Source organism: Manis javanica, chromosome 11 (genome assembly GCF_040802235.1).
Source record: "Manis javanica isolate MJ-LG chromosome 11, MJ_LKY, whole genome shotgun sequence".
NCBI lineage: Eukaryota > Metazoa > Chordata > Mammalia > Pholidota > Manidae > Manis > Manis javanica.
Window position 1 is genome coordinate 12,965,017 of NC_133166.1, and position 144,179 is coordinate 13,109,195.

At 37.9% G+C, this 144,179-nt stretch overlaps 3 protein-coding genes and 1 long non-coding RNA gene across 13 annotated transcripts; 2 read left to right on the plus strand and 2 right to left on the minus strand.

Annotated features, from left to right (window-relative positions):
* Positions 1 to 28,761: 28,761 nt before the first annotated feature.
* CCDC90B (coiled-coil domain containing 90B) lies at positions 28,762 to 42,632 on the plus strand. 8 transcript variants are annotated; one of them, XR_012122526.1, is made up of 10 exons: positions 28,784 to 29,257; positions 34,156 to 34,284; positions 35,321 to 35,424; positions 35,941 to 36,042; positions 36,693 to 36,734; positions 36,831 to 36,902; positions 36,994 to 37,047; positions 38,247 to 38,361; positions 41,610 to 41,686; positions 42,120 to 42,632. XR_012122526.1 is itself a non-coding variant. In XM_017653254.3 (9 exons), exons 2-9 carry the CDS (start codon positions 34,191 to 34,193, stop codon positions 39,454 to 39,456), a joined length of 639 nt encoding a protein of 212 aa, XP_017508743.1. In that variant the 5' UTR covers positions 28,762 to 28,899; positions 34,156 to 34,190; the 3' UTR covers positions 39,457 to 39,929. The 8 variants fall into 8 exon arrangements, 7 of the variants coding, with proteins under 7 accessions (XP_017508743.1, XP_036866482.1, XP_073072048.1 ...); XM_017653254.3 differs by lacking the exons at positions 41,610 to 41,686; positions 42,120 to 42,632 and adding an exon at positions 39,401 to 39,929 and having other exon boundaries at positions 28,762 to 28,899; XM_037010587.2 differs by lacking the exons at positions 41,610 to 41,686; positions 42,120 to 42,632 and adding an exon at positions 39,401 to 39,929 and having other exon boundaries at positions 28,762 to 28,899; positions 34,156 to 34,275.
* A 63-nt stretch (positions 42,633 to 42,695) lies between these two features.
* Positions 42,696 to 88,080, minus strand: ANKRD42 (ankyrin repeat domain 42). Of its 2 annotated transcripts, none has more exons than XM_017653248.3 (13): positions 87,222 to 88,080; positions 83,741 to 83,907; positions 76,287 to 76,394; positions 72,945 to 73,064; positions 71,612 to 71,747; positions 68,416 to 68,616; positions 64,744 to 64,869; positions 61,230 to 61,335; positions 57,408 to 57,583; positions 51,144 to 51,270; positions 47,837 to 47,981; positions 44,631 to 44,713; positions 42,696 to 43,398 (listed from the first exon to the last, which is right to left on the minus strand). In XM_017653248.3, the coding sequence occupies exons 1-13, from the start codon at positions 87,277 to 87,279 to the stop codon at positions 43,386 to 43,388; spliced, it is 1,566 nt and encodes a 521-aa protein (XP_017508737.3). In that variant the 5' UTR covers positions 87,280 to 88,080; the 3' UTR covers positions 42,696 to 43,385. The 2 variants fall into 2 exon arrangements, with proteins under 2 accessions (XP_017508737.3, XP_017508734.3); XM_017653245.3 differs by having other exon boundaries at positions 72,924 to 73,064.
* A 96-nt stretch (positions 88,081 to 88,176) lies between these two features.
* On the plus strand, positions 88,177 to 89,890 carry LOC108392782 (uncharacterized). The gene is made up of 2 exons (XR_001852109.3): positions 88,177 to 88,365; positions 89,755 to 89,890. It is a non-coding gene; the product is annotated as an uncharacterized lncRNA (long non-coding RNA).
* A 5,703-nt stretch (positions 89,891 to 95,593) lies between these two features.
* PCF11 (PCF11 cleavage and polyadenylation factor subunit) lies at positions 95,594 to 119,573 on the minus strand. 2 transcript variants are annotated; one of them, XM_017653257.3, is made up of 16 exons: positions 119,051 to 119,573; positions 115,267 to 115,392; positions 113,134 to 113,322; positions 112,573 to 112,767; positions 110,519 to 111,642; positions 109,924 to 110,104; positions 109,727 to 109,817; positions 107,249 to 108,813; positions 104,725 to 104,824; positions 101,860 to 101,979; positions 101,253 to 101,358; positions 99,353 to 99,536; positions 98,608 to 98,763; positions 98,139 to 98,231; positions 97,565 to 97,600; positions 95,594 to 96,682 (listed from the first exon to the last, which is right to left on the minus strand). In XM_017653257.3, the coding sequence occupies exons 1-16, from the start codon at positions 119,240 to 119,242 to the stop codon at positions 96,473 to 96,475; spliced, it is 4,668 nt and encodes a 1,555-aa protein (XP_017508746.2). In that variant the 5' UTR covers positions 119,243 to 119,573; the 3' UTR covers positions 95,594 to 96,472. The 2 variants fall into 2 exon arrangements, with proteins under 2 accessions (XP_017508746.2, XP_017508745.2); XM_017653256.3 differs by having other exon boundaries at positions 109,334 to 109,817.
* Between the last annotated feature and the right edge of the window lie 24,606 nt (positions 119,574 to 144,179).

Sequence of the window (144,179 nt, forward strand, 5' to 3'; positions counted from 1 at the left end):
GACTCTTAACCTAACTTATTAAAATAGCCCTCTAACAGGACCTCTTGACTTGAACGTCATCCTCCTCTTACATTTCAAACCCATTAAACTCATTTTCCATCTTAAAACACTGTAGTGATCCTTCAGTATTATCTCAATAAAATCCACGCGTCCTAAAGCATGGCCTCCAGGCCCTTCATGACCTGGCCCCCCACCCCCGCCCCGCGCCTGCCTCTGTGGCTTCATCTCCCACCACTTAACCCTACTCACCTGCCAAAAGGCAGGGTCTACCTAAGCTACCAAGGACCCCAGGCCTTCTTCATATCACATGACAGTTCACACACTCCTCCCGTGGCTGGTAACGTCTTGTCCATCTGGCAAATGCCTACTCCTCCATCATCACATCCCAGATTCTCCTTCCTCCCTGATTATACTCACCTTTGCCACCCACATTTCATACAATACAGTTACATTCCCCTTTTTCTGAGTTCGCATGTGCTTCTATCAATCACATTTTATATACACATGAAAATGTCTCTATTTACAGGTTGTCATCACCGTTACTTGCCACTTGTTCAAGGATTAGATTTTGTCTTTATTCATCTTTGTACCCTCAGCTCAAAAGACAAAGCCCAGTGTAGTGTTCATCACTTAGCAAACACCCAATAAATGTTTGCAATGGCTTTTTTACTTGTTTGTAAACATTTCCTTTCAGACTTAAGCTCCTCAACGAAAATAACTGTCTGTTTGGTTTACCCCAGTCTGGCACAGTGAGACATTTAATAAAGATTTGTCTAATGAATGAGTGCCTTAGCCTCTGAATTTGATCATTTCTTCTTCAAATAATTCTCTCAATTTTTCTTATGCTTAAGTCTTCAGCTGGGTAGAAGCTCTCCTTGCCATGGACTAATCTTCTGCTTTTTTGTTGTTCTCTCCTCCCTGCCACCATCTATTCCAGACCTAGAGCAATACCAGATACATGGTAGTGATTCAATTAATACTTGATGATTATATAATGAATAGGTTTTACACCTGTGTCTTCTTTTCTCTGAATCAGAGCCTCTTCATATCAAAGCATCCCTGAACCTGATGTAGTGAACTGCAAAGTTAGTCTATACGACAAGGTCAACTCTGCCCAGGAGAGATGCAACACATGTCTCTTGTGATTAACCTGGACACATCTCAGGAAGGTGCACAACCATACTGTCCAAAAGGATTATATTTTATCCTGATGCTCAGATGAGGGATACATGCAGAAAAAGTCAGAGGAAGGAAAGCCACTGGTGCTGACAAAGATAGCTCTGTGTAAGTACCATGGGTCTAAAATGAAGCCAGAGCTAACTGGAGTTAATCAAGTCAAGGGAAGCTGCAGCCTCATCTAGAACCAAAAAGCAACAGCTCACCCTAAGCCAAGCAACATGCTGGTATTTGGAAAACTGCTGTGACTCTTAAGCAAGCAGCACCTGGAAAGTGATAAGCCCTTTACATCAAGAGTCTTTGATCAGAGTTCTAGGCATCCCAGCCACATTCACAGTTAAAACCCTGGACTCCCACCTTGATTCCCCACTTCTCTATTCCTTTTGATTGTGTCTTCTGTTTCTAGGTCCAAGGTCAAACCTCCAGAACCTAAGAACAAATACAACTTCACCAATGTGATCCTCTTGATCATGGTTTTACAGGATAAGCAGTGTATCAGAGTAGAAAAGGCAGGGACTTTGGAGTTATCAGACCTCAATTTGAATCCCACTCACAAGCTGAGTTACCTTGAGCAAGCTTCTTACCCACCCTGAGCCTCTGCTTCTTTGTGGATTAAAACAGATTTAATATCTTCCCTGTAGATGTCTTAGTATCTTAGTCCATTCAGGCTGCTATAACAACATACAATAAACTGAGTGGCTTATAAACTACAAACATTTATTTTTCACAGTCTGGAGGCTGAGAAGTCCAAGATCAAGGCACTGAACAATTCATTGTTTTGTGAAGGCCCACTTCCTGGTTCACAGGTGACGCTTTCTTGCTGTGTCCTCACATGGTGGAAAGACTAGGCAGCTCTCTCTGGTCTCTTTTTTGTGGGTACTAATCCTATCTATGAGGGCTCCACCCTCTTAACTGAAGCACCTCCCAAAGACCACACATCCAAGTACCATCTTGTTGGGTGTTAGATTTCAATATATTGACTTTTGAAAGAACAAACATTCAGACCACAGCATGATCATGTTGTGTATTAAATGAGAAAGAGTAGCTATTATCACCATCATTCACCCTCTTTCTCTATGCATCTGTTGGTCCTCCAACCTAGGGGTAGGTGGGCATATAACCAGACCCAGCCAATTACTCCATTCTTCCTCCTGGCCACAGTCATTAGTTGACAAATGGGCATGTGGCTCAAACTTTACAAATGAACTCAATGACTATGAAGTTTGAAAATGGAAGATGAGAAATTAGGTCTTGCTTTTTTTTGGAATCTAATCTCTAAAAATGATATAAGACTCAAAGAACAAACTGTATAGACATCTTTAACACTACATAGAAAGAACCCAGACTGAGAATCAATCCAGTAGAGGAAATGTAACCCAGACATGCAGAGACTGTATCTTAATATGAGTGAACCCAGATCCAGCTGTACCTAAAGCTAGCTGTGCTGTTAGATGTTACATATATGTTAGAATATACATGGACAAAAATTGTCTCTTTTTTGCTTACTTTCATTTGAATTGGGTTTTCATCACATGCAATAGAGCACAAAACTATACAGGAGTGCATTCCCTCAGATTCCAATGGCCAGATTCCAAAGGTAAGTGGTAAGGAAAGGGGTCAGACTCTACATACTACTATTTTTTTCCTCATATCAGGTATCATTTGGCCTTTCTGAAAAACTATGTACTTGAAAATTTACTAAATCATGTATTATATATCTGGAGGATATACGACAGGGAGGAGGATAAGTTTTATACAAAAGGATCATAGGATACATCTCAGCAAACTGATAAGAAAATCCGATCATGTCTACGGATCCATTTTTACTTCAGGCTATGTATCTGTGTGTCTCATCAGGAAAGCTGAAAGGAACTTAATACAGGGAATTGCTTAGACAGATGTTGGAGGGCTGAAAGAGCAAACAGGGAACATTAGAGATACCCAGAGATAGTAACGGCAGTTAGAAGCTACCTCCCCTAAGGCTGAGGGAAAAAGAGACTAAGGGGGTGCTTCAGGGAGCTAGGCTCAGACCTCTGGGACAGCAGAACCTGGCTGCTGCTGCTGCCTCTCGTGGGGCAAGATGAGGCCAATGCTAGAGCTCCCAAAGAAGCTGGAGGCTAGAACCAGCTGCTACCATTAGGGCAAAGGGCTATGACTGGGATGACCAGAACAAGCAAACAGGAGGAAGTCACTTCCCTCCTCTCACCTTCTGATTTCCCTCTAGTGCCCCCTATTGACAAAACCTAAAAAGATGCCAGCTCACAAAGGAGAAAAATGCTATGCAGAGACCCAGCACCAGCATCACAGAGTATAGGAAGTTGGATTTGGAGCTGAGTGACAAAAATTTAATGACCAACACAGCTCACTTTTAAATCATATTTCCGACTTGACTTATCTCCTTTCTCAACAGATTACCAGACAATTCTCTTATCAGGGGAATTTTGCCAGCTCCAGTTATACTGACTATCAAAGACAGAGCTCAAATAATCCCTAAAAATTTTTGTTCGTTTTTTAAGAGTTAACTATATCTTTGCAAGTCATTTCTCAAAGAGAATTCCAAATAGAGAGCCTGTGCTTGTTTGTGTAGCCTGATAGACTCTTATAAGGATAGTTATGAGCATCCCAGGATCTTTTCTCCTGGGAGTACCAGAGTAACCGTGGTAAGGTAGAGAGCAAAAGAATAAAAAAATCAATCTAAGGAAAACTGCTATGGCTTCTTTGCTCTGTACAGGACAGTGAGGTAGGTTGTATTGCTACCCACTCTTAAGAACTTTACACATCCTTGCAAACCCTTAAAGTCTACCTTTCAATGAGGTACACAGGTGTCATGGTACTCATTATAGCCCATATGTCCCTCCAAACCAATAAGCTATATAAATATGCATATACCCATTTATCCCACAATAGACATCATCATGTAACCTGAAGACAATGTCCTGAACTACTCTGCTTGACTTAGTTATTTGCCAGAGTATCATGAATTCAGAGTAGAGTGGAGTACATGGAATAGAAAATAAATGGGCTCCAATAATTGGCCTCTTACAATTGGAGTTCTGCAATTTCATGATAAAATGACTTGGAGTAGGCATTCTTTAATTCACTGTGCTGAGCACTCAGTAAATTCTTTATATCTGAAAACTTATGTCCTTCTGTTTTAGAATTTTTCTTTTATCTCTTGAGTAATTTTCTTCCCTCTCCTCTTTTCTTACAGAAACATCAAGTAATCAGCTATTGCACCTCTTGATTGATCCTCTAATTTCATCCCTTTTCTCCTCTATATTCCATCTTTGTCTGACAATCAGCTTTCTAGTAGCCAAGTGGAAATAACAGGGTTTGTGCCTCACTGTCCAAATGTAAAATTTCACTTAATCCTACAGCTTTCACTAAGATTCCTGTCCTCTGTTACCTTGGTATTTTGAGAGCAGAGCCTGCCTGATCCAGTTTCTTTAAAAAAAAATAAACTACTTTCTCTTGCCTGCTAGGATGTGAGAGGTGTTTTCCTGGCTGACTAATGTACAGAAGAGTATCTGGAGGTTTTCCTTCTCCTCAAATAATCCTGTTTTTAGCCCCATTCCTCATCACAACATTGTGAGGCATCTGGTCTTTCTATGGCCTTTCTGGAGTTCTAGAATTGAACTTCTTTTGTACTTCTTCCTGTCATCTTCTTCTTCAGGTTTCCAAAAATTGTCTAAATAATATACTAAAACATGTAAGAGCATAGGGCCTGTGTCCATATTCCAAGGTTTGAATCCTGGCCCCTCCATCTACAAGTCATTTGACCATGGGCAAGTTATTTAACATCTGTGCTTCCGTATTCTCCTTTGTAAATGGAGATCTACTCCTAAGGTTGTTATTCAGATTAAATAATACTTTTAAAACATTTAGAGAGGTGAAAAGCTGTACATTGAAAACAACCTAGCATTACTGAAACAAATTAAAGACACAAATAATGGAAAGATATCCCATGTTCAAAGACTGGAAGACTTAATATTGTTAAGATGTGAATACTACCCAAAGCAATCTACAGATTTAATGCAATCCCTATCAAAATCCCATGGCATTTTTTTTAAATAAGCAGAAAACTCCATTCCAAAATTCTCATGGAATTTTAACGGCCTCCAAATAGTCAAAATAATCTTGAAAACAAATGAGGTTGGAGGTCTCCTATTTCCTGATTTCAAAACTCATTACAGAGTTGCAGAAATCAAAATAGTGTGGTACTGGCATAAAGACAGACATATAGACCGATGGAACAGAGTCCAGAAATTTTCGACAGGGTGCCAAAACCATTCAGTAAGTGAAAAGGAAGTCAGTTCAACAAATGTAATTGAGATAGCTGATATTGACAGGCAAAAGGATACAGTTAACTCAAAATGGACCAAAGACCTAAATGTGAGACCTAAAACTATAAAATTCTTAGAAGAAAATATAAAAGAAAAACATCATGATTTTGGTTTTGGCAATGATATTTTGAATATGACACTGAAAGTATAGGCAACAAAAGTAAAAATAGATAAACTGGACTACATTAAAATTAAAAACCTCTATGCATCAAAAGACACAATCAGTAGAGCAAAAAGGCAACCTATGTAATGGGAGAAAATACTTCCAAATCATATATTTGGTAAGTGGTTTGCTTCCAGAATATATAAAGAACGCTTACAACTCAACCCTATTAAAAAAATGGGCAAGAGACTTGAATAGACATTTCTCCAAAGAAGATATACAAATGGCCTTTCCCCAACTGGTTTCAGTCCCATCAAGTCAACCCTACCTTCGCAAGTATGCCTAGTGAGTTAAAAATCAGACAGGAAATTTCTGTTTGGGCCACTATTGGTTCCTTAAAAACACCACCTTGCTCTCCACAAGAGAGTTTTGAAAACTTGAGCACTTACTGTATACCTCAGCAAACAGTTCCATCCACCTTAGGGCTGGCTCTTGACTGTAAAATGAAGCACCCTGCCCTCGGATGGTGGGTGAGAAGGAAATCTCTGCCTTGTCAGATAAGGCTGAAAACCCAGGGCAGCCTGCAGGCCACAGACTGACAGAGATCCAACAGCTTCTCCCTCCCTACTATTTAAATGACAGCCTGAAGAGTCTGTGCCGCGCCCTAGGTTTCCGGTACTAAATCACAGTCCCTTGGAAAATCAGCACACCAAGAGGCATTAATCATTTCTCTCTCTTATGGATGATATGTTTTCTCTACTGATCCCAGGCAGAAATCTCTCTTGGAAATGGTCTGTATGCTGACATGATTCCTTTTCAATCTTCCTATCTCATGGAAACATCTTTCCATCCAGGGTTCCAGCCTGCTTCCTGGGCAATTCTTCTCCTGATATGCCTAGGTATTCAGAGATCTTAGAAGTCATGTAATTCACCCACAACTTCGTATGTAGAGAAGTACTGAGGGTCTGAGAGGGGATGAGGCATGACCAAGAGGCACAGCTGTCAGAGCCAGATTGAAGCCTAGATTCCTGTCCAGCTGCCTATCCCACCAAAGGGCAACCATGTATTCTCAGCACCACCAATACCATGCCTTAGCAGCCACCAGACAGTGTTAAGAGACTAAGCTTTAAGGATCTCCTTCTTCTGTGCTATGTGATCCTAAGCAGGTTACTTCCTTGCTCCTTAACATGTGGCCCCAAGCCAGCAATCTCAGCATTTCCTGGGAGCTTGTTGGAAATGAAGAATCTCAAGATTCAGACCTACGGAATCAGAATCTGATCTTAACAAGATCTTCAAATGACTTATATATCCCCATCTGGTAGCATTAATATAAAGGAAATCTCTGTACACTGCTTCATTTTAATTAAAATATTTTATAACTTATGGTAATGATTGGAGCAGGAGCTAGAAAATAATTCAAAGAAACTGTATATTCAGTTCTGGTTTATGGGTAAGACTGCTGGTTTGCTCATTTCCTAGAGAGGCAACCTTGAATGAGTTATTTACCCTCACGAACCTCAGTTTCTGCATCTGTAAAGTGAGAATAATAATACATCATCAATTGGTGATAAGAATTCAGTGACATAATCTATGTGGAGCACTCAGCGCAGACGTGGCACATGGTACGTTTCAAGAGAAGGTTAGCTGCCACCGCCATCATCTCTGTCATCAGCATTCACAATCATGTCCTCCACTATGCCCCTCAAGGACCATGACTTGGGAAGGTCTCAGCACAAACACCCCTGATGAGAGACAGGACAGCAGCCTCTCCCACTTGGACATGATAATCAATTGAAATCTTCGTTTCCCTTCCATGAAGCTATGCTTATTAGTAGCAATTAAACTCAGCTTTTTCATATTAAAGCCAGACTTTTCTAACGCTTTACTAGTTGTGGGTAAAATTGCAATATTTCCAGAATCTCTTGCCTGTCCTTAGTGCATCTCCACATCAATAGGTGTTTACAAAGGGTGGGGGAAAGTAGTCTATCTCCATCTCAATAGGTAATTACAAAGGGGAGCAAGGGCATATCTGGACCGAAGAGGCTGGGTGGCGCCCCTTCTTGCAGTCGGATGGCAAGAGACTTGGGCGAGCAGAAGTGGACCACTGTGTGGAAGCAATAAATGGGTTTCTCCCACTTTATTTCTCCCTTTGACTGATTTCGTTTTCAAAGGGTAATTTGTCCCAAGCTGGGAACGTATTTTTCCTCCCAGAGTTACACTAGTTCCCTTTGTCCTAGTGAGTTAAATAAAAACTTTTTTGCCAAACATGTTCTGGGAAGAAGGTCAAGATGGTTACATGCAGCATGCTAAATGTCTTCTTTATTTCTCCTCCAACTGAGCACAAATGATAGCATTTCAGCAGCTAAGCAGCTTCATTCCGTTCAGAACTACTAACTAGATTTTCAGCAACTTTTCGTACTATCTGCAATGTGAATTCTCTATAAGGGCTTTGCAGAATATTAGGATTTTAATGACCTAACTTATCCTCCTATCCCCACAAATTACACAAAAAGAGCTGACTCCATCTTTCACATCAGAGCAAGTTCCAGAAAAGGAGATTTAATGCAGCTCACATTCAAGCACACCCACTGTATTACCTCAAAATAGCCCATAGGAAGTGACTGAGGACCAGAGACCCTTGACAACTTAATAAATGGTAATTGAGTGGCCTTGGTAACTTGCCCAAGTCACATGGTTGGTCAGAAAGGACAACACCCAGGTCTTAGAATGTTCCAAGGATACACAGTCCAGTGGCTCCCAACACTTAAAAACAGGGTCATTCTTCCCAATGTTTGACCTAATCTCTCCTGCTATAGTCCAACCCTCATTGCCTTTATTCTGTCATCTCCTTGTATATCGTTAAGGGATTCTTTTCTAAGTTCCACTCACTTTGCCCTTCTCATGGGCACCTTCCTGGGGAAAATTAGCTCCACCCCATTAACCTCAGAGCCCACCATGTTTGAATGAAAGGAGGTAAACCGAAGTGTGGTACATTCACTCCCTTCAGATTTGAGGTAAGGAAAGGGGTGGCCTGTAAACTGTGAATACTCTGGAATAATAATCCAGGTCTCTGTATCCAAGCAGCAGAGAACACAGGGAGTAACTACAGGCTTTTGCTTTTGTATTGCACTTGACAATATTCAAAGCACATACACATCCTCTTGAGTGTTACAACCATCCCACGAGGAGGACAGAGCAGAAATATGATGCCTCATACTTGCAGGTGAGTAAAATAAGGCTCAGAAAGGCTAAATGATATTTCTAAAGTCACAAAGTTAGTGAGCAGTGAGTCTGGGACCAGCTGGAACCCTGACCAGATGTTTTTCCCAGGCTCTCTCACACACACCTTGGAAAAGAAAGGTCAGGATGGATCATGCCTTAAGCTATTATTAAAAATGCACTGATCATCAGTTGCTGCCTTAATGGGGATAAGCTGACAGACAGCTGAGAACAAGAATGGCACACAAACCCACTATCATGGGGAAACCTGCAGGAGGATCAGACAGAGAAAATGGAAAGAGAGGAGGGTTCCCAAAACAAACATCTCAAACTCCACTATTCTATTAAAGATTAGATCTGACCATGCTAAACCTACCCACGTGCAAGCTTTTTTGGCTCTTGTCCTAGACCAAGTCCCTGAGGAACAGGGACTTTGTGTCTCCAATGGCCAGCACTCTGCAAGGCACAGAGTAAATTCTCATGCAGCCTACATGCTTGCATGCATGCATGCATGCATGAATGAATGAATGAATAAATGAATATATGCCCATGACAACTCTTGGTTTTTTCTTTCAAAAAACCATTGCCCTCACCTTTGGTCTTCTCCCTGCATCCTCCCCACTCTCTTTAACCTTTGAGGAAGGCTTCTCAGAGGAAGTGGGCTTTGAAAGATGAGTAGGAGTACTCCTGGTAAAGAAGTAGGTACAGGCATTTTAGGCAGAGGACTAGCATGGGCAGAGGCCCAGAGGTGGGGATGGTCGTGGGCTGTCTGGGGAATGGTTTCATTGATCTGTGGGATGACTAGGAAGAGTAGTGAGAAATCATCAGGAGAGGTGGGGCGCATGGTGAAGGACCTTGAATGCCACCAGAAGGGGGAAATGTCAGTGTCAAGGCTCCTAATAAGGAAGGGAATTATAGCCCAATAAAGCCCCACCCCGGCTTATCACAGAGTACAAGAAACTCTGGTCCTGACACAGCAGTTTTCAGTTGAACCAAGCTGGCAGTTCTATTGTTCCTTCCCCTCAGACACATCCGATGTGACATTTCTCCCAGCAGACGGATTTCTTGTTGCAAAACAAATGAGATCAATACAGCTTTATTAGCCATCCAGGGTGATAAATGTGCCCTGGATGACAGCATCTAGGCCCATTTCTTAACAATCCAGGCTGAGTCTGAGATCCCAAAGGAATGTGTCCAAATATTCCCGACTCCTCCAGCCTCTCCTCTCTGTCCTGAGCACTATTGCCCTGATCCCATAATTTAACACCTCCCCTGAACTTCTGCAAGTCTTTTAATCAGTCTCCTGGGCTCCAGGCTCTCCATCTTCCAACCTTTCTCCACCTGATCTGAGCATTTCCCCCTTCCTGTGGCATTCAAGGTCCTTCACCATGTTCAGATTTAAGCAAATTCTCCTCTGTTAATTTCTCTGTTCTATCTTGAAAATGTTCTGCATGGATTGTATTTCCCCTCCCAATCCTATTCCACACTTAGAGCTGGTTTTTATTTGTTCATTTTTCTTAATTAAGCATGTGCTTAAAAACTACACCATACTTTTCCTCCCAGAAGCATCTAATATACATGAACGACTCCAAAAGGGCCATGACTGTTTGGGAGATTGAGTTCTTTGTGTTTATGGGAATTGCAATGTTTCATATGACTTAAAGACAAGACCTCTCACTCAGACTACTTCATGCACTAAACAGAGCTTCCCCTCTTATGGCAAACATCTCAGGGGCTGGGGGAGGCTGAATTGTACACTTGAAAAGAAAAGCAGTATTCTTAGTAGAAAAAAGCATCTAAAAGAAATCCAGAGGCTTTTTTCCCTTAGGAGAAGGAGCACTTAATAGAGATCCAGAGGCTTCATTGTAGCTCTGACCTTCTCTTTGGTCCCCTAGGAACAGCAGCCAGGAATCCCTCAGCATTTCCTCCTTCACCCAGTCAAGTTGGAAAGGGTCCTAGAGGACTTCTGCTCAAATTCTCATGCTATAATGAGGAAACAGGCCCTGATGCAGGAAGCAACCAGCCTCCACTACACAATCCATAGAAAAAACATAGGCTCTGGGGTCCATCTCAGGGCTGAGTTCCCTCCTGGCTCTGCACTGGCTGTCCATGTGACCTTGGACAAGTCCCTTAAGCTCACTGGAAAAGAAATGTAATAGTTGTTCTCTTAGAGTGGTGAGACTAATGAACACGTGACACATAGGCTGGCATAAAGAACATGATCAATAAATATCACTTACTATTTACTGCCAGCAACTTCCCACCATTTACCCCTGGTTATGCATTCTCAAACTGTGCAGAGCAAGCTTTATTCCATTACAATACAGCAGCCTTTCACATAAGTGACTAATAGAGTCCTGTCCCCTAAGTTTTATTTGATTAAACTACACAGTCCCTTCAATCCTGTTTTATGTGACATGATGTTTTTATATCTCACAGATCCAGATATGTACTACTGAAGAGTCAACACAGAAAGAAAAAATGACAGATCATGCAAAAGTATTCATAGCATATATTGGAGGAAGGATTACTATTTTATAGTATATAAATGGAAGAAATATTCTATACTGTACTCTACATTTTTTAATTAAAAAAATGAAGAACCCAATTAATAACTAGACAAAGGGTACGAGCCCAAAATTCAAGCAAGGGGATTTAAAACTAGTAAACAAACATCTAGAGAAATAGTCATCCTTGTTAATAACCAAAGAAATAAAGACTAAAAATGATTACGAGGTGCTATTCTACATATAAAATTAGTAAAGGAAAAGAGTTTTTTGTCACAATAATATCCAGTGCCAGTGAGGGTGCAGGGAAGCTGGTGCATTCAAAAGTACAAATGCCAGGATAAATTCACACAACTTATTTATAAAACAATTTTACAAAACACAGAAAGAGCAATAACAAATATTTATACCCTGATCCAACAAAGTCAATTTTGGAAGTTGTCTTAAAAAATCAAAACACTTGTATTGTTTATAAAAGAAGACTCAAATGGCCAACAGCTGGTTTAAAAATTCAATCTGTGTTGTCTAATATTATGGTTTTAAAGTCCCTACCCACATGAGAAAATGGCAATAGTGTGCAATTTATATTGAACAGTTAATAAACAGTTAATATTGTTTTTTAAATAAGCCATAGAATTATATGTAGTTATTTATTGCAACTATGTTTTAAAGAGAAGAATTCATAAGAAAAAAGTCTGTAAATAAATACACCAAAATATAAATGATTTTTTAATTGAAAAACTGTAATTATTTTTAGGGTTTTTTTTCCCCACATTAGCTGAGAGAACATACGATGATTATACTATGTGCTCAGGGTATTGTTGTACTCTGGGAGGTTGCAAATACAAAAATATCTAAAACCTCTGCAGGAAAATTCAGTTAGTGAATCTTTGCTTTGACTAAGGAATTTTATTAAAAGGGCTTTTAAAATAGCAATGATGTATTTATTTCAACAGCAACTGTTGCCAAAAACAACTGTCCTAAAATCACATTACTCCAGGGTCTGGAGGCTGGTAAAAACATATCTGGAGGCTGGTAAAAACAGTTTGTGAGGGATGCATATATATTTGTATAAAAAGATGCCCAGGCTATTTTCATTTGGGAACAGATCTTGCACTTGAAATTATAAATCTGTGCTGTTTTTACCAGAATAAGATAAAATTATGAAAAGGACATACAGGGTAATATCTTGTCGGGAATAATTTCCCAAACAGCAACTTGAGAACATCTTGCTTTACTTATTTCATTTGCTGGCCATGGTGTAGAGGATCTAAGAGACCTCTGATCCCAGTTCTGACAGCATTCAGCTATAAGACCCTGAGAAAATTCTTCAATTTCCCTAAGCCTCAGTTTCCTCATCTGTAAAGTAGGAATGAGAAAACTTAGTTACAGAGATTTTGTGAGGAGTAAGTGAGAAAAGGTGTGTATTTTCAAGCACCTATCAAAGCAAATGTTGGCACGCAGTCTCCCATCCTCCCAACCCACAAGGCTCCTGTGGGAAATTTAAGCGTGGAGCAAGTAAGCACTTTGCTACTATGAGGTCATGAGCACCAATGCAGACTGGGCCACGTGGAGCACTCCTTTGCACAGCCTGGATCGTGGGTTCACAGCTGACTAGATAGTCTCCTTTGCCCCCTCCCTGTCAGCCCACACAAGAACCCCAGATCTTACACCTCAGGTAGGGTGGACAGACAACGCAAAAGAGCACAGGCAAACAAAAGAGCCTGCATGCACAGCAGCCAGAGCAAGAGGGCCTTTGCAGGTCTGCCTGTGGTAAAGCTGGTTCACAGGTAAAGCTTCACAGGCTGGTGCAGTAAAGGGGTGGCCTGTCGCCTCCTCACACAGCATGGAGCAAGACGCTAAAGGAGCACAACTGAGTAAGAGAGAGATGGCTGCAGCATGCCCTGAGAGAAAGCCAATGCTCTGGAAGGAAGAGGATCCCAAGAAACCAGCCTCATGCAAGCTCTCACCTTTAAATGGTTCAACCCAGTGGACACTCCCCCTCCCTGGTCCAGTAAAATGCATTCAGACGTGAGTGATCTGTAGCAGTACTCTTCCTACATGAGGTGGTGAGAATGAGGCAGCTGCAAGGACTGGTGAGTCTCCCCAGTGACTTACCCGGTGGACCAGTGCATGGGCACTCACCCAACTGCTGTTGCCATTCCCCTTCTGGGCTCCTGGCATTATTGATAAAGAATGGACAATACAGCTTATCTATTCCAAAAAGGAGGGCTGGGTTTCAGCTCATCAGGGGAAGAGATGGGATCAGAAGTGAGCCCTCAGCTGCTCTTACCTGGAGCCAGCTCTGGAGAATGTAACAGCCCAATAGCTAATCTCTCCTCTCTTCATGGTCTACACTACAACCACAGAGAGCGCTCCAAATTGCTCATGTGATCGGGAACCAGCTCTCCTGAAAGTGCACTGCTGTCCTCACCAAGCAAAGAATAAAATTCAAGTTCCTTGGCACGGCATTCAAGGCCCTTGCCTCCCTTATCCTGCTCTGCTACATCTAGTTCTGTAACCTTCTGTGAATTCATTAACTATTAAATTAAAATAATATAGCCCTTTTCTCATAGGGATTTTGTAAGAACTAGATGATGTAATACATGGGTAGTTCTTAGAACAGAGCCTGATGTATGAGAAACACTAAAGACATTTAGCTCTTATTACCACCATCCTCACTATTATTCCACACCCCTGTTCATATTTTTCTCTTTGCCTAGAATAAGCTGCCTGACCTTTTACACCAGCCAGTCCGACTTATCCCTCTAGACCCAATACAACATTGCCTTTCCCGACAAACCTTCCCTGAACCCCTAGGCTGGGAGCATCCCCCTTTCCTGTGCTACAGAGTTCCCATTGCTTGGCTCTATCACAGCATTTAACACACTGTATTTATCAATCTTCTGTCCCCTTCCACAGGCTGGGGAGCTCCTCAAAGACAGAGACCAGGTCGTATTTATCTTTGAGTTGCCAGGCCCAGCAGGGCATAAATGATACACAGTAAGTAGTCAGTAGATTTTCTGTATTAAAATGATCTTGAAAGTATCTTGCATCCACACTATGTGAGAAACGATGAGGGAGGTAAGAGGAGAACAAGATGAATCTTGGACTAGAGGACCACATATGCTTGCTGACTAATCCCAGAATCCATGGGTTGGGTTGTATTTGGAAGAGCTCCAAAGGACTTCCGAGAAGAGGTACATTTTTTTGAGAGAGGACACAGAGACTACCCAGCCTGGGTCAGACACCAAACCAGCCATCCAGGCCAAGCTGACGTTTGCAGCCAAAAGCATTTCTAACAGGGACCACAAGTGAGGTCGGCTGCAACCACACAAGTCTGGAACCCTCTGGGAGGGCTGTGTGGCCGTGAGTCAGGCCCTCACACACTGCTAGTAGCTCTGTGAAGGTGACAGGTCCAGTTTACTGCAGCCAGTCCTGAGGGAAACCACCTTGCTCACACTTCCCACCAAGGGAAAAGGTCAGACTATGAGCCTCTGCTACCAGTAGAATGCGTTGTGTTTCCCCAGTTTTTGTCTTCTCAAAGGGAAGAATTCAGTCAAGAGACCAGAAAGCAAGGGGAAAAAAAGCAGCAAGGGCTCTATTGGGCTAAAGTGAAAAGTACACTCTAGAGACAGGAAAGTGGGCTGTCTGCAAACCAAAACAGCCCTGCTGTTAGAGTGGGGTTGGCTTTTATTTTTTCTTAAGCTGGCAGGAAGTCCTGCCCTGTGTTTTACGTCCTTTGATTGATAGGTTGATTGACAGCTCTAGGTTATATAACCTTTTTTCACAGTTCCCTGGGCACCTTACCCATAAGTATCTAAGTGAAGGCAGGGTGGGGCCTTGTGGGGCCAAACCACAATGCTAATTAGATTTAGTTGTTACTTTAATGAGGTGGAATAACTTTTGGACCTTGTGCATGCCCTGTATTCAGGGAACACGCTGTGGTCCAGGGCCTCTTGACAATCTAGGTGTCCCTGACTGTCTGGGCCTCCTGATAAGCTAGGTGTCCTTGACTGTGGACCTGAGAACTAAGAAGGGCTTAGGGGTTGGCCAGGGAGGAGTCCTCCTTGGTGACGGGCAGGCTCCTTTCTCCTGCTTGTGTCTAACTGCCTCCTCTAACACCTTCAGGCCTGTCCTTTCTCCCCTGGCCAGAAACATTTGGAAGCAAGGTTCAAATACTCAAGGGCAACTCAAGGCTGACCAGCAACCTGTACAGAAAAGCTCTACCCAAACATGGCCAACAGAAATTAACCAAGCCAGTCTGATTCTCCCTCTCTCCAACTTGGTTGAAGAGCAGTGAAAGAAATCAGACACCTGCTAGAGGGAGAAGGAGTAACAGTGCTGTGCTGGCTATTCTCCGCTTGCCCTCGCTCCCGCCCTTGATCCTTCTCCACTCTTCCCTCTGGTCTCCCAGGGGCTGACCTCCATGAGTACTTCACTGGGGTCCTTCACCCTCTAGCTGCCAGCTGGGTTCACGTTCAGCCAATGCGGCAACTGTCGGGAGACTGGAGACCTGAGAGAAAGGTCACAGAATTTAATCTTCCCACCCCCAAGTTGCGGCAACGTCTGCCCTATGGCCACAGTTCCCGTCAGGCAGCCCTTGAACAGCAGCAGCTTTCAGCCAGGCCCCAAGACCACTATCCCCTCTTCTTGCACCTATAGGCCCAAGACTGATAATGGCTTCCTGTTCTCGCTACTTTCTGGGGTCTCCTCGTGGGCTCCTTATCTCTGCCCACACTTTTGCAAATAATCTCTTCACTTAAAAAATTGCTTCAAGAGTGCCATCTGAGAAGTGCCAGCCATTTCCTGCTGGGACCTGGACTGATGCAAAGACTTACAAAGAGAAACAAAGAGAAACAAAGGAAGGTCACCACGGCAGTGCAGCATTAAAGCGCACAAACCTGCTCCTGAGGTCCTGGCCTGAATGTACTCCCGTCCATGACCCTTTATGGCTGATTATACAAAGGACCCCCCACCCCCAGCCCCTGAGGTGAGGCCTTGTCTTCCAACCTTCCAGGGCTGGGGTCACGCATCTACTTTCCTTATTACCACATCTCTTCAATAAATGCCCTGTTCTCTCGTCCTCACACCACATTCAGTGCCCAGGAGGCTGGAGGGCAGGCCCTCACACACTGTTGGTAGCTCGTGGAGTTGGTACAGCATGCAGGAAGTGCACTGAGCTGCAGCTGCCATAGCTCAGGGCTTGGCTCCACTAGGAGCAGAGCCCAGACCCAGACTTAGATTTGGGCCCACAGACTCTCTAGTTATCAATGAGACAAAATAAACGAAGTAGGAGCAATTTGAGCTCCATTACTACAAAGGAAGCTCATTTACACCAAGTTTCTTCTTTAAGCAGCTTCCTCTCTGCCTCTTCTTTCTGTGATTATTTTCCTATTTTATGTCCTTCAGAAGACCTAGAATGCAGCCTCATAAATGTGTCCACAGCATCAAATATTTGGCACACCAACTAAGCTGCATCGGGGAACCAAGCTCTTATGATTCCTGTATGCCCTGATTTCACTAACGTTTTTAAACTTGCTGTTATTTAATTTTCTATTCTTACACCTGTTCCCATATTTTATCTGGGAGACAACCTGCCACATATTGACCCATAAAATGAGAACCTGAAAACTAAAAAACAAACCAAGAGGCTGGATAAAACTAAAAATAATTTCAGTCCCTCTTCAGAGAAGCTGGAGAGGAGGAAGCCTCTGCCACCACCCCTGTTGGACTAGCTGGCCTCCCAGGCCCTTCCAGCTCTGGGAATCTTCGTGGAAGTGGCTTTGCCTGGACGGTTCAGTCTCATGCTGGTGGGCCCACCTCCTTCACTGGCAGGACCCTCACCCCTCGTCCTCCAGCGGGCAGGTCTGGTGGTGCTTCCTCCTCGGCAGTCTCTGGAGCTGGCCTTGTCCAGAAGCAGGCAGGCAGAGAGTTTCATTGGCCATCTCTGTATTACTCCTTCAGGCTCTCAGTGTCCCAAGAGCAGGAACTGTGCCTCTGTCCCTCTCCTGGCCCAGGCCCTAAACATCGTAGGCTCTGAGGAACAGCCACTGAGTGCATGAGGGAGTGTGGTTCCCTGGGCCCAACCCCCATGCTGGCAGCCTTGCCAGCAGCCCCACTGGAACCGACATGGCAGAGCGGCCTGCACAGCCCCCTCGACGGTGCTCTCCAGCGGCTGCAAACTAAGAACACAGCTTCCCACACTTCTTTTCACCCAGGTTCTGAATGTGATGAGTTTCTCTAATCAGATGCACTGATCTGAGACTTAAATCCAGAACGGAGTGGCATGGGGAAGAAACAAAGTATGAGGCATCGATTTGGGGGGAGTAAAACAGTCTAACTGCTTTGGGATCACAGACAACAGCTGTCACGGCAGCTTCCTGATCTGGGCGCAGGTGGCAACTCTGCACCGTGCTTTTGGGGAGTCATTCCTGCATGCTCAGGTTCGATCTGTTTCTTCAGCCCTTCCACCAGTTCTGTCAGTCACAAACACTTTTTCAGAAACCCCTTTATGTCAACCAGATGAACAGATGCTGTTCTTTCTAATTACAAACACTGACCCCCTCACACCCTCTCAGATTGCTCCTGGCCTTCCACATTCCAAAGCTATTCCCCGAACTCAAACTCCCACATGCTTCATTGTGACTCGAGATGCTGGAATTATTGACAGGAACGGAACCTAGTCCCTGCCTTCCTGGAGTTTATAGTCTAGTGAGGCAACTAATTGTGCAATCAAATAAATTGTCCATCAGAGATGGGGAATCCAAGAGGCTTTACATGGGACATACTTATGTTCTGGGGAGCTCACTCGGAAGGCAGCTACTCTCCATTCAACAAGTGTTCATTGAGCACTGCTCGGAGCATCTTCTGGAAAATAAAACAAAGATGAGTAAACATTTTATGAGCTGAGGGATCTTTAGATCTGCCATAAGCAAACAAGACTTGCTCACCATTGTCGGGTGACTTCCAGAAGAACAACAAAATACACACGTGCCCCACTAACTCTTCCCAGTTTCTTCACAATAAAGACTTGCACTTATTGCTTACAACAGTGCAAAGGACCCTCAAAATCTTATCTAAACGTGGCTGCTGGAGTAAAGAATGCTGCTTGTCTTGGAGAGTCCAAGGACTTTGTCCTATTCCAACTTTATCTGCTACTGATCTCTCCATTCACTCTGAGGCTTGGGCACATCTAACTTCCACCATTCCCAACACATGGGCTTCCCCATCCTCCCTGTGCCTTCCGCCATCTAACTGTCCATACTGCTCTCCTGTCTTGTCAAAATCCTACTCATCCTCCACGAGTCAAATGAATGCCCCCTGCACCAAAAAGCATTCAACTGATCCCTAGAGACAGGAGTAACTTTGCCACATCTGTATGACAGACCTTTGACATGGACAGATTTACAGTCTCCATTTTGAACATTTTCAAACTGCCATAAGGGTTCAAGACATAATTTGGAATTTTGTTGAAGAGAGAATTTGAATCACAGCTGCTGTGAATTGGTGTGCAGGCAGGAAATGGCACTGACTCAAGAGGGTGGTAAGACGATTTGGTATAAGCAAACGCGGAAGGGTGAAGAAGACAGAGAAGGTGGCACTTCCTGTTTCCACTCTCACCTTTACACCAGTCCGTTAGAGAAGGAGGGATTGGTAAGAGATTGAAATCTTTCCCTGAACCCTAGCAGAAGGGTCTGGGCGAATCAGGAGAGGAAAGCCAGATTCAAACTAGGGAAAAGAGGAAGGCTGTGTAGTGGGATAGCCAGGGACCCAGGCGGCAGGACTGAAGCACTGCTGATGTGAAACCAGGGCTCAGCACCAATTGTCAGGTAGGAGCTTGAGACCTTGGGCCCAGAGAGCTGACTAAGCACCCACAAGCCAGGCACTGTATTTCCATACTCCTTTTCACATCTACTCATCAAGCCTGCTGGGATCACAATATTGCTCTTATATATTTTTGAATTCTGTGGGAGAATATGAAGCTACAGAGAATTTCTCAATTGCAGAGGTCCCAGAAGTCTTGGGATATATCCTCTGAAATATGAAAATCTGCAGGACTTGGTGAATGCCTCCATCTCAGCACCCATCCCCTGGGGGAGACAGGGATCGCACCTTCTCCCCTGGACTGGCCAGGGACTTAGTCTTAGTGGTCCCTGTAGCTACCCACGGGACCAGAGATCCAACAGTGATCATGGCACTTGTCCAGCTGACTATACTGACAGGTCCAGTAGAGATGAATTCAAGCTAGCCTGTGAATCTTTTCCCTTTGGATGTTTGGACTTGGAACCAGAGAAAACTCTGTCTCTCTCTGGTGGCCAAAGTCAGATATAAAATTTCAGAGCTGTCAGGAGCTATCTTCCTACCATATGGAAAAAGACAGACTGCAACAGAACAACAGTAATAACAGCTAACACTTTTGGAGCCCCTACATAGCATTATGCAAAGCCCTTCGTATGCATTAATTCACTGAGTCCTCATAATCTCAGGAGGTAAATAATATTATTCTTGTCTGTAAATGAGAAAACTGAGGCAAAGCAAGGTTGAGTCACTCCCTCAGTGTCATACGGAAGTAAGTAACAAAGCCTACGGTCACCTGGCTCAGCAGAGATCATCATAAACACTGCTCTACCTTGCAGAGCTAGCAAGCAGAAGGGAGTAAAATAAGAAACAGCAAGAGGCCTGGTCATGTTCAAGCCCTTGTTCCTGTTGTTCTAGACTGCATCCAGAACCATTAGACCCTGGGCCTGTAGAAAAGGATGTGTGTGCAACCAAGACATCCTCGGTTCTCAAGGTGAGTTTCTGTCACTAGCAACCAAAAAATTCCTGACAAAGACAGTACCTCCGCCGCACATAGCATGGTGTCTCCCAACAACTTCCTCTGTATTATTACTCTTCGCATCTGAACAGGGCGGCCAAAGCGAGATTTCAATTACAAATGAAATCATATCCTTAAAATATACTTCCAGAGCCCTAGGAGAAGGTCAAGGCTTATCTGTGCAATGTATAAGGCCCTTCAGGGTCCTGCTGCATTTCTTACCATGCCCCTGCCCATGGCGAGCTACACCTACAGGGAGAAAAATGAATTCCTGGGCTCCCAACCCTACCACCATTGAACCTAAGCTCACCCTATCGCTCACAAGCAGTTTTCAGGACCAGCGCCTGCTTTGCTTCCGGCTACCCTGACTGGTTTTTGTATCTCCCTTCTCCAGAGAAAGCAAGCCAAAGACAGAAGCTCAAGACCTTAGCACTCCCAGATGGGGACTGCTCACCTGGCTGACTCCCAAATACTGTGTCCCCATCATTTCTGTCCACTGTGCTTCAACCACCTGGGACTCTGCTACCTAACCCAAATGACATGAGAAAATGTCTTGCCTAGTACCTAGAACAAAGCAGTTGCTCAGTATGTGGTATTTTCCTCCCTCCTTCCCTTCCTTCCTTTCTTCCTCCCCTGGGGGCCCTATTGTGGAAGCACTATTGCCCTCATCATGCCTCCCTGAAAACATTTCAGGACAGACTTCCCACTTCACCTGCCCTGTGGCCTGCCTGAGAACTAGAAGGCCCCAGTCTAAGTCCTAGGACCTGGCAAGAATGGTTCAAGTCCTACTGCCTTAGGTCGATGTCGGTGTCGCTCTGGGTCTTGGCCTGTGGCTGCAGGCGGGTATCAAAGGACGTGGTTGTGAAGAGTGAAGAGCTGCAGAGGCTGACGCCCCAGGAGGCCTGATAGGGCCGGCCCACGCAGCGCCTTTCCCCGACCCCAGGCTCGCTATAAAAAGAACAAGCTCAAAGCAAGCTGTTCTGGAAGCACCGTTCCATCTTCATAGCAATTCTATTTGTGTCAGCAAAAGAAAAGAGGGCTGGAGCATCCCATTCTGGTACAATTGGAACAATTACCCTTAAATGCAATAATTACAGTTTGTTCATTTTGTAGGCAAGATTGGTTAAGATTTCTTCCTCTTTTTGGAACTTTCTGTGAAAAAAATGCTTATGTTCCACGGCCACAGACTTCATATATAGGACCCAGATGTAAATGTCTTCCAGTGCCTACCTTTCAAAAGGACGTAAATTCTGAAATTTCTCCTTTGTGAGGTGCTGCTAAATTTAGGGGTGAGCCAAAGCAGTTGTCTGGATAATTTAAACCAGAGGCATTAAGCCCTTTGCCTGTGCCCATCCTCTTAAGAGCTGGCTGTCTTGTCAGACACCACGCTGACACCCTGGCATCCATTTAAGCAAGGAGGCAACACAGTGTTTCTATTAAGGCCTTGAATACAGAAAAAGCCATATTCAGATCACCTTTTGTATCTGTAAGCTGCATAACTGGTCTGCCCATTCTGGACATCACAACATTCTAAGCATGATAACAAGGTTTGGAATCCTATCATGGCTGCAAAAAATTGGGAATAAACAAACCTAACCTATGGAATAAACTATATTCAGATTACAGTGAAAATTATTTAAGTATAAATACAACCAAATATAACCACTGTGGGATGGGAAGTTAGCTTGAGGAATGGTCAAATCCTTTGATCCTTAGCTAACTATGTTTAAAGAAACCTTTCTGCCCTCTTCCTATCTAGAAGTTCTTTATTTATCATCCTATTTCTGCATTATGATCCTTTTCAGGGCTCAACAAGGGCCATGTTCCACATATACCTGCCTTTCATGTTCACCTCCTAGTCTTGAGTTCTTGAGAATTCTCAGTCTTTCTGTAGTAGTTCCAAGTTCATGCCTTAAATGCTGATAGAATTACTATATTAGTATTTTTATGGCTCTAGTGGTCATTATTCCTAATATACCAATGGAAACAGCCACAAAATGCTTCTTCTATAACAGCCTCTTTCTTTTTGTAAAAATTGTTGAGGTGAAATTCACATATCTTAAAATCAACTATTTTAAGATGAACAATTCAGTAGCATTTAGTACATTCACAGTGATATACTATCTCTGTCTAGTTCCAAAATATTTCCATCACTCCAAAGTAAAACTCCTTAGCTAATAAGTAGGCTCCCCCTCTCCTGCTTACCTTGTAAGATTGTTGTGACAACTGGCAACAAGATATGCAAAATACCTAGCACCCATTACCTGCCCAGTAAACTGAAACTATTAGTAAATGGGCAGGGAAGGGAAGGAAAAAGAGAAATTGAGCAAGGTGGGATTTGGGTATCAGTGGACATGTCATGACTAGTGCAGGATTGTGGAAACCCAAGGGAAACACATGATCTTGATGTACTAGGAATGGCATATGTGCTGCCCTCTCCCTCTCCCATGTCTGTAGCAGACATTGCCAGTCAACAGTGACATTCTTTCCTACTACACCAGGATGTGGCCTCACACAACTTGATGATGTGTTCTGAGCAGTTAATCACAGGGACTTGTCATAAAGGTGAAACCTATTTGCTACCCTTGAACTAGATATTTTACTCTTAAAAAAATGAAAAAAGATGTGGAACAGCCTGTTGGAGAATGAGAGCAGCCACGATTACACGATCTCTGGACTGTGTCCAGTAAAAATTAGTGTGCAAGAGGGATAGTTGACTTCTCTGAACCAAGTACAGCATATTCAGTTCTGATCTTCACCACTTACTTGCTCTGTGACCTGGGACAGGTCATCTCAGCCTTCTGAACCTCAGCTTTTCCATGTGTAAAATAGGAGCAATAGGAACTCCTGGAGTTGCTAAGGATCTTAAAGGAGATAATGTATATGAACAAGGTTGTATGAAGAGGTAAAGCAGCCTTATGTATCATGAGTTCTGCCAGGAAGAAGGTTCCATTCCATGGCTGGTGAAAGGAGGACCCATGCCATGGTGAGGCTTTTGTGAAATTTTCCAGTTCTTCTACACCCCAATGCAGAAATTAGGCCCCAAATGTGAGAAGACACTGAAATCCTATTTTCCAGGCAGGTCCCCTTGACATCCGAGGCAGCAAAGCTGTACAATGAGCGGTGCTCAGGCACCTTGATGCTGAAGCTGTGGACTCTGCCAGGTGGGCAAGGGATCACACCTGGCCAGGAACGAGGCTCTCAAAGGACCTCCAGATCACTATTTAGGATAGGGGACTTACGTGAAATACATGGCCCTGACTTCTGGAAGTCCAGACAAGAGGACTGAGTAAAGAGCAGGCAAAGAGCCTTTCTTTGCAGGGCTACTCCCCAGCCTAACTCCCTTCAGCAATCCTCTTCACCTGTGGATGAAGTCAGACACCCTGAAAGCCGGTCCCTTTCCAACCTCACTTCTGAATTGCTCCAGCGTCAACCCATTGCTCCAGCCACTCTCTCAAATTAACCAAGCTGTCTCACACGTACTTTCTGACTTTGCCAAGTGCTGTTGCTTTTTGCAAACAACTGTCCACCAAATCCATTTAACTAAACTACTTTTTTCCTCATTTTTCCAAATGAAAGCCTTCCTAGCGCTCCCTGCTTTTAGTATAAGCCTTTCTTACACATTCGTCAGCAGCCTGCACTTTCCTTCATCGCAGTACTGATTACAATTAGACTGACAGCAACCTGAGGGCAGAACTGTGTGTTACATCTGTATCCCCGTGGCTTAGCATTGCCCGGCACCATAGACAGTGCTCAGTAAGGAGTAGTTATGATTGTGAGAGACACTGTCAGATATGGTACAGCATTGCCAAGTGCCTAATGTTTTAATAGTTGTTTTTTCTTCTTTTCTTTTAATCATTCTTTCCTTTGATTCACTGTAATCAGGAAACTTGTAATTGGATATCATTGCCCACACCCGAGTAAGATCAGGAAAAAAAATTTTCCCCAGATTTGTAGGGAATAGGGGTTAGTGGTCACATTCAAGCCATGGAAAGCGTGACAGTAACGTAAAATAACACAAAACTATTGTGACAATGGGCACCTCTGACTCAAGGATCACACAAAAAACATAAAATTAGTTGAGGAAGTAAGGGCAAAGCATTGGCCTTTGTACTGTGCACATACTCTCTCTAGTGTCTAAGAGCTCCAAGTAAGTGGGGAGGGAAAGAAACAGCCCACTGGGTCCCATCTCACTCCCTCTCAATGCCTCATTCACCTGCTTTAAAAAATACACTGAGATCTTCTCACATCACCTATTCCAAGAGAAATGGACTGACCAAGGGGAGTGGCCCAGGCTGCATCCTTTCTCCTTGGCGTCACCAGAATTACATTCACAGAGCTGGAGGGCCACTGGTCATCTCATGCAATTATGTCCAACCTGGACCCCCAGTCCTCCAGGCATAAGAGGAAAGAATGACTACTGGGGTCCTCTAGAGGGGCCTGGCATTTCAAATGCCTAAGGAAGTTGTACCATCACTGGAAATGAAACTGTAAACCACCAAAGAAATTCACAAGAATCTTTGCCTTCAGTTGGAATTTATCAGGTTGGTGCTCATCGGCACTGCTTATTTCCCACTCACTAAATTATCTATGTCTTGAAATAATTGAAAACACGAAAATAAGTAAGGGCTTCATATACATTTGGTTGGTAAAGAGGTAAGATATATTTAAATTTGGGACCAATAAGCATAAAAACATAATACAAGTAGTCCTTCACAATTAAAAACCCAAGACACACTTCCCTGCTGCCCTGTTGGCCTTTGAGGCTCTGCTTTCAGAGACAGAACCTTTCTCCCGGCTGGGCCACCTCATCAAACATTGAAGAGAGAAATGATTCATTTAGTCTGTACTAGTGTATAGCAAATACTTTTTTCTGGCTTTTATCAGTTTGGGCCCAAAGACTTTTGAAATCTGAGAGTCTACTGTATGAAGCCCAAATTCCTTGGTCTTTTTTATTATTCTTTTTCTCAGTTTTTTCTCCCCCAATTCCACACAATCTGCCAGATGACTTCCACAGCAAACTATGACTATATTTTGAGCATGTATTCATTCATTCAGCACATTTACCAAAAACTCATTATGGGCTAGGTATTATGCCAGTTGTTGGAAAAACAGTGATGGATGTGTCTCTAACCACCACGGAGGATATAAATAAGTGCAGTGACATGGAATGTTAGGTTGCTATAGGAGTTCATAACAAAGAGGCATTTCAACTGAGATCTGAAGGGATAGGAAGGAATTAACCAGGTAAAGAGGAGGAAGAAGTGCTCCAACTTAAGCAAACAGCACCTACAAAGGCCCCAAAGTGGGAAGGAGTATGTAGATCACCAAGGTGTCCTTGCTTACTCCAGTCCCTCACCCAGACCTCATCCCTACAATCTCTACCTACCAAAAACCCTTATCTCTTCTTGATCACCCTGACTCGAAAGTATCCCCCTCAACTGAATCCAAAGGATTTCTTTTCTGTAACAATTAGATGACACTAATTTATTACTGCCTTGTATGGAAGCTATTCATATACTTGTTCTATTTTTTCAAAGTTACAAGTTCTCAGAGAGCAGAAATCTTTGCACATAGTAGGAACTCAAACAGTTGTTGAAATGAGTTCTGCTTTTTCACATTCCTCACGACAGTAAGCCTTAGACCTAGCTGGTACTCAGATATTTCTATGAGTAAAACTGAAAGAAAAAATTTTTAAAGTCCAAAGAATGACTGTCAAAACTGTGAGGGGTCTGAGATCTTACCCTAGTCACATGATAATAAGTTAGCCTGCCACAGTTGCATGAATGCTGACAAAAGACAGAAGGACATAATTACTCACGGCAGAGCAAGTAGCATGAGCATCAGCATATTTGCGTTAGTTCCCTTTGCCTCTGAGCCCCTGGGAGGTGATGCAGATAGGCCCAGGTGTGTGCCTAAGTGTGCCGTGGATTGCCTTACAGAGAAGAACCCTGAACTAGAAAAAAAACAGATCTTTTATAATAGGCAATAAGCATAGGACCTTTTGCTTCAGAGGGAGACTCTATTTCCCAAGGCTGTTCATTACACAAACTTCCTTAAAGAGAGTCCATAACAAAAGGCAGAGAAGGCCCTGTACGAGAGGCAGGCAAAAGCATGAGAGGCCGATTTACTCTCAACACTGAGTGAAGTCAACGGGCATTATTAATAAAAATAGCTATTGTTTAGTGGGTGTTTATATGTGACATGTATTGTGCTATGTATTTTATATGCATTACCTCCTTTGCTCCTCTCAACGCATTTATGGGAAAATAAAACAAATTATGGGAAAATAATTTTATTAATTAAGTAAATAATAGCAACAGTGGAGAGTCTGGAAACACAGGGGAGCATTAGGGAGGCCTCAGAGCATGGCTAAATCTATTAGCTGAATACCATCTGGACTCCCTCCGTCTGCTATCCCTGCATCTGCCTGTCTGTACTTCTCCAGCCCACTTGGCAGAATATGATCGTCTCAACTCCCAAATTCACTTGCTGTAGTTGCAGCCAGCTTCGGAAGTTGATTTAGAATCCCTGAATCCAATTGCCAGTTCTTCTAAAGAGAGTATGATTGGCCCAGATTTGGTCATGTGACTAATCAACACTGTATTTGTGTTGGGGAGTTTCATAGTAATATAAATTATAGCCAGTACGAATGACTATATAAAGAGGTACTTTTTTTCCCCTAACGATCACTTAATTTAAGGTAAGTACAAATTTTGTGGTCCTGCTTACAGGTCTGTATCTTCCAGTAGGCCATGAGCTCCTCCAGAATAGGGATCAATTACATCATTTAATAGAATTATAATCATACTTGCGATATATATCTGAGACAGGGACCGTGGGTGTAGTCAGAAGAGGGTGAGGGCCTCCGGAAAAAGACCCCTACAAAAACTCCATATTAAACAATTAAATAAAGACAGAGTCACATTAATTCTCTAAAGTAAAATATCAAACTAGGAATATAAGCATTCTTCAGTAAAGATTAGTTAAAACTAAAAAGTCAGGAATAACCTGGCCTGTAATGTTTGAACATCCACCAGATAAGAAAATATCTCAGCATGGCCCATGTCTTCTTTGTGTCAATTAAATGAGGCTATTGTAAAATTTACTTTAGCCTGCTAAAAGGCCAAGTTTATCTTTAACTTTACCCAGATGCTGTTTTTCCTCCTCCAGCCCCTAATCAAGTCAATAACTCAGCTCACCTTGAAAGCAAAACAAGCAGCCTTGACTGATATGCTCCCAAACCAAGAAACTGCTATTCTGAGAAGGGATCAAAGCAGTAAATTTATGTTAACTCCACAAAATAGTCTGAAAACCCGATAAGAAACTTAGTGTCTCTTTGAAAATAAACACTTAGAGACCATCTGGTGGATCCACATCCCTAGCTCTGAGTCTCTCAACTGCCTATAAACCCCCTAGACAACGCACCACCACGGAATCTCTTGTCCCCTCCTGGCATAAGCCGGGAGCTCTGTTCTTTCACTTTATCTCTAAATAAAAGCCTGTATCTTGCTCTCCTACCTTGACTGTTTGTGAAGCTCATTCGTCGGCTTCGTGAACAAGAACCCCAGCATCATATCTATTCTTACATATTATATATATTCTTATATAATATATCCTTAATTTATATATATATATACATATATATTTACATATATAACAAGAACATTCCTGTCACTTGTTTTTTTAATATTTAATGATTGCATAATATTCCAACTTGCAACATTTCTACAAGTTACTGAATCACCTTGAATACTTAAATTATTGCCAATTTTTCACTATTACAAATAACACTGCAAGGATTATAATTTTTAAAAATCTCAGCTACGGATGTGATTACTTTTCCTTAGGATAGATTCTTACAAGTGAAACTGTCCATTCAGTTTTTAGGGTTTCGCATGTATTATTAACTGCTTTCTAAATGTGTTATACTGACTTAACACTCCTGGCAGCAGTGTGAGTGACCCTATCTAACTGCATATTTACTAGCATCGATAATTCTTTTTTCTTTTTAATTTTAATAGGTAAAAAAGGTATGTCTTCATGTTTTGCTTTTTTTTTTAACTGGTGAGATTAAACTTTTATATTTTTTTTTTGCTGGCAGGAATCGGTGTTGTTCTTTTAATGTGCCTCCGTGCTTAGATGGTACTTGTTACCTAGCTGACCTCACAAAGTTTTTAAAACAGGTAGGAAAATCCTGTGATAACCGTTTACATCCTTGCAAAAATAATTAAGCCACTAAAACTCAAAGATTGTGTACCACTTTACAAAGGATTTACAAAGAATATATTAGCACATTTGAACCACACAAGTACTGTGTGTTCTGAACGTTTTACCTGATGGAGCAAAGTTTGTTAAGTCCGAGAGGGATACTGATGAGAAGCGGGTCCACGCTAGAAACGGAGGAATTCGGTTTCCCTGAAAAGAGGGTCTAAATCAACTAAAGTTCGTCCTCCTGAGCAGAAGAGGGCGAAGCAGCAGGACAGGAAGCTGCAAGGATGACGGGCTCGCTGGACTACAGTTCCCAGAAGGTGCCTGCGCGATCTCCCGGAATGCTCAGCGGCGGAGGCGTCAGCTCCCAGGTTGCTGTGCAGTCGGGGTTACGGTCTGTGTTTCACGGACCCGAGCGTTTAGTGGCAGCTAGCTGTGCAGGAGGACTTTGCTGTTGAGCTGTGTCTCATTGCTACGAAATGGGCGCCGAGAGCTTCTCAGACAAGATCCCGCTTTGTTAGGGTGGTAACGGCGTGCACGGGTTTGGAAAGGGCGGTGGGAGAGGCGCATCAGCTCTGAGCCATGCTAGGGAGCTGCTGGCGCGTCGGTGAAGAGGCCAGGCTTTGCGTGATCGCGAGTCGAGTCTGCGCTGGATGAGTGCGCGTAACGGGCGGGAACTACATTTCCCAGCATCCTCGCGGTGCTGGGACTGCGGGGCTCGAAAGCCTGAGCGTAGTTCTTCCAGCCTTCGGCCTCCTCCCGCCCCCAGAAACCGGAGCCATGTGGAGTAGGTGGGGCCGGCGGCTCCTGTGTTCTGGAGGCGGCGGGGGCCACCGCGTGTCAAGCCCCTGCGGCTGTTTCTCGCCCACCCTGCGGAGAGGTGAGAAAAGGCTCCGTGTCACCGATGCCTGAGTGCCCCTTAAAGAGGCGATGCCGGTGGCTGCTGCCTGCGAGGGCGAGCGGGACGCGAGGGCGCCCGCGCGCCTGCCCAGCCCAACCCTGTGCTGGCGACCCTGCCGCTGGGTCTCGCCCCGTCGGAGCAGGGCGGGAAGGGGGAGGACTGAGAAAAGGACCGCCCTCTTTGGAGAGCGAGCCTCTGAAGGCCCGGTGTTCCCGCCTGGCGCCGTCACTAGGAGCCCCGCCAGGCTGCCATCTGAGCCTTTTCTTCTTTCTACCGGATGAGGCTGATAATCCCCGCCCTCTCGTAGGTGTGACAGGAGCAACCTTATGTCCTCCGAGTTCGGGGAGGCCTGACTTATTTCGTGGCCTGTTCAAACTTAGTGTCACTTAGTGCTGCCATCGAGTCCAGGTATTTGGTGGCCTACAGCATACGTTTCATGTCAGGCCCGATTTATTATCGCTGTGATTTTCAGTACTCTACAATCACATAGAAGCTGTTAAAAAAAAACAAAATATGCTGGAACCCACAAATGTTGAACTGGCTGGCACCCCCGTTAGCAGTATCTGACTTTATTCTGAGAGACATTTCCAGAATCTTTTTTTCCCCAAAGTTTTAAGCTCTTCAAGACTGCCCACAGAGTAGGCACTTCATACTGACCTCTGGCATCTTCATCTTCTTAAATCTTTAGTGCCATGTGAACCTTGCCACCCAGTACCCACTGTTAATTTGTGCTGTTTTGCTCGTTTCATTTACTTACACAGCAAGATTGCAGTTTTAACTGCCAGGGTCCTTCACAAAGTATTTCGTTACATATTTAGATGTCTAGCATACATATATGGACTTTACAAAAAGGAGGTAGGTAGCATTTTTTGATGCCTGGGATATCATCCCAATCTTTATCCTGTCTGTAAACTTTTAGAGATATTTTTGTTTACATATTCAGATGAAAATGCTGTTATTTTTAGAGAATAAACTGAAGTATCTATCATACTTGAAATACATTACCAAAAGGAAATGATAATATCCTAACTTACTTGTTCTGAGTGTTCTTGGAGAAATCTTAAGTAGCCCCTTATACCTAATATGTACAAGTAGTTTAAACTTGCCTAATAATGCCAGTAATTAAGGAATTCACAAAACCTTAATCTCTAACCCATGGATGGATCTCAATTTTATTATCTAGTCCAATTCCCTATTTAAAGTTGAATAGAAGAAGGCACAAGAAAGTGATGTCATTTGTCTTGTTTTACTAGCAAGAGTGGTGGATTCCTAGTTCATTTCTACGTCCCAGACTTAGCGGAACATCTGAAACACTGCAGGGAACGGATCTTAGGCCCTACCTCTGAACTACTGAATCACTTTCCAGGGATGGAGCCCAGAGGTTTCTGTGTTAGTTTAATTTTTAATCCTGGTAATTCTTACGTATTTAGTAAAGCACATGTCAACAGACCAGCGTGTAGAAATACATATTAATAGCCAGCATGTCACTGAACTGTTACAGCTCTAATATTAGTAAATTAATATAAAATTTGCAGTTCAGATGTAATGAGACACAATTTTACATGTTTTATCAAAAGTAAAATCTGGCCTTTTCCAGCAAAGGCACCTTGTGCAGTGTAGGCCAGAGTTCCAATCCAAGATATACAACTTAGTATCTCTATGCTGCTGGTAAAGGCTTTCCACTGAGTTTGTTTCCCACTTTAAAAAACCACAAGATACATATCAAAGGAAGTAACAGTGAAAGGAAGGGCTTGGGGTTTTGTGTAAATTCTGGAAACTTTTAAGGTATTAAGGACCTGTTACTCCACCCTAAACTGGAAACACTGATTCTAGTTGCTTCATCTCCTCTATCCATTAATATGCCTGCAAAGACATATTCTTAAGAGTGCTTATGAGTTGAAGTATTCATGACACTCTATAATGGCTATCGAATGGCTTTTCCAGTTCCTATTTCCTCCAAAGAAGAGTGCCCTCCAAATTCTACTTTGAGAGAGGGTGTCAACACATACTTCTTAGGATTGTGAGGCCTTAGCAAAAGATTGCATGACTATTTGAGCCCATGTAAGGAATAAGTGTTCCACAGGTCCTGTATATTCTCTGCCCTCCTCATCCCCATAGTAAATAGCCCAGGCTAGGAATAGCAAAGGCAGCCTATGTTCTGGTGAATTTTGTTCATTCCGTTCCCCCTGCCTGGGTAATTCCTCCTTAAGATTTACTGTAACTCTAGCATCATTTCCAAATAGCCATTCTTGATTATTCTCGGTGAGAGCCTATGTTCCCTTATGGACATATCCTGATAGCACGTCATTAAAAACCACAGCCTTATCATTGTATCTACAATGTATAGCACAGCAAATCTCATTTCATTTGGTAAATAAACATCTGTGGAGCACCTGGAACTGTACTGGCATTGGGGATCCAGTGGTGAGCAAGAATACGAATGGTCCTGCTCATATGGACTTTATATTATAGAGTCTAATACAGTGGCTGGCAAAATTTTTCTGTAAAGAATCAGTAGTGAATATTTTAGGTTTTGTAGGCCATAGGTAACATGAAAGCAGCCATAGATTATACATAAATGAATGGGTAAGGCTGTGTTGCAGTAAAGCTAGAAAAACATGGTGGTAGCCTGCAGGGGGTAGTTTGCTGACTCAACTCCTGGCGTAGTGTGGGAAAGTTAAACTGTTAATCACATAAATGTGTGAATTGTGAGAGGTATGGCACAGAACATTATAGGATCCTCTGAAAAATCTTAAAAGGAAAACCTGACCTAAAAGTCTTGGCAGGCTTCCTGGGGGAGGAGACATGGGACTGAACTCTGAAAAGAAAAATAAAATAGACAAAGAAAAGAAGAGCTAAATGGGCTGGGCAAAGGGCCCTGACATGAGAAGGCAAAAGATGGCTTGTAGAAGTAAAAAGAGCCCTTGAGAGCAAAGGGCCTGGGAGAGCACAGCAGGACATGAGACGGAAGCTGCATCTGCTGAGATATGCTGGCAGTGTTAATGTATCTGGTCTCTGTCTCATACTGAGTAGGAAGTTTCTCTTTGTGGAAGGTGTTCAAATGTTTGTTGACTGAAGTCAGAGGAACTGTACTAATATGTCTAGCTCTGAGACCTTAAGATCCCAGACAGATTAGCTCTTCTGAACCTCAGTTTTTCTCATCCATGAGACTTTAAAGATAATAAATGTGAAAACAGTACATTATATAAATACTATCACTGATTTTTTTCCCCAAATAAAATACTTCTAATCAAGGATAGGTAACTGAGGGTACCAATCATTATTCTAAAAGCAGTTGTTACTGGAACTGTTATTGCAATCTGCTCTTCTCCCCTAATTTCTCTTTCTCTCCTTTGTTAGATGTAATACTAACACAAAGGCACACTGCTTAACTCTTCTAGTTTGCTCTCAGATAGATTGCTGGCCACTGTGCTAATGTGTGTGTGTGTGTGTGTGTGTGTGTGTGCAAAATCCATCCACCTTTACATCTGCTTCCTCTTACCTCTAGTTACAAACAGAATTTATCTGTGTATTTGAGTAAATTAATCTAAAGGATTAGACATTACTCTTTCATCATTTGAATTTAGAGTTTATGTCTACATTTTTTAAAAAACATCTATTTCTTGCCTTCTAGTCTATAAAGTCAATAATTAAGATATCAGTTATGGGTATACGCTTATCATCCCCTGCACTTAACACTGCCTGGCACTCAAATGTTTTTTGGCTGGAAAGATATAGGAAGGAATCACATTTGCCCTACACTATACTCGGAGAAAAGTAATACCTCAGTTTGCAACTATGTCTTTTTAAGTACCTAGATATCTTAATAAAAAAGAGACCACATGGGGTGGGTGATAAAAAACAAGGCATAAACTTCGGAGTGAGAAGACCTGGGTCTGAAATCTGATTCTGCCAGTGACTCTGCAACATTAGCAAAATAACTCTCCTAGGTTTGGTTCTCTTATCTAAAAATGTAGATAATACCACCTTGCCTTGGTAGTACTGAAGTACAGTGTCTAATACAGTACCTTGTGTTCATTTAGTAGTTATACAGAGTAATAGTAATGAAGTTGTACATGGATACATGTTATATATAATGAAGTTCTCCCTGAAAGAGAATTACCTTCTAGTAAAATTCATCAGCAATATGTGGAACAGGACCACACTGTATCTAGATTAAAAATTGGTGATTTACTGAAACATGATATTTATTTCAAAAATGAGAAACTTTTCCTAGGGTTTTTGTGTTGACACCAGTAAATATACCAGGATTTAAAATCAAATTCATTGATTCGACAATAAAATATTGTGACCCAACTATTTGCCAAGCACTGTTCCAGGTACTGAAGATACGCTAATGGAAAATACAGTCAAGGCCTCATGAGCTTACATTCTGGTTCAGAGAGAAAAACAATAAATAATTTCAGGAAAACTAAGAACTGTGATGGAAATAAACAGTCCGTAAGACAGTGGGAGTACAGAAAGCTACTTTAAATGGGAACATGGGCATTAAAAATTATCATAGCTCAATGAAAAGACTTCTAAAGTACTGAGGAGAGTGAGGTAGTTTATGCTCTTCCAATAATTACAGATGTAGTAGCGATACTCAAAGCTTCTGATATGTATTACTATTTTAGACTGAGTTAACAAAACATCTGAATACTAAAGGAAACATTTATTATTATATTAAACAGAATAATGTTAGAGACTTTTCAAATAAGAGCCGGCCTCAGAGGAGTTGGTTATCTTGCTTGAAATTACAGAATTCCTAAGTGGTACTGTATTGTAAATAGATGAGAGAAAATGCTTTAGAAGCTAAACTGATGCTTCTGTTAGTTACTGCAAGAAAAAAAAAAACATTTTCTTTTTCATTTCAGACTTCTTCACCACCACAACCAAGGGAGAATACAATATGAGGCAAGTGGACATAACTCCTTTAGAACAAAGGAAATTAACTTTTGATACCCATGCACTGGTTCAGGACTTGGAAAATCATGGTGAGAAACGTGGGTACCTCTTAAAAGAAGAAAATTAACAGCACTAATGATAAATTATCTAGTCAAAACAGTATCTCTGTTATCAACAATTAAGAGTCACCATAAACATAAGTGCCATCCATACAATGTAATTCACATTGAAATACAAGTACATGTTTAAGAATAGCAAAAAAGGAAAAACAAGCATAAGGAATTACCAGATATGAAAAGAGTAATTTAAATTATATGATACTGCAGAAATAGAAAAGTTGACTAATAGAATGGAATTCAGAAACATACATATGTTTTAGGAAGCAATAAAGCCAACATACAAGTTTTAGCAAGCAAAAAGAAGGCATTACAAATTGGGAAAAGGAACAATAACTGAGATAAGATGGAAAAATTATATTAGCTCCCTTTATTGAACAAATTTCAGATTGGTTAAAAGCTAAGTAAAAAATGAAAAAAACTACAAAAAAATACTAGAATATGGAATATTTTTAAACTTCTGGAGTGAGGAACCAAGACAAAACTCAAAAGCAATGAAAATAAAGACTGACAGATGTAACTACAAAAATAAATTTAAATCTAAGTATCAAAGTATCATCCATAAAATTTAAAGTGTTAGCAACACACATGACAATAAGCCTATTGCTTTAATATACATGGAATTCATTTGAATCAATAAGGAAAAGTTCAGAATTTTATTGAAAAGTAGACAAAGGCCATAAACAGCTCATAGAAAAATCTATAACCAATAAATAGATGAAAGATGCTGGACCAAGGAAATATCAATTTGAATATAAATAGTATATCATTTTTATAGCAATTAAACATTCAGAAAACTAGTAATATTCTGTATTGATGTAGATGTGGGGAAATGGATCAGTGGGAATTAAAATTGTAGAGTGCTTTTAGAGAGTAATTTCACAAAAATCTGTCAAATTTTTAGTTGTAACCATTTTTTGAGTATAACAATTTAATGAGGAAAAGTTATTCTAGCTGTCTATTCTGATAAGGATGTGTACTTTTAAAGAAATGTAAATACCTTATTTACTGCCTACAGGATTTGACAAAACACAAGCAGAAACAATTGTATCAGTCTTAACCACCGTATCAAACATGAGCCTGGATACTATCTATAAGGAAATGGTCACACAAGCTCAACAGGTGATATTTTCATTTTTTTTAATTCTGACAGTTTCATTAGACTCTTTTTCATAACTGCTTCTCTGTCTACCCATCCACCTCCCAAACACCCCTGCATCTCCCTTATTCTCTCTAAAGGGATGAAAGGGAAAAAAAAAAAACTTTAGTAAAAGTCAGTGTCTAGACCTAAAGCAATAAAAGTTAACAAAATGTTTTCCATGTAAGTATTAAAAATTAATTATTTGTTGAAAAACTCTTATAAGTTAAATAAACATTTTATTGGGATTCTCTAAATAAGATGACCTAGGTATTTATTTCACTTCATTGGAAAATCGCCTTTTTCCCTTGAATCTCCTATTCCTTTTCATTTTGTTATTTCATATATATGGGTTTCATATGTTTGGTTTTTTTGTCTGTAGATGGTGAAGCAATATTATACCTTTATAGCATGATAAGTCCTAAGTTTTATGAAAAACAATTCTGTGTTAGGGGATGGCATTCCATAGATCACTAGGTTATTCTGATTTTGCTTTCTAGGAAATAACAGTACAACAGCTAATGGCTCATTTGGACTCCATCAGGAAAGACATGGTCATCCTAGAAAAAAGTGAATTTGCAAATCTGAGAGCAGAGAACCAGGTGATATGAGTTTCAGTGTATTAATAATAAAGTAGCTGATTTCACAAGTATCCTCCTTGGTGGATAATAAGACTAAATACTGATTTTATGAGATTATTAAGTAACTATTAACAAGCTTTTGGATAAATAACATACTACATGTTTAAGCATACCTAATCTTTCTGTATATAAATCATAGTATCTTAAATACAAAGAGTTGTATCTTACATGTACAGAAGTCACATAAAAGGGAAAATCTTTGATCTCTATATATTATGTAAAATTTATAGTATAGTGCAATATAATGTTCTCAGCTTAAGTAATATGGCATTTTCCATTTTATAGGATTCTGTACTAATTATTTTGTCACTTAAGAGAAATGTGTTTTTGTAATTCAGAATTGTTTTGTCATCCACTAGCTTAAACATTTTTTAATTTAGAATATCATTTTTAAGTAGAATACTAAAACAATTTCATAATGTTTTATTCATAATTATTTTCCAAATACAATGAATATTAGTCTTTTTGTTCATTATTTTTAGTCAAATTCTGTATTAAAAATCCATGGATTGTCCAGTTTTTGCTAATGAAGGGTTTCAGATTTTTTTTAAGAAGTTGTAATAAGGGCTTTTGGCTTATTACCAATTTTATGTGATCTTTCTTATACCTAGAAAATGAAAATTGAATTAGAACAAGTTAAGCAACAACTGATAGTAAGTAAAACTTTTCTTCCCACTTCAGAGTATCTTATTTTCAGAACCAATATTCAATACAGGATCACTTTTGTAATTTTTTTTTTTTCTTTAAAGAATGAAACTAGTAGAATCAGAGCAGATAATAAACTTGACATCAACTTAGAAAGGAGCAGAGTATCAGATATGGTAATGTGCTTTTAAATGTACTTTCTAAGTTACTTCTCCTTTAATTCCTTTTAGTCTCTTTTTTACCTGCTTAATGCATCATATCCTTTAGTTTACAGATCAAGAAAAAAAACTTATGGAAGCAACTACAGAATTTACCAAAAAAGTAAGCCAGTCTGTAAAAATTTCTCTTTTGTACACCTCTTATGCCTTGTGTAACCACTCTTACGTGATTCATTTTAAAAGTTTGGGACTTTAAAAAGCGTTCCCTGTAGAATCCATGGTTTCCTCATAGCTATTATAGTTAACCAGCTTTCTGGGGGAAGCTGCCACCAGGTGGTAGTAGTCCTAAACTGTGAGCTCTGAGTCAGAATTAAGCTGTACAGATAGCATACTTTTTTTTTTACCTACCTTATTTTTATATAGAAAACTATTTTTATGATGCAAAGATCCATGATTAGTATTTAAATGAGTGCCTGGATTCAATTAAACAATTATCACAAAGTTTTACCAAAAAATAGTAAATATTTATTGAGTGCTTATATATCAGCTACAGTTGTACTTTGCTTTACTTCTGTCTTTTTACTCTCATATCAGACTCATAAGCAGGCAGTCTTATTCCCATTTTACCCCTTTAGAAAATGAGGTACAGGGACATTATAATCACACAGATAATAAGTGGTAGAGCCAGAATGTGAACCTGGATTCCAAACTTCATACTTAAAACTACTGTTTACCCTCTCAGTAATCCTAAATTGTAAGCATGACTTAATTTCTATGGCTTTAGTAAAACCCAGCTTTCTGACTCAGCCTAATCCTTTTCTTTAAGAGTAAAAGCGATTTGGTCTATATTCTAACAGAAGAGCTATCACTCTTTCTTGCTTATAATTCAGTAGAAGGGAAGGTCTCGTTTATCCTTTTAAGCATTCTTTCTATTCTCGTCTTCTTGGCCAGATAAAGGAGATAAACAAAGAAATCGGCAAATCTCTCTCAGCTAATTTCTGGCCTGTAAATACCATCTTATCTCTCTTTCTAAGAGAAATAAGACTATGACTAAATTTTTTGCTTCTTAGTTTATCCTCATATATTTAGATCTCAAATATATTACTATAATAAAATAGTAATAAACTAACTCTATGCTCAGAATGTGGTAATCCTAAGAAATAGTCTCTAGTTATCAAAGTAAAGGAATATTTTTTGTCAGTTCATAATGTTCCTATAATCCTTTTTAAATATCACTGTGCTTTGTGTTTCCCAATTAAGACTTGTTATACACACTTAGTCCATAACTGAGGGTTTCTAATGTAAATGTTTTTGTCCATAATAAACAGGGACAAAACTTAATTATCTTATTATTTACTACAGGATACCAAAACCGAAAGTATTATTTCAGAAACCAGTAATAAAATTGACACTGAAATTGCTTCTTTAAAAATCCTGATGGAGTCTAACAAGCTTGAGACAATTCGTTATCTTGCAGGTAAGAGAAAGGAATTACTGTCATTTGATTTTCAGACCTGTTAGCTCCTACCTCCCAAGGGACAGAGAAGAGAATAAGGAGAAGCTGTAACAGGTTTCCTTTATTGCTTGGTCCCCTGCAGTGCTTGAAGAATATGAGATTAACAGGCAATTCTGTAACCTACATGGCTAGGAAAAAGCACGTAGATAAAAAACAAAATATATGAACATAAGTACAAAATGATGCAATGATAAACTGAGTATTCCACAAGGGAAAAAAGTGGAAATTTTATTTTTATTGCTAGCTCTTCCATAAGGATTTGAATGAACTTACATAGAAAGATCATTAAAATAGATACAGGTCATTAAAAACCAAAGCAAGCAAAGGGAAAAATTACCTCCTACCTTGAATCCAATTGACTGAGCACAGATACTACCCCCAAATTAGATCATTTGTCACAACTGAGTTCCTCAAATACCACATAACCTGACCCAGTTACAGGGCACCAAAGAGTTAGAAAGAAGGCTGTAGTCAAGTAGTACTTTTCTTTTTTCTTTTTTTTTTATAAAAAAGGTAATATATTTTTTTATAAAAGGTAATATATTTTCATTACAAATTACTTATATAATTCAAAAGCAATAGAGTAAAGTGAAAGCCTTCTATTCCTTACCCATATGTATTTACTATTAGTAGCATATATTTTTCTAGGCTTTTTCTTCTGTATGTAAATATTACATATTTTAAAAATATTAACTAGGACATACTGTATAGCCTACCACTTTTAAAAATTTAACCAATTGTCTTGAATATCATTCCTCATCAAGGCAGTCTTTTTACTAGAAAGCATAGTATTCCCTTGCATGAAAATGCCATAATTTATTTATCCAAACTTCTATTAAAAGACATTCTGCTCCCAATTTTTTATGATTAAAAACAATATTGTACCAAATAGCCATACATGTGTGTGTGTTTGAGCAAATACACACACACATATATATCTTGTGTCCTTGTGCTAGTATTTCTGTATAGTAAATTGCTTATGCACATCTTCTTTTCACAGCCTCAGTGTTTACTTGCCTGGCAATAGCATTGGGATTTTACAGAATCTGGAAATAGGAGTGAAACTGCTATATTAAGCTTCTACCGCTGCTACTATTGATTCCTTAGACCACTACACCAAGACTGTAGTACATGTACTTTGAACATTGAAAGTTGCAGCAGGAACTTAATTCAACAAGATCATTCAAAATACATATGGACTAAAAGAAATGTTTTAGAATGGGAAGATGTAATTTTGTCTTTGTTTTTTATGTGTCCTTGTTTTATTATGTTGAAAAGCTACCTGATTATCAGATTTGAGATGGAATGTCCTTTTGTCTTTATCCTTTTGATAGTTCATAGAAAACTGACCAGTTTTCTTGTATTTGCTTGAACAACTGTAAGCCATATAGATTGTCTTTAGTATTTACATCAAATTTGAAAAACATTCCCCAAACCTACATACTGATACTGTATTCAGCTTTCCTCATAACTATTGCACAATTACCTTTTCATATGAAATAATAAAGTTGTTTGGATTTTAAAAGCAACGTATTATAAAAAGATGGATTTTTTTGGCTGGGGGGAAGAACAAGCAATTTAAAAATGATGTGTGCCCTAGTACAAGTATATAACAGTATGAAGTCTGTAGAGTTGCTAACTCTTAAGCTCTGATTATTACATTTATTTTTAAAAAATTTTGATTCACAAAAACCAGTTTATCCCTGCTTCTCAGGAGCCCAGCTTAAATTTGTTACAAATTCATAAACAAAGCTTTTTATGATTCAGCAAATATCTATTGATATATAATCCCTACTTTCAAGATAATCATGGGGAAATTCTTATTTTTTTGTTGTTAGTGGATCTATATTTTTACCTTACATGATAGTTATCTATTACTAGTATATATGTACTTTCAAGAAAAGTACAAAATATTTTCATCTCAGAACTTCAGTTTTATCCAGGAAGTGTTAACATTTCAAAAAATTTCATAATGCCTTGTCAATGTCTTTAAAAGTTCGATAATCCATTAGTGATTAAAAATAACCCTGTCATTTGGGAGTCTAAAGTACAGAGCAATCAAAAGACTGGTCCATACGGTCTAGTGAGTGAGAATCAGAGCCTTTCAAATTAAATTTTCTTCCACAATCTAACTGCTGAGTTTTCTTCAAAATAAAACTCTGTATTTTAACATTATCCTGTTGCATTCTGATTCATTTTTATCTCAGAATCCCCTTGCCTAAGAAAATTCTCTGCATATTATAAATTTTTGTCAGATCTCCTCAAACCTAACAAGATGCGTATTTCCAGTTTATAACCATTAATAAAAATAGATCTTCTGTTTAGTCTCTAGGGATTTAGCAAGTGAAGTGCTTTGCATCCAGTAATGGAAGAATGGAAATCACCATACCCTATTCCCGTTGTTTCTGGGTCCTCTATCTTTTTCATAGAGAATTCATTTTGGTGCAGGTTTGGCGTTTAGATACACTTTTGTTTAGGGAATACAAATAGCTGAAAGATGAGAGAATGTGTTCCCATGTGCCTGAAAATGACACCCCTCTTCAGCACTTGGGTCCATCCCACTATAAGAGCTTTCACAATATATGTCTGTTTCCTACATTAAACTGAGTTCCCAGAAGGCCTCTAGCTAGAGGCATATATGAAGTGCTTGTTAAATACCTGTAGAATAAATGCTATCAGTGTTCTCAACTGACCTTTATCCAAACTTTTTAATATTTTAAGTATTTAATTATGGGTATGCAAAGAACGTTTGATTTATACAGAATTTCTAAGAGCACTAAAGCTTCTGGGCATTTTGTGTAGGTGGTAAGAAGCCTCCAAGAGGGACTGCTACCATTACCATATTTATAGCCATAGACTAGCTTCTAACTTGTCGTTCCTACTACTTGGTGACAAAGTAGACCAGGCAAGATTATGTAAGGACTAGTCAAGAGGTAGTAAAACCCCTTCACCATATTTGAAAAACAATTTACAGCTTATAATGCCCATTTTGTCAATCTTTAAGAATTTAGATTATATCTGAAGTTTTAAATATTTAACAGTTCTCAGAAAAAAGCTATGGTCGCCAACACCAAAATTAGCGATTGTCATTTTGTAGAATAATAGCTACCACTGATTGTACAACAGTGAATATGCTAAACAGTATGTATCAGCTTACCTAGTTTTCATAGCAATCCTCTTAAGTAGGTGGTATTATTCTCATTTTACAGCTGAAGAAACAAGCTAAGTGAAATTAAGATCACACAATTGAAACTACATTCAAGTGAAGTTGCCAGGGTCACAGCAGGTAAGTCACACACACTTAAGCTCCAATACCCTGGTAACTTCCAAGTTGAGTCCTCTATCTCAAGAGATGGACAATCCACTGAGGCATGGGAAAAACATTATAGAATTTGTACTTATATCTCTTTTTAACATCTTTTTTACTTTTATTTTTGTGTTTCATTAATGTACTGTGATAGACTGGGTCTTTGTCCCCTGTTACTAGCAGAGATCTCCTAAAACCCTTGTGATTTTTCTGAGTGATAGGGTAGATAGGAGCTTCTTTTGTTTTCCTGGCACACAGCTTCTAAAATCCTTGGAATCTCCAGAGTGATAAAAGTATCTTCCGTATGCTGAGGTAAGCGTGGCTGGGTGCCCTTATACAGCTTCAGACTAGGGACTGGTTGCCAGAAAGACCAAGACATGACTAGAAAGTTGGAACTTTTGTCCTCCTCTAGGCACCCACCTCAACCTTGGGACAGGAGAGGAAAGATGGAGGTTGAGTTTGATCACCAATGGCCAACAAGGTGCCGGGAGGGCGACACACCCAGAGGGCATGGAATTCCAGGCATCTCTTACCTTGTAATTTGTCTTACATTTGGTTGTTCTTGAGATGTATCCTTTTTAATAAACTGGTAACAAGAAGCAAAGTGTTTTCCTGAGCTCAGTAAGTCATTCCAGTAAATTGTTAAACCTAGGAAGGTGGTTCTCAGAATCCCCAAATGTACAGCCAGTCAGTCAGAAGTACCGGTGACAACCTGGGAGTTGTGAATGGTGTCTGAAGTGGGTGCAGTCATGGGACTGAGCCCTTAACCTGTGGACTCTGACACCAACTATGGGTAGTCAGTGTCAGAACCGGGTGGCTGAACACCCAACTGGTGTCCAGAAAATCAGAGAATTGGTTGTTCGTGTTGGAAAACACCACATGTAACATGATGATACTACATGTATATGATTTGTAATTAAGTACACATAATCTGAGGGTTGTGTTACAATTTAGATTTAGCAACTATAAGACCCAAAATACTAGTGGCTTAAATAACATAGAGGTTTATTTCTCTCTTAACCTACAGTCCAAATGTAAGCATTCCTGGGCTAATATGTCAGCCCCATGGTATCGGCCCAAGGCCTTTTTAGCTTATTACTCTACCATTCCTGGTGTTGTCCTCACCCATGAAGTCCAATGACTCACCACCACATCCACATTCCAGAGGATGTGGGCAGGCCCTTTCCTAGGGAATGACCCTAAGGTTATACACATCATTTTTGCTCACGCTCTGTTGGCCAGAACTTGGTATCTTAGCTTCAGAGGAAACTGAGAAGTTACTCTAACCCAAGCAGCCACAAGCTCAAGTAAATCCTAATACCATGGAGAAAAGGGAGAACACATACTGGGGGACAACCAAGGAACTGCTGCCACGAGGGTGTATGCTTCTGGTACTTCCCACCTCACTGGTGCAGAGAGACTGGAGTGTGGCCTTGATAAAAACTGGAGCAAGTATGACAGACTATTTCCAGGGTTGGAATTAACTTCAGGGTTACCAGACTAAGACGGAAAATGTAAGACTGTGTGTAGTCCCAGAAGGTGAGGAAGATGCGAATATGGGAATTCCAGTCGTGGTTAAGAATGCAGACTCGGGCCTTTCGTTGCTAAGGTTGAATCCTGTCTCCACATCGCTGTGTGAGTCTGGGCAAATTACTTAATCGCCATCTATAAAATATACCTATATCATACAGCTGTGGGGAGAATTAAGAGAGAATATGTGTAAAGGACTTGGCACAGATCTCACACACTCTAAGTGGCCAGTAAATGTGGACAACTATTTTTACTACAGACTAAAAGCCTATTGGAAACCACAGAGAAATGAATGACTATAAAGGTTATCAAAAGGATAGGTAAGCCAGTTTTAACACTTGTTTACAGAACCTTGACTAGGCTGACTGGGCTTAGCAATCAAATGCACTCATGTCAAAGTAAACTGGTCCTGACAATAGTAGGTCAAAATGGCCTGTAGTGTCCTACATACCAGAGTCTAGACGGTGGGCAACCTGGTGTCTGGTGAGATGGCTGTTGTCAGTGAAGCCAAAGGGAGCAATCAGAACTACAGGGGAAGGCAGGATCTGGTAACTGCCCCCGAGAGAGTCACAGGTACCAGCTAGCTCAAGGAGGAAAGCAGGTGGGGTAGAAAAAGTAAGGGCATTGAAGTCAGAACTGAAATTAAATGCCATGGGATTTTTTTTTTTTTTTGGTTAGCAAAGTAAAGGGGTACAAAAGGGAAGAGAGTAATAAAGCCATGTGTTTTATTCTGCCCAATCTGCTTTGTCTATATTCCTCTCTTATAAAGCTGGCAAGACAGAATGGCTGAATTTTAAAACAGATTATTTAAATGGGTATTCTTAGCAAACATGTTTTCTAAGAGCTAATTTTCATTTTATGAAAACTTCCCTGAGATACTTGGTTGTTACTGTAAAGTTGTCCTTTTCTAAAACTTAACTGGTCTTATATTGCATTTTTTTCTCAAGCCCAGATGCTTCTTAAAATTCAAGTCATTTGAAAAATTAATTTAAAAAATTATCTACACTAGTAAAATGGTACTCTCTAGAGAGTAAAAGAAATACTATTATGAAGTCATAATAGAATTCTTAATTTTTAATATCTAGATTTGATTACTAGCCTGTACTATCTTAAATTTTAAATTTTGTGTGAATAGTTGCAAAATTAATTACTCCTATATCTAGTCTTGACTTGCCTACATAAATATATAAAAAGTACACTAGGGAGGAGTACAACTAAGTTCATGTAATTTGAACAATCCCTTTGATATTATGTAACATATCTGCTGCCTTCAGAACTGGAATAAGCATATCAGAGTAATTCTGAGAAGAGTTTATATAGATTTACACTTACGTCAATTTTAAAAATTTAAAAATCAAGCAAGTTTATTCATAGTTTTTTCACTGATTAGTACCTTCTCACAAAAACTCCTCCAGAAGCCACCTTTTTCTTCATGCGCCTCTTCTCTTTGCTTGACACACAAGAAGAGTCATCTTCCTATAAACAAAGGAAAAGAGGGCCAAATAAGGTTCTTATTCTACATACATTTTCATCTTTCTATATTATCTGTTCCAAAAGAAAATTTTAACTGTACAATATTTTCAACTCTGGATTAAATTTCTTTTAGGATTTTGTATAAATGAATTCTCAAATCTAAAGTACCAGTGCATTTAATTGTGCTGATAAGGCTAGGAGGCATCTTGAGAAATCATCCAGCCCTATTTCTAGCTAATCTGTCCCTAAAAGAGAACAGCCTGTTATTTCTGCTTCTATCTTAGCCTAACATTTCATAACACATGTAGTAAGTCATCCTCTGGATTCTCTGCAAGCACCACTATGCTAGAAATCACATTTCCTGGGCCCCCCATTACTTCCTCTGTGTTCCTGCAACATCCATCCCTCTGCTGCTCTTCTCTCATTCTCCGCTTGGCTCTGCCACCCACTGTTGCTGAATATTTCTCATCCAGTGTGGTATTCTCAGGACCTGGCACAGAAGATGTACTTCATAAAAGTTATAGGAAGAAGCAAGAGAGGGCTAGAAATACAGTAGATGCTCACCAGATGTTAGTCATCTTTTAAAAATTCTTCCAGTCAAAAAATGCTCAGTACCCCATTGGGCAGGTCAGATCTGAATGCAGAGGCACAAGGCACATGTCCCCGGGGAAAGCCCATGCCTAGAGTTGGCATTCCAACGTGTTCCTGCCCACACCTCTGCTAATGAGGTCAGTCAGCAGAACTCAGATAGGAGAGTGTGAACATGAGAGTAAGCTGCCATTATCCCAGTACCACAAGGAAAAACCAAGAACCACACATCTCTTCCCTCCTCCCCTCTCAGCTGCAAACTTGAGAGAGGAATAGATGGAGAATTTGCAGGCCCTCCCTTAATGGTGGAAAGCACTGGTGGCAGGCATAATATAGAAGGTCTCTTCCCTAGAAAAAGCTTACCACCTAATCTGAAGACCAAGAACAACAAATCTTTTACTGGGACTTAGCAAATGGCATCACCATATTTCATACTTTACCTACATAACACGGTGAAGTAGGTAGTATTACCAAAGTTTTACAGATGCAGGAACAGAAGTCAAAGAGGTTAAACAACTTCCCCCAAGGTCACAAAACTAGTCAAATGGCAGGATTCAAATCTAAATTTTATCTGACACCAAAGTTCATATTATAACCATTCCTCACTCCCGTCTTCCAGCAAAAAAAATCACTCAGTTCCTACATCTGTATATACTACATTATAGGTATGCGAAAAGGAATAAGATATGGTTCCTACTCAGGAATCTACAGTATCAGATATAAAAGAAGTGTTTAATTCATCCCCCTGGTTTCAGGAAGTAATAAAGATCATTAATGATAGATGCAAAGATGTTTGTGAAAGAAAAGCTGAGGTAGGGTGAGATTTTAACTTCAATTAGATGGAACTAGAGAAAAAATAAAATGGAGGAAAAGAGAGGTAGCTACTTGTCAGAGGTGGCCAATTTTCTAGTGTGTCTTTGAGCTACAAGACTTCTAGAAACAGTAATATTTATATTCCTTTACTTTTCACATGTGCTAACTCCTAAAAGAAGTTTTAAGAATTCAAATACTCTAAAAATAATGAGCTTCTACTAACACCAAATATGTAACTTGTTCTCTGAAACCAAGCCTTAGTATACAACTATTTCAAAAGAAAATACATGGTTAGCAGTTAATAGGCCTTCAGTAAGTATACATTGAAAATTCTAAACTTCCAGGTTCCAGAAGTTTCTGCATTTGGGGAACATTCTTCACCAAGGTTACTCCCTCATATAAATCATAGCCAGAAACATATTTCTCCCTAATACGTGTTTTCTCCTAAACTCAGAAAAAGAGAACTATAATACTGCGGTATTGAATATCACCAAAAGCAATACTAAGTAAATGCAGTCTAATACAACAAAATTAGACAACAACCCCTGTGAGAAAATATATGTATTTTAAATATAAACCAGTATTTTTTGCTCTGAAAGAATCTGTAAGTTGAATAGAGTCATAATACTACACATGATGGAGCTAGAGGGTATTATGCTCAGTGAAATAAGCCAGGCAGAGAGAGACAAGTACCAAATGATTTCACTCATCTGTGGAGCATAAGAACAAAGCAAAAACTGAAGGAACAAAACAGCAGCAGACTCACAGAACCCGTACTCCAGCGAATACCACCTGACTTTCTGTACTACGGTATCCCCAGGGGCTAAAGGTGGTACAAGATGACCACTGCAGACATGAAAAGAATAGAGTAATTATTATAATTAACTCTATCCCTTGGAAAATGAAGCACTGGTGAAATACCAAAATCGAGATTAAGTGTTGGAGTTTGCACATTCATAGAAATACACATATGTGTTTACAGATGAAGAGAATGTTGTCTACTCTGAAAACAATGAACTGTTAAAGAGTGAAACTTGGCTTGGGGAGGAATATCTGCTCTGTTTTTATCATTTTAGAACAAGCACATATATTAATTTTTTAAACTGGTTATGAGAGACAGGTCTGGAACAGCATTAACTCACCCATGATGACTGAGGAAAAAATTTCCCTGTGGAAGGAAAATATGAACATACCCCAATCCCTACGCTAGGTGACACGAGCTGTCCGCAGGACCACACCACGGCTGTCTTCACTCACAGAAGAGAGTGGAGGTCAGAGTTCCCCTCCCTTTCTGCCCGCTCGGCTCTGAACTAGATGGCCTGGAATACGAGCTCCACTAGCATTTCGTTCTGCCAGTTTCATTCTACTTCCTATACTCCACCTGCTTTTCTGTATTTGTTCTTTGCAGCCCTTTCTCACATTAGTTTCTTTTTAGCTTCTTTCTACATATTCCTCCTTTTTATCTGTCACTCTGAGTATGTTTCTGTATTTTACAGCTATATTCTGAATGCCCAAATTCATAATACCAGCCAGGAATTACGAAAAGAGTTAAGGCTATGAAGTCAAAAGCTAGAGACTGAATACCGATCCCACCACAACTCATTGTGTGAATTTAGACAGGTTGCTTAACCTCTCTGAACCTCCCTTTCCTCCCTTTATTCTCTTAGTTACTCTTCTGGATTCTACTTCTTTAGAAAATTAAATAAACACGTTAAGGACACCAACCATAGCCACAAAGCTGGGGGCCTGGATTTTCTCCAGTGCCTCCCTGAGTTGGTCCACCTCTGCTCGGTACTCATCCAGCTGGCATTCTGATTCTTCTCGGCGTAGTCGTTCATACTCCAGCTGGCCCTGCAGCTCTTTGATAGTTCTGTTAAAAAAAAAAAGTTTTCAGTATCCAACATGAACTAATAATTACATTTGGCATTGTATTTAAGACAAATAAAACAAAGAAATTACTTATTTGACATACAGTACTGTACTGAGAGTCTAATATGAGCCAATATTGATCTAGGCACTGGGGATACAGCAATGAACAACATAGGCCAAATCTCCCCTCATGGGGCTTATTTGATTAATGGGGGAAGTCAGACAATAAAGAAAATAAAAAAGTAAATATATGCTATGTTGGAAGGTGATAAATGCTAGGGGAGAAAAAAAATAAAGCAAGAAATAGCACTATAAAATGTCCAAGAGGGACACTTCACACACAGCCGCCAAGAAAAGCCTTACTGAGAGGGGAGCTTCTGAGCAAAGTCCTAAAGGAATAAGAGAGACAATCAAGTAGACATTTTGGGGAAGAGCATTCAGACAGGGAAGAGCAAGTACAAAGACCCTAAGGCAGAAGTATGTCTAATGAACTAGAAGAAACCAGAGGCCAATGTGGCTAGAGAAATTTAAAGTATAAAAGAGAGAGAAGGAGGTCAGAGGGGTAAAAAAGCCAGAACAAATGGGGTCTTATCATAGCAAGAACTTAGGCTTTTACTCTGAGTGAAATGAGAAGCCACTGGAGGGTTTGAGCAGAGAAGTGGCATGATTTGACTTAGATTTGGGGTGTTTTGGGCCTTGTTTTGTTAATGACATAAAATTTACTTTGAGTGGAATATACAAATATCAAGTGAACAATTCAGAGAGCTTTGATGAAAGTGTAAACCCTTGTACCACCACCAGTACCATGACATTGACCCTTCCCATCACCTCAGAAGGTCCCCTCATGCCAGTCCCAGGCAATCCTCCCTTCCCAAAGCCAACCACAGTTATGTATCATGTCAGATTCGTTCTGCCTATGGTTATAAGTGAAATTGTACATTATACACTTCCGTGTGCCTGGGTTCTTTCAGTCAACAGTGTGGGAGATTTATCTGATTTAGGTTTTAACATGATTACTCGGGACACTGTGTTGAGAACAGATTGTAGGATATGAGGATGGGGAACTGGGGACAGGGGCATGAAATGGGGACATACACCAGGATTATTATTAAAATAAATCCAGAAAAGAGATGCTGTGACTTGAACTATGATATTTTTTTTCTGCCTTATTGCTGGGTGGTGAGGGGAACAGAATTTCCAGGGCAAGCTGGGTTGGATTTTAGATTCCAAGGAGGGCAATCTAAGCGTCTACAGTAGTAGCTCTGGTACAGAAGTGAGTGGGGGTAAGACTGGGGATAGGGAAGAAGAATGCCCTATGGAAGCCTGGAATTCAGAAATAAGAAGGGAAAATCATCCCCAGGACAGAGTAATACAACCATATTTTGTTGTATTGTGAGTTTGGTCTAACTAATGGATAAGGACAAAAATCAAAGGATCACCCCTCAAATGAATACTTATCCTGTTTTTACTTACAATAAGGTCTAAGATCAGGAGTTTATCTAAAACATAAATGTCTTAAGATATACTTAACACAAAGTGGAGAACAAATACGAGAGAAAAACTAAAGCTTACTCAGAAGAAATACTGCAGTCTCAGCTGATACGATACTACTTCTGGCACAAAGGCTAAAACAATCTTTAAAGAAAAAATTCTGCTCGAAATCATTTACATCAATACTATAACCATTTCACACTGAAATGTGAATATTAGAGTTAACAATTCCATTAAGGACTATTAAAATCATAACAATCTTGGGTAATAGGTTTGGGGTCATACAGACCAAATCCTGGCTCCATGTTCCCACCCCTACTCCTCCCTTGCTGACTTTATGCAAGTTACTTAACCTCTATGTTAAGTCTTGGTTTCCTAGTCCATGTAGTGACATGATGTAGCTAATGGAGCTTTGAAGATTGCATGAGATAATGTATATAAGAGGCTTATCTAGTGTCTAGCACCGAGTAGTGCTCAGAAGTAAGACAAGTAGCAGTAGTATAGTAATCTGACAGAGGCAAAGGAAACCAAAACTGAAAGCGGGTTATCTAGTGAAGTACTTTTCTAGACTACCAGGGGTCTGAGACTTCCAGCTAGGCTCTTAGACAAAGGCCAATACCATTTCAAAACACTTTAATGAACAAGAGGCAGTGAACACTTACCTGTATGATGTGATTTGGGAGATACCAAGAAGTACCCCCCAAAATTTTTTTGTCTGCCACAACTTCCTCATGCCTAAAATCCCACTAAGAGATACAGTGCTTGGCCTGAAGGCTTTGTCTTCTGCTCAAATTCCTCAGTACCCATGGAGGGCCAACACATGAATCCTTATCAAAGATATACAGGTTACTCTGAATATACTTACCAGACCTTTTACTGATACTAGATCCTGAAGAGGGTGGAGGGAAGGGAAACAGGAGGCTCTGAGTGTGAGGGAGAGACACCCAATCAAAGGAAAGGGCAGGTGAAGCACAGAATCCAAGTGTGCTGCACTTCCACTTTTCAGACCCAGGTTTGATTAAACTAGGAGCCTGCTTTCCTGTGTCCCTTTGTTCCCTGTCCCCCCTGGAAACAGAGAAGCAGAGGCAGTAGAAGAAAATAAGCACTAGGCGGCCTCTATTCCAGCAGCCATTCATTAAGAGGTACCCAATGTACAGAGAGCCGGGGTAGAGTGAGGAAGTGAAGGGGGGGCAGAGGGGCACCTGCTCATCACCTCTGGACACAGGGGCATTCCCTGATGGCTGCTGCAGTCAGTGAGCACAGGCATGAGTCTCAAATTCGTGAAGCAGCAGTCCAATTTGGCTGAGATGGTTAGAGACTGCGTTGGTCAAAAAACTCAAAAGTAGCTGTGGTCTCAAAAACAATCTTAACTCCTTATAGAGTTCGCTTTTATAAGATACAGAGTTCCAGAGAATGGTTATTCAAAATGTGAATGTACTTAACACTACTGAACTGTACACTTATAAATGGTTAAGATGATACTTATGTAATGTGTATTTCACCACAGTTAAAAAAAATATTAACACCTTCTCCATCTGGGGAGTTAGAAGGAAAGCAGGGTGGAACCTTACACCCTTTGGTGAGGAATAGAAAACAAGCCATTGGTTAAAACTCTCAAATGGCTCTGAAAGAAGTAACTAAAAACAAGACATTAACGTTTTAAGGACATTACTTTTCAGACTTGAGCCATTGTTTCTTCTGCTTTACATCTTCTTCTGTTATCCCTCCCAAGTGTTTATAGTTGCTCTCAGCAATTTCCAGGAGGTGTCTCAATTCTACAATTTTCTTATAAGCTCTCTCTGCAAGACAGAGTTGAAAAGCAACCAAGTTTAGAGATAACAGCTCATATGCTCATCGGATGCTGGCCCTAAAGCATATTCTTCCACTAAAGCCAGTGTCTCTGTGGTTTGAGAAAGGCAGTAGAGAAAGGATGGCATGTACATAGATGGATAAACATCACTAACAGAATATTAGGATGAACAAGCAATAGAATACCTAAATGGAGGAGTCTTTTCCTGCCACCAAAGCGTGTATTAGATTGTCCTGCCTATTAGTATGAGGAACAAAGGTTTAAAGAAGACCAGCAGTGTTTTAGGACTACTGATGTATTATACAACCATGCATGATGTACTGTAAGTCACAAAATTAAAAAACTGAGTATGCTTGATTTAAAACAAGCCAGATCTAACCCAGCCCCCAAATTTTATGATTAGTCATTTGTAGTGTCTATGCAAGAGCACACTGAGAAGAAAGGATGTTGAGAGCTGCTTTTACCTGTTCTCCAACTACCAAAACTATGATTTTTCTACCTTTTGTGGTAGTGGTTCTCAACAGGGATAATTTTCTCCCTCAAGGGATATTTGGCAACATCTGGAGACATTCTTTACCTGTCACAAATCAGGAGTTGGTGGCAACAGGCTATTGGCATCCACAGGCTCAAGATGCTACTAAACATCTTTTAATGTACAAGAAAGCCACCCTCAACAAATAAGCATCTGGCCCAAAATGTCAACAGTGCATAAGTTGAGAAACCCTGCTTAAGGAACCAGGTTAGTGAAACATAGCCTCTTCCCAACACTTAGCCTAACATTTACATCACACTTACCACTCTGATTTATCTCTCAGTAGATTAGAACTACAGGTTACAAATTGCATACATCAGAATCAACTGGGGTGCTTTTTTAAAATGTACATTTGAGCCCTGACTACAGATTTAGGTATTGGTACTTAGCAAAAGCTCCTTAGACAATTCCAGTGGGCAGACAATTCGAATAGCAGGTTGGGAACCACCATAATTACTAGCAAGCAAGTAGAGGAGACTAAAAAAAAGTTACATAAGAAATGACCAAAACAACTGTGCCTATTAGCTTATATATTTATTATTTAATATTTGAAGGCTATGTTTTTAAAAAGCTGTACTATGGTGTCATCAAAGGTAAGAGCTAGGATTAATTGGGATTAGCTCCAGAAAGAGAGATTTTAACTCAACAAAGGAGAAAGTTTCCAACAAAAACATAAGAACTATCATGTATTTGTGGAGTCCTATGATGTGCAAGATACTACACTAAGTACCTTACAAATTAGATTAGATTTGTCAAAAGATGGAAAGGGGCCTCCTGGGCCATAAAAAGTACCTTGTCACTGAAGGTGACTGAATAGATACTGGATGACATGTAACAGGATATTGAGCCAAGAGTCAATCCTCAAATGGTTATACGGTTCTGCTATACCACAGCCCTAATCATAATTCACTAAAGAATGCTCTGAATTGAGGCTCAGTTCTAGGAAGACTGGGATGACAAGAAATGTGACCAGTCTGCTATAGGTGCTCTGCTAACACCTAGTGTCTCAAGAAAAGGTCGTTTAGTGCTCTGGGGTTTTCCCTGGAATAAAATTAAACAGAGACAAGAAAATGACACCTGATTTCACATACAGTCCTTTCACCAGCTGCAAGCACTCCAGCTGGGCAACAGTAAGCCTCACAGTATGGCAAGGGTATAAGCACGCATGTATATCAAACACACCACAGTAGGAAACTATTCTCGTCACATTCTTAGTCTTTCCTGAAACATCTTCTAAAAATTTTGTAATTCACTGACCATGATCCCCTCACAAGTATCTCTCATTTAAATAATTTCAAAAGAAATAAATTCTATAAACCAACTGTCCATGTTCTGCAGTTCTAAGTCCTTGCTAATTCTCAATGCAACTACCAAAAAAAATCTAAGCACAAACAACAAAATAAAAAATAGATAAACTGGCCTTCATCAAAATTAAAAACATCAGCCCTGCAAAGGATACCATCAAGAAAGTTAAAAGACAACCCATAGAGAGAAGAAAATATCTGCAAATCATGTATCTAATAAAGGATTTATATGTAGAAGTACTCTTACAACTCAATATTAAAAGGATGGACAACTCAGTTGAAAAATAGGCAAAGGATTTAAATAAACATTTCACCAACTAAAACATACAACTGGTCAATGAGCATATGAAAAGATAGCATCATTAATCATTAGGGAAATGCCAATCAAAACTTGGGATACTACCTCACAGTCACTAAAATAACTATAAGTCAATAAAACAAACAGTAACAAGTAACAAGTATTAGCAAGGATCTTTAGGAACTGGAACCCTCATACATTGTTGCAGGGGTGCAAAATGGTGCAGCCACTTTGGAAAACAGTTCAGAAGTTCCTCAGGATGTTAAATGTAGAGGTACCAGATGATACAGCAATTCTAACACCTAGTTATATATACCCAAGAGAAATGAACATATTATGTCCACACAAAAATATGTACATGAATATTCATAACAGTATTATTCATAATAGCCAAAACATGGGAACAACTCAAATGTCCATCAACTGATGAATGTGGTATATCCATACAAGAATATTATCTGGCCTTCAAAATATTGTGCTAAAAAGAAAGAAGCCAGTCACAAAAGACCACATTCATTCCATTCACTGAAAACATGGATTATTCCATTCACATGAAATGCCCAGAACAGACAAACCTGTAGAGACAGAAAGTAAACTAGCAGTTGCTTAGAAATAGGCTTTGGGAGGAATAAGGAAGAGACCAGGCATAATGGCAGGTGGCTACTAAGATTGTAGGGTATCTTTTTGGGGTGATGGAAATGTTATAAAATTCATTGTAATGGTTGCACAAAGCTGTGAATATACTAAAAAACATTAAATTGTGTACCTTAAGTGGGTAAATTGAATGGTATGTGAATTATATCTCAATAAAGTGGTTTAAAATAAAGCTGTCAGGAAATTCTGGAGAAATCACTAACTCTGAGCCTCACTGTAGGGTGATCTAGGCGAGCTGTGTGTTGGGAGCCCCTGGTACTAGCACGTTCAGGTCTTCCCTTGGTTGCATTCACCAAGGAAGAGGCTTCCAACATCCTCTGGAGAGTGAGGTTCTCTGCTTGACAGTGTTCTGGGAAAAAAATTTTTTTCAATCAAGACATGAATTAGGAATTTTCCTTAAGAGAATATAGTTTTGGTACAACTAGTTCTTCCTGCCAGAATAACTGACAATATTTTCCTGAGATCAAGAGGAAGGAAACTGACATTTACTGAGCCTCTGCTATGGGCTAGGCACTTCCCATTCTCTAGTATATTAATTTAATCTTTATAATAACCCTGTGGGAGTGACATTAGGTTACTATTATCATTCCATAGAAGAGAAAACTGAGGCTCAAGGAGTAACACAGCTAGGAAGTGGTGAAGTTCTGATGTCTGAATCCAATGCCTGAGCTCTACGCACTTTACTACAGCTGTCTTTGTTTTGGTTAGCCTCAGTTCAAATAGATCCTTCTCTATGAAAGAGCTCCACTGAGACAGTTCTTATGCATTTATATGAACCATGACCCTCTGACGAAATATGAGAAGTAAACTTAGGGTTATGTGGCTGGAAAATACTCCTTTTAGGAGGCAATGTGTATTGTGACAAGGACACTATATAGGGAAATGTAAGTAAGAAAACTTCTCGTCACTGAGTGATGTTGGACAAATAACTTAGCTTTTTTGAGCTTTAGGCTCTTTATTTATCAAATGAGAGTATTACACCAAATGAGCATTTGTTAAGATAGAAAACATATTACTGCATGGGCTTAGTGTAAATCAAGTATGTGGAAGTGTAAACTATAAAACACTATAAAAATGTAAATCATTACTATTAGGATTTTGGAGAAAGAAAATTCTGGTGGACAATTATATGCCAGTAGCTATACCACCAGTAGAAATGGACAGAAATTAAAATTTGCTCCAATTCCTAGACCTCATTTTAGTTGCAGTATGTTCAATGACAGATGTAACCCTGCAGTAAGACACTGTCCTCCTGGCTCCTGGATACTCATCACATCAGCCTAATCATATATCCCCTCAAGAGACAGAAGGCTTCCACTTTTACTCACTAATTTGGTTAAACTTTAATGTTTAACCATTTGTTACAGACCCCATGTTTGTATCTCTTTGAAGCCCTAATCCCAGGGTGATAATACTTAGAGCTGGGGCCTTTAGAAGGTACTTGGGGTTAGGTAAGGTCTGGGGGAGAGTGCCCTGGTCCCATGGTACTAGTGCCCTTTTAAGAAGAAATACCAGAGAGCTTGCTCACTCTCTCTTTCCACCACAGGAGGACAGAGAGAAGGAGTCCACCTCCAAGCCAGAAAGAGCTCTCACCAGAAACAGACCCTGCTAACCTTTGATCTGGGACTTCTAGGCTCCAAAACTGTGAGAAAATTAATTTAGCACCGCAATCAATGATACCTTGTTATGGCTATCCAAGCACACACTAAGACAACACTTAATGAAATAATATTGTCTTTCATTGGTAATTATGAAAATTATATCTTTGGCATATATGTTTCCATAATGCAATTCACATGAAAGAAAAATATAAAAAGTATTTTTATTTATAAATTTTTATTATAAAACTACAAGATTATATTAGGAAATCCCACTAGCAAATAGGGTTAAATTATTAATCTTGCTATTATGGGAATTAAAGAGCAGATGATTGAGGCTTTTATAACTTTAAAAAATACAAAATTGAGCCAGTTTATGAAGCAAGCAAATATGGAGAAATAATTTGTCTGTCACCAGAGTAACCCCAGTACCTAGAATAGTGCCTGACATGTAACAGGCACTCAATAAACATATATTGAATGGAGGGAGAGAAAGAAAAATTGATAAAGCACTATTTTAATCACTTCTTTCACTACTAAGTTGAGCAGATTCAGAATGTTTTCTGAATTACAGAAAGCAAGACTATTTCTGATACACTGCTATAGTCCCTTAGCCTAGGGCTGTACACACAGTATGTATTTAAATATATGTTGGATGAATAAAATGCCTTCCTTATTTGTTCTGCCTGTATAAATCTTGGCCGACCTTTAAGGAAAAGTCCAAATTCCACTTCTGAGAAGCCCTCCCTGCTACTCTATCCCGAGTGAATAGTTCCTTTAAACAAACACTACCTAGTAGCCCAGGCCACGAATCTAAGGGTCAGTGCTTTGATTACCCTCATTCTTTAACATCTCACATCCAAATCTATCAGCAAATCCTGGCAGCTCCATCTTCTAAATACACTCAAATACGACCATTTCTCACCATCTCCATCAACCCCACCTCCAGGCCAAGCCATTATCAACTGTCTTCTCAATTAAGGTCACAGCTTTTATTTTAAAAAAATTCTTAGTAGACCCTGTAAGATCTGATTGGGCCTCTGCTTACATCTCCAACCTTTTCTGTCACCACTTCCTTGTTGATTCTACTCCAGCCACACTGATAAAGCTCAATTCCACCTCATAGCTTTACACACACTGCTCCCTCTGCTTGGACTATTCTCCCAAGATCTTCATATGGCTCAGTTCTCAAATGCCCTCACTGAGAGAGATCTCCTCTATTGTCTGTCTTATCTATACACCACCCAACTTTATATTCTTTATCTATTTTCTTATTAATTATTACCCTCCTTCAACCAACCACCTATTACCACCACCAACAGAATGTAAGTTCCTGGTGACAGGGTAGGTATTTTGTATTGTTCACTTTTTTCTAATACCAACAACAGGGTCTGGCACTTAATAGACACTCAATAAATATTTGCTGCTATTATTATCTGTAAAAATCATCTGCCAAGTAACCATGGAAATCTTTAAGATGTCTTTTCCCTATTTCTGCTTATCCACTTAAATAATTTTTCCTGTTGTATAACTTTTTCCTCCTTCAGTGACAGAGATCATGTCTTAAATCCTTCATATGTTCAACATATAGTTCAAAATATGTACTAGTTCTGGTTTCCCCCAAAATATCAAAGTATTTTATTTTGTAGATAGTAACTGTTTTTAGAATAATTTCCAAATTTGTGGTAAAAACTGACAATGGTATTTCTTAAAGGATAAATCACAACAGTTGACACTTACTTCTAGCATCCGTCTTATCTGACTCACTGAGACCTAAATCATCCTTGGCATCGGTGCTTCCCTCAACACCATGTCTTGTAAAAAATTTCATATTGTCTTCATCAATTTCATCCTCATCATCTGTGTCATATTTCTGTAGCCCCTCCAATAGCTTTACTGCTGCCAAATGGGCAAACCTATAGAAAATAATCAGTAATTAACAAGATACACAATCTTCTTCAAACTGAAACCGCAGATAGCACTTAATTTAGGGAATTACATTCTGTACACTATGCCACCAACCCACACACCAGTAAAGGAGCAAACCCTCTGAAGGCCAGTGGCAATCTGACATATATCCAAGTAGGTGGGACACTTAAACAGTTCCTGGACACTAAGGAGGGTCATATTAAAGACTCATAATTTTTACTGGCAAAAATCCAACTAGAAGAAGAGACCCAATATCAAAATAATATTTCAAGTGCCTCCAGCAGAGCTTTTCAACTGAATAAAAAGCCCAGAACAACTATGTAATTTACCACATTTTCTGATGGCCTAATTTAGACTAGAATTAGTTCTGGTTCCAGCTTTAGGGCTAAATATAGCTCTAGCCACCTTAATTTTCATCCTTCTTCAACCCAAAGCAATTGGCACGGCTTTGAAATTTAGTGGAAAAATAATGACTTTTCCATCCATATTTACTATTTCTTTGATCTTTCACATATCTCTATGAAGCTTCCAAAAATAAACCCTTGGTTTTGGAGTTGTTATTATTGTGATTGTATATAATCTGCATATTTTTTTCCACACTTCTGTCAGTTGAAATATTTACTGCTTTCTCAGATATGGAGAATTATACACTAAACACAAAAGCCATTTTAAGTCCTATTTTTTTTTTCAAATACTTACATAACCACATGCAGGTGCACACATAGATCCTTACCTTTCACCAGGAACTGCATTAAAGATACGATAATAAACATATGCAGGAAGTTGTAAGGTTTATAGAATTCATTATCTCTACACTAGATTGTAATGTAACAGTTAGCATTTCCTGAGTACTTGCTTTTTGCCAAATTCAAGGTTATTTCTATAAGACTCCACTCAACACCTAGCATTTTGGTGCATGAACGACAAAGAAATGTGAACCAAAAATTGTGAATAACTCCAAACAGATACACCCATAGTATTAAATCATCCACTTGATACTGGTGAAAAGGTAAACAAATAGATCAATAGACAAAGTACAGAGTCCAGAAATAAGCCCACACATAGATAGGCAACTGGCTTGGACAAAGATAAAAAGCCAGTACACTAGAGAAAGGAACTGGGATGTGTACCTCATATCATGTACAAAAATTAACTCAAAATGGATCATAGACCTTAATGTAAAACCTGAAACTGTACATCTAAAAGAGCACATAAGAGAAAGTCTTTTGACTTTGTGTTAATCAAAGATTTCTTAGATATGATACCAAAAATATAATCCATAAAAGAAAAAACTGATAAAAACTTTTGCTCTCCAAAGACATTGTTAAGAGAATGAAAAATGAGCCACAACTAGGAGAAATCTTTGCAAAACAAAAATCTGGATTGTTTCCTTACTGTTGAGTTTTAAGAACTTTTTTATATATTCTGGATTCTAGTTCTTCAATCTTAAAAAGTGGACCAAAGATCTAAACAGTCACTTCATCAAAGAGAAGTGTACAAATGGCAAGTATGTATAAGAAAAGATGCTCAAAATTATTTTTCATTAGGAAAATGCAAATTAAAATCACAGTATGATACCACTATATACCTGTCAGAATTACTAAAATAAAAAAACCCTGACCATATCAAATGCCAGTTAGATAAGCACCAACAGAAACTCTCATTCATTGCTGTGGGAATGCAAATTGGTATGGTTACTTTGGAAGGCATATAGGCAGTTTCTTACAAACATTCGTTTAGCAAATGACCCAGCAATCCTACTAAGTATTTACTCAAGTAAACTGCAAACTAATGCTCACACAAAAACCTGTATGTGAATACTTATAGCAGCTTTTTTCATAGTCACAAAAAAAAAATGGATACAATCAAGATGCCCTTCAACAGGTTAATGTATGATCAAACTATGGAATTCTACTCAGCAGTAAGAAGATGAACTTCTAATACATGTGAATGAATCTCAGAATAGTTATGCAAAGTACACAGAAAACAAGTAGTGACTCTACAGCATCTCACTACCCTAATGGACAGTGACTGCAATGGGATTTTGGGGGGGACTTGATAATATGGGTTAATGTTGTAACCACAATGTTGCTCCTGTGAAACCTTCATAATATTGTATATCAATACCTAAATAAAAAATAAAAAAAATAAAAAAATTATGCTAAGTGAAAGAACCAAATATCTGAGTATGTACTATATACTTCCATTTATATATAACTCTAGAAAATGCAAACTCATCTATAGTGACAGAAAGCAGATCAGCGTTTGCTTGGGGAAGGAGCAGTGGGAAGTAGTGGAAGGGAGATTATAAAGGACTACAAGGAAATTTTGGAAGGGGGTGGATATGTTTACTATCTTGATGGTGGCAATGGTTTCACAAATATACATATAACAGCACTCAACAGTTCATACTGTACAAATATGTATAATTTACATTATTGTCAATGATACCTTAATTAAGCTGTTTTACAAAATTGGAGGGGCCTGAAGTGATAATGATCTGAGACAAGTGGTACAACAAAACCACACTCCAAGGCTTCAAAGAAGCCTCACAGACAAAATCTTAAGGAACATGAACGCACAAACAAAAATTGCATGGTGATTTAATGAGTGATGAGGTACGCCCCTGCACCCTGTCAAGCCTCCTTTGCAACTTTAGCCCACATTTCTACTTCAGGTTCAAACAGTTCTGAACTACAAGCAGTTCCTCAAGCACACAGGTATTATCTTGGAATTCTTCCTCTTTCAAGTGTCAGCATAAATGTCGCTTTCTCCAAAACAAAAACAGTTTTCCTTGACATCTCTGAATTCTGTCCCCCTGAAATTTCCTCCATAATTCCTCCCCACATTTCTTCCCCACAACTTTGAAATAAAAAGACTTGGGTCCTTTTTCTCTCATGTTCTTACTGTACCTTGCTCATAACATGTAATATGAGATAATGATTATAATTAATAATTAACGTTTGCACATTCATTTCTCCACCAGACTATTAAGCTCTTAAAGGCAAGGACTGTGTTTTTCATCTTTGTAATCCTAATGCAAGCCACAGGACATGGAACATGGTAAGTATTCAGGAATTTGAATGAAACAACCAAATGGACAAAATGGATGGACTAAATATTCCTTGAGGACCTGACCTGAATGAGCTGGAGGTGGTCCATTAAGAAGTGCTACATTTAGTTTGAAGTAAATACCAAAATTTGTTTCAAAACCCATGTGACTCCTTTTGATTACTCCTTTTCATCACATATTTCTCAACAGGTACCACCATTTGTGTTGGACAATTCTTTGTTGTGCATCACTGTTCTGAGCATTACGTGACATTTAGCATTCCTGGACCTGACCTCACTAAATATTTCTGATGGTCTCCAGTCACTGTGACAACCCCCATCTTGACATTTCCAAACTCCCCTCCCGCCAGGCAAGGGGACAAAACCTCCCCCAAGTTGAGAATCACTGCTTTAGAGGGAAAGCTGATAGACTGTCAAATGTCAACGCAGATTGAAAATTGTCATTCCATCAGCATTTTGACTGAGTCCTATAATTCCATTAAATCTTCAGAGATGTCTGAGTATATACAGTATATGCAAAACTTTAAAAACAAAAGAAAGGAGCAAAGCAAATGGAGATACCTCTTAGCCACATCACTGGGTTTCTCCAATGCTTTGTTGGTAATATTGCTGTCTGCTCCCATTTTAATTAACCACTGCAAACACTCAATATGGCCTTGTCCAGCAGCTATAACAAACAAACAAATAAATAAATAAATAACCAGAAAAAAATTTTAGAAGTTATTACCAATAACAATTCTCTGAAATTTTAGGCGGTACCATTAAAAAGTACTTTCCTAAGTATTTATCCTTGCAATAAGCAACAAAAGTAGGTTGGGCAGATGTTATTTTCTCTATTTTATTTATTCATTCATTAGACAACACTTAATCAAATATTTATTGTGTTTAGCCCCTCTACAGCTATAACAATTGAAGCTCAAAGAGGATATTTAACATCACATAGCTAGGAAGTAATGAACTTGAAACTTTAATCTTGATTTTTCTAATCCTTTTCCATTGTTTGCTTGCTATTAACTCCTGTCCAGTCTTGTATCAGACCAGACTGTGAGCACAATCCAGCCGTAAGGACCCACACTGGCTTTGAAAATCTTGTGCCACCTTATGTAAAGAGCTTATACCTCTGGTCCTTAACAACTCAAACTTTACAGGCCCCTCACTGATTATCTAAACTATTTACCACCTTTTTCTAAATCTTGTCCTGAAAACATATGCCCTCAGTATTAATTTTCACCTCCACAATTCTGTTTATGTGTCTTCTTACATAGTGGCCATCACACAATTATGTGTTCTTCTAACTTTTACCCATCCTTCTAGGTCCATCTCAAGACTTGGGAAAACTATGAGAAAAAAACTAATAGACTTAAAAGATCTGAATTTAGGTCTACTAGACAGTGAGACTGGAGGACAGAACAGAACTTAACAAGTAGCTGGCACATATATAGATCCTTGATAAGTGTCTATACAGAGTTAATGAATGAAAAAATTAATTACTTCTGAACTGCCATGAACACTTCCTCAATAATTTAAACCTTAGCAACTTCCTCTGTTCCTCAATTCCTACTCCTGAGCTCCTATTGCATGTATTTTAACAACCAAACACTTTTCTCTACTAATTATATCATGACTTACACAAGTCTCTAGTTGTTCATGGTATAAGTATGTAGCCCCTTAACAGTAAGGTCTGGATCTCATGTCTCCATGGGGCAAGCACATGGGTGGCGCTGAGTAACATACCTCTGTAAAATGCACCAAAGAGTTGGAACTTTTGATATGACTTTGATGCCTCAAAAAGTGAATGTACCTCCAATACTGGCAACAGAGAGAAGACACAAAACCAGATTCAGTGGTGAAGCAACCCTATCACTACAGCCCTATGGCCCAGCTTACGAACGGTCTGTAAGAACTCTTCCTGCCCCTCTCTACTTGACTCAGAGCCATCTGCCAAACTCAAAATTGGCTCCTAAAGACCCTGAGGCTTCTCTCTCTCCTACAGAAAATCTAAAACCAGCCAATAAATATTACTACAGGATTCCCTGAACCTCTAGAAATAACCCCACTTCAAACAAAATAACAACACACTTTGTCTTTAAGAGTTTCAAAATCATATTTACGAGTCACAGATAATTGCAAGTTTTACTAAAATGAGTTTATAAGATAGAATAACGCAGCATTTCCGTTTTATTACACAGGTAATGTTTACAAAGTGGGGGGAGGGCCTAAGTAATTAATCTATAATAAAATACAACGAAACGATTTTTACCCAAGATCCTTACTGCATATTAATTAGAATATGTTGATTAGTTTGATCGGTGTTTTATAAAAGAACAAGATAAAATTATGCAGTGGCTAGAAATTTTTAAGAAATGATTTGATAATTATGACTTAAGAGCAAATGAAAGAAAGGAAAATTCATACTGGATTTAACAATCATTAAATGACTATGAAGAATGCCTCAATAGTAAATACTGCAACTTACTGAATTAAAGGAAAAGAAACAGATTGAAAAAATGTGGGAAACATGAATTAAATTATAAGGAGACATTAACTTTTATTTACCCAATTTGTATATGATATAAACATACAGACTTTTCCCCAGGAAAAGGCTAATGTACACAAAATGCTTCCTTCCCCAGCTGTAGTCACTCCTCACCCCTCCACCACACCATCTGATCCACCCCTGGCTCCCCGAGTCCTTAGGGATCAGACTGACAAGAGAAGGAGTGAAGGGCAAACCCCTCTGGTTCCTCCGTACATTCACCTTCCAACTTTTTCACCACAGCTGCATCCCAAACACCCGTTGCTGTATATCAATTAATGAAACTTAATTTATCATTACCCCAAAGATTCATTAGAAGCACCATGATTGACTCTATTTTTTGCTAGCGTCTAAATGATACCCCATATACACATTAGCAATAAAAACCAGTTATATATACGATAGGAAGGGGAGTTTTGCTCCAGGGCACCATATTAAAAAAAAAAACGTATTCACATTTTAAGTCTCCCCATTCACAAATCCCACGGTGAAGAACTTAACCCTCAGCAGCCAGTAGAAATACAAGGAGCAAGATTCTCTAAGTCTAGGGTAGTGTTTACCAAAGTGAGGACCTCTCTACATGGGAGAAACCCCCTTCACATTCCTTCCTTCTTCCTGCTCCACCCACACATTCTCTCTTATAAAACTACTGCTGTAATGATGCTTAGATTCTGTACTTGAAATCATTATGAATTGAACAAACTTTAATGATTTAGCTAAGAATCTAACTAACAGGAACATTAGCTGTGATTAGACTGCCAGAAGTTATTTAGAAAATAAAGTCCAATTCAGACATAAGATGATATTAATAAGCCTACCTTCTTTTTACTCTAAGACTTTTGTAAGAACTACCTGCCACCAGATTATAAGGAAATTTATTACATAAATATCACCAATGAAGCAGAATGGGAATATCAGGTACAGCAGGTTAAAGATTTTGGTTTTTATTTTATAAAAAATAAATAAGAATAAGTCCTAGAGTATATACTCCCTGTTTATTTGACAATTTGATAAAGTTTGATTAAAAAAAAGCAAAAAAACTGATTAATATTTTAGAATTCCACATGGAAGGAAGGAGAGTGCAGAGGAACGTGGGAGACATCTTGAAAATGTTCAAATCTAATGTCCATTGATATTTCTATAGAAATAAAAACATTTTTTGCAGAGTACAAGAAAATTCTGCTAATCCCTTTTTCTTAAGAGAGAGGGTTTTTGTTTGAGCATGAATTAATAGGTCATTTTTAGTCCAAAGAAAATGTTAGTCCTAAGAAACTTCTCTAGCAGTGAAATTCACTCACATGACAATGTCATAAGAGAATTTATATTGGAATTACTCTCAAATATGGTAATGTGTGAATGTCTGATGTCATAAAAGGAATACTGCACTTGAATTGAAAGTTGAGCTCTCTGTCTACCATGTAAGGTAGACTGATCCCCCTTAGGATATTAGGAAAAGTTTCACATTTTCATGTGTGGATAATTATTTTAAAAGACAACAATTGATTCAAAACTGAAAATGAAGCAGGAATCATAACTAACCTTTATGCATAGGAGTTGATCCATTATTATCACGTTCATTAATATTGATTACTCCATCTTCTAGTAATTTCTTAAGCACTTCCAGATCACCCTTAAAGGCAGCCACGTGACCTGGAAATGCTAAAGCTATGAATAAAAAATTCAGCATTTCAGTAAACACATGAGTTCCTTTTTTCTTTCCCTGCCTTATGCAGTCACATATTTCAGGTTTTAATATTAACTCAAGCATGAGAATTAGAATTAGTTGGGTCGATGCAATGACAAATAATAAAAAGAGAATCATAAAATAAGATTATTACTTGCTGTACAGTCCATCTACCCTTCAGGACCTCAAACATGTCACTAGTAGTATTGTACTAGAACTATTCTTAGCCATATTCCCTTTTTCCCTCAGACCTCCATGAAATATCAGATGGTCATTTTCAACCCTTTGTATAAAGATATATTTGGTCTCAAGTCCTACATTTGCACAGACCACTCCTTGTTTGTAAGGAATATGCACAAAGAGGATAAGAATATGTGTGTACGTATACAAATACAAACACATATATTACAAGTATGAAAATATCTGACCTACTGCCTAACACATAGTAAATACCTGATAAAATGTTCTTCATGATAACAACTACATATACTGAGCCCTTACTGAATTCTAGGCATGGTAGTAAGCACTTAGAAGGACTGCCTTATTTAACCCTCTTAACAACTCTGAGAAATAGCTATTCTCATTTTACACATGGAAAGGAAACAAGCTAGAATAGCCAAACAGTATTTTTAAAAGAACAAAGTTGAAGTCTTTCAGTATCTGATGCTGTCTTACTATAAAGCTAGAGTAATCAAGACAGTGTAGTGATGGTAAATAAACAGACATATCAACAAGACAGAATGCAAACACCAGAAATAAATTACACATATAGTTTTGACAGAACAGCCAAGATATTTCAGTGGGGAAAGGAAATTCTTTCCCAAAAAAATGGCTCTGGGACAAGTGGTTTTGTCTTTAAAAAATGTTTTAATCACTTTATTTCACTCAATCATAAAATTTAACTTGATGTAGATAAAAGATTCTGAATTAAAAAGTTAAAACTGTAAAATTTCTAAACCACATAGGAAGATATGGGGGGGACAAATATTTCATAATAGGACACAAAAAACATGACTTGTAAAAAAAACTGATAAATCGTACTTAATCAAAATGTAAAACTTTTACTCTTTGAAAGATACTGCTAAGAAAACAGGCAAGCTTCAGAATGGGGGGAAATATGTGCGATACATATATCTGACAAAATGTAAGGAATTGTCAGAATTCATAATGAGTAGATAAACAACCGAATTAAAAAATGGGCAAAAGAATTAAACAGACATTTCATGAAAGATACATGAATGTCCATATGAAAAGATGCCCAATATCATTAGTTACCAGGAAAATGAAGATTAAAACTAGAGTAAGATGACACTACACATCCATTAGAATGGTTAAAATAAAAACAGGCTGACCCTATCAAGTGTTGGCAGTTCCAGGAGCAACTTTGGAAAACAGTTTGACAACTTCTTAAATTAAATATACACCTATCATACCCCACTCTTAGATATTTATCAAGAGAAATGCAAACATATGTCCACATAATGCTCAGAGCAGTTTTATTAATAATATCCCCCAATTGGAAATTATCCAAATGCTCATCAGTAGGTGAACTGATAAAAACAAAATATGGCATATCTGTACAATGGGATACTATTCAGCAATTAAAAGGAATGAACAACTAATATACATAACACAGATGAATCTCAAAATGCTTCTGTTAGAAAATTCAAACTAATCTACAATGACAGAAAGCAAATCAGTGGTTATGTGGGGCCACGGTGAAAGGAAAGGTAAACTGGAAGAGGGTATGAAATAACCTTTGAGGTGATGGAAATGTTTTGTATCTTGATTGTGATGGTGGTTTCATGAGTGTATACATATGTCAAAACTCATCAAATTACACATTTTAAATGAACAGTCTATTATATGTATATATGCAATCAACTTTAATAAATTTGATTTTAGAAAAAATATCATAAAGTAAAAAACAGGCCACAGGTGAGAGAAAATATCTGTATCAGATAAAAATTAATAAAGGATTGGTATGGAGACTATATAAAGAACTCACATTACTTAGAAAATATGATTTTTTAAAGGACACAATTTTTTAAGAGGGAGAAAGGTATAGGCAGGCAAATCATAGAAAAGAAAACTAGAATAGCCAGTAACTTTATGAAAGGATGTTCAACCACATTAGTAATCAAGAAAATGCAAATCAAACACAAATAAAACCTTTTCATACCTAACCAATGGGCAAAACTTTTAAAGTCTGACAATACTGAATATTGTTTCTCTGTGAGTTCTAACCAGTTTGCTAATGAGAGTCTAAATTTCCGTAACCACTGTGATAAAGAATGTAGCAAACCTATTTATACTGAAGATGGACATATCCCACCAAGCCAAACCTAAAGCAGAGTTTTCCAGTTATGTACAAGGCAGAGCTCTTAACTCCCAGTCTTCAGAGAAGATAGGCAATACCTCAAGAAGACTCATTCAACAACCCCAGTGTGCCACAAATATCTTTCTCTATATGGGCTACATGTAGAAAAGCTAGGGAGGCATGCCTCTAAAGAATCTCTTATCCATGTACAAATGGAGACATGTACAACAATATACATTACTACACTGACTGTAATAGTGAAAGCTGTAAACAATCTAAATGTCAAACTGAGGAATGGATAAATAATGTTTCTTATAAAATGTAACACTGCAAATGCTTGAAAAAAATAAATTAGTATATATCTATCAACTAATCTCAAAAACATAATATTTTTATGAAAAGCAAATCATAGAAGCATACATATTGTTTTATGCCATTTTATAAAGTTTTGGAAGTTTCAAAGACTGCTACTTGTCCACTAAAATCTCCTTCCTTCAATAGTATATCAGCTGCAACTCAGATGAATCTTCCCTAGGTACTTAATTCTCCAAGCTTCCTTGCAGCTAGGTATGGTCATGTGACTAAACTCTTGCCAAAAGAATGTTAGCAGAAGTGACAAGTACAAAATAGACCTTGAAAATGACTGCTCCTAGGTTTATACTCTTGCCCTCTCCCAACCTCCTGCTGAATTAGCAGCAACTAGAGAGAAAAAGTACAGAAGATCCCAGGTCCCTAAATGACTACATAGAACTGGCATATAAAAGAAATATACTTCTATATTATTTAAGCTGCTAAGTTTTAGGATTTTTTATAGTAGTTTAGTCTATGACTCTAAGAGGACATAAAACAATATTGTATATTTTTGTGAGTACATATATACTAAATATAAAACCATAGAATGGAATTATGTATCCAAAACAATGGTTACCTCTAAGGAAGAAAAAAAGGGAATGGTATTAGGGAAAGAGATCCAAGAAGCTTCAACTGTATCTACAATATTTTATTCTTAAATCCAGTGGTACAAAGAATGTTCATTACATTACACTATATTTCTGCCTACAAATTTCATAATAAGAAAAGAATCTGGATGAATATGTGGACAATAATATGTAACATATTTTCATGTAACATTTGCCTAACTTCTTTCTTTTCTTTTTCCATTTATTCTACTTATTAAATGCTAAAACATTTCAGATTTATTACTTACCTTCCTGATCTTTTGGATCATTTCCTTCATACTCAGCCCCCTGGATAAACTGTAAAATGTTCTTCTTAAAGAACCTCTGGGCCAGGTCCATAACATTTTCTCCATTATCATTGAAGGCTTTTAAAGCTTGTGTTGTATTGCTCATTCTACTGAGTAGGAATTTAAAACAGTGAAGGTGGCCTTCCATGGCTGCTAAGTGAACTATAAGTGAGAAAAAAAAAAGAATTTAGTTTTTAAACTGGCCATAAAAATACCTTGGAAAAAGAAATAACACACTGGCCCTAATCCTCATAGGGAAATGACCATCCCTGCCCTATATAACAGGGTCGTAGTCTCGGCAAGGATTAACAGACCTTTTCTCCAGCCTACATATCCTGACTCAGCCTTCTAGTCATGCCAAAAGCAATAGACCAAATGCTTGAATGGTTACACTGACTGTGAGTGTAGAGAGGCTGAGGGTCACCAAAAGGCAGGCCCCAGAAAATTTTCTTGGAACGTGATATCCCAATTATGCAGCTTATAATTACATGAGAAAATACTTGCTATGTAATATAGGTGATAAATGGAGATATAAATTTTAATATTTGGGGAAAAAGTGGAAGAAATAAACCAAAATAGTCACTATACAAATATGAATGATGTTATTTTTACCACTGTGTATTTTTCCACTTCTCCATAAACTATTATTATTTTTATTATAAACAAGAAGACTGGATCAAAAATGCAGACTAAACATGCATACTACCTCACCATTTCTACTCTAAATCCTTAAAAATAAAAGATACTTTTCAAAGCCGTAAAGGAGTAGAAAAACAAACAAGAACACCTTGAACAGACAAGAAATATTAAGGAACCCCTGAAAGAGAATATATTGAATCAGACTGAGGGAGAGCTACACCCAAAATCTACAAATAATGGGAATGGTTCTGGGGTACTTTCCTGAAATGTTCTTTCCTCGGGATATCCACAATATGCTCCCTCAACACCTTTAGGTCTTTATCCAACTGCCATCTCTTCAGTAAAGGCTTCCAAGACCTTCCCTGACACTACTTTAAACTTCAACCCCTCTAACACTCCCTTTTCTATTTTATCCAAACACGTATCCGTATTTAACATAATATATGTTTTTTTCACTCATTTTTGTTATTGTCTGTGTCCCCCTTACCACCACATGAAGGCGACTTTGGTCTGTTTTATTTGCTTTGATATCCCTAGCACCTAGAAAAGGGACTAACACATAGTAGATGCTCAATAAATGAAGGTTGAATTAATAGTTTTTTAAGAGGTTTGAATACAAGCAGTCTAATCCTGAAGCTACATTCTGAACCTCCACATCATGCTATTTAAAAATATACTATACATGGTTATAAAATAATTATACATGTTTAAAGAAATAAAAGTTTGATCTTTTTTTAATTAGCAGACAACAAAAAGAGACTTTACAAAAATGATCAGGCATATTAAATAAAAAAGTTAAATAAAAATGAAATTTCCTCCAACTTTGTATTACAGAAAAGTCCAAGTAGGTTAGAGATCTTAATGTGAAAGTAAAATAATAAAATTTCTTGGAAAAATACAAAACAATGTATGCATGACCATAGAGTAGGGAAAGAATTTTTTAACAGGGATCTAAAAGCACTAACCATAAAGGCAGAGCTTACTAAACTGAACTACATTAAAATTAAAACCTCTATTCACCAAAAAATACCTTAAAAAATGAAAAAGCAAGTCACAGAATGGAAAGGATACTTGCAACACATGTAAATGACAAAGAGCTTGTATCTAGAATATATAAGGCATGCCTACAACTCAATAAAAAATAGGCAAAAGATTTGAACCAGTACTTCAAAAAAGAAAATAACCAAATGGCCATTAAACATATGAAATGATGTTCTACAACTTTAGTCATCAGGGAATATGTAAATTAAAACCACAATGAGATATTACTATATGCCTCAAAAGTGACTAAAACTAAAAAATCCAATAACATCAAGTGTTAATGAGAAAGTAGAGCAACTACTTCAAAAGTTTTAAATACTGCTCATGGATGTATGAATTGATAATATCCACTTTAAAAATCAAAAGAAGCCAGACACAAAAGAGTATCAGTTTATTATTCTAGTCCAGAGAGTTCAGAAAGAGAAAAATACTGATTTTTATGTTAGAAGTCAAGGTAGTGATTAACTTTGGAGGTTGGTAGTAACCGGAAAAAGGACATTAATGAGATTATTTCATTTCTTGGTCTGGCTATTGGTTACAGAGAAGTGTGCATTTGTAAAATTCAATGAGTTATACTTTTGGATTGGGCACTTTCCTGTTTTCATGTTATACTTCAATTTAAAAATCTATTTTAAAAAAGAAAGAGAAAGAGAGTGGAATACTCCTTTCCAGAAAAACAAATATTGGGAAAGTTCATACTAATAGACCTTTATTAAATGAACACTAAGGAATGTACTTCAGAAAGAAGCAAAACAGTCCCAGATAGCAGTGTAAAGGATGGAAGCTGAGGCCAGGGAGGTGGGTACAAGCCCACTAAGGTCCGGCATGCCAAGCTAAGGAATCAGAGCTCTATAGGGATCTAGGGAGTTTTTTAAGTAACAAAGTGATTTGATGAACCCAATTCATATTATTGTGCCTGAACTTCCCCTTCATTTGTTTGCTGCTTAAGATTCCATTAAGACATAATTCAAGCATCATTTTCAGTAACCCTCTACTCTCACTGTGATCTATCACTCTTCCAAATTTCTTTAACATTTCATAGAAGAGGTGTTTAGAGTATCAGTTTCAACTGGCCAGTTGACTGCAGGTGAGACAACTGCAGTTTGAAAATGAACTGAAATACATTAGTGTCCACTATTTACACTTTTTTTTAAGTAGTCTGTGGAACAGACATGTGAAATTTAAAAAATAGTTAATACTAGACAGTGGATGAAGGAAACAGCTAATGGGAAGAGTAAATCCAAGTTTAATTTTACCAATTTCTCTTTTACCAATATGGTTTCAGAAAAAAAAATCAGTCACACAACAGGTACATAGCAGAGGCATAATATGAGATAAAAAATGTTCATGTCAACATATTTACTGCTTTAGTTTTGTAAGGGGCTAATTAAAATAATGACAGTTTAAATTTCTGAACATGACCAAACATTTTTAGTTAACATTAATGAAAAAACAAAGTATTTGCTTTTGTGAATACTTGGAAGGTTTCCATTGTAGTCCACATCTTCTATGCCGCATCCCCATTTAACTAGAAGTTGCAAACAGCCAAGCCGTCCATGAAAAGCTGCATAATGTACAGGTTTCCATTCTCTCTTATCAGTCACGCTGGGATCCTAGAAGTAACATTCACAAGGATTCAGTTTCTTTCCATTTTATAGGGGAAACACTAAAGTCTAGTACCTTCAGTTTGCAAAGAATTGAAGGCTGTTCTTAAAACTATAAGGCAAACCCTAAATATAATAGAAAAACTTACTGCAACCACTGATTTGAACATACAAGCTGGTACGATACTAATGAAATTATAGAACAGTCTTTTTAAAAAGAACATAACTAGTCAGATAAAAAGAGCTTTTAAAAAGGAACATAGAGGTGGGTCCAAGCATAGGGGATACATGAAACAAATGAAAGGAAAAAAATTAGTGAGAATGTTTAATATCTTGATCTGGGTGACAGTTACATGAATATGTACACATGTCAAAATTTGGCAAGCCATACAGTAAAATGTGTGCATTTTTTGTATGTACCTCAATATAAAAAATTTTTAGTGCATTTTTTCGAACTCTAGAAATATTTTTAAAAATAAATAGGAACTTAACTAGTCATTTCACAGGTCATAGTTTCCTAACCAATAAAATGAAAGGGATAGATTCATATGATTAAATCATATCTTTGAGAGCAATGAACAAAGAGTTACTGAAAAAATACATACTAGGTTTTTTCATTTTTTCTCTAACTATAGAAACACCAGCTCTTACCATAATATTTTCAAAATAGGTAGTTCTTTTCTTATAAGCAGTTAGTTTTATAAATGTATAGAAGTACTAAAGTACCATCTTATACAACAGAAACTAATATAATAGATGTCAATTATAATTCAATAAGAAAGTTTTTCTATAACTACTGGATAATATAAAAATTAAATATTGCAATAAGTGAAATTTGTGGAGCTATAAATCACTTTCTAAATGAGTGTATAAAATAAGAGTTGCAAAAGAAACACAGGTGAACACAGAGAAACTCAGAAAGATTTACAATCACTGGTCAAGATGTGTTTGGAAGCTTGAGAACCTTCCCAGTTATACCTCTGAACGGACACGGAGAACCCAAAGCCTCTGAAATACTCTGTACTCCCAAACTATTATCTAAATTATTGGTTCCAGGTTTAAAGATGGAAAAGCTACAGAGAGAGATCAAATTACTTCCCTAAAGTCACGTAAGAGATTTAAAAGTCAGGAAGAGAAAACCAGACAAACAAATGCTACTCCATCTATGTTATTTTACGTTCTCACATAGTAACAGGAATCCCTCACCACTCCACTTCGGAGCATTATTTGTAAAGTGAAAGAATGTCCATGTGTTGCAGCAAGGTGTAAAGGAGTGCATCCATGATTGTCCTGTGCTGCCAGATTTGCTCCATTGATTGTAAGAGCCTATAAATACAGAAATAAAAATGAATTTACATGAATATAGATGTTAAATCTATAGATGTCATATATAATCTCTTTATATACAGACAGATGTTAAATGCTGAAGCAGATTATTTAAAGATAAGCAATTTTTATTAACCTATAGCTAAATTATTATATATGTTCTTACATATGTGCCACAGGCAAAACAAAGTGTGAGAAATTCTTAGCTAATCCTGAGAGCCTTTTTAATGTTGCCTAGGAGACATTTATAATACCTAATTTCATATTGATTTGAGTATGTACATACAATTTATAAGGTACTTTTAATGAGCACAGATTAATAACCAGTTAAATATCTTAAAGTTAAGCTAATAAAACTGAAAATTAAACTTACACAATTTCAAAAGCAGAATCTTTTATTAACTGGGTTTTGAATACAATAAAAAGAGTCTAACTTAACTCTCTTATTACACTATTATAAATAAATCTGAAGATTCCTTTTTTTTTATCCCCTCTTTTTCTTCCTCCTCCACTCTTTATATATTAGGTGTCATATTCTGTACTCTTTGTATATCCCTTGACTAACTTTGTGGGTAGCTGATTTAATTTTACATTTGGTTAGTATTTAATTGTGTATTTCCTTTACTGTGTTTTATTTCCTACACTGTGACAACTATTTAGCCTTAGGAACACTTTCACCTAGAGCAGTCCCTTTAAAATACATTGCAGAGATGGTTTCTGAAAGGTAAACTCCCTCAACTTTTGCTTATCTGGGAATTGTTTAATTCCTCCAAATTTAAATGATAATCTTGCTGGGGAGAGTATCTTCATTTGAGGCCCTTCTATTTCACTGAATTAAATATATTACGCCACTCCCTTTTGGCCTGTAAGGTTTCTACTCAGAAGTCTCATGGGTAGCCTGATGGATTTTCCTTTGCAGATGATCTTTTTTTTCTCTCTGGCTGTTTTTAATACTCTGTCCTTGTCCTTGATGTTTGCCATTTTAATTATTATATCTCTTGGTGTTGTCTTTCTTGGGTCCCTTGTGTTGGGAGATCTGTGCACTTCCATGGTCTGAGAGACTCTCCTTCCCCAGTTGAGGAAGTGTTCAGCAGTTATTTCTTCAAAGACATTTTCTATCCCTTTTTCTCTCTCTTCTTCTTCTGGTACCCCTACAATGGGAATATTGTTCCATTTTGATTGATCACACAGTTCTCTTAATATTCTTTCATTTCTACAGATCCTTTTTTCTCTCTGTGCGTCAGCTTCATTGTATTTCTCTTCTCTAATTTCTATTGCATTTACTCTCTCCTCTACCTCTTCTAATCTGCTTTTAAATCCCTCCATTGTTTGTTTCATTTCAGTTACTATCTATGTCCCTCCTGAATTTGTCCTTAGCTCTTGAATATTTTTCTGTAGCTCCATTAGCATGCTTATGACTTTTATTTTGAATTCTTTTTCAGGAAGATTGGTGATTTCAATTTCACTCAGCCCTCTTTCTGGTGTTTGAGGGATTTTGGATTGAACAAGGTTCTTCTGCATTTTCATAATTCTATTGCATAGTGGGAAATATTAGGTTTGTGTAGATGGCATCATCTAGTGCCCAGAAACCCTGCTCTTTGGAGCTGCCCTGTACCTGGAGAGATGGCAGTGGAGTGGTTGCAGGCGAGGAGAACAAGTGCCTGCTGGGTGGACAAAGCCCTTTCCTGCTTCCCGGCCATAGTGCCTGCCTCCGCTGTCAGGACCAGTGAGCCGTGCACAGGGAGCAATCTCTGCATTAATCCCCTAAGATGCCATGGGCAGGGCTGCCTTCCTACTGGTCTGGAGTGATGGCGGTGGTCACAGGCAAGCAGTACAGGGGCCTGCTGGGAGGACAAAGCTCTTTCCTTCTTCTTGACCACAGTGTCTGCCTCTGCTGTCAGAGCCTGTTAGCCACATGCAAGAGGAAGCCTCTGCATTAAGCTGTGTAGGTGCTGTAGGCAGGGCTGCGCTCCGGCTGGTCTGGAGCAATGGCAGGGACAGCAGGTTTGCGCACAGGTGCTGGCAGGGAGGAAGAAGCAGCAGGCTGCTTATCACAGTGAGGGGCCTCAGGGCTGCATTGCCAGCCAGGGGGATGGAGCACCTGAAGCTCCTGAAAGTTCCCAACCTGCTGGGCTGAGTGTGCCATGATGATTTTGTCCACCTGTTCCATCTCCTAAACCCTTGCCCCTTTAGTAGCCCTCTCACTGTTGGGAAGTCTTTCAAAGTGCCCACTTTTCTTTTGTCCCAGGGCAGCTGGTTGTGGAACCTGTTCGCAGTCTCAGTCTCTGACTTTGTTTTTCAGCCCCTCTAATCTCCAGAGCACCATGCAATGTCAGTTTGTGCTCCGAACAGATCAAGAGGACTGGGTATTTAGCAGTCCTGGGATTCTACTCCCTCCCTGCTCTAATTCTCTTCCTCCCACCAGTGAGCTGGAGTTGGGGGAGTGCTCAGGTCCTGCCAGGTCGCAGCTTTTTTAGTTTACCCTTTTCCATGAGATGTTCTCTCCTCCCAGATGTAGACTGGCTGGTACAACTTATCTCTGGTCACCGTTTAGGAATAGTTATATTTGCTGTATTTTCATAACATATGTGGTTTTGGGAGGAGATTTCCACCTCACTTCTCATGCCACCACCTTTTTTCCTCCTCCCATTTATGATTTTTCTATCTCCTCCTAAATTCTTCAGTTCTTCTCATCTGTACTTTTCATCAGAACCTTAATATAGACTGTGCTTTATATTGTTTTGTATCCAACTTAGCAGAACTCCTGTCATTTCAAACAGAATCTCAGGCTTTTTATAGGCAGGGACTATTTGCTTATATGCTTCTTCACTCCTCCAAATTTCAGTCAATGTCATTAAACTGATTTAATATAGTTACTCTAATAACAAGATCCTGCCACATAGTAATGTATAACTGGCCAGGAAATACATTAAATAAGGAATTTAGTCATTGCAAGCTATAAAGATGATAATCTGGGCACGACTGTGACATCTCTTAAAACAGCCCAAATACATAGCCAACTACTTCAGAAATAAAAGGATCTCTGGGTTTATACAGTCTGCTGGTACCAAAATATGAGTCATAGAATCCAGTAAGTTCTTGTTTAGAACACAGAACTAAATCTATGAGATCAAGTTATTAGAATAAAAGCCATAGCCAAACAGAACTATGTTAACAAAATTAAACTCACTGAATTAAGAAAAAGTAACCAGTTATTATTACCTGCATACAAGCATCCTGACCCCTGATGGCAGCTATGTGAGCTGCTGTCCAACCTTGTGTGGTTACTTGTGCAATATCTGCTCCATGCCAGAGGAGCCAATGAAGACACTAAATTAAGAAAATAACCATGTTAACAAGTGATGAGGCAGATATTTGTAACATTTTCATCTTTTAAACATAGTCTATCATTGTGAAATACTACAGACTAAAAAGCATCATAAGTGGGCCAGTGTAAGAACAAAGGCACAAGCACAATAATAATACAGTAGGGAGCTGTGGCAAAATGGAGGTCACGTTCCTTGTCCATAAGCTGCCAATGCTACTCAACCCCAGCCAGTTGTTGCTATGAGTGAAGTGTTGATCTTATGTTTGACTAGTACAGCTGTGCATGCCAAATAAAATATATCTGCAAGTCAAATTCACTCAATGAATGCCAGTTTGCAACTTCTGCCATAGATCTTTAAATAGGTCCAGAAGATTCTATATCAGAGGAAACACTGTTATTCTGATGATACTCTCCAAAAAATAATAATAAGCAGCTTATTTAAAAAGAGGCAGCATGGTCAAATACATCTTCAATTAAGATTTTTTAAAATTAATCTAAGCCTCAATAGAATATAATACCAGAAGTCTGTGCTATATACAATGTTACTGACTTTATATGTTCAAGTTTGTAGATTCTACTGTCAAGGAGTTTCTTTCTTTTTAAAAGAATTGATTGTTTCATTGGGATACACTGTCACATCAGTCACAGCCATATCATTTGTTGAATAGGCTTATTATTTAGATATCATTTACCTGTCACAAAGTTTAGTGGATGATAAAACATGGAGAAAAAACAAAGCTTAACCTCACCAACAATCACAGTAAATCTTTCATTTATTCAACAAATAGTTATGAAGAGACTACAATATGCTAACACTGTTCAGGCACTGGAGATAAAACTACTGTAAACTTTCATGTACAGGGTTTTTATTTCTCCTGGGTAAATATGTGGAAGATTGTTGAAACATAGGTAAGTAAATGTTCAACTTTATAAGAAACTGAGAAACTGCTTTCCAAAGTGGCTGTACTGTTTTACATTTCTGCCAGCAATGTGTGAGAGTCCCAGTTGCTCCGCATCCTTGCCAATACTTGGTACTGTCATATTTTTGTTTTTGTTTTTGTTTTGACATTCTAATAAGTATACAGTGGCATCACTGTGGTTTTAATTCATATAACCCTAATGGCTAATGATGTTGAACATGTTTTCATGTGCTCAATTGCCACTTATATGTCCTGCTTGAGAAAATGTCTATTGAAGTCTTTTGCCTATTTTTTAATTGGGTTTTTGTTTTCTTACTATTGAGTTACTTACTATATAAGACTCTTCTTATATTCTGACCATAAGTTCTTAGTCAAATGTATGATTTGTAAAGATTTTTCTCCTGTTTTCTTCTAGAAGTTTTATAAGGTTAAGTTTTACATTTGTTTATGATCTCTTTTCAGTACATTTTTACATATGGTACCAAGAAGAGTTGAGGTTTATTTTCTCACATATGACTATCCAATTGTGCCAGCACAATTTAGTGAAAATTCTGTCTGCTCTTTGTTGGATTTCATTTGCATCTTCAGAAAAATCAACTGACCAATCAGCAGAACTTCAGAAATACCTAAGTGAGGAGCTTGGCAAATCCTCTCCAAGAAGTAACTAGACAAAAGTTGTCAAAAGCAACCATTTAAAGACTTTGGAAATTGACCAAAGTCATAAAACAAAATAAGAAACATTTATTCTAGAAAATCTTCTGAATCTCAGTATGAACAGGGTGAGTCTATAACGTTTTAGTTTGAGACTGCCTCCATCTGCATGGTGCACAAGTTCTACCCTGGTGAAGGAACTGAAAATTCCATGCCCAGACACATGGTCCAAAACAATTCCAATCCTCAGTGGTCAAAGATCTGGGAAAGACAACATTAGAGCTAGCCTGAAGTCACAGTACTGCTTGGGGAAAACAAAAAAACTAAAGACCACTTAGAAAATTAATAGAAAAATCCAAGAAATAAGGCAGCCAAAATGGGCCTTACTAAGATTCACACTTATTCATTGTAATCCAAATGGCTGAGCACATGTACAAAGTTGCTCACAGGCTGATTTGTATACTGCTTGGACTTTGAAAACATTTTCCAAGCCACACACAGACCAATAAGCAAAAGATGGAATTCTTACTGGCTCAAGGTATTAAAGCATAATCTCTGATCAGTCACTGGATGACTGCTAAGCTATGGTGACCCAGAAATGACTCCTAGGAAACCAGGCTTAAAAATAATAACAAGAACAAAAAAGTAAAAAAGCAAAAAAACTGAGCTGTGGCCTCACACTATTGGGAAGAGACTCCACACAATTTAACCAGGCAATTCAACAAACAAACACACAGCAACAAGCATCTCTGGAAAGGGTGGGGGCAAGAGGATCAGAATTCAAAGTTGCTACAATATAGAATCAAAATTGTCCAGTCAAACTAAAAAATGAAGAGATAGACAAAGAAAACAAGGACACATAATCCATACACAGGAAAGAAAGTAATCAATAGAAACTACCTCTGAGAAGGTCCAGATGTTGGACTTATCAAGACTTCAAAGCAGCTATTATTAGAGAACTAAAAGAAACTATTTTGAATGGAAGTATAGCATAGGAAATATTGCTCACAATATTGTGAAATAATTGTATGTTGGCAGATGCTAACTATATTTATCATGGTAGCATTTAATAATGTACATAATTTATGAATCACTAAGTTATTCATCTGAAATCAATATAATATTATATATACACTATATTTCAATAAAAATGTTAATTGATATTTTTAAAAATTAAAGGAAAGTATGATGATAATGACTCATCAAATAGAAAATATAGGTAAAGAGAGAAATTATTTTTTACAAAGGAAATTCTGGAAGTGAAAAGTATGTTGCTACAGGGGCTCAGTAACTGATTTCACCTGAGAAGAAAAAAACTGAAGTCTAATAAAACACAGCTTTCACCAGTTGTTAACTTAGTGATTATTTCATACTATCAACATAAGTACAAAAATCTCAAGAAATTTCAAAAAGGACAAAAAAACATAAAAGTGTTAATGCAGTACTCAAGTAAGAGAATTAGGAGATGACCTTCAAATGGGAAGGTAGAAAGTTTCAAAAACCTTTCAGTTCAGATTTATTTTTGTTAAAATTCAACAAATATTTCTTAAACATATTCTATGCACTATGCTAGAAACTAAAAATATAAATATAAGTTTAATTCAACAAATTCAGCAGCAATTTAACAAACATTTATTGAGAACCCACAATATGACTCCAATATGGCAGATACAATGCTAGATGCTGTGAATAAAAAAAATGAATAAAACCCAAATGGTACTTTCAAAGAGCTCAAAATCTAGCAGAATCAATTCAATGTGTAAACACAATTTTTTAAATACGTGTAAGACTTAGGGGAAGCACTGAGGAGAAAGTAGGTAATTGGGGGATACTGAGAGGGAAACACAGGAGGTCTTGCCAAGTAGGTGCTGCCTGATCTGGATTTCAACCAGGTAACCAGTGTGAAGAAATGGGACTAGACAGATTAAACAGCAAGCACAAAGCCTATAATAACATGAAACAGTTGATTCATTTGGGAAATGGTAATAATTATTAGTACTATGCCTAAAACCAGTATGATGGGAGATGAGGTTGGAGAGATAAGTTTACCATATTGAATAGCTTGAATTTTATCCTACAGGGATAGGGAGTCACTACAGCAATTTAAAGAAGCTTGTAAGTAATATTAGGTTTAGTTTTAGACAGACAAGTTTGTATACCAACTATGAACTAGAAGTGGATGAGACATAAAAGAAGGCAGTAGCTATGAGGATGGAGAAGACAAACTCAACAGATAAAGATGGAAGAGAATCACCTGACCTAGTGATCAGTTCTCACTATACCAAGGGCACCTTCATCTAGACAAATGCTGATATTGTTTTGCTTCTATATAAAATTGAGACAACTCAACAATGATGCAAAGGTCATTAACCTGGAAAACTAAGAAGGGAGGGGAAAGAATAATGGCTTTAGATCAATTGAATTTGAGATGCCAGTCAGATACACATGAGCTATTGATCAAGCGTCTGACACATAAGCCAGAATTCAAAAGAGAAAGCAAATCAATGAATTGCTATGTAGAAGTGATAAAGCCAAGGAAGTCTAAAAGACTGCCTGGACAGAGAATATAAAGTGGGAAAGAGAAGGCCATTGGAAGATTCATAAAGAATACCTATATTTATAGAGTAGGCAGGGTAGGTTAACCAAAGACTGAGAGTAATCAAAGAGGCTCAAAGGATACTAGGAAAGAGAGAAAATAAATGGTACATCCAGAAGTCCTACCCTATAGAATAGAGCAGGGAAAATCAGTATTCCTTCCTCTTTTCAAAATCATCAAAAGAAAAGCAAGAAGAAGAAGAAAAACCCCATCTCTGATGAAAGTAGGAGACATCTGAAACCACAAAACAAATGGGAAAGCTGCCAAAGTGTAGATCAAACAAGGACGTGGGAGGAAACAGCAGAGAAAATACCCTCCAGGGGCTGCAAGCACAGTAAGACACGTCAGGGCACATTTCTCCCAGGAGAGCAGAAGCCACTAAAAGGCCAAAGCAAAAGTTATTTGCAACAGTTCACATGGGGCACAAAAGTAGTGAAGAAAGATTCTCTGAACCAGATTTGGTTCCAAGAAGCACAGAAGCACAAATAAACAATAAACCACACTAGAACCACAAAAGACCCCAAATAACCAAAGCAATCCTGAAAAAGAAGAACAAAGCTTGGGTGCTTACACTCCCTGACTTCAAGATCCACTACAAAGCCACAGTAATCAAAACAATTTGGTACTGGCACAAGAACAGACCCATAGATGAATGGAACAGAATAGAGCCCAGATATAAATCTAAGGTCATTTAATATTGACCATGAATATACAATGGAGAAATGACAGCCTCTTCAACAACTGGTGTTGGCAAAATTGGACAGCTACATGTAAGAGAATGATGCTGGATTATTGTCTAACTCCATATACAAAAGTTAACTCGACATGCATCAAAGACCTGAATGTAAATCATGAAACCATAAAACTCTTAAAAGAAAATATGGTCAAAACTCTCGTGAATACAAACATGAGCAACTTGTTCCAGAACACATCTCCTCGGGCAAGGGAAACAAAGACAAAAATTAGCAAATGGGACTACATCAAACTAAAAACCTTCTGTATGGCAAAGGGCACCATCAGTAGAACAAAAAGGCATCCTACAGTATAGGAGAATATATTCATAAATGACTCACCTAATAAGGGGTTAACATCCAGAATATATAAAGAACTCATATGCCTCAACACCCAAGAAATGAATAACCTGATCAAAAAATGGGCAGAGGACCCGAACAGACACTTCTCCAAAGGAGAAATACAAATGGCCAACAGGCACATGAAAAGCTGCTCCACATCGCTAATCATCAGAGAAATGCAAATTAAAACCACAATGAGATATCACCACACACCAGTTAGAATGGCCACTATCCAAAAGACAAGAAACAGCAAATGCTGGTGAGGATGCAGAAAGGGGAACCCCCCTACACTTTTGGTGGGACTGCAAATTGGTGCAACCACTGTAGAAAGCAGTATGGAGGTTCCTCAGAAAACTAAAAATAAAACTACCATTTGACCCAGTAATTCCATTTCTATATATTTACCTGAGGAAAACAAAAACCCTGATTTGAAAAGACACACGCATCCCTATCCCTGTATTTATCGCTGCATTGTTTACAATAGCCAAGATATGGAATGACCTAAGTGTCCACCAGTAGATGAGTGGACAAAAATGTAGTACATATACACAATGAAATATTATTCAGCCATTAAAAGAAAAGAAATTCTGCAATTTGCAATAACATGGATAGATCTAAAGGGTACTATGCTCAGTGAAATAAGCCAGGCAGAAAAAGACAAATACCATATGATTTCACTTATTTGTGGAATATAAAAACAAAGCAAAACAGAATGAACAGCATAAACTCATAGACACTGAGAAGTGACTACTGTTTACCAAAAAGAGGGATTGGGGTGGGTGTGAGAGGAAGGGGAGGGAGATAAAAGGACACAATAATTCACAATCACAATGTAAGTTGATCATGGGGACTGTTGAACCACTGTGATGTACATTTGAAACAACATAAAATTGTATATTAATGGTAATAAAAATAAATTTAAAAATAAAAAACAGAAAAAAAAGAAACAGTGCACCACACAGAGAAGCCATATTCATAGAAAGTAGTCTATTTGTGTGGCAGGAGAAAAAACGAGACTGCATTGTGAATAGACCTACTGCAGCTTACGGGCTGAGGAAATACAGTATCTAAAATAAGCTCCCCACACAAAACCTCGAATCATGAGAAAAATTCCAGTTGGCATTATACACCGCCCAAGAATATGAAGTTTTGCATAAAAACATCCACTAAGCACTTGCTTATACTAGCTAAATATTAAAACCAAATAAATCTCCATGAACTGAAAAATGGATCAATTCTGATAACAATGTAAGCATAGACTGTTATAACATGGCTGAAAGAAATGAACTGAAGTACATATATGTAACCATATGATTAAAGCTCAAAAACACATTGTTGAACAAAAAAAGGAAGCTGTAGAGTGATACACATAATATGATGTCATTTATACAAAATATGTCATTTAAAACAATGATATAATCATATGTAATAACAGCATAAAACATAGATGGGGACAAAAATCACCAAATTCAGGGTAATAGTTATCTCAGGTTGGAAGGAAAGGAATGGCACATGGGAGGGCTGCTCGGGGACTTCAAATGTATCTGTAATATTCTATTTCTTTTCAAAAAATCTGAAGCAACTGGAGCAAAAAATATCAGGATTTGATAGAGCTAGATACTCATTATGTTTTCTTCTGTAAGTTACCCTTTGTGCTTGCCTTTGGAACCCAGACACCACACTATAAGGAATCACAAACTAGCCCAGGTGGAAAGACCTCACAAAAAGGCCCACATGGAGAGGAATTAAGGCGCCCATCCTACAGCCAGCATTTACCACCAGGTTTCTGTGTGAATAAACCTTCAGAAGATTCCAGCCCCAACTTATAAACCTTCTAGCTGAAGCCCCAGACATCATGTAGCAGAAACAAGCTGTCCCTGGGATCCAAATTCCTAGTTAAATTGTGACCACAACTAAATGATTATTGTATGTCACTAAGCTTTGGAATAATTTGTTACAAAGCCATGGTAACTCAGAATACCCAATTATTAGACTGAATTGAAAACAAAAAAACATGCAGTGCCTAGTGCCAGTCTTAGTTGCTAAATTTATAAAACTGCTAACAGCTGTAAATTTACTTCAGTTTAATAATTTATGTAGCTTCTTACCTCCAAACTTCCAGAATGTGCTGCCCAATGTAAAGGGGTAAGTTTATGGAGAATGTCAACTTCATTAATACTGGCTCCACGTTCTATTATTTCTGAAAGCTGCTTTACATCTCCAGCTTGTATTGCATCACGTACGCTGCCAAAATGAACCTTCTTCCTGGCACCTACTGAAAAACCAAATTGCTCAAATATGTTACAAAGCTAAAAGAGAAGTTTAAAATTTTTTAATAAGACCAAAGCAATGATTCAACAGAAAACACAAAATCTCTTTGGCTTTCCAAATAATATATTACAAAGGTGTTTGTGATTAACATCTTCATCAGACTTCCATTTCAGCTCTAACATACAGAGAGCATGGATTTGTCACTCTCATATATACAGGAAAAAGGGTGAATGAACTAAAAACCAACTTTTTTCAGACTCATCAGAGAATTGAGGTCTCAGGGCTAACTGCCCGCCTGATTCTGGAGAGACAGGCAAATACAGAGAAACAGTCGAGGTCATCTTACCTGGAGAAGAAGCCACTAAACCCGTAAACTTTTGGAAGCACTTATATGGTAATTTTGATGAATTGCTGGAGGCTGGATATGTACTAGCCTTAGAGTAAGAAACTCCTCAGAACCACAGTCTTAAGAGGGCCCCCACATTTTCATAGATTTTACCCTCAAAACCCCACCAAGTTATCACTGTGCCAAGCCAAGAAAAATCACCTCATGTCTTGGGCAGGGAGGGGGGATAAGTAACCATATTGAAATAATGCCCAGTACACTCTTCCTAGAAAGGACTACTCTGCAAGGAGAGACTTTACTAGAGCTTTATCTCACACAGATATACTTTATCAATATTTCTCTTATATTTCTCATTTGTCATATACTAAGAAAGGAATGGCCGGTCACAGTTTTTACATCCCACACTCTAGTGTCTTGTATTTTATAATTTAATGCTCCAAACCTCAAGACTGCATTGTCAGGCTTACTGTACTGTGAAATATTTAATGAGCTTGTGAACCAGAAGAATAAAGGTATCTAAGCATGAACAGCTGCTGGAGGAGGAAGAAGTAAAGAGTTCAATGAAAGCATTTCGTAAACAAACAGGCACAGTTCCTCAAATTGTTTTGGAAAGAACTCACCCGTGCTTCTAGCAGATTATCTATCTAACCTTGTATTACTATTTACCTTGTACCTCTCTCCAAAACTAGAATGTTAATTTCTTGAGGGCTAGAATCATATCTTACAGCAACACTTAGTAAAATGCCATACATTTTACTTCAAGTCCTCTATGAGCAGCTACCATGTGCCAGGCACTGTGATAACATGATGGAAAATAGACATGGATTTAATATATTTTCTTTCCACCAGCATTTTAAAATCTATCTGGATAAATTCATTGAAATGAAAAAACCTGACAGTGATGTTCTAACAAAACAGGTAAAATTAAGGAGGAAGAGGGAACATGTGAGCAAACTTTGAAAAACAACTAAAACATATGCATACAGGGAAGGAGCAAGAAAGGCACCAAAAAAACCCAAGCCACTTAATACATTTTTAATGAAATTAATGTCCTAGGTCAGACCATTATTCTCCTTTAAATTAGTACTGCAAGATCAACAAGTGATGTTCTACCCACTCTAACCCTTTTATAATTCACCTTATACAGGAACACTATTATGATTTACGCCTCTACTGCCAACTGTTTCCTGTTGCCCACTGCTAGTCTAGAGAACAAAGTCCAAGCCTTCAGAAGAACAGTCTCTGCCCCCCATAATGTGCTTCTAATTGTGTGGCCTTTTTCTCACCACATTCCATGCTAATTCATCACTGATCCACCCACCCATCCACTTATCGTAAGGATAAAAAGATGTAAGACATGGTCTCTATCCTCAAGGAACTCACAGAGAGATACAAACCCAAATTATAATATAAGGTGGTAATTACAGTGACAGAAATACTCATAAGAATTTATAGAAGCACAGAAGACTTCTAACTCAGCTAGGATGAGAGAAGGGGAACAGAAAAGGATTACTGGGGAAGATAATATCAAACATGAGACGTCAGGGATTATCAGGGGTTTTCCAGGTAAAATGGGAGCAGACACTGTCACTTCCTAGACAGTGTGAAATAGCAGGATGTGGCCAAGAAACCATAAAAACCCATACCTTACTCCTGAAGCCTGAAACATAAAGTAGAAGGAAAAGAGGCCAGAATCATACAAGAGACAGACTCGTGGAACGTGGACTTGAGCAGAGACTGGGGAGTCACTGAAGGATTTTAAACAGAATAATAATAATGACCAGATTTGTAATGCTGAGTTTATATGGCTGGGTATGATGAGAGGAAGTCACTCCCTGGGGAGCAAAAAAGGCAAGACTAGAGGCTCTGGGAGACCATGTAAAAAGATAGCTACAATGGTCTACACAGAAAGGTTGAGACCATCAAACATATGTGTGCCTGTAGGAACAAAAAAAGAGCAAATTCAACAAATACTATGGAAATAGGATGAACTGAACTTGGCTGGATACAGTGGGTGAAATAAGGGAATACTAATGGGGTAACTCCAAGGTGTCTGTATTAGTTACCTGATTGGTGAGGTCCCAATGAGACAGTGAACTAATGAACGCTGAAGGACAGAGAGGGCATACGCATACAAAATTGTATTTTGGATATGTTGATCTTGAGATGCTCAATGAACAGTTCCAAAAGGGAGTTGTACGTTTGAGTCTGCAGCTGTGAGAAGATACCTGGAGTTTAGATCTCACTGTTAGGTGTGTCTCAGTATTTTCTGATATCCATCCTCACCCCATTCTGGAGCCAATGACACTCTACTGTTCTCTATAATATTCATCACATTAGTCATTATGTGCTCAATATTCATCTTCCCCACTAGAAGGTAAGCAATGTGCCTGTCTTCCTTACGGATATATCTTTGAAAGACAGCACATAGTGACCACTATATAATATTAACTGGATGAGTGAATGAATAATATAAATTTGGGGGTCCCCAGTAGGGTTGAAGTCAAAGTACATGACAATAAAAAAATGCACTATCCAGGGGGAAAAAAGTGATGGCACTATCCAGGGGGGGAAAAGGCAACATTTAAAGAGAGGATGGAAGAAAAGTCAGCAAAGGAAAGTGAATCAATAGAATGGAAGTAATAAAACTAAGTCTAATGTCATCTCCACAGGGTTAAATGCTGCAGAGAAGCCAAGAACTTAATAGGTTCCATAAGATTTAACAAGAGTCCATGTCAGTCTGTGCAAGAAGTCTCAGGAGTGGTGCAGATGGAAGAAAAGGGAGGAAAGGTGAAATGAGGGAAGATATGGGACAGGTGAACAGCCTTGAGACCTACGGAAAATAGGTTAATTAGGGGAAATGCAGAGTGATAGCTGAGAAGAGGAACTGCCAGAGAGAGGAAGGCTGATGTGGCCTGAAGTGAGAAAAGGAGTGTGGCAGAGATAAGGGCCAGAGTAGTAGTCTGACTCACACGGGGTTGCAGTCTCTGTAGAGGTGGAGGGGCCTGAATCCGACACCCCCGGCATCATGCGATCCCTCGGACTCCCGGGAGGAGCTGGGTGCAGGCCCCTGCTACTGCGGCGCTCTACACTTGCGGTCACCCAAGAGCCACTGCAGTGGTCCCAGACGCCGCTGGACGTGGGATCACAGTCCTCCCTCGTTCTCGCCCAGGAGCCCCTGCGGTAGGACCCTTCCTCTCCACTCTCTGTCCACCACGTGCCACAGAGGCGACGGCTGGAGTCTTCGCTGACGCTCACCGCGGAGGATTCGCTGGCCGCGTAGCCGCAGTCTTCACTTACTCCCTCCCAGGAACTACTGAGACTGGGCCCGCCATAGACACTCCCTCCCTCCCAAGAGGCACTGAGACGGCGGCTGCGGTCGTCACTGCCTCTCTCCCCGGAGTCGCTAGTTCGGAAGCGGTCTCCCCTTACTCTCTCCCACGAGCAGCTATGACTCTGGCCACCATCTCTCCAAACTCTCCCCCGAGACACACTGCGGCGGTGGCCTAGGTCTTCGGTGACCCTTCTCGAGTCACTGCGGGAGAAGCCGACGTCTTCATTTATTCTGCCCGAATAGCCCCTGTAGCGGTGGCCGCCATCTTCGGGGATTCTTTCCCTGTCTTCGCTAAGACTGAAGTCCTGGTCTTCGCTATCTCTTTCCCTTGACTGGCCGCCACGATGGCCGCATCGGCTGTTTATCTTCCACTCGCAATAGCTGGTGCGGCGGCCGCCGTCTTCGGTTGCTAGTCCCCACGAATCTCCGTGGCGGCGGCCGCCTTGGGCAGGTACCCTCTCTTTCGAGGCCCGTTCCAGGGTCCTGACTCGCGCCACCTAGGGGGAGTGGTGACAGCCGTCGCCTTGGAAACAAATAAACTTCCGGCGAGCTGCCGTCATTTCCAGTTCCTCTTGCCTTTGCGTCATTTCCGCCTTCCCTTACCTCACCTTTTTCAAGGCTTCGCCTGTGGAGCAATCGGGTGGTGGCACTGGCCGGTTTTCGGGAAGTTCTGCTTGGTCTCACACCCAGCCTGCTCCGGTCCCGTCTGCATAACGGCCCGGCATCGTTCGCGTCCTGCCTGACTCCGCGACTCAGGTGGAGGCTCCAGGACTGCGGTCTGCGTAGGTGACCTATGTGGCGCGGGCCGGGCGGGGCCTTTCGTCCTTGGTAAACTAGTACAATTCTGAAGTGCTGGTAGGGACGTTGGAGAAAATGTATTCTTACCCTGTCATGTCACAGGAATGGAAAAAGATAGCCGCCGCTATCATTACTGAGTTCTTACTAGTGCCAGGTTCTTTGATAATCGCTTGGTACTTAATTTTCACAATAATTTTATAAGGTAGGTGTTATCCCCATTTTACAGGTGGGGAGATTGAAAGTACCAGTAGTTTGCTAAGGCCAAACAGCAAATAAGTTACAGAGCCAGAAGAAAAACACAGGTCATTTGTCAAAAGATTGCTCCAGGTTTTCTGACTCCAAATCCAGGGTTCCTTTCACTGTAAAATGTTTACTTTCAACCGTTTGATCCAAATATTTTTCTCAGTCCTCTTGCTTAAATGTGTATTCTTCCATTCACTCTTTATTGCAAATACAAGGTCCGATTTTATGCTAGCAGCTGGAATTCTGCCTTCCAAGGGCATCACCCGCCTTGATTCTCCCCTCACCCTGTTTTGTTTTCCATCCTTATTGCCCTGCCACAGGTTTTGTTCTGTGAATACATTTGGGAAATTTCCCTGATAGTACCTTTCCTGTCTTGAAGTATAGTAAATTGCTTTTCTTTAGCTTCCACAGTCTATTGTAATGTTAACAATATTAATGCTTGCCATTTGTTGAGTTCATCTGATAAGTCTGGCACTGTACCAAATGCTTTATATTTTCTTACTTAATCCTTAATGTAACCTCCCAGGATAGTATTACTGTTATTTTTTACAGATGAATAGAGCACCAGAGTTACTTGCCTGAGATACACAGCCAATTAGTAGTAAGTGCCTGAATTAGGTTCCCAGCCTAGATCTTTGATGTACTCCTCAAAGTCTGATTTCCCACAGCCTTTATGAGACCATTTAACCCCTCTGTATTATAATTACTTATTTAACAATTGATCCTCAACCCTATCCTCCAGGGAGTCTGAGCTTCTAAAAGATAGGGACTGTATCATTATTCATCTTGGTGTTCTAACATCTAGAATACTTAGTTCAAGGGAAGGGCTTAGTAACTATTGTGTGGGTGAGTGGATTAGTTGATTGATGATGATAGTAGGTTGTGCGGTAGATGAACTGGTAGACTGAAAAGTAAAGTTTTTCACAGTTGGAAAGGAATTTTGGGTTTGTTATCCCAAAACCCTCATTTTTAGAAATGGGGCAACTGAGGCCTTTTGTTTTACCAAATATCTATTGAGTTACTAATACAATACACTTAATACTAATACACTTATACAATAACAGTTTATATTCTAAATGTTTTGCAAATAGTTTCAAACTTAATCTGTATTATTTTTTCTATATTTACAGATGGAGAAACTGCTCAGATTTGGCCAAGATCACATTGCTAGGAGGTGGGAAATTGGAACCCACTATGGCTGATTCCAAAATTAATACAGTGTTTGTAGCCACTTATACAATAATAGTAAAAGGCTTCATTTTTTGCCATGTTGTATGGATAAACTCACTGAGGGAATGAGGCAGCACATCCTTAAGAGATAACACAAGTGGCAGGAAGGATCAGAAAAGGAAACAAACAGCAAAGAAGTAAAATCTCCCAAGATAAACTGAAAAGAAATGAAAAATAGAAGCAAAAATTAATGAACTAGAAAATGAAATTGATCATAATAGCTGGTATAGATACTTAGCAAATCTGAGGAAGAAAAGGAGAGAAAATATTGGAAACAAAGGAACATATTATAGATAATAGGGACTTTTGAAAGAAGGGAATTATTTAGTGTGATCTTACAGTAATAATCTTGAAAATTTACTTGGACAATTTTCTAGGAAAACATAAATTTCAAAAAATTGGCTCCAGAGTAAGAAAACCTTAATAATAAAAAGGTTGATAATCATAAAAGAATACCCTTTTTGTCCCTGACAAAAGTCACCAGGAACAAAGCATAGAGAAGAATGTGGAGTACTTTCCACCCATAAAGGTGGTATGACCCTAATAATCTGAACAAGAGCAGTGAAAAAAACTTGTAGCTGCTCCTCACTTATATACATAGAAAAATCCTGAGGAAACTAGGAAGTCAGTAGGCATACAGAGAATAATGTCAAAACCAAGTTGGGTTTATTAGTGATACTTCAATTAAAAAAAACAACAACCCAAGTTGGGTTTATCTTACCAATACAAGGATGGGTCAGAATTAGACAAAACAGTAATAAAAATTTCCTACACTATAAAGGAGAATATATGATCATGATAGTGTAAAAGCACTTGAAAAATTAGCATCTGTTACTGATTCAAAAAGAATAAAATTCATATTAAACAAGTAATAAAAGGAAGCTTATTTAACTGAAGGGTATCAAAAAACAGGCATGAAATTGGAAAGGAAGAAACTAAAACAAATGATATTGCTTACCAGAAAACTCTTAAGACAACTGTAAAATACCATTAATTAAAATAGAGTTCAGTATGATGGTAAGCTATCAGCAACACAGAATTAAGATGTCCTATAAACTAGATATACTCCATTTTTAAGTGTAAAGGAAGATCTTGCTCATATTAGCAGCAACAGTGGTGAAATATTCTAGAAATCTATCAAAAAGTAAGCAAAGCCTACATGAAAAAAAAAACTTCACAATAAGTGGAAAGATAGCTGAATATTTACATTAGTAGGCTCAGTATTATAAAAATACTCTGAGATAATAAGTTTGTTGCAACTAAAGTAAAATTGCTGTTTTTAGTAGAAAGGGGCAAGATGATTTTAAAATCATCTGGAAAGCATAAGTGCAAGATCAAAACACTTGAAAAAGAAGAATGAGGACTTATATGCAAACACACAATAGAATTATAAAGCTAGAGTATTTAGAACAAGTGATTTGAACAGGATTGAACAAATAGATTTGTGGAACAGGAATCCAGAAATAACATATACGTTTATTATAGAGGTGGCATTTCAGATAAATGCAAAATCTTCGATATTTTCATATTCAAAAATTTCAGAGTTAATAACAAAGTGCCAGAAGGATATACAGAAAGTCTGTTTTATACATCTTAGGGAGGCCTTCCTAAGCAGGACAAGCCCCAGAGGCCACAGAGAAAAAAATGTAAGCATTTAAAGGGCTACAAAGTATGTTACCATTGAAGTTGAGACCAAAGATAGACTTCTACAAATTTAAGTCAATGAGAAAGAGTGACTTAAAAATGAGCAAAAAAAATGGTAATACCAAGAGCAAATTAAAGGACACTCAAACTTATTAAGAATGCTGTTTGTGCATCACAATGATAAAAAGTAAAAACATGGATAATGATTGTTGGCTAAACAGCACATGAAGGCCTTGCTGTTGAAAGACTAAATTGGTGTTACTGAAAAGGACAGTTTGGCCAGTACCTGTCAAAATTCTAAATATACATTACCTTCTAGCCAGGAACTACCCAGGTGTAAAATCTTCAAACTAACTCTCTTAGATGTTTGTACTAAGATAGTCATTGCAACACTTTGTAAGTAATTAGAAACAGAAACCTGAATATCCACCAGTGAAAGAAAGGCTAAATAAATTATGCTATATTCATAATAATAGGATATTACACAGGAGTAGAAATGCAGATCTACATGCATTAATCAACATGGAAAGGATTGTAAGATACAAAGAAATTGAAAAAGGCAAAATGTACATGTGATCTCATTTGATTTCTAAAAATTTGCAAAAGATTTCCTTTAAAGTTTGGGAAGCATCTGTACCAAATTGTTAACTCAGTGTGTTTTTTAATAGAACAGGAAGAAGGATGTGAAAGGAAACTATTTTCTATACTTGATTATTTAAATTATTCCTAAGTAAAAATAGTAGAAGCACAAGAAAAGGTACTGTCAGATGGAGCAAAAGGTATTTTCAAAGAATGTGTGGGTCAGGAGAGTGAAAGACTAAGAACAGCACACTGGTTTTGGCAAGGAATTGAAAATACTCAGGAGAGCAATTTTAGGAAACAGTCAAGATATAAAAACCAGTTTGCAGTGGACTTCAAGGTAAGTGAGGGGCTATAAAGGAAGTTGCTCAAGTTTCAGAACACACACTAAAGTGGGCATCAGCATTCTGGAGAACAGAGCTCTGTTGAAGTCGGAAGCTTGTGGTTCCAATTTTGGCTGGTCCACCTCTACCTCAGTTTTAATGAAGTGTGGTGATAAATCAAGCAGTTTACCCATAAATTAGCTGTCTGCATCTATTTCCAGAAGAGGGAGCAGGGCCAACTCAGGCCAAAAATAAGTGGGTTTTGGTGACCGTCTGTACTCCTTTGTGCTTTGTTCCTTCTCTTGATTTGCAGGTTCTTGTTCTCTGGTGTGTACCTCTAGACCCTAAGGCACCCCACAGTGCTATTTCGCTCTTAACATTGACTTGTTCTTCCCCGCCTGCCTAACAAAGTGTCCACTTTCAGGGAGAAGATGTCCTACTACAAAAGTTCAGGCCTTTCTTGACAACAGCCTGATTTTCCATTTCTACCTCAATTTTACCTCCTCTTTTGTCTGCTTAATCTTTCCACTGGCAGGTATGTTAGATGCCTCCTCATATTTTCCTGAGTATTTTGTATTAACCTCTCAGAGCATTTATTAGGTGCTAAATAGGCTGTAAAGAGAGCTAGCCAGGAAAACATAACTAGAATCTAGAGTTCTCTACGTTAAGCTGTTACTTAAGAATTTAAGTTTTTAATATATAATTAGGTCCTTGTTTTTTTCTCCAAGCTTATTTTTAGCTGAATAACAGATTCCTTTGTATGATTTTCCAGAACATGACAGTTGGAACTTGTAAATTACATTAAAAGAGGGTTTAAAAAATGAAATTTTCAGATTTTAGGAGACAGAATATTCCTTTTGTTCTCAGCAATTTAAGCTTATTTCAGAAGACTACCCTGTCTTCTCTGAGGCAGCCTTCAGCTTTCCCTGCTACACCTCCCAGTGCAGATTACTAGTTACAGCTCCCTATGCTGTATTGCTATTGCTTTTCCATCTTGTAGGGCTAAAGCAGTGTTGCTGATTTCTACATCAGTTCACTAAAATCAACTAAGAAGCTTTTCTTTAACTGAGATAAATTGACATACACTAATTGCAGGTTTAACTATGGAAGCTCTTAAATATTCTAAGTGTCTCTGAATGAGAATCTACTAAATGAAGACTCCAGAGATACGTAATCTGTTCTTAACATTCACTGTGATTCCAGTGCATGCCCGAAATTTGGACAGCACCCATCTAAATACCTGACATCTAGCCTCCTACTTCAAAGGAAAACTGGGAGTTCCCAGTTCCAACTGTAGATAACCTGGGACTATTTCAGAGAAAGTACTGCCCTTCCATTCCAAAGCTAATTCCTCTTGGCCATTGATCTCTCTTTCCAGCTGTGAGACTGGCCTGTCATCTGCAGCCTTTCTTTCCAATGAGCTTTTAACATGTTAATGTCTTGTAATTGTCTCATTCTAACTACAGGTAAATATCTTGTTAATTTCATAAAGAGTAAGTAGCTCTTAATTGTTTTGTCATCTGTCACCCACACAGCCCATTGCAACTGGCATTGGCACCCATATTCAACTGTTACTCAGTTAATAGTTGGATGTTCTTCAACCTTTCCACATTTTCTTACTATCCATTCTTTGAAAAGCATTTTCCCATTGCTGGTTTTTCTATTTTACTTCTTGAACAATGCTTCTTTCTCACCTTCCCACCTAGGAGTCTTTAAATGTTTGCTCCCCAGGGACCTATCTTTGGCCCTCTTCCTCTATACAGATTCTCTTGGTAGGCTTGTAGGTTTGAATGCCTTTTTTTAAAATTAAGGTATCACTGATGTACAATCTCATGGAGGTTTCACATGAGCAACATTGTTACTACATTCACCCCTATTGAGTACCCCCCCACACACACACACCATTGTAGTCACTGTCCATCAGTGTAAGGTGCTAGTCACTAACTTCTCTGTGCTGTACTGCCTTCCCTGTGACTCCCCTATATTACGTGTGCTGATCATAATGTCCCTTAATTCCCTTCTCCCTCTATCCCCTCTCACCCTCCTCACCCCTTTCCCTTTGGTTAACTGCGGGTCCCTTAATGGATGCTGAGTCTGCTGTTGTTTTTGTTCCTTCAGTTTTGCTTTGTTGTTACACTCAACAAATGAATGAAATCATTTGCTTGTCTTTCTCCGCCTGGAATGCCACCTTCCTTTTGATTGTCACACAATTTTATGCTCTTGACAAAACCTATGGGTGACTTCCCCCCAGGCCAAAAAAAAGAACAGAAAATTTGCCTGAATTTTTTTATTCAGACCACAGCATTTTTCCATGACAGTGTTAATATATACTCATAAGTTCAGCAATTACAGAGTGTGTTTTATACCTCTCAAACTCACTGGATGCTCACCAGTTTTCTTACTGGACCTCTGTAGCATTGAAAATACCTAAATTTTTATTCACTTTAAAAAATAAAAGGGCCAAACTCAGATCCAGGTAAGACCTGTTTAAAATTTCTAGTGGCTCTAAGGTCATCATTGTAATATAAATTCAGAATGACCGAGATTTCATAATTTATTCAAGGTTACTGGATTTGAACCACAAAAATTATTTTAAATAATTTTAAAAATTACTTTAAATAATGTAGCAAGAGCTACATTCACGTTCAAAAGAACAGTCATGAGAGAAAGACGTAAGAGAAAGTTGCACTCTAAAGCCAATGAAGAAACAGATACAAACTCAAAGACTTCATCATTCCATTTATTACATTAATGAATATTAACATCTCGGGTATCCATTGATACCTTCCCACAAATGTGGACTCCCCTCCCAGTTCTCCAAGACTCAAATGCCATCTCTGTGAGTCTTCCTTAACTCACCTCCCTGTTAGTTTGGTGCACCTACTTCTAGATGGACTAAAATGAAGCAGTCAAGTTTACATTCTACAATTTCTTAAGTGGGTGATTAAGAAATTTTCTATGTAAACTTGGGGATACTATCTATCATGTAGGCTTATCTCTAAGTACCAGAGGAAATACATGGAAACAATTTATCAATGCCTACAACATGGTAAGTGCTCAACAAACTGACTCTCAGAGTGCTTGGCTCATGGCAAGAGCTACATTCATGTTCAAAAGAACAGTTATGAGAGAAAGACGTAAGAAAGTCGCATTCTAAAGCCATTGAAGAAATAAAGAGATACAAACTGGAAGATTCTTAATCATTCTATTTATTACATTAATGAATATTAACATCTCAGGTATCCATCTAATTCACACAAAACCAACAAAGGATAAAGGTTAACCATGTTCAAATGAACGATCTTACAGAATCCCCTGTAACTTAAAATAGAAATATGTTCATCTGCACTAAATTGCTTGACAAATTTGGAAAATGTCATGTAAAAAAAAATCAACCTTTAGTTCTTAAATATGTTAATCATTTGATGGCATCAGTGTCCAAGTTCAAGAATGATAGTTGCTTCATTAGATGCTTTTCAAAAATGGACATCTGGATGGTTCTCTCGCTGGAGATAACACACATATATGTATATGCAAATGTGTCCTATTTAGTTTTTAAAAATTTTTCAAATCTGGCTTTTCTATTACAGAAAAGTCCTGCAGTGCTCTCTCACAACCCCCTTTTGAAGGATAAAACTTCAGAATTTGCTTCTTTAATCATGGGAAGCTACTAGAAAAAAAATGTTGAGGTTGCTGTTTAATTACATTTTCACCCAATAAAAAGTACAGAAACACTATTTGATGGTGTGCATAAATACACTCCATGGGTAGCAAAAATATTTTTTATTTATAATTTACAGTTTCACAAGTGAAAATCGTACATTTTTACACATACAATTCATTTTGTTAAATTTGCACACATCTACAGAACTTTCACACAACAAGCACCTGAAACTCTGCAGGCAGTAGGAAATGCAAATACTAAAATGTATTTATTAACCAAATGATAGCTGAAGGCCCCGCCTCAGCTACACAATTTATATAGATATGTCTATATATACATAAAAAATTCTTTACCTTCTAGACCCAACAGCAGCTTTTTTTAAAAAAGAAAGACCTTTCTCATTTAAATTTAATCAACTGTATCATTTTCTGTTTTAATTTCAGTGGGTGTTGCTCTGCTTTCTTCTGTACAAGCTGGTGGGGTATCAGTTTGTTCTTCCTTAACTTTGGGACTTTCACAGGGTTCCTGCAGTTCGTTTTTGACAATGTTCAACACAATGTTCAAGGGGTTTTCGGCTGGTGTCTTGCTGGGAGATGGTGTACAATCAAATGAGGATGTCTACAAAATGAAAAGTCCTATAAGTACTTTAAAGTTAAAAGTTCAAAAGTATAACAATAAATATATGGGCAAAGAAACAAACCAAATGCAACTGAAAAACCAGCTTCCTCAAAACATGCCATAAAGGCAGCCAAATGATAAGATGTGTATTGAGCATTTAGTATGTATTCATCAATGATCTAAGAAAAGCAGTAACCAATGAAGTCCAAAAGAAGTTCATTAGACATTCTTCTATATTTAACCCCACACAGATGGTAAACCCAATGTACATCCTGGGATTTTTGTGACTATCCTAATTTCAAATATTCTAAAGAGTTTATTAAACTCCCACAAACCATCAAAATATAATGAAATCAACTCTTTTTGATGACCCAAATGTATCTTCCAAACTGCCTCTTAAATCCATGGAACACGCACTCTGAAAGCCAATGTATTCCATTGTTTTGTTTAAAAAAAATCTATACAAATATGAAAATCTGACCTTCTGAGGTCAACAGACTGATGTCTTCTTTAAATTTCACATGTGATCATCTAAAAGTTATTTCTATTACATGGCTGAGTGGAGTATATAAGGTAAAAAAGTGCTCCCCGTAACTGAAAATCTGTTCCCATCATGATCCTTCTCATTATCAGTTTCCCTCACATTTCTCTAGGCTCTTGTAAAAGATATTAATCATCAAAACACAAGCAACTAGAATGCAAGGAAGGATACAACAATTTTAAAACTTAAATCAGATCCTACCTAGTACCAACATTTACTGAACAACTTAAATGTATAAACAGTTCAATACATCCGTATGATTAAAATAACGCCGATGAAAAATAACTGAAAATAGAATTTACTAATACAAATGAGGACAGTAAACAAAAAAAAAAACTTACATTTTGATAATCTTCATAACACGATGGATGATAAATCTGAAGCAAAAAGGAAAAAAAAGTTAAGTAGATATTCACATGCATATTCATTTCTAATGGACTATTTTGAAATGATTTTCTTTAATTGAAACCAGAAGACAGCTAGCTATCTTTGAAAAGGTGACAAAATCATTTGGTCACAAAAATGGATAAAAACAGTATTTCCAACCTGATTTTACTTAAACTTGCTTAATATATTTAAGTAGGTAACATGGTATGTTTTTAAGACAGTTTTGATGATGAAATATAAATTCAGAATCAAAATAATGTGGTTAGGGAGAAGACTAGATTCAGAAGACCTAGTCCTGAGTTTATCATTAACTAATTATGCAACCTCTTATATAAACTTAGAAGAAGATGAATGCCAAGATCCCCTCCAACTAAAACATTCTATGACTCTAAAATCCCCAATACCTTAGAAATGCCTTTTCTATTAAAACCAAAAATAAAAAATATTAACATTTTTCTTTCAAAGTGGTGAGCTACTCCTACAAAAAAAACTAATCATAACACTTCTTTATTAAGAACTGAAAATTACCTTTCCATCTACTCTAATAGCATTTTTTAAATGCCATTCCTCCTCTTCTTCATCCCAGTATTGTTCAAATTGTTCTTGACAGATTTCACAACTCTATAATAGAATCATATAAAACGAAATTTACACAATACATTTAATCCAAGTAAAAACATATAAACACATTAAGTGGAGGAAAGAATTTCAGTTTTCTGAAAATCTAAATGATGTGCAACAGATAAAAAATGTCTAAGGATTTTACATTCTTCCATGTAAATACAGTTAACATTACATTGCTGTTAATCATTGATACTATGCAACTACAATGGTTATGAAACCCAAAACTAGGTCAGAAGAGTAAAATTTAAGTGTAAAGCTTATAAGATACCTTAAAAAGGGGGATATAACATATCCATAAAAGGGATATGTTTATTTACTTAGAGGAAGTGAGGGGCATGACCAGAGGAAGAAAGTCTTAACATTGCTCTCTTACCTCAACTGCTCCAGCTGGTCCAGCAGGTACACTTTGGAACTCCTTTTCTTTAGCAGCTTCCTGAGTTTTGAGCACAACTTCTTCATGCACTTTTTCAAAAAACTGGCTCTTTGCACGTTCTTCCAGATCAGCTATTTCCTCAAATTCTATCCAGTCCTTAAAAGGAGTTATTTAAAAAAATATTTCACAAAGAAAATTACACCAATATCCCTGATGAACATAAATGTAAAAACACTCAACAAAATATTAGCAAAACGAAGTCAAAATACATATATTTTCACGTGTTTCTATACTCTTACCGCATATCTTCCATATAGTGCCATTTAAATGTAAGCGTACATTCTTCCACAATATGCTTTAATATTATTTAAATTTATACTTCCCTTTGAACCCCACTAATAGACAATTTAAGGCATTTAAGATCTTAATATTAATTTTCCATTACCTCTCAAGTAACAACTACTAATTTAAGTAAGATAATTTCACACAAATTTTTACCAAAAAAAAATCAGTCACAGACCTTGGAATTTTTGAGCTAGAAAAAACCTGTGTCCACTATAATCTCTCAATAAAAAAGCAAATACATACTCATCAAATTTACTTTAAAAACCATTTATATTCTATGAGTCAAATTCTATTCAGAAAATTCATAAGTTAGCACTCAGCAATTATTTAAGCTAATATTCTTTTAGAATGATGTAATTTAGAGGCTAAAAGATAGTTCAGAGGTATATGGATTACTTACTGTTAAACTGTAGTACCAACGTCTATGAGTGACTTTCCTGCTAACATCTTTTTCAGTTCTATTTTGCCGATAATGCCAGTCCAAGTGATCTGCGTATACATCTGTCTGTGACGTTGTAAACCTCATTCCACAAGAATAACACTGAATACCAGTGTACAGTCGATTTATAACACTATCATAACGTCTATTTTGAAGAACAGAAGTAATCTTTAGTTTTGATAAAATAGCATAATGGCCTTTAAAAAAAAGGCAGTTTCAAATATTTCAGTTTTCCATATTGTAATAATATTGAAGCTATTATCATGTAACAAAATGTTTCGTCCAAAAGCTGGTTGACAAGGTTAATACCCAAAGATCAGTATTATTCTCTAACGTGTCACTAACACTCTTTACCTTAACTTTGGTGAATTTTGGAACATGGAGTCTACCCTCTTACTGATAACCCCGTTATTTATTTCCTTCTTGCTAAAAATAGAATGATTATCTGTTAACTAGTTAATAGGTGGCCTTTAACTGGATTAGTGTCAAATTCAAAGTAGACACTGAAGATAGATAAAGCAGAACAATTAGATTTCACTTCTCCAGCTATTGTATCTCCACTGCCCCACCCTAGTCTAAAGAAGTCAAAGAGGTACAGCAGAAATAGTAATAGTATGGCTAACTAAAAAACTAATAAATAACTAGAAATACTAATAAATAAAAAAATAACTAGAAAACTAATGGGAAACCACTGCCAGCAATAATCAATTTTTAAAATTCTGGGGTCCCTATTTGGAAAGAAATAGGTATACAAGACCAAGTAATTGAATAAGCAGGGCAGTTATTAACTCCAAAAATTTTTTTACATAGTAGAATAAAGCAAATCATAGTACACTAGTGCTTTGCATTCAGCAAACAAAATAAATATTTAGAGTCATAATATTAATGAATAATGTTTTAATGAAAAATGGTTTTATAACTATATGGGGACAGTATATTTATAACTATATTGGCAGGACAAAGTGTTAGCTAAATCTTTAGTTTCAGAAATCAAAATTGTCTAAATGTGATAAATCAAGAAAGGTGATATATCAAAAAGTTATGCATCTTTTAAGAAATAAAGAAGTAATGCCAGGAGCCATAGTTAAAATAGTTAAAAATGGCTGCCTCTGGGTGTAGAGTACTAGAAGGGATGCCATCTTTTATTATAGGACTTTATTACAAAGCTTTGTTAAAGTATTACTTTGAGAAAAAAATTGATTTTGAAAGGATGAAGGCCATTAGCTGTTCAATTTTCTTACAAAGTACTCATAAGCATATGAATCCATAAAGCAGCTCTAAATGTTTATCTAAGTACTATAGGAAACAGAAAATTATGAAAAGATATGTACCAAATGCTAAAAATGGTTATCAGTAAAGTGGGAATTGTAGATAATTTTATTTTTGATTTATTTGTATTTTCTAATTTTCCATACTGACCATGGATTACTTATAAAATGAAAATAGGTTTTTTTAAATTGTTTAAATACTATACTACAAGAATCTCATTTTCCTAACTTTAAAAGTATATCAATACAGAAAAAAATCATAAAATGAAGATACAAAGGAAGATATGAGTAATTAACAATACCTCATATTTATACACCCTACATTTGCTGTACCAAACACAGATATAAATAAATATAAATTCTGGGGTGGCTTTTTGGCCTAAATACTTATGCAGCAGACATATTTAAGGAAATTTAAAAACAGGCTTCCTACAGTTTGTTATGTATATTTTACCACATTAAGAAAAAGAAAACAGGACTTCCTAAATTTTAACATCAATTAAGAGGGGTAAAATGAATAGCACTAATAATAATGTTCACTGTTATTAAATTCTATGTCCCTTTTATCTTAGAAAATAACTTAGATTACATACTGTTTCAGTTCTTCAATTGTAAAATTGGTAAGATCTGGAACATCTTGATCTTCATTTTGATCTTCTTCCTCTTCAGGGGGAGGCTGAGCAGCAACATCATTTACTTCTTCAATTGAAAAGAAACAAATTTCTCAATACCATTTTCCATGTATTCTTTATAGGAGAACACTAGAATAAGCTAATAAAGCATCCCATCTTGTCTAGTTGGTGCTTCTGATCTTACATTTACTGGCCAAGGAACCTAATATAATTCTTTATTTTGGTAAGTGATACTGGGTCTCATCTCTTAAAACTCAATCTTCATGAAATTTTATTTCATCAAAATTCAAATTACTTTAAAAAATTAATATAGAATACTAAAAACTCTTCACGTATTTGCAAGAATACTAATAAATGAAACAATGTCCATTATAAAGGTAATAGTTCCACCTTAGAAAATTTTAAAAGAATTTCATTATAAACCAATATTTGATTTTCAAAAACTAAAAAGTATGCCAAAAAATTCAATTTTTATAAGAACTTTAATCTAACTTAGATCATTATTTTATATCACACAGCTTTAAAACTTAGTGAAGTTTGTGTAGATGAAATAAAGAATCATACTTACGTGTTGTAGAGGAATCAGGCTGCGACAATTTGAGAATTCCTGTTTTTAGAAGTTTTGAAAATAATTCATTTACATCCACCTGACTGAGATGATTATCAGGATATGCCTTAGGAAGCACTCCTTTAAAAAAATAACAAAGTAACAGTACAATTTAAAGATGCAAATTATACTAAGCATTTTTCAAAGTTTTCTTCAAAATGTCCTATCAACTTTAATTTTGACAAAATCTTGAGGATAAAATAATTATCTCACAAGCTTCTAAAAATCATCACCTCTTAAAAATATATTATAGGATAAATATTGAAAACACCAATACTTAATAAGGACAGACGTATTATCTAAAAAACAGAAGGTGAGCCATGTGGCTCCAGTATTCCTGCCCCTCTGACCTTTGCTGAACTACTGCCCTTGCAAACAAGGTGTCAGGGTTACTACAGCTTCAATTAACTTAAATAAATGACACAAGGATAATAATCTCCTTAAGTTCACTGGTAAGGAATCAATCCAATTACATATTTTGTTGAATAATTATGATTCTTTAATTCAACTAAAAAAAGTAAACAAAAACAGTACTTTAATGTACTTGCATGTAACTATTATGCCTCTCACCACATCTCTCGAATAAAGTTCTGAACCACTAAAAATTCCTCTTAATGGCAAGCATTCAATTTGTATCCACAATACACATAATCCTTGCCCACTGCATACTCTATCTACATTAGCACAGTGTCTTGTACACAGGTTAATTAATATCTGAATACATGAATGAATAAATCAACCTCAATAATCAATCAATTACAATAGCATTTATACACACTAGCTTAACATTTATACTTCACTAGAATTACTTATTCATATGTCTAAGAGTCATAACTGCTAGCTAGCTATTCACACGTCTGCAGAAAGCCAAGTTTACTGATCAAGAGCATGAACTAAGGACTCCTGGGATTCTAACTAGAAATCCCACTTTCTAGTTGTGTGGCATATCAAGTTGCTTGTCTGTGCTGAATTTCTTTAACTGTAAAACAGTAATAATAATTGTTCCTACCTAAGGTTGTTATGAGGATTAAATGAACTAATATTTGTAAGGCACTGAGATGTTTGGTACCATATACAGCTGTTAGTAAAGCTGAAAGATACTACTGCACTGTGAGGCTCTTAGAAGGAGGAACCTTCTTAAATTTATCCTGCCTAGCATACAGCAAATAATCAATATATGTTTGAATGAATAAAGGTAAGCATTATTTACATCTAGAAAAGAGATGTTTTTACTTTTAATACAGAGAAGAAACCTTGAGAGAAGCTAAATAAAGACACCGAATACTTTTCATGTATCTCTAAGAATAAGTAGAACTTGAAGGAAGGCATATCTAACATCTCATTCAATACCTCCAACCCAGGGGAGTAAGATGTGATTTCCTCTTGACATGTTATTCCCTGTATATATACATGTACACACCAAGGTTGTAAAGCAAAAAGAAAATTTGCAGCTTGGTATATTATATTAAAAAAATAAGAAAATTTGCAGTTTTGCACACTAACTCATGACACCCCAGTACAACAAATTCTCTACTCAAAAAGATAAACTGAGTTCTGAAGGAAAATACATTAATACAGCAGCTTATAAGTTACAAAGTACTTTTGCATACTCTCTCTTATTTAATTCTCTTCTAAATTTCCAGGGAATTGCTAACATATCCTCTTCCCCAGAAGAAGAAACTGAACCCCAGAGAAAGTGTTTCTTCATACTTTGCCCACCTATTAAATAGCAGAACATAGATTCTAATTTTAGTCTTCTGACTTTAGACCCCAAATCTTCCCCTTCTCTTTTCATTACAGTGACAACAAAAAACAAAAAATATTAATTAATCCTAATTGTCAATCTAGAAGTTAAAAACAAAAAGCTTTCAAATTAACTGAATGCATTTCTTCTGATGACACAGTTTTAAGAATGCATAAATTAGAGCTTGGCTAAGATTTCCCTAGTTACTTCTTAAGTCTTGGAAAACTCCCTGAATTTATTAACTAAACAGTGCCATGCTAATAAGCATGCTGAAGATAGCTGTTTTAATTAATGTATTATTCAGAAATGAAGTACCACTATGATGTGGTTGAGCTGGTTCTCAATACATTAACTTTGCAGTTATTTTATAAACCACCATGAGTTATATACTTCCATTTCTCAGATATTAAAAATACAATTCATCTTTAAAGCCCTCATACCTAGTATTGTTACTGTAGCCTTAACTGTCTTGTTATGCCTCACTCCACTCCTTCCCAGGAGACCTGGCTAGGGAACCACAGAAGTTTTTTTCTACTCCTCTTTAATATGTTGTATAAAATTATTATTTGAGTGACCATAAAGTTATTATTTGCCATAATACTGAGTGCAGTAAAATTATTATTTGAGTACCCATGAATGAATCAACTTTATAAGCAATGTCCCCAGTATTCATTTCATGTTTACTGGATCATCACACTCACATACACACATAACAAAAACTCAAAATATCAAATAACTGAGATTTCAGAGGTTTGTCATTTATTTCATTTTACCTCCTCAACACAAATGTCACACTCCTACACCACCCTCCGGCTTCTACCCAATAGGTTTCCTTTGTTTTTTTTATGGTCTGCAAATCCTGGCTATCCATCTGTAGTTGTAAACAGGATCAGTGTGAATACGCATCAATAATGTAAACAAACTCAGAGAGGGAACAAACATTCCAGCCATCCAACCAGAGTAACTTTCAAGAAACTGCAGCATATGCCCTTTCAACACTGTCATTTCATAAAACAGACAAGGCAGCATTCAACAAAACAATGTTTGTCTTTTGAAAAATACAAAGTTTAGAAAGCACATACCTGAAGGATTCTGAACAAATGCTCCAGGATTTTGTGGATGAACGGGTAAAAATTGTTGTCCTTGGCCAAATGCTACTGGCTGTGCAACACCAGTCAGAACCTTTAAGAGAAACCTTAGTTTTAAGAATATCCTTCTACATTTTAAGTAAAACCTTAACATTCTAATCACACAAAAATAATCAGACGACGTAAGACCTGGTTTCTACAATAATTTACAAGTGTAACTTGACTGGGTCACTTCACTTACAGGTTTTCTACAAAAAGAATAATAATACCTTCCCTTAGGAATTGAGAATGGATATGAAGCTTCCTTAAAAGTCTATGATACCCATGCAAGCATAAGGTGGCCAACAATGAACCGTGTGACCTCACACTATCACTTTACCTTGTTGGTACTTGACCCTATTTTATTTTACAAACAGAAGAACTGATGTCCAGAGACTGTCACCTGTACACAATCCTAAGGGCCCGGTAACAGCAAAGCTTAGACCAGAACTCCTGACCTGACTTGTTTCCACAGATGTTTCATTAGCAACCTGAACTCTGTGATTATCCTGCTTGGCCATTATACTCTGGGTTACAAAGTATGTTATTAAGAGACATCAAGGAAATGTTAAAAAGTAAAACAACATGAAACAAGTACTGCTCAGGCATACAAATATTATATTGATAGTGGACAGTGAGGTAGGATTTCTACACATTACTGCTAAGTGAACAAATATCCACTCATAAGCCTCTTTCAGTAGCCTTATGAACTTTCGATGTTAAGTATACATAATAAAAAGCCTACGGACTCTGTATAAAGTAGGAGCAAGACTAAGTCAAGTCCTATTATATAGTATCTGTTAATAATTATATCATTTCTTTTAAGAACATACAAGATACAGTAAATCTAACTAGGCAAGCCAATTGTTTTCAAGCCATTGGATATCAACAGAAGACTGATTTACATTTTCTTCCATGCAATGCTATTAGTCTAAAGTGAATCTGTCCTAGTAAGGAAGTGTCAGCACCTGGAAAAAAATTTATCCCAGAATTTATTTCAGCAGGCAAGCAAAAGTGGTCATTAAATATCAACCAAATTAATCACAAATTGTTTGCACATTTCTTTAAAATTGTTTCATTATGGATTTTAGAAGTTTGCAGTACAAGTACAAAAGAATACCAACAGGTGACAGTACATGTTGAGGTAAATAATGAATATATTTGGGAGGCAAGTCACAAATTTGCTCTGTTGATATTATCAAACTGTTGTTGGACTGGAAAGACTGGAAAGGTGGTGAAAAGTAGAGAAAGAGGAAGAAAAAAGAATTACAGACTGTATGGGAAGGGTGGGTGGGGAGGGAGAAGGAGATTAAGGGGCACTATAATTAGGAATCACAGTAGAGGTAGGTCACGGGGAAGGCAGTACAGCACAGAGAAGACATTAATGACTCTATAGCATCTTACTACGCTGATTAAGACAGTGACTACAATGGGGTGGGGGGCTTGATAATATGGGTGAATGTTAAAACCACAATGTTGTTCATGTGAAAACTTCCTATGATACCTTAATTAAGAATTACAGACTGTAAAAACATGGACAATTTTATTTAACTCAGACTAAGGAAATTCTTAAAGAACAATCTAAAAAACCAGCTCTACACTTAAAGCTTATCCAGGGCTCAACAGTTATGCAGTAGAGGTCTATGAAACACACTCACACTGTATAGTACTTTACTAGCTTTGAAACCAAAACCAAAAAACATAATGGGGAGGCTAGGCATGTGTGACAGCAAGGAGTATATGGGAAATCTCTACACTTCACAGCTCAGTCTTGCTGTGAACCTATAATTATAGGCATACCTCAGAGACAATGTGGGTTCAACAGTTCCAGAAAACTGCAATGAAGTGAATAGGGCAATAAAGTGACTCAAATGAATTTTTTGGTTTCCCAGTGCATATAAAAGTTATGCTTACATTATAGTCTGTTAAGTGTGCAACAGCATTATGTCTTAAAAAAATGCATACCTTAATTTAAAAATACTTTATTGATAAAATGTTAACCATCACTTGAGCTTCCAGTGAATCATAATCATTAATCACAGATCACCATAACAAATATGAGAAGTTGAAATGTTCCAAGAATTAGACATGAAGTGAGCAAATGCTGTTGGAAAAATGGCACTGACTTGCTTAACACAGGGTTTTACAAACCTTCATTTTAAAAACAAAAACACTATCTGCAAGTACAATAAAGCAAAGTATGCCTATACTCTAAAAAAAAATCTATTAAAAAAAGTGTGCTGTGTAATGTGACAGAGAGAGATTAAAGTTTAGAAATTTCTCTAGATGCTGAAGGAGCCAGGATCAATTTTGGATTTAAATTGCAATTTTGGATTTAAATGCTTACCTAGCATGTTAAGGTTTTGAAACTTCCCAATCACACAATAAACTATCTCCTGAAAACCTTCCTCAAACCTAGAAACATTAAAAATGGCTCACTCTGCACACAACATAATTTTAGAATAGCTACAAGACTTACCTGTTGAGATGCTGGAATATTTCCTACTGCTATTGGAGCAGATAAATTGCCAAAATTTCCAAACTGAGAACTCTGCAGATTCTTTTCATCAAAATAGTGTCCAGAGGCTCTGTTAAGAGGATTCGAGAAACTCTGGTTTCCGTGGCCATGTGGTCCATTAAAATTTGGTCCTTGAGGTGAATCAAATATTTGTTCATGTCTTTGGAACTGTAGTCCTTGGGATGGGGCGTTAAAAGCACTGCCAGGTGGATCATTATATGGACCAGTCTGATTGAAAGATACTGATTCAAGTCTTTGTGAAGGATGATTGTCAAATCTTGTGCCTTGAAGGCCAAGAGGCATATCAAACCTTGATGCTTGCTGGTGTTGTGGGCCATCAAATCTTTGAGGTACACTATCAAATCGTGGTTGAACCTGCTGTCCAGGTGGTCCATCAAATCTCTGTGGGCCTGGTTGGCCAGTTCTTTCAAATCTAGGACCTGGCTGACCATGTAATCCATCAAATCTTGGCAAGAGTGATGGCTGACCTGGCTGTCCATCAAACCTTAAAGCATGACAACCCTCAAATCTTGGACCACCTTGACCTAAAGGCCCTTCAATTCTCAGGCCACCTCCTGGTACAGAAGGACCCTCAAACCTCATTCCACCACCTTGTGGGACTAGTGGTCCTTCAAACCTGATCCCAACCCCTGGTTGACCATGTGGACCCTCAAACCTGAGGTTTCCACCAAGCTGATTATGTTGTCCTTCAAACCTCAGACCAGCTACGGACTGACCATGGGGTCCCTCAAACCTCATTCCAACTCCCTGCTGCAGCAAAGGGCCCTCAAACCTGATCCCACCTCCTGGCTGACCATGAGGTCCATCAAACCTAATTGCAGCTCCTGACGGACCATGACCCCCTTCAAATCTAAGTCCACCTACATGCTGACCTCGAGGATTATCATATCTAAGTCCACCCACAGGCTGACCATGAGGTCCTTCAAACCTTATACCACTCACAGGTTGACCCCGATGTCCCTCAAACCTGAGACTACCAACATGCTGGCCCCCTGGTCCTTCAAATCGCAAACCACCTGCAGATCCCTCAAACCTCAGACCAGGGGCACCTTCAAACCGAAAACCACTGCCTCCTGCTTGACCAATTGGCCCCTCAAACCGCAAAGGTGTACCTACTGGTCCTGGAGGACCTTCAAATCTCAAAGGACATCCACCTCCTAGCTGACCTTGTGGTCCTTCAAATCTCAAAGGGCCACCTCCCCCCATTTGTCCTGGTGAGCCATCAAACCGAAGAGAACCTGGTGCAGGAGGTCCATCAATTCTAGGGCTTAGTTTATTAGGACCTTCAAAAATCATCTTGGTTGGGCCATCTCTTGTTACTGATGGTCTAGTAGGCCCATCAAATAATGGCCTGTCTTCAGCTAACGCAGTAAGTCGCTGATTAGTATCAAGGCCAGCAAATCTTGATGCAGGGTTATCTACAAATGGTTTATCTGAATCTTCATATCTAGGTCGCTTAAGTGGAAAACGATCATTGAATGGTGATCTCTGTTCTTCTCGTACACCTTTCAAAAAGAAAAAGAATTTATTTTCTCTGAATCTGAGTTTATATCAAATTAACTAAAATCTTTCTACATTCATATTAATGTTTACACAAAAATACCCTTAACTGTCTCACTTTATTAGAGGGGAAGGAAAAGACAGCATCAAGCAGCAGGTAAGAGGATGCCCTCTAGAGTCAGAAACACCTGGGTAAAAATATCCCCCTTCTGTCAACTATTTGACTTTGAGAGCAAGTTACTTAACCTATTTGGTCTTGTTTCCTATCTGTAAAATGGGGATAATATGCATTTCATTGGGTTGTTTTGAGGATTAAATCAGATTACATACATAAAAAACCTAATAAAGTACCTGACACACAGTTGGCCTTATAAATTATTAGCTCCCTTCCCTTCCCTTTGAGGGAAAAACTAAACAAAAAAACGTAGTCTGAATAGTCACAAAAATCCATCCCCACTTAGCTTGTTCATTTTCCCTTCACTGCTGTGTGATTCAATAGGCATAATCTGATTTAACTTTTTCTACCTTTAGCAGAGACTTGTTCATCATGTCTTCTCCGGCCCTCATGGGGTGAAAGATTCTCAGCATAAGTACGACTCCCAGATATAGGAGAAAGACGTCTTGCTCTTTCACTAAATTGTTCTTTTCTGTCAAACTGTGCTCCACTATTCCTACTTGCATGTTTACTTTTGGATGGCTCACATTCTATTCCAGACAACAAGGCATCAGTCAAAGGGTAGTCAAAAATATCAGGATCTAAGAGATCAAGTCTTGGAAATGAATGCTGAACCTGTGTCCTTTTCAGTTTTGCTTTATGTTCATAGTAGGTTAATTCAGCATCAGATAAGAGAGGTTTCTTTTTTAATCCACCTTTATTTTCTTCTGTAGGACTATCCCGTACATTGCATCTATGTTTACCTTCTTGATACTGAAATAGCTGTCGAATTTGATGCACAACAACAAGGAACTCATCCTGTGTAATTTCACCAGAAGCTAAACGTTCACTCGTCTGCATAGGGGTGAAAAAAGGAAACCAAGTAATTTAAATATAAAAAGTACTTATAAAAACACTTGGACAAAGGAGAATAATGACTACATGGGATCACAGTAACTACCTTTTGAAGTAATTCTCTTTTGCTTGCAAGAGTTAACTCTTTAGGAATTTGAAGATTGGCATCTACACTTAATCGATGCTGCTGCTTTGGGACTCGAGGTGACAATATTCCTTTAGTGCTTGACCAGCTCTCCCTATGTCTCAGGTGAGGAGATTTACTATGTTCATCACCCTGTTGTAAACTGAAACCATAAGAGCAGTAGGTTACTTCATAAAAAGACTCTTAAATATTCAAGACCATTATCAATGGATACTTTTAAAAGGATCTGGTTAAAATGAATACATGTAACCGTAAGTGTCAACTAAATGATTTAAGAGCCCAAGATCTGAAGTCAGGAAAATCAGATAGGAATTCTTATTCTTGTATGTCCTGGATGTGCAACCTTAGGTAGATTAGTTAATCTTTCTAAAACTTCAGTTTCCTGATCTGTAAAATAGGAATAATAATGGTATTTAATACAAAGGGTTGTTAAGAATTAAACGGGAAAATGAAGCACTAATTACAGCATCCAATAAACATTCAATTTTTAAATTAACACTGTTTTAAAACATACATATTTTTTATTCTACTTGATTAAAAAATGTTAACATCCTACCTTTTATTTTCTTCCCAACCAGATTTCCATCGTTTGGTAGACTTGGAACTTTGCCAATTTTCTACATTGTCCTTTGGGTCAGTGCCTGATTTTGTTGAATGTTGATTTGCAGTTTCTTGAGGTCGTTCCTCTTCAGTCTTTTTTATTCGCCTTGGATCTCGAACATCCTGTTTGGTGCTTCTCTTAGCACTTCTTTCTTCCCTGGATGGTAGCATGAACTCTTCCATATGTGACTGCTTAACTCCTGATTGGCGCATCTTTCCAGCTTTGGGTAACGAGGTTGGAGACAAACTCCTTTGCCTCCGTTTGGGTGACCGCCTCTCTCTTCTCTTTGGAGAATGTATAATTGGTGACCGAGCTTTGGGTGATCGTGATCTTGATCGCTTTCTAGTACTCGATCTCCCTGGTTTTGTCCCCTGCTTTTCCAATTCTTCAGTTATTGTATCCTGTTTTTGTACAATGCCATTTATGACTTTATTTCTACTTCCAACCGGTCTGTGTTCTGATGACTTCATGTGCTCATCTTTATCCTTTTTTTCTGCAGTTTTTCTCTTCTCTTTCACATCATCATCTTTGCTATCAGTCTTATCCTGAAGATGTTTTTTTAATCTTGGATCTCTTTTGTTCATGTCAGACACCCTTGTGCTTTCAGATTCTTGATTTTTTAAGTCTTTTGTGTGGGACAGTTTGTTTTTCAAAGGTGATGGCGATTTAGACTTAGATTTAGACTTAGAATCTAACTGATCAAGTTCTTTCTTGGTTATTTTTTCACCTGATTTACTTTTTTCTTGCTTAGATGAATTCAGTTTTTCAGGGGGTACAGTTTTACTTGACTTAATATCAGATTGGTTCAATGTGTTCATCAGGAATTCCTTCCTGTGACTTTGATCTTTTCCATGAGAAGAATGTTGACTCATCCTATTAAGACGGGGATCCCGGTTAGTTCCTTTCAAATCCTGAATTTGTAAGGATGGACCTGGACCTGGACGGCTTTTCTCAGGTTGCACAGGAACCTGATGGGGAGCTTTAACTGCCATAGGGGGAATCTGTGAAACATGTAATTTGGTTGGTGCAGATCCAGGACCTAGGCTAGATGTTTCTTGCTGTACACTAAGAGAAACTGCCTGAAATACAAAATAAATGTTGTTAATACTGCAAAATATGCAGATTTGTCAAGAAGTTGAAAACTAAAGAATGTAATGCCTTATTCAATAAATACATTTATTTAACACTGTATTTACACTGTATACTTCCAGTGTTGAAGCAGGTGTCAAAACAAAAAAAGAAAGTTCATGTATTTATGTAGCCTCTTATTTCTTCCTAGTCCTTGATTTGGAGATTTTATAATCTCTAGCTAGAATGAAAAAAAAATCTTCCCTCTTCCTGATTATTTGGGATTCTGAGCCTTCCTACTAAGCAACTGCTAAGTAAATGACTGCACTCTAGCTGCACAAGAGTTGAGTCATTCAGCTAAATTCAAGGTCATAAAATCTAGTTCTTCCCATAGTAGCACTGGTAATGAACTTAAAATTTTTTCCTCCTGTACCTTCTTACTCTCCAGTAAGTTCAAGTGCTAAGTAAAACAGTAACTGAGTTATACCTTATATGTAACTTTAAGGTCACTCATGAATAGAGATAAATAATCTTCCTGGCGTCCTTTATTTTATGATGGTTTTTCATTTGTAGACTTCTAGCAACCTGATTTCTGCTCATGAAGCTCAAGTTCATAAAACACTAAAGGCCACGCAAACACAGGTGCCACAGTACACCTGCCATGTGGGGACTGATACTAAATCAACATGACATAACTTAACAAAACTAAGATGCTATCCTGTAAGGTAGCAATTTAACAGAAAAGTATTTCAAAGAAAATACTTTTTATATTCAAGTGAGTTTCATAAGGATATAAAACTTTGGTCTAATAAATACACTGTAACTGCAAAGTAAAAAGTGAAAAAATAATACAGCAAAAATGACGTTAATACAATTTAAGTACAAAAGTTATTTGTGTTTAAAATATTTCTATATATTTAAAATGCCATATCTGTACTTACCAGTTGTGCCTTAGCTTGCTCTAGCTCAAGCTCCAGCTTTTTCTGCTGAAGTTCTAATAACTGTTTTTGTTTTGCCAGTAACTGCTGCCTTATTAGCTGTTCTTGGGTAAGATTCTTTTGTATATCAGGAACAATTGGAGGAGCAGAGATGCTAGGGGAACTGACCACTGTGCCAGGTGTTGAAGGCTCTTCTGGCTATAAGAAAAAAATGATTTGTTAAAAATATATATATCATGGCTAAAAAGCAAGCAAAAGGGTGGACTAAAAATTATCAGCTCATCTCTTAATAAATACTATCCTTAATCTTAAGTGGCCAATCATGTTTAAAAGCTCACAGAAATTTAAATTCACTAATTCAAAAACCAAAGTAAGTGTATTATGTAATAGCTAAACAAGAACATATTTTTAAATGCACTGGGAACCTGAAGGACAAAAACTTTCTTCTGTAAACTAAACATTCAGCACAAGGTATTCTTGGTATTTCTGGCAAGCAGTTTTACTAGAAAAGTCAACACTGGATAGTTAAAAGTATTATATACATACCATTCATATTAAACTTACCGATTTATTTAAAAATTTAGGATTCACATGGATGCTAGATGTATTCACATTTGGGGGTAGAGGTTTAATAGGCCAAGCAGGATCTAACGAATTAACTCTGACATCCAGGGCATAAAGTTTCTTCAAAGGGAATATTTCATCCCATGTGGAACGTAATTTAAATAAACTTTTTCTAGTATTTTCATCCACCTAGAACAACAGAATAATTCTATGGCTTGTTAAGTTATTATAGAATGTTTTATATATTAAGTATAAAGCTAAATAAATCTACTTTACAGATAGCACACATACTGCTCATTCGTAAATATACACAATAATTTATTAAAGGTGTATTTGGTTTGTAAATGCAAACTTAATATACATATTTCTTCCTCAAAAAAAAAATTAGAAAAAATAGTCATTATCACCTAGCCTACATGAAAGCATACAGTCAGGTACATCTTTGTATTTTGAAAAATACAAAATATTTTCAAATTTTAGGGCTTGATTTATTCCTAATGTTATGCTTACCCTGGACAAAAATATGAAACAACAGAAAACAGTTTAACTGATGACTTAAAAATTTTTTAATTATTTACATGAAAGTACAAAGTTAATATTAAGATTAAGATTAACATTTTCAGGAAAAAAAAAATCTATCTCACTAATAAATCTGCAACACAATATGGTTGGTATCTATGAACTGAACAAGTTATTTGTCGTGAGGGAGGCACCTTAAAAATTAAAATTCACATTATCTTATCCATTGATGACCTGCTTTAGTTTTATGTGACTTATCTGCTCATGCTTTTGATGGGCATATTAACATTTAAAATTTTTAAATTAGCCATCAGAGAAACCCTGTGCTTGTGAAAACAGAGACTTTCAACTTAAGGTTAATAAAGCTTTGACTATATTCAAGTTTTCAGATAATATTTACTACAAAGTCGTTTTCATCAACTGTAGCGTTAAGGCCCAGTAAAGATTCAGTGAAGGTATTCTACCAAACATGCAAATGAATTTGAACAAACTGAAAATGAAACCAAGAAGCTGGGTTAACTCCCTAACTTCTATAATGCAAAGCTGGCTTCTCCTTAGACTACAACTTCAGGTAAGCAGTATTTAACGTCTGCGATACACTATTAACAAGCCCCTTAATACAATTTGAAATACAGCTTTCCAAATTTCCTCTGCATATACTTACTTAGCACTATTTCTCTAAGAATTTAAAAGAAAAATATTACTCCAGTAGCAACTACACCTTTTATAACAAGTAAAATCTGGTATTTAGTAGTTCACAGTAATTCCAATTTGCCAAATCTGACAACTGTAAGATTTCTCCAGACACAACAGGTACATCTACTAAAATATAGGAACTACCACCAATTTTTAATGTTAGGAAGCAATTCTTAAACCTATATGTCTTACACCCTTTTGCTCAGTTTGAAAGATAAAGCCTGACAGAAAGAGAATTACTTCAGCAAATCCCTAGTCTTCCTCAACATAACATGGTGTTAACCCAACTGCCAGAAACGTTACAGAAAGACCTTACAATCCCTGGGTATAGAAATTAACAAGGCTTTCTTTAAACACTAAGGCAGGGTGAGAGAGGTATTTGCAAAATTACCTAAGGGTAATTAACTGGTCCATCATTCATTCACACATACCTAAAACATTCACATAAAACATACAAAGTAACAAAAGGAAACATTTCCAGGAAAAAAAAATCACAAGTTTCAGGCATCAATCACAGGTTGACACACTGGAGGATTATGCTTTTTTTCCAAGGTAGGAATAGTCAACTTCCTAATGAGAGACCTAAACAAACAAATTTGAAGTACTCTTGATAGCTTCAGATATTTTGCTCATATTCTAGCAATGGCACAGATCTTCAATCAAATGAACAAACACAATTTAAAAAACCAGCAACAAATAATTCTAGAAGCAAATCCATCTACTCTTGAATAGATACCATAAAATCCCTAGAATCTGCTTTAAAAATCTAACATAAAACACTAACATTAGCAGGGTACTTGATAAATGTTCAAAAGAAAAAAACATTTCACCACCCAAGAAAACCCAACACAAAGGCAAGTATTTATTTAATCAGGAACACATTTTTTAAAATTCAAATGTTTCTAAATGCATATATACCTTTTCAAACACACAAATAAATGTTGCAACTAGATTTTTAGTAAAGGCAGTGAGATACTCTCGTCCAACGTTTTTCACGATAGAATCCATAAGGTACATAACAGGAAGCTTCTCTGAGGAAGGAGCCTGAATAAAAAGAAACTGAGAAGTTTAGTATAATGAATTGCCACCAACTTACTTTCAAAAGTGAGTTTTTAAACCTACAATACAGACTTTTTTGTTGACTATTTTTGAATTAAACTCTATGAAACTAAGTGTTCAATCAACTTCATTGCTTAATCTTTAGTTGAGTACACAAAATAAGCTCAGAATTACCAGAACGAGATATCACAATATCTAATACACTTGAAAACTCAATGGAATTTCAGGTCATATGGAAAAAAGACCTGTGTTTTAAGTGACCGAAAAGAAGGAAGAGAGGGGCATTTTCTGTAACCCAAGTGTAAGCCTCATGACCCACATTAACTTGTGTGCCTAGACTCCATGACGTTTTCAGACTTCTGGAAGAAACCCTAATTCCATAGGCATGGTTTGCATGTTAAATTCTATTAAGCTTGTATTACCTGTAAAATGATTAGGATTACTTCTCTATTATCCAATGAACAAAGAAATTAAATACACTTCACATATGAAGTTAATGAAAAAAAAAACTTTTAAACTTGCACACAAACATGCAAGAAGGTGCAAGTTGTTATTGATACAAGAAAAACTGGATGAGCAGCTGCTGAGTCATGAAAATCAGGTTGAACTTGACTCTGGAAACCAGGATTTGTCCTGAAGATTTTCTTCACAGCACACATTCTCCGTCGAAATATTTTTCCTCTGACGTGCACAAACCAGGGGTTCTAAATTTGTGCACTGCCAGCGTGGTGACGCTGACACATGTAGCCCTTTCCATAGGAGGGAAATGTTGCCCCAGTTCAACTGCAATGCCTACCCATCACTGGCTTTTAGAAGGCATAGCAAGTTTCCAGAAAGCATCAGCAGGTTCACAGACTTGAGGAGCATTAAGACACACCAAAAATTAAGTGTAACTCTAATTCGTAACTCTAATTCCACAGGAGAACCCATGATTAAAAAACAAAAACAAAAAAATTACCCCATTTACCCATCCCATGTGTATAGGAATCTCAGCCATGAACAACTTACCCATAGCTACCTGAAGCTAGGGTAGGCTCACAGTTCGCAGTACACAATGCCATCATATTTCACAAAACCAATTGCCCATACAAGTGTGTGGAAGTGCTCTTGCTTCTGTTAACACCTTTACAACCAAAGTTGGCAAAGGAAACCTCTGGTTAACTTTGTATTAAAACTTTCTTTTAGGGTACTAATAAAAAGGTTCACAAGGCCACTGCATGTGGGCAGACTATTAAGTACCAACATGTCAAATGCTTTATTGCTGTGTCTTTATCTTACCATGTAATGTTTTACACCACTTTAGTTATTGTACTTATAAAGTTAAACAGGTTCTTTAAAACCAAAATCTGTCCAGTAGGCTACTTTTTTATTGCACAAGTGAATCCTTGTATGTAATATTTTGCTACTACTGCCTCTCATGGGAGGAGTCAAATTAAGTGTGAATTCTTAAGGTTAATGCTGAGATGCTAGAGAATAAGGACACAAACATTTACCTCCAGAAACACACCAAGCCAGTTCGCTACCAAATGAAAGAAAATCCCTCCCCTCACCCTCAACCCCAACCCTGATTAAGGTATTTCCCCAAAGTGACTTTTACATCTTTTCCTCCATCTGGCTTTACAAAAATAACCAGGAAGGTGTGCCCAAAAAACTTCATCCGTCTTTTATCAGCAAATAGTTCATCTATTTTTACGACTCTGTGTAGTCCACACACAAACACAAGTTTTAATGTGGTCACTATATTCAGCATTTAGTTTTCACTTCTCGAAGGTCTTCTGGATCCATTAAAAACAGCAAGGAAACTGTGAGTGACAACCTGAGCTGCTGAAGTATTAGGCTCTGTGGAGTATTAGTAATTCCCCCAAAACAGGGAATTAGATTAGGAATAAATGTCATTTTTAGAAAAACTCAAGTGCAGTTTTATTTTTTAAAAAGGCAATGTTAAGCCTTTAGGCAAAAACTAAGTTTTTTCACGTGCAACATGTTGTGGTATCCATAAAAAGGATGTTGAGTAGGTAGGAGGTACGCTTCCTTTTTAAATCTCATACTTCAAAAATAGAACAATAGCTGTTTCAAACAGACATTCACAGGAAAAGGAAAATGAAGACTTGTAGTTTAGCTGTCAGACTGAGCATGACAAACTTGTTGGCCCTTTACAAAAAAAAAAAGCCTTACTTTTTTGTCCTTTTTAAATTAAGGTATGAAAAGGACCACCTGAAACCGTGTATCTTGTGAACAGAGTTACCCAAAATAGTGGATGGAACCTAAACAAGAATGAACCCAAGTCACTTAAAGACTTTGTTTAAAACACACAACCACGTAGTTAAAAATAAGTCTCGGAAACAGATTCTACACCTTACAAAGGTAAATAAAAAAGACAAATACATATTTTATATGTTTTATTCACAAATTTTATAATACCAGTCACACATTTCAAAACCATTTATTAGAGTCAGACCACTCAGTTTTACACTAGACAGAAACCGCCTCTAAACAATATATATTGGTGGTTGTTCTTAAAGTGGCCTTTTAAAAGGGGTTCACTCTGCTAAAAGGAGGCTCATCCTGATTAATTTCAATCACTAACAACTAGAAAAAAACTAAACCGTAAGTACAAGCTTGAAAAATAACTTAAAATGTGGTACTGGGAAGCTATTAAAACTCATTATAACTAAAGTTTAACAGTAAACTTTACTTAAAAAATGACATATCGCTCCCACATGAATCCACAGAAGAGGAGGACTACAGGGAAATACAGGGTGGCAGAGGACCACTTCTGTCAAGGGGTGAAGAAAAGCACGTCTTCACTATCAGGGAAGGGAGGAAAAAAAGAGAAAAGGAAGAGGAGGAGGGACTGAACTTTTCAAAAAAAACTGTAAGTACTTGTTACCCAGTGGGCCAGTTCTCCACCTACAGGTTGGTTAAGATCTCCTCCCCCCACACCCAAACCCCACCCTCAACCCAATTTCCCGTTTTTGAGGGTAAATTAGACCCTCCGATAAGAAAATTAAAATTGTATCTAGCCGCCCCCACCCCAAAATGGGGCTGACGGGTGTGAGCAGCTGCCTGGCTGGCAGGGAATGGATTCTCCTCTCTTCCCTTTCGCATCATGTGCTTTTCAGGCGCCATGTTGGGCTCCTAACAGGCGGCTGCTCCACTCGGGGCCGATTCCCTATTCCCACCCACCAACAGCTCGCTCCCAGGTCCCCCTTCACCTCCTTCCAACCCGCAGAGCACCAATATCCAAAGGGGTACTGGGGGGGGGGAACTGGGAGAAGACCCACTCCCCACCTACCCAGGGGGTTCAAACGGCTTTAACTCTTACTTCCCCACACCACAAACTGCCTTTGGGTCTCCCCCTCCCCAAAGGGATCTGTTCAAAGCGTGAGACGGGACGTACAAAGCGGTGGCCTAAATAGGGAGTCGGTAAGCGGAAGTGGGGCTCCACCCTTTCTCCTCCCCACTCCCTCCCCGCGAGAGGCCCACGCTCGAAGCCTGGGCCAAAGACCGAGCCTGAGTTGGACGGAGAGGGTTGGAGAGAAGGAACACTGTCCCCCTTTGGACGGAAGCGAGACCTGGGATGAGGCTGACACTAAAATCAGGGAGTATTAGAAGAATAGGAGGCTGCGGGGTGTATAAAAACCTTGGCGGTTTGGGCCTCGATGAGAGAGACGATCTCCTTGGCGAAGGGCAGGTTCTCCTCGGCTAGAATGGTCAGCATATTGATGTGCGGTTTGCTATTGAAGGTCAGGTCTTCGAGAGATGACTGATAATCCCGACAGGCGTCGTCCCGGGCCCCCGCAGTACCGGCCTCGGCCGGCGTCTGCTCTGACATTGCGCCGCGGCCCCCCTCCGAGGTCCGCCGCAGCTGAAGCTGAAGCCGCTCTCGATACCCCGCCTCCCTTCCGACTCCTCTTCCTCTCCCAGGGTCTCGCGGCTCCGGCTTCACCACATGCTGACCGCGGAGGGGGGTTGGGGGACGACACAGGGGGAACCTCGGCTATGAGACGGCGCCGTCTCACGGGGGATCTCCGCGCACTTCCAGCCACCACAGAGGTTTCTTTCTCCACAGACACAAAATGGCGGCAAGAGCGGCGGCTCCAGCTCCGAAAATGTCTGTGTTCTCAACCGCTGCGTCGTGCGAAATGAGCAAGGGGAGGGGAAATGTGCGGTAAAGGGGCGGGGCCGTTGATAAAGCCAGGCGTGATTGGCTCTTCCTGAAACGTCACAAACGCCGCCTCGGGTCCTTCCGCAGGACGTATTGGCCCCTCCTTCTCCTCGGGACCCTACCCCGGGCTTTCGCAACACCTAACTGCTAAAGGTGGGGTGGAAAAGACGGCCTCTCTCATTGGCCGATTCGTAAGGGACTGTTCAGTCATCTGTTACCATAACAACCCATTCAAGGAGGCGAACAGGCCTGGGGAAGCTGTTCGCGAGGCCAACCCCACCAGTTTAAGGGGGAAGTGCGGCCACCCCGTCTTCGTCCCTCCCTCTGCAATGCCGTAGCTTCTTAGTGGCTCCGTCAGTCATCCTCCCTCCCGCCTGCCCGGGCGCCGGAGGCCGGGGGTGGGGGGTGAGGGGAGCGTCGGCCCGTCCCACCACCCAGCGCCGCTCGTGGCTCAGGTGCTCCCGAGAGTCCGGGCGGGTCCAGCTGCGCGGACCGATTTGTCCCACCCGGAACTAAGGCCGGGAGGGAGGAGTCGAATATACCCGGAACCTCGAAGTCTCTGGAGAGTGGACTTCAGCGCGCTGCCTCTCACGTCCACAAACAAAAACACGTAGGCCGTCCTTCTGAGTTGAATCCCCAGGAAAATACCTTTATTTAGAGGTTGTGTGTGAAAGGCTTTTCCCTAGGGAGTTGAAGCTCTTTAGGGAGCCCACTCAGTCTTCACGAAGGCTTTCCTACTTCCTACAACAGCCACACCCGGTCCCGAGCCTGATGCCCCTCTCAATCTTCTGCCCTTCCAAACAGCCCTAGAACGCGCGATCTAGAGTACGCAGGAAAAAATGTATTTCTTACTTGTAAGGATCGTTCCCCAAGCTTCTAAAATACTACTTGGATTTTGCAAATGATGCTCTCGAAACAAAGCATTCAAATAGTTCTGCCATGGAGCTGCAGCATAACACAATAAACCAAAGGCGAATTTTTAAAAATACGTAATAACTTGAAGGAATTAGGTATTACTTCTTCACCATTGTCCTAAAGCTATTAGAGACTTAGTTGTTCTCCAGAGATGTCTCTCTAAAGAAATGAACGAAGTTAATTCTTTTGTTGCATGTAAAGTAACATTTTCACTTGGTTTGGTTTGTTTATTTTTAACCAGACTTATTGACGTATAGTTGATATATAATAAACTGCATGTACTTAAAGTGTACAAGATTGTATTGACACAGGTATTTTTCATTTCTTGTTAACGTGATACCGCATATGAATGAGAAGTAAAGCCTGGGGAGGAAAGCTTGTCTTTTCTCATTTGAAGCTACTGAATATTGTTGAATAGATATTTATTCATCTCAGTAATTTCTTACCAGTGTTAGGGTATATTTAGATCTAATAAATAAGGAACTTTCAAAGTTCCTGTTTTCTGGAGGGAAATATTTCAGGTAAAATAGTACTCTTTTTTTCCTTGTAATTTTAGAAATCAATTTAGTTACTAAACTTGGAGTTGTAGAAAATATCTGCCTTTCACTATGGTTTTATATATCCTTTTAATAGCCAAGTGAAAATTTGTAAAAATAAAACGTTTTCAAAGCTCTGATTTGCTTTCTATTGTATCCCTCCCAGGCCACACAGGAAACAATGTATGCTTAGCATATAAATCAACAAATCTGGGTACCCACAAAGGATGTGGGAAAGCAAACTTATTCGATACCCTAAAAGAATATTTTTTCTTTATATCCTCAGGACAGACCACATACTAGATAATCAGTATTTTTAAATATACAACTGAATGCATGAAACTTCCCCCATAAGAGTTTCACTGCCAGTTCTTTCATCAGAATATGCAACTAATGCACTCTGTGCCAACTGTAAGCCCCAGTTATCTGAGCATGTCTATGCTAGGTGCAGTGGTAAAAGTGATAGTTCTTTTACCTGGCCTTCCTGGAGCAATATGAAAAAGTATGACATTGGATGAGGAAACAGGGTATTCCAGAACTATTTTCAAAAATCAAACCCACTGATTATTGTGTTTCCATAGAATATGAAGTCTTTCCATTCTTTTGAGGAAAATAACTGTACTCCTCCCTTGGTTCACAGTATTTACAAGAGAAGTTAATTCCTCCTAACACAACCACTGTTCTAGGCAATTCAGTACCCTTCTGATGTAAATTTTTGATGTCATCAGAAAGACTGAAATGAATATACTAAACATAGAAAGTAAAAGGGAAGTAAGGGAAAAGAATTAAAAACCAATCCAGGGAAAAGAATTAAGAACCAATCCCTTTAAAGATAGATAGTGGACTAGCACTGCCAGCAGGTGGAATTTCCACTTTAACATGTGAATCCAGTGTGTGTAAATAATATGCAGGAATAATATTTACACTAACATATATGCATATGTATACATACATATGAAATATTTACACATTATATAAAATACACATGTTCTTGCTAAAAACATGAACACTTTACCCATTTAAACATAATTATTTACTTATAATTATAAAATTAATGTATGCTTATATAAAGTATTCAACTACAAGCACATAAATAAATGAAATGTTCCTCTTTCTGACCTTGCCACAAGGTAACCATTATTCACAGTTTAATGTGTATCCCTTCATGCCTCTTTCGGTGAACACTCATGCAAACACAATGTGCAACAAATTTTTATTTTTGATCTTTACAAAAATAAGGTCATTGTATATAATTCATTTGTTGTTTTTTAAACTCAAGACATGGGCATCCTTTCATGAGCAGTCCTAAAGCTATATAATCCAAAGCATTTCTTTTTAAAGTTTATGCTTAGAAAGATAGCTTTCACAAGTATAAAGCCATTCTAAAACTAGCGTGTAGGAGATACTCAATGAATGTCTGTTGATTGATCCGGATCTTCTGATTTCAAGTTCACCTTGCTTGTGCACTGTGTACTCCACCGGCTCAAACAGACAAATGCAGGATTAGCTGAGAACCTGGACAGAAGCGGACCTAAAGTTACAGAATTTAGAGATAAGAGATTATCAGGGAGGGAACCTGACTGACAATTCAAATGTGAGCTCACCATGTTCCAAAAACCAGTTCACAGTTTTTGGGCTTAGGAATTTTATTTTTCCAGAAATCCTAGTCTTAGCAATCTTTTTACTTACTTGCAGAAAAGCATGACTTAATGGATACAATTTCTCAATGTAAGTTTTGCTCCCATCTACTTATCACTACTATTTGACAATTCCTTCCAGTGATGGAGGAAAAAAAAGCAAAAGAACATGCAGCAAATGAATACTAGTAGGAAACTTCCCAAATATTATTTCATAACAAATTATAGATAATTTTCTTGGTAAAAAGTTGCTCTCAAAGAGCCCATAGTCTGCTGGGTGAGATAAGCAGTTACACCAACAATCACCATACAGTGTGACAAGAGTCAGACTATACAGTATGACAAGATAGCAGTGCAGACCGGGAGCATGAAAGAAGTATCTAAATCAGATTGTCATGGTCAGGGAAGCCTTTCCTGAATTGTTGACAGTGGGCAGGTTTCAAAGCAGTAAATTGGAGTAGCTAGATTGAGAAAAAGGCATTGCAGGCAAAAGCCAGAGGCAGATCTAGGTTTTGTGGGCCCAAAGCACATAAACTTTGGAAGACCTTCTTGGAAAAAAAGAACGCACTATTACATATATAAAATTTTAGGGCCCATGTAAGTGAGATTTCATTATTTTCACTGCATATCCATCTATTTGAAGAGACCTATTCAAAGAAGAAACTTGAGATCTGCAAGCATTCCAGAACAGATCAAACTATGTGTGTAGGAGAATTTATGAGGTAAGAGCCAATCATGTGTGACCTCTTAGGAGGTTTATAGGATAAGAAATGGGAGCCCACCAAAGGGTTTTTATAGGGGAGCAGCCAGATTTTTGTATCGAAATGGTCATTCTGGCAATGCCAGGTTTGGTAAAAATTGCATTTCTTTAAAATCAGTGTTGTCTCCTGTGGTGTTTAAGCAAGAAATGATGTTACTTTTTCAATAGTAACTACAGTGTAAGTTTCATGGTGGGGTGGGGAATAGATATACATCATGTTATTTTGACATACAGGTTTGGTTGTAAAGTTTACTCTGAGAATTATGTGAATTAATTTAAACTGCATCACATTCTAAAATTCATTTCCCAGATTGTTTGCTGGTTGAAATTCCTATGAGTCAAAATAAAAAGTTCTTATCTTCTTATTACTTAAGTCTCTTTGTGGTACTGACTTTGCTTTGAGAGGCCCAGTTCGTCTAATTCCAGGACTGTTCTGTATCAGGAAACAGAAAACAATTTGGCCAAGGCAAGAACAGAGTTTGTTATCAGATGAATAAATTAAACTGATGAAATACCTGCATGTACTGCTTGGAGAAACCACAGCTCCAAATAGTGATTTAAAGCGTGGAGTCTGATAAAATGATTTTCGATAAAACAATTTCTCTGTAACAGTTTCTTAGTCTGATTATTCTAAGAAAGTAACTTCTTTAAGCTTCCATTTTCTCATACGTAAAAAGGAATTAATGATTTGCAACAACATGGATATATCTAGAGGGTATTATGCTCAGTGAAATAACCCAGGTGGAGAAAGACAAATACCATGATTTCACTTATTTGTGGAATATAAAAACAAAGCAAAACAGAAGAAACAAAGCAGCAGTAGACTCACAGTCACTGAGAAGGGACTAGTGGTTACCAAGAGCCAGGGGTAGGGGAGGCACTGGGGCGGGGTTGGGCAGACCGTGGATAAAAGGGCACAATAATTTGCAATCACAATATAAGTTGACCACGGGGATTCTTGAACCACTGTGATATACATTTGAAACCAACACAAGATTGTAGATTAATGATACTTTAGTTAAAAAAAAGAAATTAATGACAACTCTTACCCCATGAAGTTATTAGGATGCAATGAGACAATACATTCTATTGTGGGACTTTACCATGGCATATTTGACCCAGCAATTCTATTTCTAAGAACACAAAACAGATTTACTTACACATATGGGAAATGAAGCAGGTATAAAGTTGTTCATTTCAGCATGCCTTGAAGTTACAAAAAACAAAAAATCAAAATGTCCACTAGTAGAAGACAGGTTAAATGATGGTACATCTATGCAATAGGACAGTAGTTCTAAAACTTTTTAGTCTCACAACCATGTTTTGCTCTTAAAAATTATTGAGGACCCCAAGTAGCTTTAGTTTGTATGGATTACATCTATTAATATTTATCATTTTAGAAATTAGAACTTTGAAAGTATAAAAATAATTATTCATTAAAAAAATAATAAAACCTTTATATGTTAACATAAATAACATTTTAAAAATAACTATCTTCCAAACCCACCCCCCAAAAAAAAAATCAGTAAGAAAGTGGCATTGTTTATGTTTTTGCAAATCCCTTTAATGTCTGGCTTAAGAGAAGACTCCTGGACTTTCAGGTCTGCTTCTGCATTCATTCTGTTGCAGTAACACAGGACATGTAGGTTCTGTAAAACTCCATTGTACTCTAGTGAAAGAGTGAAAAAGGAAAATAACATTTGTGTTCTTATGAAAATAATTTTGACCTCAAGACCCCCTATCACTTTGAGAACCATTGTGTTGACTATGTAACTTTTTAAAAGAATGAGGAAGCTCTTTATGAGTTGATATAAAACAATCTCTAAGTTACACCATTAAGTGAAAAAAAATAAATAAAAGCAAGATACAGAATCCTATCATAGTAAACTAACACTGCATTCCTTTTTAAAAAATCAGGGCAACACTATATACATATGCATGTGTTTGTATATGTAGGTAATATCACTAGAAGAATACAAAAAAATTGGTAACAGTAATTACTCTGGATAAGGCAGTCTGAGACACAGGGCAAAAAGAAATGGTTTCAGCTTATTTCCTTTATTGCCTTTTGAACTTTCTCCCTTATAAATTATTAACTAATCATAACAAATTCATCTTTAAAGAAAGAGATGATGTATATACTTTCCATAGTGCCTGGCAGATGTTCAGTGTATTATATATAGGGCCTTTCTTTTCTGAAATAAAACTAGTATTTTAAAAGCCTTTTTAATAATAGGAAAAATGTAAAAAATTGAAAATCTTTTAATCTGAATGTGCACACTCTTATTAAACTGCCTCAGAATTAAATACATGAAATCTAAACAACCTGATAATTGCAGTTATTTTAAATCTGTTATTAGAATGATCATATCATAATGGTAATGGAGATAAACAAAGAAGAGACTGAATATAATGTCCAATTCAATCTAGCAGCAAATAGATGAGCAACCTGAACAATCAAATGAGGAAACCTAAAACAAATTAGGAAATTTCATAGAGCCAAATCAGCATAAACTTTCAAAAAAATGTTTTATTCTAACCACTGGTTCGAAACAGGTTTTGCTGCATGTCAATCAACCTTAAACTCTCAGGGATTTTTACCAACAAATATTTATTCCCTCTCTCACAAGTCTGTAGGTTGGATGTGGCTCTGCTAGGATTATTGGAATGAGTTAGGTTTGACTCCAGGCTGCTGATTGGGCTTAAGCCTGTTTCATGTATTTCCTCCTCCTCCTCGGACCAGCGACTACCTGTGACATGTTGTTCTCACAGAGAGTTGCTGGAGTCCAAAAGAGTAAGCAGAAACACTAAGATGCCCCTTGAGGGTTAGGACTGGAATGGGCATAGTTGTCACTTTGGCCCATATCTAATTGACCAAGACAACTTACAAGGCCAAGCACATCATCTGTAGGGGTAAGGAGAGATGTCCTCTTGACTTCTCTAGTGGGAGACACCAAAAAGGTATATGTTAAGAATATGGATGTAGAATTCCATCCAATACAGGAAGGTCATGAGGCATTGGAAAAAATGATTCAATCTATGGTACCATTTTAAAAGCACTCACCATGTTCCTTAACAGCTCAAGAATAACCACTCTGGGTATATGCAGCCCAAGATACTAAATCTCTCATTCATAAATAACCTCATCCTGCTGAACTGGTAACTCAGGTGTCCTTGGGTTGGTACACACAAAGAGATTGAAGTAGAGCTGACCATTATAGAAATAATTTGTGTATATTTGGTGTTTATGTGGGGGAAAGGAGAGCAAGAAAGGGGCAGCAGTAGGAGTTGTGGCCAGCATGAACCGCCGCCTTGCTCTGGTCTCCACCTGGCTCCTCAGCTTTCAACCCTGTGAGTATAGCAGCTCATGGTGCCTCTGCCGCCGTAGACCAGATCAGCATGACAGATGAGAGGACCCAGCAGCAGGAGAGCATGAGGCACAGAATGAAACTGAAGACGAAAGTAGATGGCAAAGACAGAGTCTTGTGCTACTTAGTTCTCAACATATTACTAGAAGAGCATCCTCTAATATAAACAGAATTTCTCTTTACATCAACACATTTGATACCAGAGATGAAAAGAAAGTAATTACAGATACAACCCATCCTTGAACACCTCAACTATTGATTAGACCAAAGTGATCAGCTCTTTAATCCTAGATGCCTAACAGAAGAAAGGGCATGTCCTTTGGGGAGGGGAGGTAATACGTACTCCAGTTTTTATGTTTTTTAAAAAAACAATGTTTGGTCAAAATAAATTAAAAATGAAGAATTGAGAAGAAGCAGGGCAATGTGACCCAAAACCAAGACAAGATAAAAAGAGTCAACAGATGCAGATCCACAGATGGATGATCCAAATGTTGAATTAAAATAGAAAGGCTTTAATATACCTATTATAAATATGTTAAAGAAATATGAGGAAAAATGAACAAGACAAATGAGATGAAGAATTTCAACAGAGAATGAATCTCAAAAAATAAAGGAACTAAATGGAAATTACAGAAATAAAAGAAAAAACATGAACATAAAAATGTAGATCAATGCGTTTTGGGCCATTATTTTCTAGTTACATTGCTTTGGTATGTGAGATAGTTTAGTATAGCTAGTAGAGACCTGAGAAAGAGCTTGATCTCATCAATATTAATATTCTAGCTCTTCAGTAAATCATTTCCTCAGAGGATATGCTCCATTTTCTTTACGTGGATGAAAAAATTACATGTTGCCAAAAGTCTGTGAGTGCACCTTGTTGTGGACTCATGACCTCCTATATACCTTCAGACGTGGATCATCTCAGAGAGAATTCTATTATTAAAAATGATAATAATAATAAGTGTATTTATTTTATAAATTGTTTTGTGATTTACAGATTAATCCAGAAAAATCAGCTGCCCTGTGATCTCAGAGGAGCCAGTGCTTTCATATGCTTCTATTTATTCACTTCATTTTAGATCAAAGAAAAATTCTGATTGTAAAACATTTACATGATCTTATTTTTACCATCCTTGAGATGTTTTTACTCTCCTGCTGCAAATGAAAAGTCTCAACAACCAAAGCTTTTTCTAAGAACATCTGCCTCTGAACCAGAATTGTAACTATGCCTCAGATAATCTACTTTATAACTGATTATTTTGAGATGACTGGTATTATTTAAATAAATTGAATATTACATCAAATATCTCACTTTTTTAAAGTACCGTTAGTAATTTTAGAGAATCTAACACACAACCCTACAATCTACAAACAAAAATGTGTAATTAAGTAATGGATTTCAGACTTATAAAATAATTTTGTTCTTCATAAGTACTATTGCAATATTCAAAAGAACTCAAGAACTTGGAGAGGTTTTGCTTATGAAGTCAGCATTTAAAGTTCTTAAAACAGAATGCACTGAATTTATAAATGCAGCTTAAAGGTATAAAGAAGTGCAATTAACTAACTTGGAAGTAACTTAATTGTTTGATAAGGATTTCTTTACTCAAATGGAGTTGATTGAACATTAACCAAGTAACTGTTAACATTTCACATGTGTACAAATAAAATAACTGAGTTTATTATTTTAACTCAAAGACATAATTAAACCCAAGTTCCTTCAAATGTCATCTGAATATATTGAATATTAGTTTTTAAAACCCAATACTGATAGTCTTTTATATGCCCAAAGCCACTCTTCAACAGTTCAAAACTCATCTTAAAAATTCCCTTGCTGAGTATCTCAACATAATAAAGGCCACATATGAAAAACCCACAGCTGACATTATACTTAACAGTGAGAAGCTGAAAACTTTTCCCCTAAGATTGGGAACAAGACAAGGATGCCCACTCTCCCCACTTTTATTCAACATAGTACTGGAGGTCCTAGCCATGGCAATGGCAATCAGACAACAAAAAGAAATAAAAGGTTTCCAGACTGGTAAGGAAGAAGCCAAACTGTCCCTATTTGCAGAAGACATGATATTGTACATAAAAAACACTCCAAAACTACTAGATCTAATATTTGAATTCAGCACAGTTGCAGGATACAAAATTAACACACAGTAATCTGTAGCTTTCCTATACACTAACAATGAACTAATAGAAACAGAAATCAGGAAAACAATTCCATTCACAATAGCATCAAAAAGAATAAAATACCTAGGAATAAACCTAACCAAGGAAGCAAAAGACCTATACCCCGAAAACTACAAGACACTCATAAGAGAAATTAAAGAAGATACCAATGGAAACTCATCCCATGCTCTTGGCTAGGAAGAATTAATATTGTCAAAATGACCATCCTACCTAAAGCAATCTACAGATTCAATGCAATCCCTATCAAAATACCAACAGCATTCTTCAATGAACTGGAACAAATAGTTCTAAAAATTCATATGGAACCACAAAAGACCCTGAATAGCCAAAGCAATCCTGAGAAGGAAGAATAAAGCAGGGGGGATCTTGCTTCCCAACTTCAAGCTCTACTACAAAGCCATAGTAATCAAGACAATTTGGTACTGGCACAAGAACAGACCCATAGACCAGTAGAATAGAATAGAGGGTCCAGATATTAACCCAAGCATATATGGTCAATTAATATATGGTAAAGTATCCATGGATATACAATAGGGAAATGACAGCCTCTTCAACAGCTGGTGTTGGCAAACTGGAGAGCTACATGTAAGAGAATGAAACTGGATTTCTGTCTAACTCCATACACAAAAGTAAACTCAAAATGCATCAAAGACCTGGATGTAAGTCATGAAACCATAAAACTCTTAGAAAAAAACATAAGCAAAACTCTCTTGGACATAAACGTGAGCAACTTTTTCATGAACATATCTCCCAGGCAAGGGAAACAAATGCAAAAATGAACAAGTGGGACTATATCAAGCTAAAAATCTTCTGTACAGCAAAGGACACCATCAGTAGAACAAAAAGGCATCCTACATTATAGGAGAATATATTCATAAATGACATATCTGATAAGGGGTTGACATCCAAAATACATAAAGAACTTACACACCTCAACAAACAAAAAGCAAATAACCTGATTAACAAATGGGCAGAGGATATGAAGAGACAGTTCTCCAATGAAGAAATTCAGATGGCCAACAGACACCTGAAAAGATGCTCCACATTGCTAATCATCAGGGAAATGCAAATTAAAACTACAATGAGATGTCACCTCACACCAGTTAGGATGGCCACCATCCAAAAGACAAACAACAACAAATGGGAGGATGTGGAGAAAGGAGAACCCTCCTACACTGCTGTTGGGAATGTGAAATATTTCAACCATTGTGGAAAGTAGTATGGAGATTCCTCAAAAAACTAAAAATAGAAATACTATTTGACCCAGGAATTCCACTCCTAGAAATTTACCCTAAGAATGCAGGAGCCCAGTTTGAAAAAGACCTATGCACCCCTATGTTTATCGCAGTACTATTTACAATAGCCAAGAAATGGAAGCAACCTAAGTGTCCATCAGTAGATGAATGGATAAACAAGATGTGGTACATATACACAATGGAATATTATTCAGCCATAAGAAGAAAACAAATCCTGCCATTTGCAACAACATGGACGAAGCTAGAGGGTATTTTGCTCAGTGAAATAAGCCAGGTGGAGAAAGACAAGTATCAGATGATTTCACTCAGCTGTGGAATATAAGAACAAAGGAAAAACTGAAGGAACAAAACAGCATCAGAACACAGAACCCAAGAATGGACTAACAGTTACCAAAGGGAAAGGGACTGGGGATGGTGAGTGGGAAGGCAGGGATAAGGGCACTAAATGTTGTTTTAATTTTATGCCTTTTCAAGACATTTCCTATGAATGAATTCACAAATTGGAAAAAGTTTCAAAGCTTGTGTCAACATCTTTCTTTTTAAAAAATATGGCCACTTTAGGTGTAAGATCCTGTCTTTCCCAATAGCCCTCTCAAAAGAGTAAGAGAATTTTACTTGAAAACAAGGGACTTCACATAAGCTATTGAATGAAATCATAGCAGCTTGAGAGGAAGATGTTCTCATCTTCATTTTAATAACAGAGACTCAGAGAGGCTACGTATCTTCCCAAAGTCTACCACTAACAAACGCCATTGTTATAGTTTAAACCCAGCGCTACCAGATTCCTCATCCCAAGCTTTCTCCCACCCCATTCTACCCCAAATCAAGCAACCAACTATTCAGTCAAATATTATTGAATATTTTTGGCCATGGATGGGATACAAAAGAATATGGTTCTTAAACTCAATGGGCTTAAATCTGGTTGTGACACAAAAATAATGAACTAAGCTAAGTGACTCCAAGTATAGTAAGGGTTCCCAAGAAATATACATAAATGTGGGCTTGAGTGGTTCAAAACAATTTCATAGAAAATATGTAAGTTGCCCTAACCTCTTCTAGGCATTCGGATTTCCTATGCCACTAAGTGATATCTCTGATCACATTGTATTCAGTGAGCTTTCCTGCCTTCATTCCCTCCAAGAATGTGAGTTCCGTAAGGTCAGGAAACATTCTCATTTCATTAACCTTTGCATCCCCACAATCTAAACGCAATGCCTACTACCTAATAGATAGCAGAAATCTGAGAAAAGTTGCATTAAATTGAGATGGCTGTGGAGGACTGCGTATGGACGGATGGTTTAAGATTAGCAAAGGAAGAGCACTCTGGGTGCGGGCAATAGTGGGTCAAAGGTGATGACTGAATGTGGCAAGGGTGGTTGAAGTAGTCTGAGCAGAGCAGAGGGAGAAGTCTGAAAACTGAATGCCATTGCTGCTCCAGTGTTCATGGAAGCACCAATGACTTGGAAAGATTTTTCAATCCAAAAAACTAACCTGAGATTATAGACACCATGAAGAAAAATGGGAAAAGGCAGTTACAACCATCTTGAAAACAAAAGCATTAGGAGCATTGGAGAAACTTGCAAAATGCTCACAATTTCCCAACATCTCATACCCTCTGAAGCAGCCAGCCCAGAGGAATCAGACTGTAGCAATCACATCATCGGTGCTGCTAGACTGCATTCCAGAGCTGAGTTAATGATCCCATCTTTCCATTTGATCCTCAGTGTAGCTCTAGACGAGGTCCATGAAAACATCCCTGAGTGCAAACTGTAACCCATTAGAAGGAACTTCTTTCACTGAAATTTTACCCCTGCCCCTCTTCCAATCCTCCCACTAAACCACAAAGACTCCTTCTCATTGGCTGAGTTATTAAGTCCTTTAGCCTGCTAGAGCAAATCGAGGTAAGACCCAAAAGACAGGAGAACAACAAAATTAATGTTATAGTGTCTCTCGCTGTACTAAAAGGCTTAGTTTTGAGAGGTTGAAGGGAAGAGTTTTCCATGTGCTGAAACCATTTAATGCAGGTTTCAAGCACAAGGAAGCCTCAGATGTTGTCTGCTATTTAGCATTGGATTTACAGGGGGCAAGGAAAGTCCTTGTCATAAATATTAATCCTAAACAAAACATATGCATCCCTAAGAGTAACCACATCAACAAAGACTGATTTAAGATAAGGGGCCTCAAAATGTAAAAACTGCCAGCCTGTCTTCCAAAATGGTTGTGTCATTTTGCATTCCTACCAGCAATGAATCAGAGTTCCTGTTGCTCCACATAGCATTTGGTGTTGTCAGTGTTCTGGATTTTGGCCATTCTAATAGATGTTTAGTAGAATAACATTGTTGTTTTTATTTGCATTTTCCTGATGACACACAATGTAGAGCATCTTTTCATATACTTTGTGTTTCTCTTTTGACACTTGTATTATTCTACATTTTATTTTAGCAGTATTTGTGTACTTGCTCTATTCTTGCTATTAGCTTTACCCTGTGACGGTCCCCTGTCTAAGGATACTTTAGCTTATTACATGATATTAGAAACCGTGTATCCAAAATTTGCCAGGATTGTTTCAATTTCATTCTTTTCCATAAAAGTTAGACAACTTATTTTTCTGCTACTATAAGAATTGTCACATACATTCCCAAATCAAAAAAATAATAGTAGCAATAGAATCCTATGTCAGATGTCTCAATTTTCTATTCAGGTGGCTTCCATACATATATTGAACCAAAATATCTAAAAAGAAGCTAATAAATCCAAATGACAAAATACACTAAAGGACTATGAAGTTAAATTATCCTATACAACAAAATAATTCATCAGGACCCTGGGTATATGTTTTACAATCAATTTATCTTGAGTTTAACACCCCTTAGGTGCTTTGCCCAAGATGGGTTACATGTTAACACATCTTCACTAGGCCAGTGGTTTATCAGGCATGCTGGTTCAAAATGCAGACTTTTAGGTTACACCTGGTATTCTGATTCAGTTGGTTGACAGTAAAGCCCTGGAAAATATATTTTAAAAGAGTATCCCAAACAGGAAGAAAAACTTCTTTGGGGTGACTTTTAAAAATTATTTTGCTTTATAGCTTAGTTTTTATTTTCTAACTTTTTTCTACATTGACTGTGTATTGCTTTTTTAGAAAAAAATGACCAATGCTTTATTTTTATTAAAAATAAATATTTCAGGTTATGTCCTAGAAAAACAGCTTTTGGTTGTGTCCCAGCCCAGAGACTGAAGGTTAAATTGACTCAAACTTTGTATAGTGCGGCAAACTTAGAGTTACTTCTTGAGAAGAATCTGTCCTGTCTTTGAGTACAATTTTGCCCTTCCCCTTTTAGATTACTCTCAGTCAATTGACAGGTTTGACATTATTTTCTGGAAATTGCAAGGCAATATGAAAAAGATTCAGGCCCCAATAGGTCATTCTACCATTAACCTAATTTTATCCTGGAATTTTTTCCTGCATTAAATGAGGGAAGTGGATCTGAATTAGATGAAATAGGGGAAAAGTATTGAGGACCTTGATTAAGTGAAACAGATAATAACAATACATAAAATGTATATAGATAAGTGTTTTCTAAAATACTTGCTTAGAAATAATGACCTAACTTTTTAATTACAAAAGTATATGCAATTACACTTATAAATTAATGAATACTCATTAAATACAATTTGGAAAAATACAAAAAAACAAGAAAATGATTAATTGTCTATCGACTACAGACCAAAAACAATCACTGTTACATTTCAGTCATTTCCATACAATTTTTAAAAATATATATAAAACTATACCATATTTTAGAAACCTCTCAGTGGTCTTGCTGATTTTGTTAATTTGTATTCTGGGACAGTAATCCCCAAACTTTTCATCTTCTTTCACCATCACTTATTCTGTGTACAGAGACCCCACCCCCTGCCATCATAGGTACCAAATTTTGAAAATTTTGTTACTCAAACTATATCAGTTCATAAGAATTGTTTCATTGTTTTTTAAATAATAAAGATCATCTGTAACTGCCCATCAGAGCTGATCTGTCACACTGAGTTGATCATTACAACCCTGAAGTTAACATGTGAGTCATCCTGACAGGTCCCACCTGAAGCTGAAAATTGTTCTGGAACCTCCACAACTGCTTTCATGCCACCATTTTACCCTTAAGTATCCAGGAACCCCACATGGTGAGTTACTCTTAAAAAGAAATGTCTGCTAAACTAAGATAAATTTACTCAACCCCAGTTAAAATTATTGCCAAGTCTACATAGTTGATATCTAGATTAATGAGAATGCAGAATTTATTTGTTCTTATGCTAAGAGCTCTAGCTTCACCTTGGAACTAGATAATTTTCTCATTAAACACATGCCTTGACTTGCAATCATTTTGGAACTTCTTTTTGAATAAAGTGTAGATTCTGCTTAAAAAAAATAAACTTGTGGAACTTCTATTGGTTACATTGTTTACTCCAAGAAAAGTCAGTATTCATAATGATTTCAATAAGAAACAATAATACCAGAAATGTCAACCATATTTCTAGCCACATCCTCAAGGAGACACTCACAACTTATCTAGCAAGATGAGATGTTAAGATTAATAAATTAAGGTTAAATACAACTCCAGGGCTTTTAAAATTAGTCTTTCTCTTTTATTTTTTATTTAGAAAATGTTTAAAGTTGATGTATAGTTGATATACAATATTATATTGGTTTCAGGTATACAACATAATGGTTCAACAATTAAATACATTACTAAATACTCACCATAGTAAGTGTAGTTATCGTCCACAATCGGTCTTTCTTTCTACAGCAGTCTGAACCTTCAAAGTATTTTGGTATCATTAATTTATTCGTTAGAGCCACAGACTGGTTAGAACAAAATTTTCTCTGCTTTTTTTTTTATTAAAGTGTCACTGATATATAATCTTATATTGGTTTCAAATGTAGGACACAGTGGTTCAACAGTTACCCACATTATCAAATCCTCACCCCCTCTAGTGGGGTTACTATCTATCAACACAGAAAGATGTTACATTGACTATATTCCCCATGCTGCACTACCCTCCCAGTGACTCTATGCTCCTTTTAATGGATTTAAATCGGAACTACTAACCTTATTGTAAATATCATCCTCTTCACATCCCAGGGAGTTTTTTGTTACCGAGTGACTATGCCTCGGGGAGCCAAGCCCCTGACAGTAAGAGATACCCCAATTTCCCCTGGCTCCTTTGCACTAGACGGCACTGGAATTTTATCCTGTGTACAAAACAACCGTTTGGGTCAAAGAATGGGTAAGGGATGTTTTTCTGGGAATGTGTGGTGGTTCTTTTTGCTTTGGCCAAAGGGAATAGAAAGGAAGACTTGAAGCTGTTTCTTCAGATCCTACTGTGTGCAGGGCATGAGCGAGAAGAGTACAGTGCAGTGGTTATGAGCATGGACACTGGTACTAGCTTGCCTGGGTGCCACCTCTGACTGGGAGACCTTTGGAGATGTCAGTTTTCCTCCTCTGAAAAGTGGGGTTATAATAGTATCTGTTATATGAGGATTAAATGAGGCCATGTTTGCAAAATTCTTTTAGTGGGGTGCCTGGCACATAGTAAAATGACCTGTGTTTGAAAAATTCATTTTGATCGTGTTTAGTGTTTACTTTATCTATGTAAGGTAGGTCCTATTTATTTCCACTGGATTATACATCTCCATGGAAAGAATGAAAAGGAAGGGAAAATTCACATTTCCCTTTGGCTAGAGTGTCCCCATATCTACTCTGTGTTCAGTTATGTCTTACAAGGTTTACACATTTTTAATCCCACCTTTTGAGATACATATTATCATATTCTTTTTATAATCAAGGAAGCTAAAGCTCAAAGAGCTTTAGCATTGGAGACAGAATTCAATGTGGTCTAATGACAAACTCCACGCTCATATACTTAATAGTCATGGAATATGGAGGGGAGAATCCAGTGCTTGTTGCACGATCACATTCTGCTATTATTGTCTCTTATCAAACCCTAAAGTGCTTACTGTATGTTTCTGAAAGAATACAATGACATCTAGTCAGTTCTGATTACAGGCACAAAAGCATTCATCCTATGTCCCCAAACTAAATGCAAATTTATGTCAGAGAAAAAGAAAGAGAATAATTTATAATTATATTGCCAGGGGGGAGGGCAAAGGTGTGGAAAGGATGTAAAGGGGAAAGAAGAGGAAGAGATGGAAAGATATTTTGCTGACTGATAAATGCTATAAACTTAATTTACAAGACTGATGGACACAAACATGCATGAAGCATCATAAGAAACAGAATTAGCTTCTGCCTGGAGGAAAAACAGGTCATCACAGGCCACCAGGAAGGACCCAGGTGAACTGACTCAGGTACAGTCAAGCACAGAAGCATGCTGAGGACAGATGAGTTTCAAGCCACATATTAATAAAATAAGGAGCAGGAGAGAAGCCTGGACCCCACTGTCATTGCTGCTGACCTTCAGGTAAGGCTGACAAATTGGTGGCTTTTGGACTTGGGGTTTGAAAAATGCTGTTCAGAGTACATGTGAAAGATTGTTCCTCAAGATAAGGAATATTATGAGGAGAAGGGGGGTTGATAAGACAGGTGAAATAGGCAGAAGAAAAGGAAAAGGAGGGAAATGGGGTCAGTAGAAAATCATAATGAAGGTACAGATGAAAAAAAATCACACCATCTGTCAGATATTTTAATGTAGCACCTTCTCTATGCAGACCACTGAAATTATATGCTGAGGATACAATAGAATAATAATAGATATCACTAATTTTTGAATGTTTACAAAGTGTCAGGTATTATGGCAACAGGTTACACACTATTTTTCTATTTTAATCTTAACCACAGCACTCTGAGGTAAAGCTTCTAGGCTTAAGAGGTTAATCACAGCTAGTTACTGGCCATCTGGGATTCCAAGTCTATCGGAATTAAGATAATTACTTTCCTTCTCATATTCCCTTTACTTTTTATACGATTTTTAAAAATGTATTTATGCATATTGTTAATTGCAAAAAGGATATATATTTATTGAAGAAAAATTAGAAAACACTGTTAACAGGGTCAAAAGGTAATAAGACTTTCCAAATCTATGCTATTTTAAAGAAGTACAAGAAAGAACATCTTAAAATTGATTACTAAAGCTTCCTGTTCTTGCACTCACATCAACATAGAGTATCATGCTTTTTAAAAACACCCATTTGATAAAGGGAAAGGGAAACTGTTTTAATTTGCATTTCTCTAATACTACTGAGGTTTTATGGTTTTTCATGTTTTGGGCCTCTTCTATTTTGTTCGTCTGTGAATCATACACTAATATCTTTTCTTTGTTTTCTCTTGGAATGTCCATTTCTTACTGATTTGTAAAATATTATTAAGAATATTAACTTTGTCTATTATACATAGCAAGTACTGTCCCTAGTTTTTCTTGAGTTTATAGGATGTTTTGGCATAAAGATTTTCATTCTTGTGTGATCAAATCCACTAAACAATTCCTTTATGGTTTCCTCTTCTGCTTTCTTCTCTTTGAAAAGGCCTTCTCCACCCCAAGATTGGCTTTGTTATCTTCTAATGGGCCAACTTTTGAAGGAGGCAAGGGATGTGCATATTGACCTAGAAGAGTAGGAAGGGATTTAGACACTTAAGAAAAATGCAGTGATGAGGCTGACACAGCCAGTAGCAAGATGAGATCCAGGCATTGGCAAATAGAAATTGAATTGCATCAGTCTGTGGAAGGCAAACACAGAGAGGAAGCTATAGAGGCTTGGGACCTTGAAGGCTGGGCTGTGGAGCCTGGTATTGATTTGTTAAACAGAAAATAGATACTCAGGCCTGCTTCTCCCAGAGGGGAATCCCAAATAGGAAAAGGACATTATGTAAGGATAAATTTGCTAGAAGTTGCACAGATACAGAGTGCTAGGACTAGCATGATGACATACTAAATTGGCAGGGCTGGCTGGAGAAGTGGAATGGAAAAGGCAGGTCCAAGAAAATGTTTCTATAGGGAAAACAATAAAAAATAAATAATAGCAACAAGAAGGAACCCAGGACTTTGTGACTTAGTACACTAAGATAGTGCAAAAGATAGAGAGTAAAATATCTCTAGTGTTTGGAGAAGGAGATGGGCTTTCTATTTCAATAATAGCAGCAAGGAGATTTGAAGGATGAGCTGGTTTCAAGTGCAGCACAGAAGGTGAGACCTAATCTTACTGTGTAGATGCTCTAATTTCTGGGAGCTGAAGAACATCCACAAGCACCTATCCCACAGCTAAAAAGAGAGAGAGCAGCTCACTGGTGAAATAAAGGAAGCTTGAGATCAAGCAGGAAGAGGGGTTTAATTCTCTTTTTTCTTCATATGAGACTCTGAGCAAGGCCTGTGCTTGGAGGAAGACAAAGCACCTTGCTGTGTCCTTAGAGATGTTTGGAAACTATTAATGAGCATGGAGCCTAAAAGGTATAATTGTGAGAAATGACAGCTTCCATGTTGGTGTCAGTGATTGGAGTGAGACACTCTACTTAGTAGAGTTGCCAGATAAAACACAGATCTCACTTACATTTTAATTTCAGATAAACAACGATAAAAATATTAGTCCATAAAAGCCTTAGAAGAAAACATATACAAAAATCTCTTGAATATGAGCAAGAGCAACTTTTTCTGAACACATCTCCTTGGGCAAGGGAAACAAAGTCAATAATGAGCAAGTGAGCCTACATCAAATGACACCATAACAGAACAAAAAGGCATCCTACAATATGGGAGAATATATTCACAAATGGCTCATCTGATAAGGGGTTAACATCCAAAGTATATAAAGAATTCATACACCTCAACAACCAAAAAAACAATTAAGAAACATGTGGAGGACCTGAATAGACACTTCTCCAAAGAAGAAATACAAATGGCCAAAAGGCACATGAAAAGATACTTCATATTGCTAATCATCAGGGAAATGCAAATTAAAACCACAATGAGATATCATCTCACACTAGTTAGGATGATCACTATCCAAAAGACAAGAAATAACAAATGTTGGCAAGGATGCAGAGAAATGGGGACCCTCCTACACTGTTGGTGGGAATGTACTGGTGCAACCATTGTGGAAAGCAATATGGAGGTTCCTCAAAAAACTAAAAATAGAAATATCATTTTACCCAGCAATTCCACTCCTAGGAATTTACCTGAAAAAACAAACTCTGTGATTAAAAAAGACATATGCACCCCTATTTTTATTGCTGTGTTGTTTGCAATAGCCAAGATATGGAAGCAACCTGAGTATCCATCAATAGATAAATTCATAAAGAAAATGCTGTACATATACACAAGGGAAAACTATTCAGCCATAAGAAGAAAAGAAATCCTGCCATTTGCAACATGGGTAGAGGTAGAGGGTATTATGCTCAGTGAAATAACCCAGGCGGAGAAAAACAAATACCAAATGATCTCACTTATTTGTGGAGTATAAAAACAAAACAAAACAGAAGGAACAAAATAGCAGTAGACTCACAGACACTGAGAAGGGACTAGTGGTTACCAAGGGGGAGGGGCTGGAATGGGGTTAAAGGGGGAGGGGATAAAGGGCATAATAATTTATAGTCACAATATAAGTTGGTCACGGAAATGGTAATAGAGCACAGAGAATATAGCTAATGATTCTGTAACATCTTACTATGTTGATAGATAGTGACCGCACTAGAAGGGTGAGGATTTAATAATATGCGTAACTGTTGAACCACTGTGTTGTATAACTGAAGCCAACAAAGACTGTATGTCAATGATAATTTAATAAAAAAATCTTATTATATTAGTATATTATATATTAGTATAAGTATGACCCAAACGTTGCATGGGAGATATACTAAAAAATATTCATTATCTGAAATTCAAATTTAACTTAGTACCCTGTATTTTTATTTGCCAAATCTGGAAACTCTACCTATAAGAGAGATTCCAGAAATGTCCAAGAATACGGCAGTTTGTATCAGCATTTGGTGACAGATGGGAAATGGAAAACATGGCAGGAAATTTTAACTTCTGAAAGAAAAGAAGATGTAAAATCAGCAGGAGGAAGATATACTAAATGTAGAACAGATGAATTAGTCAATTTTTGCTTATTAAGCACCTGCTCTGAACTGTACTGGGTATTTGGGTGCTTCACTCAAGGACCTTAGAATGTTTTTAATTAATTTTTAGTCATTTAACAAGCATATATTGAGAACCTACTATGCGCTGGGTTCAGGCCTTGACACTAACTTCTCAGATGAAGAAGATAATGTTGGAGTTCACAACAATAGGGGAGACTAGAATAACTCAGAAAAAGACATTTGGAGACCAATTCATATCTCATCTATCATCATGGCTTTGCCTAGTTAGCTTTGAAAAGTAGCCATAGTTCAAAGAAAGGAGCTATCAGTTGCAGGTCACACATTAATTAAAGGGTAGGGGCTTTGAACCAAGTTTGAGTCATTCTGATGCTCTTTCCAGGGCACCACATTGCAGCTATAAGGAACAGCTCATAAAACATGCCAATTGTTTGCATTGACATGAAGATGAAAAAGCCTGTTCTCATTGCAGGAATATTTTCTGAAAAGAAAGTGCTAAGCCAAAGCATTCTTTCACCAGGCTCCTCCTTTCCCCCAAGTTCCTGGATCCTTTGTGGGAGGGATTTCTTCAGTGAGAAATTTGAGAGTGCAGGTGAGTTTTCCTGATGAGAATGAGAGATGGTGAATGGGTCCTTGCTTGGTAGACCCTGTATAGCTTTTTCTGGGGCTTTAAGATGACGAAGGAAGTCATAGTGAAGAGAAGGAGCCTGAGGCAGGAATGGGGCTTGTACAGCCCCTGATGGGGAAGATCCAGAACAGAGCTCATTTGTGCAAATCCTCTCCACTTAGCTGATTAACAATATTTGCTGAGTACCTACAACGCCTATGTTAAGCTCACGTATTTTGAGCTTATAGTATTTGCCTGGTGATGTGCTCAATAGTTTTATATTCATCATCTAAGACTCTGTTTCCTTGTGTGTAAAATAGAGGCAATAATGTTTGCCTCTAATTTCATAATATTAAATGAAATGATGTAGCCGCTACAATTTGCTGAGAGTGAACCCTGTGCCAGGCACCATAGTAAGAGTAGGAATTATTTCACTCAACCCTGACAAAAACCATGAGGTAGGTACTCTTATTAACCACATATCACAGATAAGCACATTGAGGCTCAGAATGCTTAAGTGAACTACCCAAACTTAGAGGAAAATAAGTGTCAGAGTTTGGACTCTAATCTAGGTTGGTTAGGGGTTAAACTATGTACTCAACTACTAATCCATAGTATCTTCATAATAAAAGTGTAAGAAATTCTAATGCATGTTTTGGCAATGGTTGCTCTCTGTTGATTGTCTCTATTCCGTTTTGCAACACTATAGTGTTTTTAAATGGTTTTAACAATTAAAACGTAAAATTTTCTCTGCTAAGTATCTACTAATATTACCAAGTCACTATGTTGTACATCTGAAACCAGTATGATATTGTATATCAACTTCATTCCAATAAAAAAAGATTATTAAGGCATTTGAATGAAAGGAAAAAAGAATTTTCTGCTAAACTACGTTGGACAGATTCATTCTTGACCAAAAAGAAAAACAAGGCCATACCTTGGGGGATTGGAAGCTAAAGTGAATACATTTCCATGGCATGCTCCCTTTTTGCCTTAATTAATTTTTTTTTTCTGGTTAAAATATGCTTTGGTGACCTTTGGGAGCAAACTTAAAGGGGAAAAATTCACGAAAGGGCAACACGTAGCCTGAACTGAAACTGAGGAGAATGGAAAGTGGGGAGAGAATTAATATTAATTAAACTCCTCTTTTTGCCAGTCATCTTTAAGTATATTACTCACTCATTTTGCTCAACAAAATTCATTGAACCCCTATTGCGTGCCTGGAACTGTGTTGCTCTGATCTATCAAATTTTTACCACAACGTTGCAAAATGAGGACACAGAGCCCTAAAGAAGTTAAGTAATTTGCCCGAGGTCACCTGACCAGTTGTTGACAGAACCTAGTTTCAAACTTTGGTCAGCCTGCTTTTAGTCTGTGCTATTTTCATGATACCTTTTCTGCTTTGTCCCGGAGAGGCTGGAAAGGAATTCTCTGAGATTCTAAACTGATAAACTCGAGGTTTAAGTGCTAACGATAGACTCAAACCACCCCCGACCTTGTTCTTCACTGGTTGACTCAGACTTCCAGAGAGGCTGAGAAATGAGAGTAGACAAAACATTTCTATAAGAAATCTCTCTTACAGATTCAGGACGCTAAGCATTGAACTTTGAATTTGGCTTTGAAGAAATGCCTTTTAGGAGTTCCTGATTGCTCAGGAAATTCTCTAAATACCAGTTTTCCAGAGGCTGGAAGCTTTGCAGTGAGTATAGTTTTTGCACATTTCAGAGGCAGGTCACTAGAGCTGGTGGGTAAGTGAGTTTTCGTCACTGACATGTTACAGAAATCCTCCAGGCACAAATAGACTGGGGGCCAATCCCTGCTCTGAGCAGTGCAAACAGAGCTAGAAACCAGAGGCATTGGGTAACACTTTTCACAGATAAACCGCAGGGTCACTCTTAGACTTGCCCCCATCAGCTATGTGGAGAGCACATGTTCAAAGACTGTTTTGAACTATTCACCCACAAACTGGAAAACCAAACATCAAAGAAGCTTGCTATTCAGTTCTGTGGCTGCAGTGTTTACCGTCACTGTCTCATTTTTTGCTTCTTAAATTGCTTGGTATGATGAAGACCCAAATCCAAAGAATTTACGTTTGAGAAAAGATGGTAGTTTCTCGAATCAACATCTCCACAAACATCTGGCTACTTAAAGAAAATCATCTAATTGTTCGTGTCAATAAACTTTTATTGAGCACTTGCCATGTGCCAGTCATTGTGATAGTGGCTGATGAAAAAGTGATGAATGTCTCCTACTTTTAAGAAGCTTCCAGTCTAGTGGGGGGAAAACAGCACAGATATGCACAGTGACACTCAGAATACTATGGGAATTTTTCACAGTCGAGGTATTTTCAAGGCAGGCTGCAGGGTTCCGGTACCAGGTAAGCCTGGATTCATACCTTACTGCTTCTTTAGGAAACAGGGACCTTGGCTAGATAATTACATCAATTATCAGTTTTACCCTGTTAAGAGATTAAATAGTGCTGTCTCATAGGATGCAGCACAGTGCCAGACTCATATATGATCAACATGATCTTCCATAATTTGCTTAACCATTGCTCTGTTGTTTTTGAAAAATACACTTGACTGGTGAAAAAAATTCAAGCACTACTGAAGAATATAAAATGAAAGTCTCTCTACCACCCTTAGTCCCTATTTCACCCCCTCAGAGGCAACTACTCTCCTCAATCTTTTGTATATCCCCCAGAGATGTTTTAATGTTAATATATATATACATATATCTTTTAAAATTATCTACAAATGACAGCATCCTATACTGCTCTACACTTTGCTTTTTAATTTATTTAGGAGAACTTCCTGTATCAGTACACATAGATTACAGCAGTCTCTTTAATGGCTCTGTAGAATTTACCTTGTATGGATACACACAATTTATATAACCATCACCCTTTTGATAGACATTTCTGTTAGTCTCCATTTTTTGCCCTTATAGTGCTGCAATGAGTATTCTTCACATATATTTTTGCATATATATTTCTGTAGGATAAATGGGATGATGGGTCAAAATTATGGTCATTTTTTAGTAGGTATTGTCAAATTGCCCTCCAAAAAGATTATACCAATTTACATTCCAATCAATAATGCATGAGATTATTTCCCCACTCCCCAGCCAAAATAATGTACTGTCAAACTTTGATCTTTGCCAAACTGATAGAAAATAATATCTTACTTAGTTTTAACTTTCAAATCTCTTATTTTAAGTG

Excerpts from the sequence above, each read along its gene's own strand:
- ANKRD42 (XM_017653245.3), bottom strand. The coding sequence starts at position 87,279 with ATGATGCCGGGGGTGTCGGATTCAGGCCCCTCCACCTCTACAGAGACT. Across the intron at positions 83,908-87,221 it reads TACAGAGACTGCAACCCCGT|TAGGTGCCAGGAAGAAGGTT; the intron begins GTGAGTCAGACT and ends TTGGTTTTTCAG. Across the intron at positions 71,748-72,923 it reads TGAGGGATTCCTGTTACTAT|GATCCCAGCGTGACTGATAA; the intron begins GTGAGAACGTAA and ends TGTTACTTCTAG.
- CCDC90B (XM_017653252.3), top strand. The coding sequence starts at position 29,158 with ATGTGGAGTAGGTGGGGCCGGCGGCTCCTGTGTTCTGGAGGCGGCGGG. Across the intron at positions 35,425-35,940 it reads TGGTCACACAAGCTCAACAG|GAAATAACAGTACAACAGCT; the intron begins GTGATATTTTCA and ends TTTGCTTTCTAG. Across the intron at positions 36,043-36,692 it reads ATCTGAGAGCAGAGAACCAG|AAAATGAAAATTGAATTAGA; the intron begins GTGATATGAGTT and ends TCTTATACCTAG.
- PCF11 (XM_017653256.3), bottom strand. The coding sequence starts at position 119,242 with ATGTCAGAGCAGACGCCGGCCGAGGCCGGTACTGCGGGGGCCCGGGAC. Across the intron at positions 112,768-113,133 it reads CTAAATTTTTAAATAAATCG|CCAGAAGAGCCTTCAACACC; the intron begins GTAAGTTTAATA and ends TTTTTCTTATAG. Across the intron at positions 110,105-110,518 it reads GGTTGGGAAGAAAATAAAAG|TTTACAACAGGGTGATGAAC; the intron begins GTAGGATGTTAA and ends TTATGGTTTCAG.